The 144,179-nt window shown below is 39.4% G+C and overlaps 1 protein-coding gene and 2 non-coding genes across 3 annotated transcripts; 1 reads left to right on the top strand and 2 right to left on the bottom strand.

Annotated features, from left to right (window-relative positions):
• Positions 1 to 56,935: 56,935 nt before the first annotated feature.
• TXNDC16 (thioredoxin domain containing 16) lies at positions 56,936 to 142,803 on the bottom strand. The gene is made up of 19 exons (XM_052647104.1): positions 142,629 to 142,803; positions 141,369 to 141,451; positions 135,270 to 135,343; positions 134,389 to 134,463; positions 117,693 to 117,814; positions 111,685 to 111,775; positions 106,781 to 106,931; positions 101,109 to 101,275; positions 100,686 to 100,746; positions 96,283 to 96,400; positions 90,610 to 90,753; positions 89,806 to 89,865; positions 84,202 to 84,370; positions 83,698 to 83,834; positions 75,004 to 75,088; positions 73,249 to 73,387; positions 64,933 to 65,093; positions 61,659 to 61,849; positions 56,936 to 57,204 (listed from the first exon to the last, which is right to left on the bottom strand). Exons 1-19 carry the CDS (start codon positions 142,786 to 142,788, stop codon positions 56,936 to 56,938), a joined length of 2,457 nt encoding a protein of 818 aa, XP_052503064.1. The 5' UTR covers positions 142,789 to 142,803.
• LOC128054939 (U6 spliceosomal RNA) lies at positions 117,137 to 117,243 on the top strand. Its single transcript, XR_008200080.1, has one exon. It is a non-coding gene; the product is annotated as a U6 spliceosomal RNA (small nuclear RNA).
• On the bottom strand, positions 132,510 to 132,581 carry TRNAW-CCA (transfer RNA tryptophan (anticodon CCA)). Its single transcript has one exon. It is a non-coding gene; the product is annotated as a tRNA-Trp (tRNA).
• Positions 142,804 to 144,179: the final 1,376 nt, after the last annotated feature.

Below are 144,179 nucleotides of genomic sequence, written 5' to 3'. Positions count from 1 at the left end.
TAATGTCATGTTTAGTTTCAAAAGTATAGCAAAGTGAATCAGATATGTATATTTATTTATTTTATGTACAGAAGTGTATATATGTTAATTCCATTCTCCTAATTTGTCCCTTCTCCCCACGTTTCCCCTTCAGTTCAGTTCAGTTCAGTTCAGTTCAGTCGCTCAGTTGTGTCTGACTCTTTGTGACCCCATGAATCGCAGCACTCCAGGCCTCCCTGTCCATCACCATCTCCCGGAGTTCACTCAGACTCACGTCCATCGAGTGCGTGATACCATCCAGCCATCTCATCCTCTGTCATCCCCTTCTCCTCCTGCCCCCAATCCCTCCCAGCATCAAAGTCTTTTCCAATGAGTCAACTCTTCGCATGAGGTGGCCAAAGTACTGGAGTTTCAGCTTTAGCATCATTCCTTCCAAAGAAATCCCAGGGTTGATCTCCTTCAGAATGGACTGGTTGGATCTCCTTGCAGTCCAAGGGACTCTCCAGAGTCTTCTCCAGCACCACAGTTCAAAAGCATCAATTCTTCAGCGCTCAGCCTTCTTCACAGTCCAAGTCTCACATCCACACATGACCACAGGAAAAACCATAGCCTTGACTAGACGGACCTTAGTCGGCAAAGTAATGTCTCTGCTTTTGAATATGTTATCTAGGTTGGTCATAACTTTTCTTCCAAGGAGTAAGCGTCTTTTAATTTCACGGCTGCAGTCACCATCTGCAGTGATTTTGGAGCCCCCCAAAATAAAGTCTGACACTGTTTCCACTGTTTCCCCATCTATTTCCCATGAAGTGATAGGACCAGATGCCATGATCTTCGTTTTCTGAATGTTGAGCTTTAAGCCAATGTTTTCACTCTCCTCTTTCACTTTCATCAAGAGGCTTTTTAGCTCCTCTTCACTTTCTGCCATAAGGGTGGTGTCATCTGCATGTCTGAGGTTATTGATATTTCTCCCGGCAATCTTGATTCCAGCTTGTGCTTCATCCAGTCCAGCGTTTCTCATGATGTACTCTGCATATAAGTTAAATAAGTAGGGTGACAGTATACAGCCTTGACGTACTCCTTTTCCTATTTGGAACCAGTCTCTTGTTCCATGTCCAGTTCTAACTGTTGCTTCCTGACCTGCATACAGATTTCTCAAGAGGCAGGTTAGGTGGTCTGGTATTCCCATCTCTTTCAGAATTTTCCACAGTTTGGTTTTGAGATCTATGAGTCTGTCTTTGTTTTGTAAATAAGTTAATTTGTATCACTTTTTAAATTAGATTCCACACATAAGTGACATCATATGATTTGTCTCTGACTCACTTCACTTAGTGTGACAATGTCTATGCCCATCTATGCTGCTGCAAAAGGCATTATTTCATTGACTCAGTAATACTCTGTTGTGTAAATGTACCACATTTTCTTTATACATTCATCTGTCCATGGTCATTTAAATTGCTTCCATGTCTTCAGTTCAGTTCAGTTGCTCCATCGTGTCTGACTCTTTGCGACCCCAGGAACTGCAGCACGCCAGGCCTCCCTGTCCATCACCAACTCCCAGAGTTCACTCAGACTCACGTCCATCGAGTCAGTGATGCCATCCAGCCATCTTGTCCTCAGTCAACCCCTTCTCCTCCTGCTATTGTAAATAACGGGGCAGTGAACATTGGGGTGCATGTATCTGTTTGAATTACATTTTTTTCCAGCTATTAGCCAAGAAGTGGGATTGCTGGATCATATTGTAGTTATATATTTAGCTTTTTAAGCAACCTTCACACTGTTCTCCATAATGAAAAGAAAAGTGAAAGTTTAGTTGCTTAGTTGGGTCCGATTCTGCGACCCTGTGGACCGTAGCCTGCCATGTTCCTCTGTCCGTGGGATCCTCCAGGCAAAAATACTGGAATGGGTAGCCATTTCCTTCTCCAGGGGGTCTTCCCAACCCAGGGATTGAACCCAGATCTTCTGCATTGCAGGCGGATTCTTTACGGTTGAGCCACCAGGGCAGCCGTAATGGTTTCCATAATGACGGTACCAATTTACATTCCCACCAACAGTGTAAGAGGATTCCCTTTTCTCCACATCCTCTTCATCACTTATTGTTTGTAGGGTTTTTTTTATGATGGCTGTTCTGACCGGTGCGGTGATCCCTCTTTGTAGTTTTGATTTGCATTTCTCTAGTTATTAGCGATGTTGAGCATCTGTTTTTGGCCACCTGTAGATATCCCTTCTTTTGTGAATGGCTTATGTATGTATTTTCCCCATTATTCTTTTGGAGATGTACATCTTTTTCTTATTTTTTAAGAGTTTTTATACGGTAAGGATATCCATTCTTTATCTGTCACATACATTGCAAATATTTTATTCACAATGTTCTATCCTCTGGTGTTAGAATTAATCTCACAATTTTTAGAATGCATTGAAATATTTAAAAAATTTTAAATATATAGTTACATATTTCAATATTTGTGGTTCTTGCTATGTGTGTTATACTTAGAAAATTCTTTCCCACAACAAGATTGAGACATATTCACGTTTACTTTCTTAAAGTTCTTTAGTTGTTTCAAATGTATGTATATGTGTATATATTTTATAAATAACAGTTTGATCCATGTGGGTTTAATTTTTGTATTTTGTAATTTTGTATATGGATAGTTAATCAGTCATCCTAGCACATTTGACAAACTTTGTTCTGGAGACTTTTGTTCAGAGAGAGGTAGTTGGTGCTGGGGAAAATGGATCCTAAGATCAATGAAGTTTTGACCCACTTCTGTACTATAATGCTTATTTTAGGAATTAATAATAATAACCATTAGCAATGTAATAAGGAATCCTAATTAACTTCAACTCTGGGCTTTATAAACATATTTCAGCATGGAACACTCTCTTTGCAACTCAACTACTAAATTCAAACATATATTTTTTGCATGTCTATTTTCAAAGATAAAGGATTATAGGAATTTAAAGGTAAACAAGGTATAATCCTTATCCTCAAAAAGTTTAAAACCAAACAGGAATTATAGTTTAACAGGGACTGTTTTAGAGGGCAGAATAGGATGCTTCCTGTTATAAGTGGACAAAACTTCTCGGGCTCATCCACTGAACTTGTACGAGGGCAGAGGAAAGCGAAAAGTCAGACGAGAGTCCCAGTGACTGGCAGCTGGCGCCATGCTGAGCCTGGTCTTTCTCAGTTTGGACTGATGGTGGCATATCCAACCAGGGGCAATGAAGACTGTAGAGCTAGCATTTAGGTGAGACGAGCAGAGATACAGATTTGAAGACACCAGTATAGAGGAGGATACATAATCTACCTTAGGATAGATTAACACCTTGAGAGAGAACAGAGGGCTAACACGTGAGCCCTGGGCTGTGGCTACATTTAGAGAGCTTCAAGGAAAGCAGAAATATGACAGATGGCATCAGAGAGAAAGATGGAGAACCTTGAATAAATTTAGAAGTCCTTGGAATAGGTTTGTTTTATTGGATCATTCCGAGATTACTAAACATTAATTGGTAACTTCCTGAATGAGAAGCTTGAGACAGAGGAGGGAAGGACTTGCTCAGGGAAATATCATAAATCAGCAGCTACATGTCAGTCCACCACATGTGAAAAGCTGAGCTAGGAAAGAAAATGGAAATTACATACAAGGACTACATCATTTAGAAATGCAAAGAGTTTAAAATACATTGTTCAGTTGCCATGTTGTGTCCCACTCTTCGCCACCCCATGGACTGCAGCACGCCAGGCTTCCCTGTCCTCCACTATCTCCTGGAGTTTGCTCAAACTCATGTCCGTTGAGTCCGTAATGCCATCCAACCGTCTCATCCTCTGTTGCCCTCTTTTCTTCCTGCCCTCAATCTTTCCCAGCATCAGGGTCTTCTCTAATGAGTCGGCTCTTTGCATCAGGTGGCCAAAGGATTGGAGCTTCAGCCTCAGCCTCAGCCCTGCCAATGAATACTCAGGTTGATTTCCTTTAAGATTGACTGGCTTGATACATGGCTATAATTTCAAAATCATCACAAATATATTTTGGCCTTTCTGCTTAAGGAAAAAAGAAACCAGACTAGTGGCAGAAAGAAAGGGTAGTGATGGGCACCCCATGAACTAGGTCCTTTTGAGTTTAAGGGTCAACTCTTTAGTTTTGAAGAGTGTGCAGAAGAATTTGCCAATAATGAGCCAAGAACCGCTGAAAAGTGTTGACAGGGTCACCAAATTTTAGGGTTTGTGAGAAATGTTTGATAAACCATAGGCAAAGGAAGCCTAAGTTCTGATAAAAGAATGCGACATTCATTTGGGTCACAAATAAAAATCTCTTCTGCTTGAAACTCTTCTCCCCGCTTCCACAAGGTCATCTTCTCTGGTTTGTCCCATTTCTCTTTGATTGCTGTTCTTTGACTCCTCTTTCTCTTCCCTTTCCTTAAATTTCACATTCATGGACATGGTTTCCTAATTCCAAGTTTCACATCCTCTATCTATAGAATAAATTCCTTAAACTATTCTCAGAAGCTATTTGGATCTTATCCTGTCTCTGTTCAGTGACTCCTCTTTGTCCATAAACAAAATCAACGTCCTCATTCATCTACTCTTGACAATCACTACCTGTAGAAGTGTTTCCTGAGGGTGGGGCATATCAGACAGGGCCAGTGCCAAGAAATGACACTGGTACTGGTGAGGCTATTGGGAGGGCATCAAGGTTGGCACCTCAACTAAGCCACTGTATCCAGGTGTCACCCTCACTCAGCCTCTCTTACCTGGACTCTGGATTATTGTTAGTGCTCCAAAGATGATCCCCATATATGACCAGTATAATTTTTTAAAAAATGAGTCCTCGCCCCCAATCAAGGAATAGCTAATATTATAGTTAACATTCACTGATTGCTGACTATGTACTAGTCATGGTTATAAAAACTTAATATGCATTAATGAATTTAATCATTATGACTCCTCTTTAAAGATGGGAAAATGAAGGCAAAAAGAAATTGAATAATTTGCGCAACTGGTAAGTGGAGGAGCCTGGATTCAACCCAAGCAGTCTAACTCCTGATACAGTAGTTAAACAGCCTAAGTAGGGAGAGAGGAACATAGCATTCAGAAGAGACAAATGGTTCCGGCAGTGCTAAGAGATAGAGTTGGGTGTAAAACAAAAGGGACGAATCCAGTAAGCAGGGGTGGGCAGGCAGCCAAGACTCCTACCTGCTAGAAAGTGACTGGGTCACTCTGACCCGATCATTCTTCCAGACCAGTCCACTTCTCCCACCCTTACATGCCCCCTGGCTTCCTGCTACTCCCATCCTGGAATGTGCTTCCCTGGGGTTACCCGCTCCACACTCTCTAGTCCATGAAAACCTCCTTCAGTCTCTAATACCTTCACTTTCTGCAACCACTCATCACACTTACAGAATTTCGCTACTCACACAAATATATCACCTCACACTGCTTTATATGGTTACTTAGCAGTTTCCTGTGTTTCTTTCTTATTCCTCCATTTCGGTGAAGGCTCCTCAAATCAGGGGCTTTGTACGGTGTTTCATTAGTCCCCTTCCCCTCCTCCACAATCCCTTCATAGTGCTGGCCACATAAAAGGCATTCTATGAGTACTTGCTTACTCAGATCCAATTATTGTGGGAAACCTTCTTAGTGACCTTTGCATGAATAAGTTCTCCATCTTTAACTTTCTATTTGTATGTGTCACACAATGGAGATCCATTGTTTTAAATTGTGTCCAGAACTTCTGTTTACTAAGTATGGTTTCAGTTATTTCATGAAGACCAAAAAAAAAGATTGTTGGCTTCCGGAAAACATTTTTTATAGCATTATTATTGGCAACTCATGCTGACGTGAAACTACTTCTTTACTTTGGCCGAATTTTGAACGAGATTCACATTCTCTGTGTTTCTTTTGGAGTCAACTCTTCTCTCATGCAAACTCCCTAAGGTTGCCAGCTAAATCTCTCAGTATGAAGCAGAAATGACAATGTGTACAGAAAAAATGATCTGGCTAAAAGTCCAAAATCTGTGTTCATTTTACTGCTTTTAGTTAAAATGTTCTGCAGGCAGCAAGTCCAGAATTTCCAAATGTTTGCCATATGCGTAAGCCCAAGCAAATCAAACAATTTTCAATTGTAAGTGGGTGATAATCTGGCCTACCTTCTGTCTGACTATTTGGGCTTACAGTGGGGGCAGTAGCAGAAAAATATAATTTCTCATTTCTCAGGTCAGAATCATCCCAGGACTCAGCCAGAATTCTGTACATGCCAGGGACTGCCTCATCTTGCCAATGTCTTTGAAAACCTCATCAAAGAGTTTTCTTTTCTAAATGATGATAAATCCTCATATTCTAATCTAGGAAAGTTATTCAACTTCCCTGTATTTAAATTTTGTCTTCCAATTAGATTTCAAACTGTAAGTAAATAAACCATTTTTAACATTCCTTTGTACCTCCTACTTCTATTTCCAGTGCTCTGAAACCCATAATTCAAAAATTTTAACTGATTCATGATCAAGTCAACAAAAGCTTAAATGGCTTTTCCATCAGAGATTGAAGGTGTTTTTTTGGTATTCTGTATTTAATAGATATGATGATCCTTTATTCATAAATTTTGCTCATAAATATTTTTCCTGTCTTAGTTAGAGGGCCATTTGCACTAAAAAATAATTTTATTTTTCTCTCCCTCAAATTGCACACCTACTTGGTCCCCATCATCTGGTCTGAGGCTGGCCTTATCTCCACACCCTGGCTTGGACTTGGTCTCTGTAGACCCTGCATGTCTGTTTCTTCTTGCTGATCATTTTCCATCAAGCCTCTCCTTAGTGGAATGCATCAAAATGCTTGCTCATTAAAGAAAATTTCCATTGTTGCCAATATACTTACTATATTCTTCTAAGGCAGAAAAGTATATTTTATTTGTATTTTAATAAGCAAAGAATGACTCAAATCAGCTTTATTTGATAAAGCTATGGTTTTTCCAGTGGTCATGTATGGATGTGAGAGTTGGACTGTGAAGAAAGCTGAGTGCCGAAGAATTGATGCTTTTGAATTGTGGTGTTGGAGGAGACTCTTGAAAGTCCCTTGGACTGCAAGGAGATCCAACCAGTCCATTCTGAAGGAGATCAACCCTGGGATTTCTTTGGAAGGAATGATGCTGAAGCTGAAACTCCAGTGCTTTGGCCACCTCATGCGAAGAGTTGACTCATTGGAAAAGATTCTGAGGCTGGGAGGGACTGGGGGCAGGAGGAGAAGGGGACGGCCGAGGATGAGCTGGCTGGATGGCATCACTGACTCGATGAACGTGAGTCTGAGTGAACTCCGGGAGATGGTGATGGACAGGGAGGCCTGGCGTGCTGCGATTCATGGGGTCGCAAAGAGTCGGACACAACTGAGTGACTGAATTGAACTGAACTGAATTGAATATTGACAAGAGTGCGGAAAAAGAAATTCTAAATCAATGTTATTGACACTGTAGGGTTTTGGGGGATTCACTGGCAGTATCTACCAACATTTTATTTTATTTTTTTTCTTTCATTTTGCATCTTCATTTTTTTATTATTATTGTTTTTTTACTTTACAATATTGTATTGGTTTTGCCATATATCAACATGAATCCGCCACGGGTGTACACGTGTTCCCAGTCCTGAACCCCCCTCCCACCTCCCTCCCCATACCATCCTCTGGGTCATCCCAGTGTACCAGCCCTAAGCATCCTGTATTCTGCATCGAACCTAGACTGGCGATTCGTTTCTTATATGATATTATACATGTTTCAATGCCATTCTCCCAAATCATCCCACCCTCGCCCTCTCCCACAGAGTCCAAAAGAGTGTTCTCTACATCTGTGTCTCTTTTGCTGTCTGGCACACAGGGTTATTGTTACCGTCTTTCTAAATTCCATACATATGCATTAGTATTCTACCAACATTTTAAATGTCCATGTTGCCTTCCCCAGCCGATCCTCTTCTGGGACCTATACACAAGTTGTGAAGAGAATTGTGTAGAAGAATGTTCACTGCTTCTGTTATAATAAAAATCTAAAACAACCAAAAGGGCCAGCAATGTCGGATCTGAGAACTAAACAAGGGTTCAATCATGTACAGGGATACTCAGTACCAATAAAAACAGTGAGGTAAATCAGCGTGGACTGACATGGAAAGGTGAAAAAAATTCAAGGTATGGAGCAATATAATCGTGTAAACCCATTTCTGAAGAAAATCCTAATAGCAATTCTGAAAGAATAAATGAATAGCAGTCATCTCTGGGTGGTGGGATATCTAGAAACCTCCTTTTCCTGATAGATCATCTGGGTAATGCTTGAACTGTCATAGTAAGCATGTCTAACTTTTAAAAATAAGTAATCATGGCTGTGTGATATTTTTATAGATTAATTTACAGTGGAGTTGTCTTTCTTCTTCCCTCCCTTTTATTCAAGCAGGCTCTGTTTTTCATTTCCTCCAGGAAGGTAACAAAAATTAAAAATAGCCTTTCCAGTCATCCTGGCTGTTATGTTCCAAAAGCACAAACCCTTAGAGAAAGGGAATTTGTTATGTGCCTAAGCAAATTGTCTTATTGAACAGCGAGGGGAAGGCAGAGTCTTGCAGAAACAGAAAAAGAGGCCGCTGGATGGAGAAGCTGAGGGAGAGAATGTGAGAAGCCCTCAGAGGGAGAAAGAGATCTTTCCAGTTTCTAGAACAGAAATAACTTGTGCGCTGTTCACTGTTCTCAGTAGCTGGCAGGTGGGGCAGGAGACAGGGGTAAGAAGGGTAAGATTCCAGAAAATAAATGTCTGTATCTAGGCTAGGAGTTACAACTCAGAGGCCTACAGGGGCTGAATAGTTGACATCAGTGAAGGAGGCAGAGATGGTTGTAAAAAGTCAGCAAGGAGTTGTGGGCTGTGGTGTCCTGGAGCGGAATGGCTCACGTAGGATGGTGGCGGTGAACCCACGGTCTGCTGATAGCTGCCTAACAGGAGGGTGGGCCCATCATTGCCTTCTGATTTTTCAATGTAAAGTTTAAGACAAACTTAATTTTTAACTGGCTCAGTTGTACAGGTCAAACTAACTATATGTCTTAGTCCATTTGGGCTGCTGTAATAAAATACCATAGACCGAAGGGCTTATAAACAACAGAAACTTATGTCTCAAAATTCTAGAAGCCGAGAAGTCTGAGATTCTGGAACCAGACAATTCAGCCTGCTCCTTGGTTCACAGCCACCTTCTTACTATGTCCTTACATAGTGGAAGGGGCGAGGGGGCTCTCTGGGTCCTCTTTTTCAAAGGCACTAGTGCCTTTCCTGAGGGCTCTGCCCTCATGACCTAATGACCCTCTAAAGGCCCCACCTCCAAATACCGTTACCTTGTGGGTTAGGATTCTAATGTATGAATTGGAGAGAGGAGGGGACATAAATGTTCAGTCCACTGCAGTATCTGTGTTTGGTTAAATTCAACCTACAGGCCACACAAGGCTGAACTGATGGAAGGAAAAGATGCAGTCTCACAAAATTCCTGTGGTCCAAGCATTGGCCAAGCCTTAGGAGCTGCGGGCATCTCTTTCCACAGATGCCAGGGTAGACCAGGGCCACATGCTCCTTCCTACCTCCAATGCCCTTTTGAAGACCTCAAACTATAGACGCTGAATTAAAGAAGAGATGAGGAGATGAGAAACCCAAGGGGACCTGATGCTATGCTTTTTATGTACCAGTAGACAGGTGGAGGGAGACAGAGTCAGAAATGAAATTGAGTGAAAAATAAAAGGATTAATACTATAGATTATTTTTTGTAATCCTTGTAGGAAAAGCAGAGGTGTGCTGCCTAGCACCTCAGAAACCAGCTTCCTAAGAACCACAGCTGCGTGAGCTCCTCCCCTGCACACCCAGCTCACAGCTGTGTGAGCTCCTCCCCTGCACACCCAGCAAGCAGGGGCCTCTGCCTCACTGCTCCCGCTCTCTTATCCCCCTCACCATCTCCACAGACGCTTCCTTCCCTCCCCCTGCAGCCCATGCCAGGAGGAAGCCCCCACCCCTCTCTCACCACTGTCATCAGGGCATATGTGGAAGTCAGGCCCATGTAACCAAGAGGCTGGGAGTGAAAGGCAAGGAAATAAGAGTTCCTGGACTCCCTGGTTGGAAACTGGAACAAGTAGAAATGTAATCAGGAGGGATTTCTCTACTGCTTTGAATATTATAGTTTGGCCTTCTTACATCATGTTGTGAAGACTGGCCAGGAAAACTAGATCAACACTTGATTAAAATATATATATATATAGGTGAGAGGCATTTTAAACTCCACCAACCTACAATCAAACTCACGGTTCTCTTCACCATTTTCCTCTCTTGCATCTCTACTTTCTCTACCTTATTTAGCCCATCGAGTTTCACAGCTTAGGGTCACACCACTACACATGTGGTCAAATCCTAGCTTCCAGTGCAACTTGTCTGAGCACCAGACACACACTGTCCAAGGCCTTGGACATGTCTCATACCAGGACATCCAGAAGGTTTCCCAGAGACCTTTGGGAATGGTAATAAGGACCTCCCTAGAGTTGAGGGTTGGGGGAGGGTGGACGAGGAAAGTGAAAAGAAACAGGAAAAACGCCTTCCCCTTGTTGCAGGGGAACAGGGAGAAGGGTGTGCAGGCCAGGGCGCTTAGCTTGGCTTGCAAAACACCTGCTGAATTTCAACCCCTAGGCTGACATTCTTCTTCCTGTCTTTCCTTTCACTGTCAGTTTCCTTCAGTCGACCTGGCATCTCCCAGTCAGCTTAGATGCCAATTCTTCCGAAAGTCTTTCCTGACCCCCGAGCTAGAACTGGGTGCGCCTCTGCACCGTGCCGTTCCCTCTCCGTTACACCAAGCGCACTCTAGAGTAATCCCCTATGATCTGACTTCACAACACCTTAGACATAAAGGGAGCTGGGGGGAACGAAGAAACTTAGCTTTCTTCACTATGTGTCTATTAAGCACATAAGATGATCCTATTTCATCTTATATTTATGATTTAGACAATTGGGCAAGAAATACTGAATTTCCTTGTTTTCTTCCACCCTATTTATTTTGATTCTAAGCCTCCATCCTGCCATGCTGGGGTGTATTTTAGTTTCACACACTGTTAGGCCCCCTGTAGGACCAAGACCCTGGGGAGTTTCCTCTGGATGTCAGTCACCAGGACACCAGACACCCACACAGTTAGCTGCTGTGCTGATTCTGGGTGATGCCTGGGGGCACTAGGGTCCTATTCAAGACCAAGAGATACGCAGTCCTTTTTCTGAGGTCTCACCACCTCCATGGAGCAAGGGCTCCGCACCCCATTCCTCATCCCATTCACCTCCAAGGCTGGGGAAACCCCTCTCACCTCCTGCTTCCCTCCCACCTCTCCTTGGGTTTCCCAGCGCAATTTCCTCATTGCAACTAGGCTTTTAAAAATCAAAAATCAGAAAGGGAAGAATCCTGCCAGCAGTTTCTGCTTCCTCCCTACTCTAAGGCAGAGTCAGAACCTGGCTCCCTACTTAAATGAGGGAAGATAAAAAAAAAGTACAGGAAGAAAAGCATCAGCTTGGCATGTACACACTGCTGCTGTTGCTAAGTCACGTCAGTTGTGTCCGACTCTGTGAGACCCCATAGACGGCAGCCCACCAGGCTCCCCCGTCCCTGGGATTCTCCAGGCAAGAACACTGGAGTGGGTTGCCATTTCCTTCTCCAGTGAATGAAAGTGAAAAGTGAAAGTGAAGTCGCTCAGTCGTGTCTGACTCCTAGCGACCCCATGGACTGCAGCCCACCAGGCTCCTCCGTCCATGGGATTTTCCAGGCAAGAGTACTGGAGTGGGTTACCATTGCCTTCTCCGATGTACACACTACTATATTTAAAATAGATAACCAACAAGGGCCTACTGTAGAGCACAGGGGCTTCAGCCTAATATTCTGTAGTAACCTAACGTAATAACCTAAATGTGTAAAGAATGTGAGAAAGAATAGGTACATGTATAACTGAATCACTGCTGTATACCTGATACTAACACAACATTGTTAATCAACTATGCTCCAATATAAAATAATAATTTTAAAATTCAACAACAAAAAATCATTTGTATCACAGGAAATTTCTCAACCTTGTCTGCTCCTTCGGGCACCCCTTGGTGTGACTGATGCCCGGTTCTACCCAAAGGTGTCCACATCCTAATCCCTGGACCTGTGAATATGCTACTTTATACCCTAAAAAGGCCTTTGCTGATGTGACTAAATGAAGGATCATGAGATGAGGAGATTATCCTGGATATTCTGAGGGAGCCCAAGGGGCTCAAACACAAGAGTCTTAATAAGAGGGAGGCAGGAGACTCCCAAGTCACTGTGGACGGTGACTGCAGCCATGAAATTAAAAGATGCTTGCTCTTTGGAAGGAAAGCTATGACAAAACTGACAGCATGTTAAAAAATAGAGACATCACTTTGCCAACAAAGGTGCATATAGTTAAAGTTATAATTTTTCCAGTAGTCATGTATAGATGTGAAAGTTGAACCATAAAGAAGACTGAACACTGAAGAATTGATGCTTTCAAATTGTGGTGCTGGAGAAGACTCTTGAGAGTCCCTTGGACTACAAGGAAATCAAATCAGTCAATCCTTAAGGAAATCAACCCTGAATATTCATTGGAAGGACTGATGCTGAAGCTGAAGCTCCAATACTTTGGCCACCTGATGCAAAGAGCTGACTCATTGGAAAAGACCCTGATGCTGGGAAAGACTGAAGTCAAGAGGAGAAGGGGACGACAGAGGATGAGATGGTTGGATTGCATCACTGACTCAATGAATAGGAAGCTGAGCAAACTCCAAGAGATAGTGAAGACAGGGGAGCCTGGCATGCTGCAATCCATGGGATCGTGAAGAGTCAGACACAGCTTAGCAATTGGACAACAACAACAAACGGTCACAATCAGAGAGTGAAGACATAGGATGGAAGCAGAGGCCAGAGAGGAGAGAGGCACCACTGCTGGTTTTGAATATGGAGGAAGAGACCATGAGCCAAGGAATGTAGGCAGCCTCGAGAATGTGCAAAAGACAATGAAATGGGTCCTCTTTTAGACTCTCCAGAAGGACACGGGCTTGCCAACACCTTGATTTTGTGCGTGTGTTCTTAGTCACTTTCGTGTCTGACACTTTGCAACCTTATAGACTGTAGCCCACCAGGCTCCTCTGTCCTTGGGGATTCTCTAGGCAAGAATACTGGAGTAGGTTGCCATGCCTTCCTCCAGGGAATCTTCCCAACTCAGGGGTCAAACCCAGGTCTCCCACATTGCAGGCAGATTCTTTACTGTCTGAGCCACCAGGGAAGCCCGCCTTGATTTTAGCCCAGTGAAACCAGGTTTGAACTTCTGACTTCCAGAACTGTTAAGATAATACAATTGTGTTGATTTAAGTTTCTGTGTTTGTGGTAGTCCTTTACAACAGTAAGAGGTACCTAACAGACACCTGAGGACAAGTATAATATATACCGTGTAGGACGTTATGACATGTCCTGCACAAAGGACTCAAAGAAAGTTCATACAACTGAATTCTCTGTCTCTCATAAACAGATACCTTCAGAATAAAGGTGGCATATTGGACTTAAAATATGGCTTGGTTTACAGGAGTTTGGCAGGATCGTGTTTTGGTTTAAAAATGTATTGTCCAGCATTTTGTTCTTGTTCTCTCCATCCCCAGCCTGCTATAATGAGAGTTTTCTTTGTGCACTGCTCTCAGGGTGTGGGTAACACGGCTGGAAAGAGAAAGACCCTTTCCAGCACCTGGCTTTTGAGCATCCAGGGAGACATGCACCTAGCCGGAAGGCTGGCATTGAGGGTAAAGGATTTTTTGAAATTTTACACACACACACACACAAAATTTCCTTTTAAATATCAGGAGCCACAAGCTGGTCAAATTAGAGCATGGGATTTATATCATGAACCATGTAACAGAAAAAAATGTGTAATTATGTAAGAGCCCTTCCCACCAAAAAGAGAGGCATTACACACCCAGGAAGGCAAGAGAGATCCCTGGACTCTGAGACTCAGGCTCAGCTGCACTGGGTCTTTGAGAAATGCCAGTGCCTTGCCCTCTGCTTCTCTGGACCCAGCCAGAAAGAGGGTGGGAGAACAGGAAAAACTACAGGTAAGCTTGGGAGATCCTGGAGCAGAAAGGACTGCTGAGCCAAAGCAGATGCAGGTAACATGGCCCCAAGGGCAGTAGGTAACAAGGTGCTGAGGGCAGCCGGCAAAGCTGCAGAGATAGGCAACAGATACCAGGTATGTTGATGGGACCAGACCAGGCGATGCCCTTCAGTTCGACAAACGGTGCCATGTGACGCCTGCACCCTGCCCCAGTGCCAAATGTTCCAGAAGCACCCTTGCCCCCAACCTCACCCTTCATGTGACAGGGAAGACTCATATCTCTGCCTCAGCATTTAATCCAAAGAGATTGCTTGATTAAAGGACCCTGAATTGACAATATTAAATCTTGCAACCACTGGCAGAATTGAGTGCTATGGAGCAAAATCATTTCAGTATGGAGAGACATAGGAAATTATATTTCCTCACATGAAACATTTTTACCCTAGTAAAAATTTATACCAACAAATAACTTGAAGCAGAGCTGAAATGGAAACATTTATTGGAGTGACACCTAACTTCTGTTATTTAAGATTTGTTTTTATCCATCAAACTTTAAATAATTCCAACTTACGGTGTCCTATTTAAGGGATTTTCTCCTCTCTTAAGAAAAAAGATTTTACAGTAGTTCTACTATGGTTTTCTCTTTGAAGCCAAGGTAAAAAATTAGATTTTATAGATAAATTCTACTTTTCATGCATACGTTTTATCATGGTATTTTTCTCCCCTTTTTCAAATATGAGTTGATCATTAAAGGCCTCATCCTGGAAGCCTCCTTGATAGAAAGGGAAGATAAGAATCTGGATCCACTCAGGGGAAGAAACCCAGAATTGATTTTTTAGGTGTATCAGCATAACGTAGGGGAAAGTAACAAGTCCAGGAAAGCAGTTGACTTGGCCTCTCGGCTCCCGGGATGGGAGTCCAGTCTCTAGACGGGAGTTCCATCAACTCATTCGTACCCTGCTCCCTTTTCCCCCATTTGTAAAGTGAGGCTGGAAAAGATGATGTCCAAGGCACTGTTTCTCACACTGTAATATATGGGTTTTGAGAAGTGTGGGGATCTCCAGGAAGGCCTAACATTCAGCCTCTAACCAGATTCCAGGTCTGGCTAATGGTGCCCACCCTCAAACCACACTTGGAGTATCAAGGCTACAAAGAACAACCCAGATCTGAAATTGTTTTGTTTCATTAACTCGTGCACGCATTCAGAGTACTGCCATTTGTTCTCATTTTTAAAAATACATTTTGGACAGCTGAAAAAGGCCCATATTGTCCAAGTCTTAACTGAATTAGGGATTGGAATCACTGTGAAGGATTGCAGATCACTAAACACAAATACACATCTTTTTTCTCTAGCTCAGTAGTTCTAGCCCGTGTATGTGCATGCTAAGTCACTTCAGTTGTGTCTGACTCTTTGCATCCCTGGATGGTACTATGGCCCACCAGGCTTCCCTGTCCACGGGATTCTCTGGACAAGAATACTGGAGTGGGTCGCCATGCCCTCCTGCAGGGGATCTTCCCAACCGAGGGACAGAACCTGCATCTCTTATGTCTCCGGCATTGGCAGTGGTTCTTTGCCACTAGCTCCACCAGGGAAGCCCAGAAGTTCTAGTCCCTACAGCTGCATGTTAATATCACCTGGAGTGCTTTCAAAAACTCCCAGTGCCTCTGCCCACCCACTCCTCACTACTGCCCACCCCCAACACACGCACTTACCAATGCGCACCAGAATGCAATTTAATTGGTCTGGGAGGGGCCCAGTGACCAGGTGTTTCTCAAAAGCTCTGTTTCTCTTGTGATTATAACGTGCAGTGCAGATGGAGGGCCACTCCAGGCCAGCTTCTCCAAGTCTGAAGGCACTCCAGGTATGAACAAGTTGTTTTTATGCTCCCCACAGCTGTTAGCCATTAACTTGGGCATTCTCGTACTTGGGCATTCTCGTGGAAAGCTCAGTTACATTATACAAGTCATGTAAACATTTCTCTTATGAACTTGTAATTCAATAAGACTTCTCAGCAAGGGAGATGATGCAGAGAATCTAGTTTTGTTTGGTCCTTTTCAGAAAAAAACAGACAATTATCAAATTATACTGCATTCTGTGGCTCTTGGATGTACATGGGCTTTAAGGGAGATTTGGTCTATTTTCCCCTTTGTAAGGCTCCACTTTAACCAGCCAAGTCGGCAGAAGCCAGCAGAGACAGTAAAAGTTCCTGAAGGTTCAGATGTCAACAGGACAATCTCTCCCTGGAGAATAACCCTTCTGGAAGGTCATAGTGGTTAAGAAGCCAGACTGTCAGTTGGAATCCTAGTTCCACCATTTTCTCACTATAGGACTCTGGGCAATTTTCTTAACCCCTGAGTTTCCTTATGGATAAAAATGTAATGGTGTTTAGGTTATGAAGAGTGAGATGGGTTAATGTGTATGAAGTGAGTTTTTTTTTGTACAATGCTTGTTATGTAGTAATTTTTATTAATATTATCATGCACCCTGTGAGATTAGAAGCGGGATATTACTATTTCCCCCTTTGAAATTATATTTTAATGTTGCCTCAGCAAGACTAGAGCACACGTGTACTTATTTAGAGAATGATTAGAAAAAGGAATGTGGCTGCTCCCAGGCCTGGGAAAGTCAGTCTTAGGTAAATTAAGGCTGAGTGATGGCAGATCTTACGCGCTAGGCCAGAGAGTCTAGATTAATCTTGTCGACAGTAAATAGCCATTTAAATTGTTTGAACCAGAGAATGATGTGATTGTTTTTAAACAGACCTGTTTAAAACAGACCAGTACAGAATGCAAATGGGGTATGCAAGTGTCTCACCCCTTCTCGAGCTGCTGGAGTTTTTCTGCCCTACTTCTGCAAGTGGTGCTACCACAGGATTTGCATTTGCAACCTGTGGTTTTCCTGAAGCAGAGAAGGGTCCTCAAAACACTGACAGTTCAAGGTCTGCCCCAAGAGGCTGACAGTTGAATGAAACCTTGAAGCCCCAGTGTCCATTCTGAAAACTCCCAGCCAGCAACAGCCCTGGAGTAATTTTATTTTCCCCCTAAATTTTCAAACAGTTATCTGTATCATCTAAGGCACTTTGAAGATTTATATTCCAGTGCTTCCCCCGGCCCCCAGCAAAACCTGAAGTGAAAAAACAAGAACTAGGAACAGTGTCATGTACCCTCCTGGAACCACTGAGGTCCTCCAGTACAATGGGAATTTCATGTAATGGATAGGAACTGTTAGCCTGCTTCCAAGTATTTCACGGGTTTAAGGTCAAGAAGTTTACAGTGAAGATTTGGGGCTTGGCCAGATCAACTGTAGAATGTGAATTTTTTTAAAAACCTTTTTACTTTGTATTCGGATATAGCCAATTAACAATGTTGTGATAATTTCAGACGAACAGCAAAGGGACTCAGCCATAAGAATGTGAACATTTTTACAGGCTGAGAAGTTTGCCCAGATCATCTCCCATATGTTAAAACCAGAGTACATAAAATCAGGTTGCTTGACTCCAGCCTTCTATTAAAAAAAAAAAAAAACACTCTTAAATAAAATAAATCTATTCCTCCCAGCTCAGAAGTAGGAGGTATTTGGGAAGTGGAGCTGAAGTGATGCAACTTCTAAACCTAATTCTTTCCTAATTTGGGGAGAATCCGAAGAATTGAACTGTGGTGTTGAGAAGACTCTTGAGAGTCCCTTGGACTGCAAGGAGATCCAACCAGTCAATCCTAAAGGTATCAGTCCTGAATTGGAAGGACTGATGCTGAAGCTGAAACTCTAATACTTTGGCCACCTGATGTGAAGAACTGACTCATTGGAAAAGACCTTGATGCTGGGAAAGATTGAAGGTGGGAGAAGGGGATGACAGAGGATGAGATGGATGGATGGCATCACCGACTTGATGGACATGAGTTCGAGTAGGCTCCAGGAGTTGGTGATGGACAGGGAAGCCTGGCGTGCTGCAGCCCTTGGGCTTGCAAAGAGTTGGACACAACTGAGCAACTGAACTGATTTAACTCTTAAAATCTTTGTTCTCCCTCAAATAAGTGGTAATATCAAATTCTCAATCATCTAGATATGCAGAAGTTCAACCCATGTTTATTGAGTGCTTACCATGTGTTTCGTTAGTCCCAGTGTTAATCAGTTCTCATAATAACGCTCTTGACTCAGGAATATCATTAATGCCATTGAGCAGACAAGGAATCTGAAGCGTAGAGAAAGGTTAATAACTTGCCCAAAGCTACAGAGATTGAATGTGGCAGAGCCAGGATTCAAACTTGAAATACAGAACCTATGTGGCTACAAGGAAATGCAGTGACTGCCCTGAACAAGATGAGAGCCTCCTGGGGAGAAACTGAGTGCGTGCAACCATGCTTACAACTCAGGTGACTGTGCAGAAAATCAAGAGGACAAGAATGTTCAGGGAGAGAAAAGACATGGTTGTCAGGGTGAAAGAGGCTTCTGAGAAGAGTAGGGTGGGAACAGGGGCGGAAAAAGTGAGGGCATATAATACTACTTGGCAAAAAGAGTAAAGACATTCCAGGTGGAAGAAACAAAGTGAATAAGAGATGAAGGCAAATATTAGGCACATTTGGAGAACAGTCCTACTGTGCTTTATTAAAGAAATGTAGCAGAGGCCATGGAGGCTGACTCCACAGAAGCCAAGAGAGGTAGTGAGGGTCCTAACCAGCTGAAAGTTCAGTTCAGTTCAGTTCAGTTCAGTCACTCAGTCGTGTCTGACTCTGGACCCCATGGACTGCAGCATGCCAGGCTTCCCTGTCCATCACCAACACCCAGAGCTTGCTCAAACTTATGTCCATCAAGTTGGTGATAACATGCAACCATCTCATGCTCTGTCATCCCCTTCTCCTCCCACCTTCAATCTTTCCCAGCATCAGGGTCATTTCCAATGAGTCAGTTAGATGAGCATTAGATGGCCAAAGTATTGGAGTTTCAGCTTCAACATCCGTCCTTCCAATGAATATTCAGGACTGATTTCTTTTAGGGTTGACAGATTTGATCTCCTTGCCATCCAAGGGACTCTCAAGAGTCTTCTCCAACACCACAGTTCAAAAGCATCAATTCTTTGGCACTAAGCTTTCTTTATGGTCCAACTCTCACATTCATACAAGGCTACTGGAAAAACCATAGTTTGATTAGACAAACCTTTGTTGGGAAAGTAGCATCTCTGCTTTTTAATATGTTGTCTAGGTTGGTCATAACTTTTCTTCCAAGGAGCAAGTCTTTTAATTTCATGGCTGCAATCACCATCTGCAGTGATTTAGAGCCCAAGAAAATAAAGTCTCTCACTGTTTCCATTGTTTCCCCATCTATTTGCCATGAAGTGATGGGACCAGATGCCATGATCTTAGTGTTATGAATGTTGAGTTTTAAGCCAACTTTTTCACTCTCCTCTTTCACTTTCATCAAGAGGCTCTTTAGTTGCTCTTCACTTTCTGCCGTAAGGGTGGTGTCATCTGCATATCTGAGGTTGTTAATATTTCTCCCGGCAATTTTGATTCCAGCTTGTGCTTCATCCAACATTTTGCATGATGTACTCTGCATGTAAGTTAAATAAGCAGGGTGACAATAGCCTTGAAGTACTCCTTTCCCAATTTGGAACTGGTCCTTTGTTCCATGTCCGGTTCTAACTGTTGCTTCTTGATCTGCACACAGATTTCTCAGGAGGCAGGTAAGGTGAGCTGTTATTCCCATCACTTTCAGAATTTTCCACAGTTTGTTGTGATCCACACAGTCAAAGGCTTTGGTGTAGTCAATGAAGCAGAAGTAGATGTTTTTTTTGGAATTCTCTTGCTTTTTCTATTACCCAACGGATGTTGGCAGTTTGATCTTTGGTTCCTCTGCCTTTTCTAAATCCAGCTTGAACATCTGGAAGTTCTCAGTTCATGTACATAGACTTTTTTTTTTTTTTTTGGCCACATGGCATATGGGATCTTCCCTGACCAGGGATTGAACCCTCACTCCTTGTACTGGGCAGTGTAGAGTCTTAGACACTGGACCACCAGGAAAGTCCCATGTAATAGACTTTGATGTCATGTTTGTTGAATGAATGAAGTGGGGAAAGTGTCAAAAAGTGCAAAAGATGGAAGAGAAAGTAGACTGGATATAAATAATTCAAAGTATACAATAAAAGAACTTTGAGTTTTCACACATGAGTAAGTGGTGGGTCTGTGAACTTAAATGGAGATGTCAAGAAAGCAAACTGGCTTCGAGGAATTGCCAGTCCATCCCACAAGTTTCTGGCAAAGGTAAAATCAAATGAGGTTAGTACAGTTCATCTGTAGCTCTATCTGAAATATACCATCTGCACTCATTTATTCACTAAACATTCTTTTTTTTAATTTTTATTTTTACTTTAATTTACTTTACAATACTGTATTGGTTTTGCCATACATTGACATGAATCCACCACGGGTGTACATGAGTTCCCAAACGTGAACCCCCCCTCCCACCTCCCACCCCATATCATCACTAAACATTCTTAAGCATTGTGCCATGTAGTCACTCAACAAATATGTCATATGATAAAGGAGAATTAAGCTGCAGTTAGAACTAAGGTTGCTAATCCATTGACAATGAGATAGGGAGAGTAGCCTGACTCCCCAGGTGAGCTCAATGTAATCACAGGGCCTTTCAGTTCAGTTGAAGAGAGTGGGAGGCAGTGGAGGTGGCAGAGTCAGAAGGAGGTAAGATGTTGGAAGCTCGCTTGGAGGGATGTCAGAAGCTTGCTGGGAGAGATGTCCGATCTCCCCCTGCCACTGCTAACTTTGAAGAAGAAAGGGGGCTGTAAGCCAAGGAATGTGAGCAGCCTCGAGAGGCTAGCAAAGGCAAAGGAACGGATTTGCCCTTAGTACCTCCGAGAAGAAGCAGGCCCGCTGACATACTGATACTAATCTGGTGTAAAAGACCTATTTTGGACTTCTGACTCCAAGAAAAGTAAGTTGCTTTACATTTTTGTTGCTTTAAGCCACAAAATTTATGGCATTGTGTTACAGAAGCAATATAAAACTAATATGCTACTATACATTTTTTATTTAATGAAAATGTAGAAATCTATTTTAGCAATGAGGAAACAGAAGCATATTGATTTGTCCCAATTTTGGTAGTTTGTCCAAATTTTGGCTACTTAACATTATTCTTTCTTGGCAGCTTCCTGGTTTTCCTTCTACCCCGCTGACCACCTTTTCCCTGGGCCCTTTGCAAGAGCAATTCCTTTTGGCAGTGTTTCTTAGGAATTTCTCCTCAATACTCTCTCCTTTGAATTCTTTTTCTTAGGTGATCTCATCTATTCCCATTCCCATCCCTTCTCATTCTGTTCAACAATATTTGAATTTCTTCAAATATTTCTTTTTATAGTGAATTACTCCCTAAGTGATATTCCTAGTTGAGACCCCTCATATAGCTCCACACTATTTAAGCTTGTCATCTCTCAACTCGACATCATTTGTTGAGCTAGGATAGCATACAAACATTTCAAACCTAACATGTTCAAAATAGAATCATTACCACCCGCAAAAGCAATTCCCCACCCCCACATTCAATTACGTTTGGCTTAAGTCAAAAAGAAGAGTCAAGCTTCATTTCTCTTTCCCTAACCTCCGTGTTCATCCCATCAGCAATCCATCCACTTCAGCCTTCCTTCACTACTGCCTTCCTAGTCCAAGTTACCATCATTTTTCACCCCAAAACCATAGTTGCTCGCCTTCAGCCTCTGCTTCCTTGTTCCTCCATGGATCTATTTTCCTCACCACAATGAAAGTGTCCTTCTTAGGGCACAAATCAGATCTTGTCATGTCCCTTCGTAACACCCTTAAATGGCTTCCATTGGACTTAGATCCTAACTTCTTTGCAATGACTGGTGAGGCTCTGCCCAAACCAGCTCCTGCCCACCTCTTCTGCTGCTACTAAGTCGCTTCAGTCGTGTCTGACTCTGTGTGACCCCATAGACGGCAGCCCACCAGGCTCCTCCGTCCCTGGGATTCTCCAGGCAAGAACACTGGAGGGGGTTGCCATTTCCTTCTCCAATGCAGGAAAGTGAAAAGTGAAAGTGAAGTCGCTCAGTCGTGTCTGACTCTTCGCGACCCCATGGACTGCAGCCCACCAGGCTCCTCCATCCATGGGACTTTCCAGGCAAGAGTGCTGGAGTGGGGAGCCATCGCCTTCTCCCTTCTTCTGCTACTGCTCCCTTTCTATCATTTACGTTTTACTGTTCAAAAGGGGCTTCTCTGAGCTGCTCAGTCCCTGAAGTTCTTTCCTGCCTCACAGTCTTTATAACTGTGGCTTCCCATTGGTGGGGTGCATGTGTTCACAAACACAGATGCACACACGCGCATCTCTCGTCTGTTACTCATGCTTCAATTTTCAGCCTGTTTCCTCCTCAGAAAGGCCAACAGTAAACCATGCTTTCTAAAGCATTTTAACTCTGCCCCCAACCTCTCTTCAAACTGATTCTCTATCCCAGGCTCCTTGCAGGACTTATTATATTGCAGTTTTTTGTCATTTGTCATTTGGTTACTTGTTTGGATTTTCTTTTTTTCCCCTCTAGCTGTATAAAAGGTTTTTTCAGAGGTTTTTGTCTTTTCAGAAGACAAACCCTCTACTTTGCTTTATGAGGCAGGTAGCAACCCCAAACCACAGGCAGATTTGGACCTGCACTGGAGTTTCTTTATTTGGGGAGGGAGGCTTTCTAGAATGTAAGTTGCAAAAGGGCAGAAACTGTCTCTTTGTTACTAGTGTAACCTCAGAACACTATGCCTGACACATACGGGCTGAATAAATATCTGTTGAATGTTGAGTAAATACTGTAAGTACACAGTAACGTTCAAAATGGCACTGATAGTCCCCATATCACTATCCAAGAGTGCTACAACTACCTAAGTAGTGAGTTTTTTTTTTTCTAGCACAGCGAAAATAATTTTTTAAATTATTTTATGTATCTTTTTGATTTTGGGCTGTGCTGGGTCTTCATTGCTGTGTGGGCTTTCTCTAGTTGCGAGCAAGAGCTTCTGTTTTGGCAGAGCACAGACTCTAGGGTGGGTCGGCATCAGTAATTGCGGCACATGGGCTCAGCAGGTGCAGTTCCTGGGCTCTAGAGCACAGACTCAATAGTTTCAGTGCAAGAGCTTAGTTGCTCTGAGGCATATGGGATCTTCCTGGATCAGGGATCAAGCTCATGTCTCCTGCATTGACAGGCAGATTCTTTACCACTGAGCTACCAGGGAAGACCCCATGAATTTGAATTCAAGTCAATAAAAGATCATAGCCAGTTGAATTTACATTTGTAATATCCTTTTTTATATTCCATTGATTGTGCTTATTTATATATTAAATCAAATATGCATTTAAAAATTTCATGTTATGACAAACAACATTTTTTTAACCTAATGACTTTTTGTACCAATTAACTTCTTTTGACTTTATTCTTCATTTGTGGTAAACCCACATGGTATAGATGTGTATTTGGAAAAAGGAAATGTGTATTTAGAACAGACCAAACCAGCACACAGGATCACATTTTTTTCCCCAAAGTTGGAGTGCTAAAGAGAAATTCATGGGCCATATATGATTTGTAGGAAATCCCCAGTAAGAAATAAAAATAGGATATAAAAGAGATTCAGATTATGTATAACAAATGACTAATTCTTCTCAAATAGGTATTTGGAGATGAGCTAAAATGTAGTATCAGGCAAGTGAAATAATATTAATATTAAGCTAAGTGAAGTTGCTCAGTCATGTCCGACTCTTTACAACCCCATGGACTGTAGCCTACCAGGATCCTCCATCCATGGGATTTTCCAGACAAGAGTACTGGAGTGGGTTGCCATTTCTTTCTCCAGGGGATCCTCCTGACCCAGGGATTGAACCTGGGTCTCCTGCATTGCGGGCAGACGCTTTACCCACTAAGCCACCAGGGAAGTCCTAATACTAATATGTTTAATCTCAGATAAGAGTATACTGAATTCATGGTTAGTAGCCCACTCCTTTGAAAAATATCTGTAGCATAAGAAACACTTCCATTCTTCCACCACCGTTCATTAGAGCAACATATATCCAATCCCCCAAAAGGGACAGAGTTGTGCGATCTGTAAGTTTGAGGGATTCATGTTCAATCAGTAAACTTTTATTTTAAAGCTACAGAATGCTAGGTGCTTTGGAAAATAACAAGATGAATGAATCCCCAAACCTGATTTTATATAGGTTACAATCCAGTTGGAAAAAATAAGGCAAAATATGCAAAGAGTCAAGAACACAGGAGGACTTGAGGTTTTACAAGACAGGACGGTCAGTCATCAGCTTCCCAGGTGGCTCAGCAGTAGAGAATCCACCTGCCAATGCAGGAGGTGCAAGTTCAATCTCTGGTCTGGGAAGATCCCCTAGAGAAGAAAAGGACACTCCACTCCAGTACTCTTGCCTGAAAAACCCCATGGACAGAGGAGCCTGGTGGTCTACAGTCCATGGGGTCGCAAAGAGTTGAACACGACTAAGTGGCTGAACAACACCAAAAGCATGGTCAGCCATGGGGCCCACCTGTAGTACAGATCCTTTACATAAAAGATTTGAGCATCCTTGGATTTTGGTGTCTGCAGAGGTCCTGGAACTGATCCCCCACAGACAGGGAGGCATGACTGTACTAACTGACTGAGCAGACTCTCCCGAGGTGAACCTTCCATCACAGGCTGGTTTTCAGCAAAGACTTCCCACTTTTCCCCAGGGATCCTGCAGAAGGTTGGCCATGTTGATCTGGTCATGCTGAACTAGGTGAATTCTGTGGTGTCTTCCAAACCTAAGTTTATAGAATTCATCTAAAATTATTAAGACAAGAACTTAAATCATAAGGATACCAGCCCATTACAATGTCCGTATTTTCACAAACACAAGCTGAAGCAGGAGGTGCCCATGGGTACCTTTGTTGTCTTGCTATTTACCTTTGGTAGCAATTGTTTCGCTTTGGTCACTATTGCAACCAGACTGGAATTTCTGTCTGGTTTTACTCTATCTGTGTAGCAGTGAAGGGCATGAGTTCTGGAGACAAGCCACCTGCACTTGAATTTTGGCATTACTAGTATAGATTTTGACGGGTGTTTCTTGGCCTTTAAGCCTCAGTTTCCAATCTGTAAACTGGGAATGACAATGGACCTGCTCATAGTGTGGCTGCGAGGATCCACACATAAACAGTGCTTTAATACACTTAAAGCACTTAGTGTGGAGCCCACAACAGAGAAAACCCTCAGTACACATCACTTGTGATTATACAATTGGCATAATGAACCATACCTTCCTGTGCAGTCCATCTCTTGGATTTCACCTTTAAATTTGCTCTATCCTATTATAGGGGCTTTCTAATTGAATCTGTTTTGGAACTATGATGCTTTGGGAACAGTGGAATTTGAAAATGTAAAGCAGGCCTTACTAAACAGATGATACAGGGCAGCATGGTGCAGTGCTGAGAGCAGGGGCCTGATTCCAGTCCTCCACTGGGGCCAGCTCTGGGACTGGACAGATCCCTTGCGCTCAGCATCAAGAAAATGAGAGGGTTACATGGAATTCTCTTTATGCTCTTTCCTGGGTAAAATGGACTAAAGTCTTTCATCCTCAGTGGGGCCCTGGATGGAACAGAATAATAAATCATGAAGACAGACAGGAGGAATGGAAAAATCAAAAGCCTAAACACTGACTATTTAAGGGAGTCTGTGAACCAGAGTACGTCCTGTGCATGCTTCACTATGCAATGAATGGTCCTTGTGTACTATGTAAAGCAAGGTGATAATAACTATGTATTCTAAATTACTGAAATTGTCCTACATTTTAATAAGGGTGTACCTCATTCAACTGAGGAGAAGTTAAAGGTGACACCAGCCAGACTTTGCCATACTAATCACATAGAGCTCCTCATCATAAGCCTCCATGCTATGGCCAGTGGTCACAGCCTAGCTGAATAGAAGATTGCCTGCTATATAACCCCAATGTGTTGTTTGTTTGATTTGCACCAAAGTGTTTACAGGATTACAGGATCAAGAACAGATGTAATTGAAAGAATCCTTTTACTGCCTGATAACCACCAGAAGCTTGACTCTAAGCCAGGCCACATGCTCTCTGTGTATTAGAGGCCCCAGTAACCAAGGGCACATGTTTCACTTTCCCCCTTCCTTCTACTCCCTCCCTCAAATTTATCTAGAACCTCTATTTTGAGTGCACTGTGCATTCAAAGAAAAAGATGCAGTTCAGGTTTCCAGGAATTGACAATGTCACGGAAGAAACAGACACATAAATTGACAATTCTAGTCTAAGGGGATATGTGCAGTGCAGAAAGGTGTTCAGACTATGGAAGCATTAGAGGAGGACTGTCTGGCTAGAAGGCGAGCTGGAGAGGTGGGAGGCAACATAAATGATAAAGAAGATAATTGAAGAATGCTGGATACAGACTCATAAAAGCTAAATACAAATTAACCAGATAAATAAATTGGATAAGGAGGAATGGGCACCCCAAGCAGAGTGAAGAACATGAACCTAGGCAGCAGGAAAGAGCACTGCTGCTGCTGCTGCTGCTGTCGCTTCAGTCGTGTCCGACTCTGTGTGACCCCATAGACGGCAGCCCACCAGGCTCCCCCGTCCCTGGGATTCTCCAGGCAAGAGTACTGGAGTGGGTTGCCATTTCCTTCTCCAATGCATGAAAGTGAAAAGTGAAAGTGAAGTTGCTCAGTCGTGTCCGACTCTTGGTGACCCCATGGACTGCAGCCTACCAGGCTCTTCCATCCATGGGATTTTCCAGGTAAGAGTACTGGAGTGAGATGCCATTGCCTTCTCCAGGAAAGACCACAGTGACTGCCAAATTCACCATAATTAGTTCCAAACTGCTGAATCACAAAGTGCAGGGCAAGAGGTGGGAAGATAGACAAAATGGATTGGCAAGGACTGAACTAAGAAAGTCCATTTGTGGGAGGCTAAGAAGCCTAGACTAGTGGTTCTCAGTGTGGTCCATGGTCCTGCAGTATCAACATCACCTGGAAATTTATTGACATGTAAATTCTCAGGTCCTATCCTGGACCTTATTCAGTTCAGTTCATTTTAGTTGCTCAGTTGTGTCCGACTCTTTGTAACCCCATAAATTGCAGCAAGCCAGGCCTCCCTGTCCATCACCATCTCCCGGAGTTCACTCAGACTCACGTCCATTGAGTCAGTGAGGCCATCCAGCCATCTCATCCTCTGTCGTCCCCTTCTGTTGCCCCCAATCCCTCCCAGCATCAGGGTATTTTCCAATGAGTCAACTCTTTGCATGAGGTGGCCAAAGTACTGGAGTTTCAGCTTTAGCATCATTCCTTCTAAAGAACACCCAGGGCTGATCTCCTTTAGAATGGACTGGTTGGATCTCCTTGCAGTCCAAGGGACTCTCAAGAGTCTTCTCCAACACCACAGTTCAAAAGCATCAATTCTTCGGTGCTCAGCTTCCTTTACAGTCCAACTCTCGAATCCATACATGACCACTGGAAAAACCATAGCCTTGACTAAACGGACCTTTTGTTGTTCAATCACTAAGGCATGTCCAACTCTTTGTGACCCCATGGACTGCAGCATGCCAGACTTCTTTGTCTTTCATCATCTCTCAGTTTGCTCAAACTCACGTCTACTGAGTTGGTGATGCCATCCACCCATCTCATCCTCTGTTGCCCCCTTCCCCTCCTGCCCTCAATCTTTCCCAGCATCAGGGTCTTCTCCAATGAGTCAGCTCTTCGCATGAGGTGGCCAAAGTATTGGAGCTTCAGCATCAGTCCTTCTAATGAATATTCAGGGTTGATTTCCTTTAGGATTGACTGGTTTGATCTCATTGCTGTCTGAATTAGAAACTCTGGAGGTGGGTCCAGCAACTGATGTTTCTGCAGGTTATTCTGATGTACTCTATAGTTTGAAAACCACTCACTTAGACTTTATCCTATAATAGGAAGGGAACTTTAGAAGAGTGAGATGCACTGATGCATTTTTTAAGTTTATATATATTGGAGTGGCACGAGTGGTAAAGAACCCGCCTGCCAACGTAGGAGACGTAAGAGACGTGGCTTCAGTCCTGGGTCAGGAAGACACTTTGAAGGAGGAAATGGCAACCCAAGTATTCTAGCCTGGAGAATCCCATGGCCAGAGAAGCTTGGTGGGCTACAGTCCATAGCGTCGCAAGGAGTCAGACATGACTAAAGTGACTTAGTACACATACTACTGCTACCACTAAGTGGCTTCAGTCGTGTCCGACTCTGTGCGACCCCATAGACGGCAGCCCACCAGGCTCCCCCGTCCCTAGGATTCTCCAGGCAAGAACACTGGAGTGGGGTGCCATGTCCTTCTCCAATGCATGAGAGTGAAAAGTGAAAGTGAAGTCCCTCAGTTGTGTCCGACTCTTAGTGACCCCATGGACTGCAGCCTACCAGGCTCCTCCGTCCATGGGATTTTCCAGGCAAGAGTACTGGAGTGGGGTGCCATTGCCTTCTCCACATAGTTGATTTTAAATGTTGTTACTTTCAGTACAGCAAAGTGATTCAGTTATTCACACAAATAGCTATTCTTCAAATTCTTTTTCCATTTAGGTTATTATAGAATATTGAGTAGAGTCCCTTGTGCTATACAGTAGGTCCTTGTTGGTTATCTATTTTAAATACAGTAGTGTGTTTTTGTTAATCCCAAACTCCTAATTTATCCCTTCCCCCCACCTTTCCCCCTTGGTAACCATAAATTTGTTTTCGAATTCTGTGAGTTTGTTTCTGTTTTGTAAATAAATTCATTTGTATCATTTTTTTGATTCCTCATATAAGCTGTATCATGATATTTGTCTTTTTCTGTTTGACTTAATTTACTTAGTACGATAACCTCTAGGTCAATCGATATTACTACAAATGGCATTATTTAATCGTTTTTATGGCTAAGTAATATTCCAGTGTGTACCACATCTTCTTTATCTGTTGATGAACATTTAGGTTGCTTGCACGTCTTGGCTATTATAAGAAATGAAATTTGGAGTGTAGGTATCTTTTCAAATTATGGTTTTCTCTGGATATGTGCCCAGGAGTGGGATTGCTGGATCATATGCTCGTTCTATACTTAGTTTTCTAAGCAGCCTCCATACTGTTCTCTGTAATAGCTGTACCAGTTTACATGGCCACCAACTGCATAGGAGTGTTCTCTTTTCTCCACACCCTCTCCACCATTTATTGTTTGTAGCCTTTTTATGATGGCCATTCTGATAGGTGTGAGGTGATATCTCAGTGTAGTTTCATTTTGCATTTCTCTAACAACCCATTTTTTGATTGGTTTATATATATATATATATACACACATATATATATACTGAGTTACATAAGCTCTTTGTATATTTTGGAGATTGTTTCCTTGTCAGTCATATTTTTTGCATATATTTCCTCCCATTCTGTGCATGTTTATGGTTTCCTTTGTTGTGCAAAAGTTTTTAAGTTTAGGTCCCATTTGTTTATTTTTGTTTTTATTTCATCACTCTAGGAGGTGGATCCAAAAAGATAATGCTGTGATTTGTGTCAGAGAGTATTCTGCCTATGTTTTCCTTTAAGAATTTTATAGCATCTGGACTTAACATTTCGATCTTTAATCCATTTTGAGTTTATTTAATCCATGGTGTTAAAGAATGTTCTTATTTTATTCTTTTATATGTAGCTGTCCAGGTTTCCCAGCTCCACTTATTGAAGAGACTATCTTTTCTCCATTGTATGTTCTTGCCTCCTCTTTTGCAGATTAATTGACCACAGGTGTGTGGTTTGTTTCTCGGCTTTCTATCCTGTTCCATTGATCTGTGTTTTTATTTTTGTGTGAGTACAATACTGTTCTGATTACACAGATGCATTTTAAGACTCTGCTCAGGTTGCTACTTCCCCACAAAATCCCCACTCCCGTCAATAGCAAAACCACCATGATGACCTTCTAGCTCAGAGAAATCTTAAGATTTCATGGTTTGCTGGCCCAGGCAATATTGGATAGCAGGACCCCAGCCCACCCATCAGATGTTTCTGGAAGCCCATTTCCATTACAAGGTGCATCTTCGATTAATCCTACCCAAACAATGTGAGTAAATACAGAGGATTCTGACATCACTTCTAATTCTAGTTAAAGATCAAATTCCTTCAGGCCTACCACTGAGTTCTGCAACCACAATGCTGTCAACACGTCAGCCCACCACTTCACAGGCTTTTACTCCTCCTCACACTTTCCACTGATGCTTCAGAACTTGGTGAACATCAGTCCAGCTTTTCCTTCTTTCCTTCCCAAGTTCCTGCACACAATAACTCAGAGAGAATGCAGCCCTTCCCTGGTCCTGTGGCCACATCTTGATTTAGTCTTTCCACTGATCCTGTAAAAAACAAATCCTTATGTTTCATGATTTTTAGAGATTGTTGCTGTAATGAACAGCCTCTCAAGAAGATGGACTTGCATGTGAAAAGCAAGGTTAATTATATCTTTTGTGTGTGCCACGTCGCTTCAGTCATAGCTGACTCTTTGCAACCCCATGGATTGTAGCCCACTAGGCTCTTCTGTCCACAGTATTCTCCAGGCAAAAATATTAGAGTGGGTTGCCATGCCCTCCTCCAGGGGGTCTTCCTGACCCAGGGATCGAACCCACATCTCTTAGGTCTCCTGCATTGATAGACAGGTTCTTTATCACTAGTACCACCTCGGAAGCCAGATGTTTATAAAACTATGGAGCTGGATATAGCAGCAGTATTTTTCACAGATCTAGAACAAATAATTTCACAATTTGTATGGAAATACAAAAATCCTTGAATAGACAAAGCAATCTTGAGAAAGAAGAATGGAACTGGAGGAATCAACCTGCCTGACTTCAGGCTCTACTACAAAGCCACAGTCATCAAGACAGTATGGTACTGGCACAAAGACAGAAATATAGATCAATGGAACAAAATAGAAAGCCCAGGGATAAATCCACACACCTATGGACACCTTATCTTCAACAAAGGAGGCAAGAATATACAATGGATTAAAAATCTCTTTAACAAGTGGTGCTGGGAAAACTGGTCAACCACTTGTAAAAGAATGAGACTAGAACACTTTCTAACACCATACACAAAAATGAACTCAAAATGGATTAAAGATCTAAACATAAGACCAGAAACTATAATGCAGGATACAGCATGCTTGGGGCTGGTGCATGGGGATGACCCACAGAGATGTTATGGGGAGGGAGGTGGGAGGGGGGTTCATGTTTGGGAACACATGTAAGAATTAAAGATTTTAAAATTAAAAAAATAAAAAACTTAAAAAAAATAAAAATAAAAAATAAATAAATAAATAAAACTCCTAGAGGAGAACATAGGCAAAACACTCTCCGACATAAATCACAGCAGGATCCTCTATGAACCACCTCCCAGAATACTGGAAATAAAAGCAAAAATAAACAAATGGGATCTAATTAAAAGTAAAAGCTTCTGCACAACAAAGGAAACTATAAGCAAGGTGAAAAGACAGTCTTTGGAAAGGGAGAAAATAATAGCAAATGAAGCAACTGACAAACAGCTAATCTCAAAAATATACAAGCAACTCCTGCAGCTCAATTCCAGAAAAATAAACGACCCAATCAAAAAATGGACCAAAGAACTAAATAGACATTTCTCCAAAGAAGACATACAGATGGCTAACAAACACATGAAAAGATGCTCAACATCACTCATTATCAGAGAAATGCAAATCAAAACCACAATGAGGTACCATTTCACATCAGTCAGAATGGCTGTGATCCAAAAGTCTACAAGCAATAAATGCTGGAGAGGGTGTGGAGAAAAGGGGACCCTCTTACACTGTTGGTGGGAATGCAAACTACTACAGCCACTATGGAGAACAGTATGGAGATTCCTTAAAAAAATGGAAATAGAACTGCCTTATGACCCAGCAATCCCACTGCTGGGCATACGCACCGAGGAAACCAGAATTGAAAGAGACACGTGTACCCCAATGTTCATTGCAGCATTGTTTATAATAGCCAGGACATGGAAGCAACCTAGATGTCCATCAGCAGATGAATGGATAAGAAAGCTGTGGTACATATACACAATGGAGTATTACTCAGCAATTAAAAAGAATTCCTTTGAATCAGTTCTAATGAGATGGATGAAACTGGAGCCGATTATACAGAGTGAAGTAAGCCAGAAAGGAAAACACCAATACAGTATACTAACACGTATATATGGAATTTAGAAAGATGGTAACGATAACCCTGTATGCCAGACAGCAAAAGAGACACAGATGTATAGAACAGTCTTTTAGACTCTGTGGGAGAGGGAGAGGGTGGGATGATTTGGGAGAATGGCATTGAAACATGTATAACATCATATAAGAAATGAATCGCCAGTCTAGGTTCGATGCAGGATACAGGATGCTTGGGGCTGGTGCACTGGGATGACCCAGAGAGATGGTGTGGGGAGGGAGGTGGGAGGGGGGGTTCAAGATTGGGAACACATGTATACCTGTGGTGGATTCATGTTGATGTATGGCAAAACCAATACAGTATTGTAAAGTAAAATTTAAAAAAAAGAAAAAAAATTTATAACTATATACCTCGCACTACAAAAAATAAATAAATAAAACTATGGAGCTAGATAGAATATAGCTACTTGGAAAGGATATGTCCTGAAAAATCTTTATCATAAAGATAATATCTTCACAGCCTACAAAAATATACATTTGGCACATTTTGGGATATTCCCCTGTCATCAGTCAAAAATTACACTGAAATATTTAGTAAAACATTTCAGATACCAGATACTTGTAAACTTTTGAGAAACTGGTTCATCCTAACTGTAACCATGTAATTTTCAAGCTCTATTTTTAGCAGTGGAATATTTTCTAAGCACATTTACACTGTCTTCCAACATATAAGATAAAAGTGGAACCATTCTGGTTGAAGCTCAGAAAGGGAGGAACAGCATGTCTCCTCTCAGCGCTTTACTCGTTCCCTTTGCTGGTCTCTGAGATGCCTCCATGGGCCCCCTGATTCAGAACCATTGATCTAACTTATTCTCAGCAGGCACGAATAGTCCCACTTCATTATTAAGGGTGACAGTAGCTATATTAGCCAGAATTCTCCAGAGAAATAGGGCCAACAGGATGTGTATGTGTCTGTCTTCTAATTCACTTAGTCTCTGTGTGTGTGTGTGTGTGTGTGTGTGTGTGTGTGTGTAATGTACAATGCATACAGAGGGAGAAAGAAAGGGGAGAGAGATTTCTTTAAAGGAATTTGCCCATGTGATTGCGAGTGGCAATCACTGAAATTCAGTCCCTGAAATCTGCAGATTAGGCCAGCAGGCTGGAATTTCCAAAGTTTGCAGTCTGGAGCCTGAATGCAGTCTGGAGGAAGGACTTCTTCCTTCTTTCTCCAGGGACTTCAGTCTTTGCTTATAAGGACTTCAACTGGTTGTGTGAAGCCCATTCACGTGATGGAAAGCAGACTGCTTTAGTCTACTGATTTAAATATTAAGACCTTCACAGCAATACCGTCACAGTCTGGTGTTTGACCAAACAACTGGCAGCATAATCTACCTAATTTGGCAAATACATTAACCATCACCAGAGCTGAAACAGATTGTAGCATCAGATTTTCCTAAATGCTACAGCAGTAAGAAAGAGCTGGGTGACCAGAGATGAAAAACAAACATCTTGAAATGCAAATATGGCCAAAAATGGTTCTTTGAAATGAATAATGTAAATAGAGGTCTAGCAAGGACTGTATTGGGAAAAGCAGGGAAAAGCAGGCCTAATTTTGATGAATTTGCTGTACAAATTCATATTTGTACAAATACAAATGATAGAGTAGAAATTAGTCACTAAAATGCTGCAAAAAACTGAAAACTTTTCATTAAAGATGTACTGACATTTGAGGTTATTACACCAGCAGTCTGGCGTTTCATGCATAACTGTGACCTATTTCTCAGCAACTGGTTCTTGTTACCAGGGATGTTAATGAAGGAAATGAAATTTTTGCCTGTTGAAAACTGAGATCATACTTCTTCCCCAAAGGAGTATTAGTTCTTCAATCTAAAAGAAAATAGTTCAGAAAGGAGAGGCTGAATGATAACCAATATAGATTGTTCATGTATTTAATCACTCAACAAGATTTTGGATCAAAGAAAGCTGTAATCTCTTGCACTTCACAGTTCAGGTCTCAAAATGCAACGTACCCACCACCTCACCCTATCCCCCCACCTCCCACCCCACCAAACCCATTGCCAACCTGGACTACAGAAAGTATTATGCTGGTAATATAATCTCATCAATTAGCCAGAGCTGTTGGATCAGGGCAGCCATTTTTATATCTACAACATGGAGGTAATATGGCACAAAATCTCTGGCCCACAGAGAAGATGGTGACTAAATGACAAATCTAATTTTCCCTTTGACAAAGTATTGAATCCTAAAAAGAAAGTCAATTAAAAGCAGCTGGTAAGGGGAGCAAAGACTGAAAATCACAGAGACAAGCCAGAGGATAGGCATACAGAGATGACCAAGGCACAGAACACCATTTCACAATCTAGTAGAGGTATTTGACAAGTAAAAGAGAAATACAGCACCACATGAGAAACACGGGCATCGCAAGGTATACCCAGAGTGTAACATCACGTTACACTATGGGAACACAGAGAAGGGACACTGAGGTGACTAAGGATGGCTTTCTGGAGGGCTCCTTGGGCTTGCACTATTCAGGGGTGACATGGGTCCCCAAAGATAGAACTGGATCTTGAGGAATAGAAATCTTCTAGTTCTCAAATTACGATGTGATCGCCATGGAGCCCAGACATGTGTTGTTGGCTGTCTTTACATGACTTCTGGTTCTGTTGCTCTTACTTGGTCCCCATGAGGCCCTAGATGCCTCTTTTCCCCACTCTTTTCCCCCTGTATATTTAAAGTAAGACTCTCTTATTTGAGACAATCAAGAGAGTCAGTATGACTTGTAACCTGAAGACCAAACACGCCACTTTTGGTTAACTTGTATAAAGCTTTGCAAGTTGAGGCCAAAACACCTAAAAGCCAGAGGTTTGGTTCATGATAAATCATAGTGTCCTTAAAATTCAAATTTCTCAAATGCAAAAAAAAGAGACATACTTCATTTAATTTTTATTATAAAGCCTGAAAGATTTTACTTACACTATTGTGACTGAAGTATACAGTCAAATCAAGGGTATTTATAACCTCCTTTCTAATTAGGGATTGGAAACCATAAAGTCCAAGAATCAAAATGAATGGCTTAATTTGTTCAAACTATTTTTTAAGTGTTAAAGTCATCCACAGAACACTGAATCAAAATGAAAATTAAACACACACATGCACTTTATGAAAATAAGAATTAGATATATATTTTCAAACCTGTTTTTAATTGACATTTTCTTTGGCTCAACCTCTTCGTTCTAGTTGGATTTCCTTAGTTGTCAGACTGCTAATAGGATATAAAAGAAACAAAACATAGACAACTACTGGAAAATGGACAGAAATTTATTCCCATTTATAGATTAATTGGGCCATTAATTACAGTAATTTTACCCACAGTAGTCTTAGTGGCACTATTGGTTGTGCAAAATTATTTGTGAATGGTATCTTACAAGAGATAAAATTACTGAGTTAAAAATTTTAAAAATTCATTCTTTCTAATTTTGAGAAGGCTCAGTTACCACACAGAGTATAACATACATAATGCAAATATATGCAAATTAGAATTGACTTGAAAAGGCTGAACTTAAAATATCAATAAAGTTTTGCTTTCAGCACAAAATTAGAAATAAAGTAGATCTATTTTTTCATCTTGAAGAGTTATAATTTTAAGTTGGAGGAGGGATGAATAAATTACCAAATGTTTTTATGTCACTGACATGCCTTGGCCACATTCACTAGTAAACATTGTTTGTCAGTCCTATGGGAGCAACTGGATATGAAATATGCAAGTTTTGAATTCTGCCAAGTCTTCAGGAACACATTACTCATAAAGTAAAATTGTGCTTTCTCTGCTCTAGTCATATGCCTGTACCATTCATATCAATTAAGTTTCTTTAGTTTCTGACTGGCATCTGAATCCTAAGAGGCACAAAACAAAGTCATGAATTTAAGTTTCGGGCTGTTAAGTTGTGACGGTTAATTTTATGTCCCAACTTGACTAGGCTAACGGGGATGCCCAGATAGCTGGTAAAACATTTTATCTGGATGTGTCTGTAAGAGTGTCTCCAGAAGAGGTTAGCAGCTGAATTGGTGAACTGAGTAAAGCAAGTGGTCCTCCCCAGTGTGGGTGGGCACCAGCCAATCTGTTGAGAGTCTGAATAGATAAAAAAAAAAGGTGGAGGAAGAACACTCTCTTCCTGAGTGAAGACTTTCATCTTCTCCTGGCCTCATACATTGGTATTCCTGTTTCTAAGGCTTTTGGACTCAGGTTGAGATTTATCCCATCAGCTCCTCTATTCTTAGACCTTTGCATGTGGACAACTGTCCTGATTCTCCAGCCCATAGATTGCAGATCAAGGGACTTCTGGGCTTCCACAACTGCTTAAACAATTCCTATAGCAAATCTACTCTTCAGTAGATAGATAGATTGATCCTATTGATTCTGTGTCTCTGGAGAATCCTGATACATAAGTGATGCTTAGAAAATCTGAAATGTATAGCTAATTGTATAAAGTCATCTTCTAAGCTTTTAGTTCATTAAATTTTGCCATTTTTACATTATGAAATCCTTTGACAGTCTAAAGAAGGATTATCAATCTATCCCTCAGAAAAACACCTATGTCCACCTGTACACTCCCTTGTGCCTACATGTATCATAGACCTGAAGTAAAGAACCTTGTTTGCTACACAGTATTTATAGAAAGGAGGTCCACAGGAGCAAGTACGCACACTCTACCACAGCCACCGCTGCCACAGCTCAGCAGTTTGTAGCATACCACATTCATGTATATGTTGCATGTGGTCCTGAGTTCAAATTACTTCTCAGTATTTTCCCTTCAACCCTCTGAAAGGCCCTGGGATTTCTATTTGTATTCAAGATCAAAGAATTTTAGACCATTAGACTAAAGATGAAACAAGATGCCTGGTGTGACAAATACTTACAAATATTATTTTTGGTAACCATTAGAAAACAGAAATGACAAGCAAAACAAGATAAAACCAGAAACAGAACAAACTACTCAGTGTGCTAAATTTCATATAATAAAAGTAAAGCATGAATGAGCTAATTATGGGCAATAGTTTCTTAAATCAGTTTCTATCAGAAACACAGGCATACACACACACACACACACATACACACACACACACACACAGATACATATACAAGCATACATAGTCAAGCTCTGAAATTGCATAAACATATCCAGAGTGTATGAATTTTCATTTAGAATGCAATTCTTCATTCTTTAAGTTACAAAATGGTTTATTTAACTGAAATTTTTTTATTCAACTGCCTACCATATGTATATATGAAATGATTATCCATTCAGAAAATATAAATAGTGAGTTGAAATTATCATCAAAATAAGAGAAACCTCTATTTTAAAAAAAGACTCTTAAAAACTACAAAAATCATTATTTTCTCTAGTAGGCAAAAAGCTAAAGACCATTCTCAAGGGGAACAACAACCATTCAAATATCTTGAACTATCAGATTTCCAGTTCTGTTAGTGGGGATGAAAAACAGCCATTTGATGAAGTTAAGATTAGAGCAAGTGTTAACAAAATAAAGTCAGCTACATATTTTTTAAAAATTCTGATACCATTAAGGGAGCAAGGGAATTACTAGAAATAACTCTGAAATTCTTTCCCACCAATACTGAATTTAAATTCTTTTTACAGCGTCTGTTAATAACTATGAGAAGGAACAGTGAAACAAACAAACAAAAAAAACAAGTTCCTATATGATAAGTATTGCTTTGTTTCTGGTTCCACTATGAACAAATATATATATATTTAATTTTATGTAATTGGGCTTCCCTTGTGGCTCAGTGGTAGAGTCTGCCTGCCAATGCAGGAGACATCGGCTCAATCCCTGATCTGGGAAGATCCCACATGCCACGGGGCAACTAAGTCCATGCGCCACAACTATTGAGCCTGTGCTCCAGAGCCCGGGAACCACAACTACTGAGCCCGTGAGCTGCAACTTCTGAAGCCCATGTGCCCTAGAGACCCGTGCTTAGCAAGAAGAGGATGCTACCTCTTCTACCACAGGGAGCTGTGCACTGCAGCTAGCGTAGCCCCACACGGCTGTAACTAGAGAAAAGTCCACACAGCAAAGAAGACCTAGCAGAGACAGAAATAAATACAATTATAAAAATAAATTATAAAAGAATTTTTAATGTTCTCGAAGTTAAATACTGTATCTTAAATGTTTATAATAATTGCATTTGAGGTGATTTCTAGCGACTTAAAAGAACAATCATGAAGTTAATGGGTTTTGCATTTACCTTTAGAAAGGCAAATAATCTGTGTTCTTATAAGAAAATGACCGCTGTGAATTCTTGGGTTCCTGTTCATGATATACAAGATTACTTTGTCTTAGGAAAAACAAATTATGATCAGACGGTTTTTGAAGCAGAGCTCAATCAAATTCCTTTCATGGACTGTGGGAAGTGATTTAGGATGTATCAAAACATTCAGTCTGAAGACATTTTAGGGACTAGTTGTGTCTTTAATGTTTTCCTGAAGCCAAGCTCAGATTTATCTAAGACATAGGAGGCGTGAGAGGCCTAACTTGAGTCTTGGCACATGAAAAGGCCTCTGGAAAAGAAATGGAAAGAAGACATAGCCTCTGAGGAAACCTGGATAACTATGAAATAATGACTGGATGTGACAACCTCTATGCTGGGGCTTCCCTGATAGCTCAGTTGGTAAACAATCTGCCTGCAATGCAGGAGAGCCTGGTTCAACTTCTGGGTTGGGAAGATCTCCTGGAGAAGGGATAGGCTACCCACTCCAGTATTCTTGGGCTTCCCTTGTGGCTCAGCTGGTAAAGAATCTGCCTGCAACGCAGGAGACCTGGGTTCAGTCCTTGGGTTGGGAAGAACTACTGGAGAAAGGAAAGGCTACCCACTCCAGTATTCTGGCCTGGAGAATTCAATGGACTGTATAGTCCATGGGGTCCCAAAGAATCAGACACGACTGAACAACTTTCTCTTTCTTTCTCTATGAAAGGGGGCTTTATTGGAGGGAATGCAACAATCCAGTGCATTAGAAAGATGGCAATGACGACCCTGTATGCAAGACAGGAAAAAAGACACAGCTGTGTATAACGGACTTTTGGACTCAGAGGGAGAGGGAGAGGGTGGGATGATTTGGGAGAATGGCATTCTATCATGTATACTATCATGTAAGAATTGAATCGCCAGTCTATGTCTGATGCAGGATACAGCATGCTTGGGGCTGGTGCATGGGGATGACCCACAGAGATGTTATGGGGAGGGAGGTGGGAGGGGGGGTTCATGTTTGGGAACACATGTAAGAATTAAAGATTTTAAAATTAAAAATAAATAAATAATAAAATTAAAAAAATAAATAAAAATAATAAACTTCTAGAATTCCTTTATAGCTGTGAAAAAAATACATTTGATGAAATACCTTACGACTACAATCACTTGCAAGCAGAAAGTGCTTGCGGTATACTTAAAAGATGGCGTTATCTGAAACAAAAATTCTCAACCAACAGGTGATAAGTAGCAACTAAGGAAATTTTCTCAATTTTATTCTCTACAAAATCCATTTTTAAATCTTGCCTCAGGCTGCAATTTTGCCTTCTGAATAATAAAAATTTGGAAAGTCCCAGTGTCAACTCTCCAAGAAGAAATTTCATGGTCACAGCTCTGTGGTTTTCTTTGACGACAAAAACACAGGAAGGCAACATTACATTCCATCCGCATCACAGAATGGAGTGAAGGTTGCATTTCCTAGGCCTTCTTTTCTTCTCCTAGAATCTATTCTCCTTCTCTTATGGGTTCTTCTTTGTGCTGATATTTATTATAGACAGTGTTTGATAGAAAACTGTAATTCACACATTCCAATTCCTTCTCCCACACACTCACTATGCATCTTAAGTAATATCCTTTACTTCCTTGAACCATAGTTTCATCATTTGTAATACAAAATTGGAAATACCTACCACTCAGGTCTTCCTTCCTAGTGCTTCACTATAATTCATCTTCTAAAACATGCAGTATCTTTTCCCCATATAAATACCTAGGAATTACTTCGGTTTGAAGGCAACTATTTTTTCAATTATTTGTTTTCAATTTTCCAACTTATCATGGATTTTTTTCCACTGTGGCTTTTGAAAAGATACAAGGAAACATCTTACTATTTCTTTTGTCTCATTTCCCCATATTTCTTATTTCTTTATTCATAGAAACAAATATCACATGCATACTAACTAACCTGTCTGTCCTCTTCCCCCACCATCCTATAAAATGTTACCAATCTGAAGATTTCTGTCTTCACTGACTGTCACTCCATCTTCACTGTTGAAAATTCTTTGAAGGAAAATTGCTCTAAGATGTATCTTTTTACCATCGATCCACACCCATCTGCATGCATTCCCACAATCCCTGCTGCTTACCTACTTCTTCCACCTGACTTGTGATCTATGGGGAAATCTGTTGACCTACAGTCAGCATTTCTAGCTTGAGTTCTGGTTCCATCCTTCAAGGGCTCTAGAAAAGCCCTCTTAAGCAGGAGTTCCCAACTGGGTTCACTATCAGCATCGTTCAGGCAGCTTTTTAACTGTTTAATCAGAGTCTTGGAGGCTGAGTGGGAGAGTAAACACAGGAGTCTATTTTATGAAAAGCTCCTGTAGGTGATGCAAATGAAGACTTAAGTTTGAGATTTATTTGCCAGAACCTCTCAATTATTTTCCTAGCTTATAAAATGCCAAGTCTTATTTTATGGTGATATTATGAAGTTTAACAGGCAATATATGGGAAAGAGTGTTATAAATTAGAAAACTGAATATAATTATGAGTCAATATTTTGTGGGGTTTAGAGAGGAATAAATTCATTATTAATCACTTTGGCAGCAAGCATCATACACAGAACATTAGAAAAGATCAGTACTGATGATCTTCTGACATTCTCACAGTATAAAATCTCAGGGTGGACCAGAATACTACTTTAAAAATGCATAAAGAGGGTTTCTTTTTAAAATTTATTTATGTTTAGTGGGAGGATAATTGATTTACAATATTGTGTATGATTTCACCATATATCATTATGAATCAGCCATAAGTAAATGTATATCTCCTCCCTCTTGAACCTCCCTTCCCCTTCCCACCCCATCTTACCCCTCTAGGTTGTCACAGAGTGCTGAATTTGAGCTCCCTGTGTCATAGAGCAGATTTCCACTGGCTATCTAATTTTACATTTGGCTATGTAAATGTTTCAGTGTTACTATCTCAATTCACCATACCTTCTCCTCTCAGTGTATCTTCCCCACACCTGCCAGGGCCACAAGCCTCTGTATCTCCACTGCTGCACTACAGACAGGTTCACCAGTACCATCTTTCCAGTTTCCATATCTGTGTGTTAATACATGGTATTTGCTTTTCTGACTTACTTAACTCTGTATAGTAGGCTCTAGGTTCATCCACTTTATTAGAACTGAGTCAAATGTGCTCCTTTTTATGGCTGAGTAATGTTCCATTGAGAAAAGGGAACCCCTTTGCATTGTTGGTGGGAACGCAAATTGATACAGCCACTATGGAGAAGAGCATGAAGATTCTTTAAAAACTAGGAATAAAGTTATCATATGACCCAACAATCCCACTACTGGGCACATACCCTGCAGCTGCTGCTGCTGCTGCTAAGTCACTTCAGTTGTGCCTGACTCTGTGTGACTCCACAGACGGCAGCCCAACAGGCTCCCCCATCCCTGGGATTCTCCAGGCAAGAACACTGGAGTGGGTTGCCATTTCCTTCTCCAATGCATGAAACTGAAAAATGAACGTGAAGTTGCTCAGTCATGTCTGACTCTTTGCGACCCCATGGACTGCAGCCTACCAGGCTCCTCCGTCCATGGGATTTTCCAGGCAAGAGTATTGGAGTGGGGTGCCATCGCCTTCTCCGATATATCCTGAGGAAACCATAACTGAAAAAGACACATATACCCCATTGTTCATCGCAGCACTGTGGTATATATACACATAAAGGGGTTTTAAAACCAGTAAATGAATGCTTTTACTGCAATTTAAAGTTTAAAAAAAATATCCAAAAATAAAATTCATTCTTTCTGACTTGAATTATATTGATTTCATTATGAGAATTTGCTTCCCAAAGTCCTGGTCTTCTAAGAAACTAGAGAAATACCGGAACACTTTGAAGCCAAAATAAAGAAAGAATATTGATGTGCAAATACTGGTCTCTGTTCTCCCCGTACTTTCGTCATTTCCTGGAATTGTAATAACTGAGATGCCAAGAGAGGTTTACTAACTCACTCTCCATTTTGTGCATTTTTTATTGCAAGGGAGTAAATTGTACTCTAATAGCCTGGAAAAATTACTGTAGGAAATGACTTTGGCCCTAGAGAGTTTCTAATTCATTATAATTTCCAGGATAAAACATTCACCTACAACTTTTAAATCCTCAGAGGGTTTAATCTTCTTAGGCTAATGCAAGCAAACAGACTGGCAGAAAGGAACAATTACTCTAAAATAATTGTAACTATCTTTTCAGGAAGACCATGGGGCTTTGCACTCAACCCATCACTGATGTTTTAACTTTTCCCTTTCATTAAAATATAAATATTTAAAGTTTACTTTTTCACTCTTAGAGGGGAAAATCACCTAATAAGCTTGTGACTTTAATCTACAACCTATGATCCAGAGTTCAAGCTCATTAGTTCAACGTCAATTTGTAGTATCTGGCTCCTGTTCCTCTCTGGCCTCCTAGACTCCGATTCACCAAATACCCTTCTCTCTGTATGGAACTCCTTCTCTTGTTTCATGCACCAGTTGTATAATGAGCTGGCTTATGCTGAAATGACCTGGCGTGTGCAGCCGAAAAAATACCATGGACATCCTGTCATCACATGCTCTTTCATCTCCTTGGAAATTCCCTTAGCAATCTCTGCTTATACTCAAAATTCAGCTCAAGTATCATCTCCCCTAGAAAGCTGTCTGGCCCTTAGCTTGTTTAGCTGCCCTGGATCCCCTTGGATTCCCTATCATCCTAGGCACCCCTCGGCCCTAGCACTCATAAGGCAACAGGTGAAAATGGTTTCCATATCTCCCACACACACTGGATGCTAAGGTCTTTCAGGTAAAGGCCAATGCCTGATTTCACTTTATATCCGTAGTATTTGGCTTAGGGTCTGGCACTTATGGGCACCACAGATGGTTGAATGAATGAATAATGTAATCTAAAGATATGTTGCATGAAACTTCAGAATCGTGCCATGTGCAAGTATTGCAATTATGCATATTTTCTAATTTTTTGTGTAGCCAGCTTTTGTTTTTTTTAGGTGGGAGGAGGTGAAGTCCACTTATCTGATAAGCAAGTAGGCAATCCAGTCACCTCGGATGATTCAGAATGTCATTTGAATGCTTCTTACTTGTTAAGCAACTGTAAGCCTGGATCCTCTAGCTACAGAAAAGAGCACATGAAGTCCACTCCCCCTGAGTAGGCAAAATTCAAGAAAGGGTGGGCTTATTTGCATAAGGATACCTTATGCAAATAAGACTTTGAGAGGTCTTCCCAGTGGGCCAGAGTGACCCTCAACCATGCTCAGGAGCAGGGAAGACGGGAAGGAAGAGTCCCCAGAACAAACCTTGAGGGTAGAAAGTTATGATAATTTTTGGCTGAATGCACGACTGAGCTGATAGAGAACAGCAACAGAGAGCCTGGGTCTCAAGAGACGGCAGCTGTCAGAACTGCCTCAACCCTGACTTCAGGGGGCACTGGCACCCTGGGCAAATAGCTATGTACGAACCAAGGGAGCTGGTCATTAGGAGATGTAACAATTGCAGGGATCCAGGCTGGGAAATAGATGGGGAAACAGTGGAAACAGTGTCAGACTTTATCTTTTTGGGCTCCAAAATCACTGCAGATGATGACTGTAGCCATGAAATTAAAAGACGCTTACTCCTTGGAAGAAAAGTTATGACCAACCTAGATAGCATATTCAAAAGCAGAGACATTACTTTGCCAACAAAGGTCCGTCTAGTCAAGGCTATTGTTTTTCCAGTGGTCATGTATGGATGCGAGAGTTGGACTGAAGAAAGCTGAGTGCCGAAGAATTGATACTTTTGAACTGTGGTGCTGGAGAAGACTCTTGAGAGTCCCTTGGACTGCAAGGAGATCCAACCAGTCTATTCTAAAGATCAGCCCTGGGTGTTCTTTGGAAGGAATGATGCTAAAACTGAAACTCCAGTACTTTGGCCACCGCATGTGAAGAGTTGACTCATTGGAAAAGACTCTGATGCTGGGAGGGATTGGGGGCAGGAGGAAAAGGGGACGACCGAGGATGAGATGGCTGGATGGCATCACCGACTCAGTGGATGTGAGTTTGAGGGAACTCCTGGAGATGGTGATGGACAGGGAGGCCTGGCTTGCTGCGATTCATGGGGTTGCAAAGAGTCGGACACGACTGAGCGACTGAACTGAACTGAACTGAACTGAGGCCTTTCCTTTGGAGAAGGCGATGGCACCCCACTCCAGTACTCTTGCTTGGCAAATCCCATGGACATAGGAGCCTGATAGGCTGCAGTCCACGGGGTTGCGAAGAGTCCGACACGACTGAGCGACTTCATTTTTACTTTTCACTTTCATGCATTGGAGAAGGAAATGGCAACCCACTCCAGTGTTCTTGTCTGGAGAATCCCAGGGATGGGGGAGCCTGGTAGGCTGCTGTCTATGGGGTCACACAGAGTCAGACATGACTGAAGCGACTTAGCAGTAGCAGCAGCAGCAGGCCTTCCCTTGGTATGGAGCTTCTTACTGGAGAGCTTGTGAGTCATCTTCACTGCTATGACTCGGGTGTGTCTTCAGACCAGCACTAACAAGAAGAAAAAAAGCAGCAGACCAGTTATAATCCACCCCCTCGTCTCCCACTTTCCCTCCTTGTGCCAGAGACTATGAATTGGTTGCACTATTTTCCATTGCTGTTTCCCAATATAGAGATTGGGAAACCAAATACATGACTTACTTCCCAGCTGTTTTGTAGGTAGGAGTAGCTGTGTGGTCCAGCTCTGGTCCAAGCATGATACACAAACAGAAGTCTCCCAGGACTTCTGATTATGCCTTTGGTTTTCCATATAAAATGGGGAAAGACCTATCTGGTACCACCCTCCCTCCTTTCGTCCTGCCTTAAATACATTGCTGGCCACTTGAGCCTCAGCAAGCACCTTGCAGAGAAGGGGAAACAAACCATTTCAATATGGATAGCAAAGTGAAAAACAGAACCTAGTGCTACCATGGAACTGCTTTATCTGCAGACTTCTCATCAGGTAAAACAAAACCCTACGTATTTCAGCTACTGTCAAGTTATCTGTTACGTGCAGTTAAAGCATTCTTAGTTGATACGACACTCACACCCCCAGTAGTATTCATCAGACACTAGCACAAGCAATACCTAGACATACCTGCCCTTAATAGGACATCTGGATGTATGCTACTCAGTACAGAATGATGCTCTTAGGCATGGAACTCTGGGATGCCTGGGGAGACACTGTAGGTGTAATTATGCTAATTTTTAAAGTTCAGGTTGGAAGAGCAAACTCCAGTTCTAAGGCAAATATGGAGTATATTTATGATCAAATGATTCTTCTACAACCTCTATTTCCAGACCTCTGTGTGAACACTAAATATGGATTTAACCAGAGAGTGAAAGAAACATTTTTCTATTGTTATATATGGAAAGGAAAAGTAAATTGAATGAGAAGCCTGTTCTAACCATAGGCATCTCAAAGTCTAAAAATGAGAACTGAAATATTTAGGTCAAATATAAACCAAATTATTAGTAGTGGTTAACACTTGGCTCTGTAATTGGAGTCAGAGGGAAGTGAGACAACTATTGTGCTTTTTTAGATTTCTGTATTCTTTGAATTTTTGTTACAAGAGTGTATTACTTTGCTAACAGGAAAAAGTTTCTGATAAATAAAACCACCACTAAGGTTTTTATCAAATGCTCTCTATGCATTCTCCCATTTAATCCACAACACTATGTGATGAGCAGTATGTTCAATAAAGAAACTAAGATGTAAAAACTTTAAGTAACTTCACAACACCATACAGCTAGCTATTGAAAGAATAAGGACTTGAAGACTCTTCAGTCCAAATCAGCCCATACTCTAAGTACTGGGCAATACCGCCTCTCCCAGATATTTTTGGATATGTAGATATTCTTAGCTCTTTTTACCAAGCCTGAATAAGAAACATATTACAACATAGGCATCTCAAAAACTAAAAATAAGAAGTGAAATATTTAGGTCAAATACAAAGCAAATTGTTAGTAATAACAACTGACTCTTTTTAAGGAAACTGTCTTCCAATAACTTCCTCCCCTCTCTCCTTCCCCAGAGTATAATTATCTTTAGAAACAAGAATGATCCTACCTTGTTTTAGTGTCTCATTAGGAATTACTATTCACACTTGTCAAGACCATCTAAAGCTGATGCATACTTAGAGTTCCATTCTGGTAACTTTGGGAAAGGGATTTAAATGCATTGGTTATTCTTAGAATAAGAACTATGTACTCAGGAGGAGTTTCATGGCACAAAGAACTGGTAGCAGGTTATATTGTTTCTCTAGCCAGGAAATATGTTTAAATGTGCGGAAAATTAGTTTTTCAGAAACAGACTTCGTAACTATTATAAACTATCTACGTAAGAAACAGAAAATTAGGACTGCACCTAAGGTCAGAGGAAATGAGTACTTTATTTGATTAAAAGGCTGACATGAAATTTCACCTACTACTAGTCAGAACGGCTGTCTGGAATATTTCACAAGACTCCAGATTCTGCATCTGTTTTTTTAAGAGCTCTTGAGGCCTATATAAGAACTTGACCCTGGGTTATCCAAACTAAGTCTTGGATGATCTCAGTTAAAAAAAAAAAGGGGGGGCATATTTAAAAAGACTATAAATTACAACCTACAACCATAAAGTGTGAGAACATGAAACAACTCTAAGTGGGAGAGATATTTGAATTCTCTTCTTATTCAACAATCCAGCAATAGGCCATTTTAGTATTATTTTTATGTATTATATGTATTGACTTTTCAGTGCAAAAAGAAGTATTGCAGTATTTTTTCAGTGCAAAAAAGAAAAAAGAAAAAAAGACAGAAAAGCCTTTATAAGGTATCATGCCACTAAATGAACATGAAAAAAGACTCAGGTTTAACTCCAAGTCTTGCCATTAATAAACTGTATGACTCCCAGATTTTCATCTACAGCTTAGACTTGCATACTCATTCCCTCAACTCTACATAACCTAGTTACCATTTGGTCTTTCTTTCCCCCCTAGATTAACTGCGTTGTGGTCAGAGGGCATGTTCTGTATGATTTTAGTCCTTTAACAATTATTGAGACTTGCTTTATGGCTCAGCACATGTCAGTTTTTTAAAATGTTCCATGTTTGCTCAAAAGGAATGAATAGTCTGTGGTCAAGCAAAGTAAGATTAAGTTTATTAAATGATACTTGATAACTTGTGAACAATTAACCTTGTGTCATATAGTTTAAAACTGCTATTCAGTTCAGTTCAGTCACTCAGTTGTGTCTGACTCTTTGCGACCCCAGGGACTGCAGCACACCAGGCTTCCCTGTCCATCACCAACTCCTGAAGCTTGCTCAAACCCATGTCCATTGAGTCGGTGACACCATCCAACTATCTCATCCTCTGTCGTCCCCATCTCCTCCTGTCTTCAATCTTTCCCAGCATCAGGGTCTTTTCCAATGAGTCGGTTCTTCACATTAGGTGGCCAAAGTATTGGAGTTTCAGGTTCACCCTCAGTCTTTCCAATGAAGATTCAAGACTTGTTTCCTTTAGGATTCACTGATTTGATCCCCTTGCCGTCCAAGGGACTCTCAAGAGTCTTCTCCAACACCACAGTTCAAAAGCATTAATTCTTCAGCGTTCAGCTTTCTTTATGGTCCAGCTCTCACATCCATAGATGACTACTGGAAAAACCATAGCTTTAACTAGATGGACCTTTGTTGGCAAAGTAATGTCTCTGCTTTTTAATATGCTGTCTAGGTTGGTCATAGGTTTTCTTCCAAGGAGCAAGTCTTTTAATTTCATGGCTGCAGTCACCATCTGCAGTGATTTTGGAGCCCAAGATAAAAAAGTCTCTCACTGTTTCCACTGTTTCCTCATCCATTTGCCATGACGTGATGGGACCAGATGCCATGATCTTAGTTTTCTGAATGTTGAGTTTTAAGCCAACTTTTTCACTCTCGTCTTTCACTTTCATCAAGAGGCTCTTTAGTTCTTCTTTGCTTTCTGCCATAAAGGTGGTGTCATCCGCATATCTGAGGTTATTGATATTTCTCCCGGCAATCTTGATTCCAGCTGTGCTTCATCCAGCCTGGCATTTCACATGATGTACTCTGCATATAAGTTAAATGAGCAGGGTAACAATATACAGCCTTGGCATACTCCTTTCCTGATTTGGAACCAGTCTGTTGTTCCATGTCCAGTTCTAACTTGTTTCTTGACCTGCATACAGATTTCTCAGGAGGCAGGTCAGGTGGTCTCATATTCCCCTCTCTTTCAGAATTTTCCAGAGTTTGTTGTGATTCACATAGTCAAAGGCTTTGGCATAGTCAGTAAACCTGGTAATCTGGCAAAGGGACTGAGAACCCCCAGGGAATTTGACTTTGGAGGCCAGTGGGAATTGATTACAGAAGTTACACAGGACTGGGGAAACACAGTTTTGGAGGGCACAAACAAAACCTTGTGCACACCAGGACCAAGGAGAAAGAAGCAGTGACCCCACAAGAGACTGACTCAGACTTGCCTGTGAGTGTCCAGGAGTCTCTGGTGGAGGCGTAGGTCGGCAGTGGCCTGCTACAGAGTCGGGGGCACTGATTGCAGCAATGGGTGCCTGGCATCTTTTGAAGGAGGTCACCACTATCTTCATTACCTCAACCATAGTTTGGTCTCAGGTCAAACAAGAGGGAGAGAACACAGCCCTGCCCATCAATAGAAAATTGGATTAAAGATTTATTGAGCATGGCCCCGCCTATAAGAACAAGACCCAGTTTCCCTCACAGTCAGTCTCTCCTATCTGGAAGCTTCTATAAGCCTCTTATCCTTATTAGTCATTGGGCAGACAGAATGAAAACCATAGTCACAGAAAACTAATCAAACTGATCACATGGACCACAGCTTTGTCTAACTAAATGAAACTGTGAGCCATGCCCTGTAGGGGCAAGATGGATGGGTCACATTGGAGAGTTCTGAAAAAACGTGGTCCACTGGAGAAGGCACTGGCAAACCCCTTCAGTATTCTTGCCTTGAGAACCCCATGAACAGTATGAAAACTTATTAGGTGACCACGAATTTACAAGTGTTACAAATTGAACATTTTATTATTATGAAGTGATCTTTTATCTTCAATAATGCTTTTTGCCTTAATGTCTTTCTTATCTGATATTAAGGCTGTCTAATCTGACCAACTTTTTCTTACCTAGAAATCAAATGTCATATCTTTTTCTGTCCTTTTACCTTTCTGTATATTTAACTTGTGTCTTTTATAAACTTTGTGTAGTTGACTTTTTGATCCCACCTGATGCTTTTAATTGAAATATTTGACCTGTTCTCACTTTTTACTAGCATTTGTCTAAATTGCTCTTATTTTGTGCTATTTATCCCACCTGTTCTATTTTCATTTATTTTCCTTTCTTGCTGTTATTTTTGTTACCTACATTTTTTCCCTCTCACCATGTGAAAGTTTTCTATCCTTTTAGGTGATACCCTAAAAATTACAAAATGCATACTTACTGCCTGTCATAAGCTAAGATTAATCAATAACCATCTCCATTTCCCAGGGAACTTAAGAGTACATTCTCTCTATTGACTCCTCTCCCTATTTATACATTGTTGTTGTTAATATGTTAATTCCATCATGTTTTCTTTAAAATTTTGCATTTATGGGTGTTTTATGCTCTCATTCAGATTCACCCATGTGTTTACCACTTTGCTCCTTTATATCTTTTGTCTTCTCTGCCCTCCCATCTGGGATCTCTTTCCTTCCACATGAAATAAATATCCAGAATCTCCTTATTTTTCTTGATGGCCACTCAGTTCTGAACTGTGTTTTTCTTTTCCTTCTTTCAAAAAAAAATTTCACTGGATATAAATTCTGGGTTAGCAAATATTTTTCTTGCAGCCTTTTGAAAATATCGTGCCACAGCCTTTGATTCAGCTGTTGTCCAGCTTCCAATAGTGTGGATGTAATTGGTCTTTTTCTTTGACATCTTTTAAGATTCTCTTTGCCTTGATGTTCTGTAGTTTCACTGTGTGTCTAGTGTGGATTTCTTTTTATTTAATCCACTTAGAAATTTATAAACTTCTGAATTTGTGAATTGCTATCTTTCATCATTCTGGAAAATCCTCAGTAATTATCTCCATATTTGGTATCTCTGCCCCCATTCTCCCTCTTCTCCTTGTGGAACACCTATTAATTATTAACAGATGTTAATCTTTCTCTCTCCATCATCCTGGACTTTTAATCTCTTTTTTTGTATGTTTCATCTTTTTATCTCTCTGTGGTATATGCTGGATAACTTTCATCATCTATCTTCTAGATATCGCTTTCTTTTCAGCTGTGTCTAATTTAAATTTTTAATCTTAGTTATTGTATTTTTATTTCTAGAAGTTCTCTGTTGGTTCAAGTCCACTCTGGTGACTTTATTGTTGCCTGTTTTCTGCAGATATGTTCAAGCTTGGCTTTTGCTGTTCCAGTAAATCCTTTAACACATTCATCATAGTTAAAAGTCTCTGCCTCACAATTTCCAAAACCTGGGTCATTTCTGAGTTTAGTTGTGTCATTTGTTTCATCTCTTGACTATGAATTTTTTTTTTTTTTTAAGTCTTAGAATTTTTGACTGAATGCCACACATCTTGCGGAGAACAGTTGAGAAAGATAAATAATATTTATACATGGCCACTAGTGTGAGGGACTGAGTGAGTCAAGTCAGTGAAAACGGGCTTGGCTTTTATTATTTTTACCTTTGGTGTAATACAGCCCATGTACCTTCAGGGATGGGCTGAAGTCATCTTGCACTTGGGGTCAGACCTGGGTGCCGGAGGATCTGTTCTTCTTCTCCACCCTCAGCTTTGAGCCAGTCCTGCTTACCTGCGTCACCCCATAGTCTCAAGCTCCCCCAGTGGTGAACTGCACGTCTCCCATTGATAGCAGATCTCCGCTTGGTGTGGGTGCAGTATCCTGGGCCGAAGAGGTTTTCTACCTCTCCCCAGGGGCCAAAGGTTCTGCATTTACTCCTTCCCCAGCGGCAGTGGGTCTCTGCCTGGGCCCTGGAGGCAGGAAGGTATGCTCTCTCCAGCAGTGGTTAATGTTTTTTACTCAAAAAAGAGAAAGTCTGAGGAAGTGGTCAGTGTTTCACCTCTGTCACCCAAGAACATCAGATCAACCACTGCCTGCATGCCTGTGTCTTAGAGGGATATCTTCTCACCAGACTCCTGCCCCAGTACTTCTCATAGCACCCAGCAGAAGCTGGTGGAAAGGAGCTCCCAGGAGAATGTGAACTACCGTCATGTCAAAACTCCCACTTCAGTTCAGTTCAGTCGCTCAGTCGTGTCTGACTCTTCACGACCCCATGGACCTCAGCACGCCAGGCCTCCCTGTCTATCACCAACTCCCAGGGCTTGCTCACTCATCTCCATTGAGTCAGTGATGCCATCCAACCTTCTCATCCTCTGTTGTCCCCTTCTCTTCCTGCCCTCAATCCTTCCCAGCATCAGGGTCTTTTCAAATGAGTCAGCTCTTCACATTAGGTGGCCAAAGTATTGGAGTTTCAGCCTCAACATCAGTTCTTCCAATAAACACTCAGGACTGATCTCCTTTAGGATGGACTGGCTGGATCTCCTTGCAGTCCAAGGGACTCGCAAGAGTCTTCTCCAACACCACAGTTCAAAAGCATCAATTCTTCAACGCTCAGCTCTCTTTATAGTCCAACTCTCACATCCATACATGACTGCTGGAAAAACCATAGCCTTGACTAGAAAGACCTTTGTTGGCAAAGTAATGTCTCTGCTTTTTAATGTCTCTATGTTGGTCATAACTTTCCTTCCAGGGAGTAAGCGTCTCTTAATTTCATGGCTGCAGTCACAATCTGCAGTAATTCTGGAGCCCCCGAAAATAAAAGTCCGTCACTGTTTCCATTGTTTCCCTATCCATTTGCCATGAAGTGATGGGACGGGATGCCCATGATCTTAGTTTTCTGAATGTTGAGCTTTAAGCCAATTTTTTCACTCTCCTCTTTCACTTTCATCAAGAGGCTCTTTAGTTCTTCTTCACTTTTTGCCTTAAGGGTGGTGTCATCTGCATATCTGAGGTTATTCACATTTCTCCCAGCAATCTTGATTCCAGCTTGTGCTTCCTCCAGCCCAGCGTTTCTCATGATGTACTCTGCACATAAGCTAAATAAGCAGGGTGAGAGGATATAGCCTCGAAGTACTCCTTTTCCTATTTGGAACCAGTCTCTTGTTCCATGCCCAGTTCTAACTGTTGCTTCCTGACCTACATACAGGTTTCTCAAGAGTCAGGTCAGGTGGTCTGGTATTCCCATCTCTTTCAGAATTTTCCACAGTTTATTGTGAACCACACAAAGGCTTTGGCATATAATAAATAAAGTCTATATATATATATATAAATATATAGTCTATATATATATAAATATAGAGTCAATAAAGCAGAAATTGATGTTTTTCTGGAACTCTCTTGCTTTTTTAATGATCCAGCAGATGTTGGCAATTTGATCTCTGGTTCCTCTACCTTTTCTAAAACCAGGTTGAACATCTGGAAGTTCATGGTTCACGTATTTATTGCTGAAGCCTGGCTTGGAGAATTTTGAGCATTACTTTACTAGTGTGTGAGATGAGTACAATTGTGTGGTAGTTTGAACATTCTTTGGCATTGCCTTTCTTCGGGACTGGAATGAAAACTGACCTTTTCCAGTCCTGTGGCCACTGCTGAGTTTTCCAATTTGCTGGCATATTGAGTGCAGCACTTTCACAGCATCATCTTTCAGGATTTGAAATAGCTCAACCGGAATTCCATCACCTCCACTAGCTTTGTTCGTAGTGATGCTTCCTAAGGCCCACTTGACTTCACATTCCAGGATGTCTGGCTCTAGGTGAGTGATCATATCTTGACTATCTGCATCATGAAGATCTTTTTTGTACACTTCTTCTGTGTATTCTTGCCACCTCTTCTTAATATCTTCTACTTCTGTTAGGTCCATACCATGTCTGTCCTTTATTGAGCCCATCTTTGCATGATGTTCCCTTGGTATCTCTAATTTTCTTGAAGAGATCTCTAGTCTTTCCCATTCTATTGTTTTCCTCTATTTCTTTGCATGATCACTGAGGAAGGCTTTCTTATCCCCAAGAAAAAGAAATGCAAAAAAGCAAAATGGCTGTCTGAGGAGGCCTTACAAATAGCTGTGAACAGAAGAGAAGCGGAAAGCAAAGGAGAAAAGGTAAGATATAAGCATCTGAATGCAGAGTTCCAAAGAATAGCAAGGAGAGATAAGCTCCCACTTACTCTAAGCTAATATTCAGTCCATACTTGCCCCTAAATTCTTCAAAAGTTTAGCTTATTTTCTTTGGGAGATACTTTTTCATGGGTCTCTCATGTTTGTGCATGATCTATGGAGAGGCACTGACTGCCTCTGTTCTGTCTCAACCACCTTCTCAGCTGGGGTAAAAAGAGATAGTATCTTCCTTTGGAGAGAGACACACTTGATTACTGTCTACTGTAATGAAGATGTCTCCTTCCAGAGCAAAGGACAAGCATGCTTAATACTCATTATAAAATATTTAGGTTCCTGGAGCTCAGAGTACCTCCCTGAAATGCAACCCACTGCATGTATAGGTGTCACCTGGCCCTTTTCTCATTGCCCTGCGGGACTGGGGATCAGGGAACCAGCACAGATACTGACACTGATTGATACTATTAGGTTAAGTAATGAAGTCCCTTGTCTCTGATACAAGAAACTGTGGCAAGCTAACTTATAATTTCCAGGCAGGGACACATCTTAGACCTTTCCAAGTGTCTTTACTGGCAGCCTCCTATTCTCTGCCAAAGGTGAAACAGTTCCTCTATTCTGTACTTTAAGAGGCCTGTCATTCTGGAATTCAGTTCCTTTGGCTGCCTTCTCTGATGTGTAATAGAAAAGTTTTGATTTTTGTTTTCTTATTAAGATGGGAGGAACATTCTCTTGCAGCTTTCGACATCTTAAATGGAAGCACAACTCCCAAGGTATACCTAGGTGATTATTTTCTATTACCAATGATAGACATGTACAGATCTTTGAATATAATGTTCTGCTTATGCATGTTTAGTTAGTTTTTAAAAGAAGCATAAGTTTGGGTAATGAACTCCAGGAAATGTGAAATGAATGAAATATTTCATCATAAGGGCTGGACCAAGGATGTTTCTTCCAGCATAGGTGAGTCAGGAGAGGGTAAAATAATTTGATTCATGAGGAATGAAATGTTACTCAGAAAGTACATATGCACTGACCAACTCTTACAGAGATTCAGGGAGATACATAGGAAAATTCCAACACTTGAAGGTAGAGACAGAATGTCTGAAACTCTCACATATCAACAGGAGGATGTGACAGAAACACCTGAAAAGGATAAAAGGCTAGGTAGAAGCACAGCAAGTGGTGTTTTGAGGATTCATAGATTTTCTCTTTGCTGCTTTTTTCCCTCTCCACACTCATGATCCCTGTTCTTAGCAAACAGAATCTAGATTTCTTCTGTAAGGCTCACCTCTTCTGTACTGTGGAAATCTGGTTAGGGCTGCCAGTTAGTCTTCCCCTAACCAACATTCCCAGGAGTCCCTGAGACATGAAAGACAGGAAAACAGCTGGAGAGAGAGACAGAAAAATTACTCAGCTGGTTAGTTCCTGCTATACAGATCCCCAAACAGCTTTTGTTTGTATTTTTTCAAAGCATAGCTTAACTCTATGAATTACCAATATTCTTACTTTGCTTAAGTTAATCAAAGCTAAATTTCTGTTGCTTGCAACCAAAGAAATCCAACTGATACAGGGAAAGTGGTCCAATAGACAGCATGATAGAGGCCACAGGAAGCTTTTAAAGGTAGCCTGAAATCCAGATACTTTATTTAAAATTATTAAAAACACATATTAATAACTGTCAAAATTTCTGGCTATAGTACAATGACTAATTGATTTCAAGTTTTTATGTGCTTCCAGTTAATGGTTAGGCTGGTGACATTTTACTAATACAAGCTATATTTGGAGTTCACTCTCATATCTCCCATGTAAGAAATAAAAAACAAATGAGAATGAACTGAAATAATACAGATTACATGTCATAAGAAAAACATCTAGGAAGGGTGCTGGGAGGAACAAATGATCTATGTTACAATGAAATATACAGTTGACCCTTGAATAATGTGGGGTTTAGGGGAGCCAACCCCTGAACAAACAGCTTTTTTACAGTTAGCCCTCCATATCCATGGTTCCACATCTGCAGAGTCAATCAACCATGGATGCAATAGTACTATAGAAAGTATTCAGTGAAAGAAATCTACATGTAAGTAGAACGGCGCAGTTCAAATCTGGGTTGGTCTAAGGGGCAACTATATATATATGAGAATTTTATATATATATTGTATGTAATATATATTATTATATATAAGAGAATCATTATATAACATATATAATATATATTATATATATCTTACTCTGCATTCTTTTTATGGTTATTTCATTACTTTTAAAATATAAGGGAATCTAACAGTTTGCCACAGATTAGTTTAACTCAAACTTGGGCTTATTGACATTTGGGCAGGATAATTCTTTGTTTGGGGCGGGAGGAGCTATCCAATGCATTGTAAGATGCTTATCAGCATCCCTGGCTTCTACTTAGCCCCACTATATGCCAGTAATGCCCCTAGTAATGATGATCTAAAATGCCTCTTGACATTACCAAATTTCCCCCTGGGGGCAAAACTCTCCCCTGATTAACAGACACTGGTTTTATAGAAAGAGACTCAGACTTGAGAATGAACTTACGGTTGTTAGGGAGTTTAGCATGGACATGTACACACTGCTATATTTAAAATAAATAACCAAGAAAGACCAACTGTACAGCACGGGGAACTCTGCTCAAAACTGTGTGGCAGACTGGATAGGAATCAGTTTGGGGGAGAATGGATACATGAATATGTATGGCTTCACCGGTGTCACCAGCCATATGTGGCTGCTGAGCACTTGAAATGTAGCTACTCTGAAGTGAGATGTGTAGTAAGCGTAAAACATGCACTGGATTTTGAAGACTTGATACAAAAAAAGAATGTAAAATAACTCACAATTTTTATGTTAACCGAACTATTTTGGGGTGGTATACTTAAATTAGGTGAAATAAAATTAATTTCACCTGCTCGGTTTTATATTAATGTGGCTACAGAAAATTCTAAATTATATATATTGCACATTATATTTCATTGAACAGCCCTGATTTAGAAACTTGAAATGACTCAGTATTACTTTTTAGTGAAATAAATTCTCAAGTCTATCAGATAAGCCAAAAAGACTCTGGGAAGCTTTTCACAGCCCTATAAAATTAGCTCACTTTTGAGTATCATAATTCTTGATTATCATGCCTGAGTGGTTTTTTGGTTTCTTCAAACCAACTACTTCTGCTCGAATGCTTCATTTTCAATGCTCCAATCGATTCCTCTGTGGTGGCAGATTTATCGTCAGGCTGTTCTTTATCACTTTCATGCACGTCAGTTTCTTTTATACACTCGGGAACTTTCTGAGCAAGATGCTCAGATGCTGCCGCATCCATCATACTCAGAAAATCATAAGCAGGCAGAGGAGGCTTCCATTCCTGAGCAGGTAAAACTTCTGCAAGGAAGGTAGGATCAAGGGTTAAAGAGGAGCAGATATAAAATCTCATCACATGAATACACTAGAAAATGTTTTATTTTGAAAAATATATTTATAGGAGTGAAGGCCTTATCAGTTTTCTTTATCTATGGGGAAGCTACATTTTATTATCATCATTGTCTAAGAAACTTGATACATTTGTCAGTACTAGACATTTTCATTTATAGGCTGTGCTATAAAGATAGGTATTAATAGGCAAAAAACATAAAGGTCCATAATCTCGCTGCCTGTTAACCCATACTGAGGGTTAAAAAATAGCAATATGTGTAATGAGATTACATACAGCCAGGGACAAGTTAAAATGAAGAAGTCTCTTGCTTCCCTCCCTACTCCTGTCTTTATCCCCAAAGTACTGTAACTATCGATCATTCCAGATAAAAATTTTGGACCATATATTTTAATACATGTAAATGTATATATACATTTACATTTAGAACAGTTTTGGACCATATATATATATATAAAATTTAGCAAAATATTTCTTATATTTTAAAGCACTTTCTGTTTTGGAAGACTGCTATGGAATCAACTGTACTATAAACAGGCAGTGATTAGAAGCACTTAGGAGGGCTTCATGGCAGTGAGTCTTAACATTATTTTAAAATACTGGTCATTAAAAGAAGAAAAAGGATTTAAGCTGATAACATATATGGGATAAATAGACTAGCTTTACTCCATTTAGTAAACAGATTTCACACAATTTCAGAGTTTAGATGCCTATTCAAAATACTACTTGAGAAATTACATAAGGAAAGGTACAAACTAAACATTTAAAAATTAAATTCCAATGAAAGAATCTATATACTTTTATATGAAAAGAAAGTAAAGCTCATAAAGTAAAAACCCAAGCATCTCTCATTAATCAAATAAAAGCTTAGGACATTCATACAAACTCTAATTTAGGATTAAAACACAAACAAAAACCTGCATCAGTACATATGTATATCTATACTCATTGATATGATTTCTTCACTCAGGCTCAAGTATATGAAATCCGTGGTACATCAGCAAGGTATTACATTTAAGTTACCCTATAATTGATGTTTCAAATTACAGTGTTGCCCAGATAACAGACTCAGATATAGTCTACTGTCAGTGTCAATAGTGACAAACGGATAGAATAGCTTCTTGAATACAATGAATAGGTAAGAAGAAACATAACTGTCCTGTGCAATATGCAGATGGAGTATCTTTAAGAGAAGTCCAATTTAAAGCATAGCAAAGATTTAGCAATATTTATTTTCATGGTAAGCACTGCAGCCGAGTGGTCTGAGACAATGACAAAATGCCTGAAACTGCACATTCTAATTCTGCTCATTATTTCCTCAGGAACTCTACAAAGATCTTAAATAAAACTGTACTCTCCTCACATATGGGCAAGAAAGACACTTATCAAATTAATACTGATAATAATAATAATGACTAACATTGATTGAGGCTTTACTATATATCAGGAATTATGTATTTAATCCTTACAACCTCATGAGGTAAGTAAAATTATTATCCCAACTTTATATATGAGAAAACCAAGTCCTAGAAAGGTCAGAGAACTTGACCAAAATTAAGGGCAAATGTCAAATAAGAACAGCCAGTGGTCACAATTTCACGAAAATTAAGATGTGCAGCAAGCAAGGTGAGGTGGAGACCAGTGGCACGGTGTTACAGACGTGGGCTCTCCTAAGGGTAGCTGCAACATTCGTGTCTCAGACCTGCCTCCCAGGATGTAGTGAGAGCAGGTCTTGGCAGCATGGAGGATGGGCCTCCAGACAGAAAGCTTCTGCGTGGACCTTGGCTTCTTCCCTGCTGCAGAGGCTGCAGGAATAACTTAAGTTCAGGAGCAGTGATACAAAGAAATGATGGAAACCAGAGGCAACACCATCATTGCAATGGAAGAAATACTAGTCTCTCAGGAAACTCAGAAGAATAATTCTGATCCTTGGTAATGGTTTGAGTTGAGAAATCAAAGCCCCTAAGGAGGCCCCTTGTAGGAAAGGATCTCTATATGAAGAATAGTAAATACTGTCTCTGCATACTTCATTTTAATTTTTGAAATAACTGTAACATAGAGTAGGGACTATCGGGAGGAAACAAGGGGAAAAAAACCACACAGTAGTCAAGGAGGCTGGGTCAGAAGTTCAGGTTTATCTCTGAACATCACATGACCTTTTTAAAAGCTATTCAGTGGAGAGGTACTCTGGCCTGACTTACGTATCCTATCTGATGTAGTCAGAGTCCATGAGGACTCTGTGTCACAGCAACTGCAAAATGACAGCACTCAGAAGCTTCTACAAAATAGCAATGCAGACAGAGAATGCAGCTTATCTGAAGAGTTCAAGAGCTGCACCTGAAAGGTCCCCTCTGCTGTGTGGCTAGAATGAAGAGGCCATCAATGAGTGATAACAACCACAGAAAGGCTTCTTTCAGATTATGACAAACCAAATAGTCAAATTTAGTTACTTTTTTACATTTGTAAATGCTAAAACTAAGACACCATCTCAGAAAACTAAGACTTAAAAATACCATCCAAGAGGACCCAGAATAGCCAAAATAATCTTGCATATAAAGAACAAGGTTAGAGGAATCAAATTTACCAATTTGAAAACCTATTTCTAAGATATTGTATTCAAGACAGTGGGGTAACTGGCATAAGACATCTGTACAGTTGATAGAAAAACATGTACATGAATGTTCATAGCAGCATTATTAATAGCAAGAAATGGAGACAGTATAAATGTACATCAACTGATGAATGGAAAAACAAAATGGGATATAGCCATCCAATGGAATATTATTCATCCATAAAAAGGAATGAACCACTGATTCATGCTACAACACTGATGATCCTTAAAAACCTACACTGAGTGAAAGAAGCCAGACACGAAAGGCCACATGTTGTATGACTCCTTTTATATGAACTGTCTAGACTAGACAAATCCAGAAAGACAAAAGATAAATCAGTGGTTAGGGAATGAAAAGAGGGGAGAATGGAGAGTGACTGTGAATGGCTACAGGGTTTCTTTTGGGGGTGATGAAAATGTTTTAAAATTCAGTAGTGGTAATGGTTGTGAATGGTACAATCTTGCGAATGTTAACAACAACAACAAAAAAACCCAAAACACATTGCTTGTACACTTTAAAAGAGTGTACTTTATGGTATGTGAATTGTATTTCAATATCCAAATATCTATAGACTATTTAGACATAAGAATTTAGTTAAAACTGCCTAATTTAACAAAAATGAAATGGACAGACCTCCTGGGAAGAACAAGTATGTTGCAACGATTGACAAATAAATTCAAGAATATGATTAAATATACATAAACATACATAGTGATAGATTCACAAAATGCAAGCTGAGAGACAGCATAACACTGAATTGGAGTTTATATACCAGAATTGTGTGTGTGCATGTACACATATATTCACATGTGTTCACATACACACATACACAAACTCATTTCAGAACTCAGTCATAAACAGCATCAAAATGTTGTTACAAAATAGTTCATTTGGTTTCCAATAACAAAACCTTTATAAGGGCCTTAGGAAACTTCATAACATCACTATTTCCTCAACAGACTGATGATCTAGGTTATTACATGTTAACTAAATTACAGCAACAGGATTGTTGCCACAACGGTACATAAACACACACACACATCTATGCCACAAGTACAAACCCACAGATGTTTTAGAAAAATTGCAACTATGGCATGCCATGTCTTGGGCTTCCCTTGTGGCTCAGACGGTAAAGCATCTGCCTGCAATGCAAGAGACCCAGGTTTGATCCCTGGGTCGGGAAGATCCCCTGGAGAAGAGAATGGCAATCCACTCCAGTATTCTTGCCTAGAGAATTCCACAGACAGAGGAGCCTGGTGGGCTACAGTCCATGGGGTCGCAAAGAGTTGGAAACCACTGAACGACTACACTTTCACTTTCATGGCATGTCACAAAACCAGCACTGTGAATTCTGGGCCAAGATCTATTTTCTTGTGGTTCAAAATTCTGGCTCCGGAGTACAACAAAGCCATGTTGAAATCCAAGTTTCCTCATTTACTGGTTAATTATATGACTTTGAACTAGCTATTTAGCTCCTCTACAGGTATGTCCTATGACTCCTGTGAGAATACAGGAGATAATACATGTGAAGCATGTAACTTTGTGCATGTTACCTACAGAGCATTCGATAAATGTTTAGCTATTATTAAATTTAATATAACAGCACTCATTTTCTGTGGGTAAGAATATCTACCATAGAGCAGACTGTATGGACAATGCTGTCAGCATATTAATATTTAGAATATTTACAAACATTACAATTCAATTCATTCTAGCATTCATCAGCTATAATTCAAGTTTAAAAATTCATGAAACAAAATGTAAAATTGTATACATTAAAACAGGAAACTTACTGATAGGACTTTCTAGTCCTGCTTCTAATTTCTTCAGCCACAATAAAAGGTTCTGTTTAGTGACAGCCTGGTCTGAAGGAAATGCAAACACGTGGCCACCTGAATGCAGATTCACCACAACAAGAAGAGGAAGGGGAGGCAGGGTACCAAAATATGCCTGTAAGACTCCTCTTCCCACTGGCGTCTTCTTCCTAGAAAAGAGAGCAACTGAACACGTTAATGAATATTTCTTTCTATAGCAAAATAACAAGAACAACTGTTTGTAAAACATTAACCTTTAAATACAGCACCATACCAGGAAGCTTATTTTATGGAAATAAGTCCTAAAAATCAAGAGGTCTATAACTACATTACTAGTAATCAGAGTCGTAAAATGTTTCTTTTAACATGAGGTATGAACTGTGTATCTCTTAGGAGAAAAAAGGCAGCATGAGAGTTTTAATAAAATAAACAGACATAGTCCACAGGCTCATCAATTTTGTCCTGCTATAATCAATATATATTCCTTTCAGAGTATAGTCAAGTATCTGATCATGTCAGCTCAAAATTAAATGGCCCAGTCAGTTCAGTCGCTCAGTTGTGTCCGACTCTTTGCGACCCCATGAATCGCAGCACGCCAGGCCTCCCTGTCCATCACCAACTCCCAGAGTTCACTCAGACTCACGTCCATCGAGTCCATGATGCCATCCCGCCATCTCATTCTCTGTCGTCCCCTTCTCCTCCTGCCCCCAATCCCTCCAAGCATCAGAGTCTTTGCCAATGAGTCAACTCTTCTCATGAGGTGGCCAAAGTACTGGAGCTTCAGCTTTAGCATCAGTCCTTCCAAAGAAATCCCAGGGCTGATCTCCTTCAGAATGGACTGGTTGGATCTCCTTGCAGTCCAAGGGACTCTCAAGAGTCTTCTCCAACACCGCAGTTCAAAAGCATCAATGCTTCGGCGCTCAGCTTTCTTCACAGTCCAGCTCTCACATCCATACATGACTACTGGAAAAACTATAGCCTTGACTAGACGGACCTTAGTCAGTAAAGAAATGTCTCTGCTTTTGAATATACTATCTAGCTTGGTCATAACTTTTCTTCCAAGGAGTAAGCGTCTTTTAATTTCATGGCTGCAGTCATCATCTGCAGTGATTTTGGAGCCCCCCAAAATCAAGTCTGACACTGTTTCTACTGTTTCCCCATCTATTCCCCATGAAGTGATGGGACCAGATGCCGTGATCTTCATTTTCTGAATGTTGAGCTTTAAGCCAACTTTTTCACTCTCCTCTTTCACTTTCATCAAGAGGCTTTTTAGCTCCTCTTCACTTTCTGCCATAAAGGTGGTGTCATCTGCATATCTGAGGTTATTCATATTTCTCCCGGCAATCTTGATTCCAGTTTGTGTTTCTTCCAGTTCAGCGTTTCTCATGATGTACTCTGCATAGAAGTTAAATCAGCAGGGTGACAATATACAGCCTTGACGTACTCCTTTTCCTATTTGGAACCAGTCTGTTGTTCCATGTCCAGTTCTAACTGTTGCTTCCTGACCTGCATACAGGTTTCTCAAGAGGCAGGTTAGGTGGTCTGGTATTCCCATCTCTTTCAGAATTTTCCACAGTTTCTTGTGATCCACACAGTCAAAGGCTTTGGCATAGTCAAGAAAGCAGAAATAGATGTTTTTCTGGAACTCTCTTGCTTTTTCCATGATCCAGCGGATGTTGGCAATTTGATCTCTGGTTCCTCTGTCTTTTCTAAAACCTGCTTGAACATCTGGAAGTTCACGGTTCACGTATTGTTGAAGCCTGTCTTGGAGAATTTTGAGCATGACTTTACTAGCATGTGAGATGAGTGCAATTGTGCGGTAGTTTGAGCATTCTTTTGGATTGCCTTTCTTTGGGATTAGAATGAAAACTGACTTTTTCCAGTCCTGTGGCCACTGCTGAGTTTTCCAAATTTGCTGGCATATTGAGTGCAGCACTTTCACAGCATCATCTTTCAGGATTTGAAACAGCTCAACTGGAATTCCATCACCTCCACTAGCTTTGTTTGTAGTTTGTTTGCAGTGATGCTTTCTAAGGCCCACTTGACTTCACATTCCAGTATGTCTGGCTCTAGGTGAGTGATCACACCATCGTGATTATCTGGGTCATGAAGATGTTTTTTGTATAGTTCTTCTATGTATTCTTGCCATCTCTTCTTAATATCTTCTGCTTCTGTTAGGTCCATACCATTTCTGTCCTTTATCGAGCCCATCTTTGCATGAAATGTTCCCTTGGTATCTCTAATTTTCTTGAAGAGATCTCTAGGCTTTCCCATTCTGTTCTTTTCCTCTATTTCTTTGCATTGTTCGCTGAGGAAGGCTTTCTTATCTCTCCTTGAGATTCTTTGGAACTCTGCATTCAGAGGCTTATATCTTTTCTTTTCTCCTTTGCTTTTCGCTTCTCTTCTTTTCACAGCTATTTGTAAGGCCTCCCCAGACAGCCATTTTGCTTGTTTGCATTTCTTTTCCATGGGGATGGTCTTGATCCCTGTCTCCTGTACAATGTCACAAACCTCTGTCCATAGTTCATCAGGCACTCTACAAACTATAAATGGCTACAAACTATAAAGTAAGAAGATACTTAAAGAGACAGACAGAGAAAAATAAATGCTACCCAGAGTAACAGTAATAAGTGGAATCCTAAAAAAAAAAGTCAGACTCAAAAACAGAGTAGAAAAGTTGCCAGGGACTACAGGGTGGGGTAAATAAGGTGAGACTGGTGAAAGGAAACAGACTTCTCAGTTGCAAGATGAATAAGATCTAAGGATTTAATGTATAACACAGTGACTATAGTTGATAATACTGTGCTGTATCATTGAAATTTGCTATATGAGCAGAACTTAAATGTTCTCACTCCACCCTATCCCAAAATTTACATTTATAAAACAAATATATGAGGTGATGGATGTGTTAATTAACTAGATGAAAGAGTTTTTTCACAGTGCATACATACATATATGTTTAAATTATATCAATGTACATTTTAAATATCTCACAAATTTGTCAATTATGCGTGAATAAAGCTGAAAAAAAAACTCACAGCAAAAAAAAGAGAATTATTTTAAAAGAGAATTCAATCTAAAACAAGATCATCTCAGACCATCTGAGGCAGTTTAGTTACTAAAATATCATGATGACTTATATATTGGTTTCATAACATTAACTCCAAAGGTAGTTTCATTCCCTAATGAAAACTTAATAATATTTATTACTTTCTTTACTTTTTACATATTAAAAAATAAAAACTATACCTACAGATTTAACCAACAAGGAGTAACTGAATCCAAGTATTTCTTTTTTGCCAGCCTCAGTATTGTTTTTTCATGCTGAAGATCTATGCCACCATCACTAAATAAGATAAGTAACGGTTTCTGAAGTCGTAAATAAGTGGGAAGATTTTCCACAGTGATCTCTGGCTGTTTAAAAACAAAACAAATCAAGAAAAAATGGAAATTATAATACATAAAATAGAAAATAATGTTCAAATCACTCTTGCATGTTAGTTTGTAAAATGTATTTCAAACAAATTTTCATTTAAGTGGAGATTTTACTATATTGATTAACAAGTATGAATCTCAGGAGTGTTTTTTATTTAAACTCATCTTGTTTTAATAATGAATTAGTTATTTTCAAAATAAAACTACTAATAGAATTTGGAAATAAAGGAGCTCCTTGTTTTTAAGCATGTAGCATTTCTAGTAATTTCTTATGTTAAAATCTAGATCAAACTAGTCAACACACATATGACAAGTATTTTTCCTCTAGCATGAAAGTTTTTAAAAAATATATAAGCTAAGCTTTAAAGATATAATCTTTTAACATCTATGATTACTTAAACATTAATAAATCTTAGTTTGTTTCAAAATTGAGTTTTTAGCATAATTAAAGTAATCCAATAATATGCTAAAACAAATTTAAGGGCTCTTATTTTGGAGAGGGTAAAAATAAAGAAAAAGTAGTAAGAAATAAATCTTACTCTTTTTATTAAAAGAGAACATTAAAAAAATATATTTGTAGAAGACAATTAGTTTAGGCTGTTATTAACAAGAATTGAAAAGAGTAAGAAATAAAGTTAAAATACTTAGGATTAAAAACAGCAGTGACTTAAGAGTATTAAAGGCTTCTACCATTTTCCATTTTTAGTATCACATCTATTAATTCATCTTCTGGATACACTTGTGAGCTGGATTAAATCTTCCTACATCAGAAAACAAATCCCCAGCTGACAGATGAGGAAACCAAGGATGCGAAGTTGACTTGCTGAAGTCACACAGCTAAGCAGGAGGAAGAGTTAAATGAAACTAGCACCCAGGGATTTTGTTTACCAGTAAGCCATCTCACTGGGTCACACCAGAAATCCAAATGAACAATTTTTTTTTATCGGAGAAGGCAATGGCACCCCACTCCAATACTCTTGCCTGGCAAATCCCATGGACAGAGAAGCCTGGTAGGCTGCAGTCCATGGGGTCGCTAAGAGTCAGACGCGACTGAGCAACTTCACTTTCCCGTTTCACTTTCATGCACTGGAGGAGGAAATGGCAACCCACTCCAGTGTTCTTGCCTGGAGAATCCCAGGGATGGGGGGGCGCCTGGTGGGCTGCCGTCTCTGGGGTCTCAGAGAGTCAGACACGACTGAAGCGACTTAGCAGCAGTAGCATCCAGGGATTTTGTTTACCAGTATGCCATTTCACTGGATCACACCAGAAATCCAAACGAACAATTTTTTTATGGTGCCAACCACCTCCAATTCACCCTCAAACACCAAACTCTGGCACATACTTCTTCCTACTTAGTTCTCAAAGCCACTTTCCTCTGCCAGTTTTCATTTTTCTTTGAATTCTTTCTCTTTGACCACTCAAAATCCTCTTCTCACACCTTCCTCTTTCATGATTTAAATCTTAGGTCCCCTTTTCTCAAACTCCCCCATGTTGTCTTATGTTAACTATCGTCATTCCTCTTCTACTTGAGTTATGTGCCCTTCCTAAAACTGACAGATCTTATCAAACCAGCAGAACAGATTTGATGGATATGGTGTGATGGAGCCATCACAGCTCAATTCAAAAATTTATTGAGAATTTTAAGATCTTATGCTGGGTGGGTGCATGCGTGTGAGTTCAGTCGCTTGCTTGTGTCCGACTCTTTGTGATCCCATGGACCATAGCCTGTCAGGCTCCTCTGTCCATGGGATTTTCCAGGCAAGAATACTGGAGCAGACTGCCAGGGGAGATCTTCCTGACACAAGGATCAAACCTGTGTCTCCTGCGTTGGCAGGCAGATTCTTTACCAGTGCACCACCTGGGAAGCCCCTTATGCTGGGTACTGAATCAAAAAGAAGTAAGATGCTTACTCTGCCCTCAAGGGTTCATAGTTTAGAGGAGGAGACAAGTGTGCAAACTACTGTGATCCAAGAAAAAATTTTAATGTATGACAGTAAGAAGACCCCAGTGGCTCAGTGGTAAAGAATCAGCCTGAAATGCAGGAGACACAGTTCGATCCCTGGGTTGGGAAGTTCCCCTGAAGGAGGGCATGGCAACCCACTCCAGTATTCTTGCCTAGATAATCCCAAGGACAGAGGAGCCTGGTGGGCTACAGTCCGTAGGGTTGTAAAGAGTCCAACATGACTGAAGTGACTGAGCATAAATAAGGAAGCCTACTGCCTCTAAATTAAAACTAAAAAACAAGGTAGGGGAGCTCATGGGTGATTTTAGGAAGTGATATTTGACCTGGGCCTCGGATAAGGAAAAAGAGCTTGACAGACTGAAGTGTGTGCTAGAGTGCGGATTCCAGATACAGGGAGCAGAGAGGTGAATGAGAGTGCAGACAGGTGTTAGGCATACAGAGTATCTGGGGAACAGTGATAGTGAAGTGTCCCAGACTCAGGCAGGCCAGAAGCAAATATGGCTGTAAGACCACATGGGAAAATGACTAGAGAGGTTTTCTAGCCCCCAGGAATACTGAGAAGATTTTGTACCAAACAAGTCACATGGTCAGGCCTGTTTTAGATGACTGACTAGAGTATGAATTTGTGGAGAGATAGGCCAGTAGTGGCAGGCACTGCTCTCTCCTGTCAGGAAAGAAAGACTAAGAGTTATGCGAGTTTAGTTAAGGTTAGAAACTCAAAAGTTAGGACTCATCAGCTGGTATAATGACCCATATAAGTTATGGGCATAGATACTAAGTCTCCCAAAGAATGAATGTAGCAAAAGAGGAAAAAATGGTTGAAGATGTAATTCTAGAGTGGCAAGACGGCTGAAGGTATACCTGGAGAGGACGGAACTGCAAAAGCCAAAAGAAGGGAGAATCTTAAAAAGGAATGGCACAATCACGGGTTTTGATGGCTACTCAGAGAAAAAGAAAAGGTCATCAAATGTGGTTACTGGAAGATGACTGTTGGCTATTTGAGTATATAAGCGACTATAATTACGTGTGTTCCCATATTCTTATTTATAATAAAAGCACAAAAATGAACTCAATGTATTTGAGAAAAGTGCTAAACATATTACCCAACAGATAGTTCTAAGTGTGACAGCCTTAAATATACTATTGCTTAATTGTAATAACTACATAGTTAATTAGCATGTAATTAGCTATGATCTGGGGCTTCCCTGATGACTCTGATGGTAAAGAATCTGCCTTCAATGCAGGAAACCCAGGTTCAATCCCTGGGTTGAGAAGATCCCCTGGAGAATGGAATGGTTACCCACTCCAGTGTTCTTGCTGGAGAGTTACAATATTCTTGCCTGAAAAACTACAGAGGAGCCTGGTTGGGGGGGTCGGGTGGGGCAGGGTTATGAAGAGTCAGACACAACTGAGTGACTACCACTTTCACTTTCAAAGATATTCAAGACACACTGTCAAGTAGACAACTGTATACAGGAGCCTGGAGAGCAGGCCCAAGGTCTGTGCTGGCCATATGAATTTGTGAGCCATTACACAGATGGTATACATGTCATTCTCTGGGCTTCCCAGGTGGCGCTAGTGATAAAGAACCTGCCTGCCTATCAGGAGACATAAGAGATGCAGGTTCAATCCCTGGGTTGGGAAGATCCCCTGGAGCAGGGCATGGCAACCCAGTCCAGTATTCTTGCCTGCAAAATCCCATGGGCAGAGGAACCTGGTGGGCTACATACAATCCATGAGGTCATAAAGAGTTGGACATGACTGAACAACTAACATTTAACTAACTATAAGCAGTATTTACCTGGATTAATTTGTCATCAGGTTCATTAAATTAAAGTTTGATGTTATATAAAAAATGTTTATCATCTGGCCATCCTATGCTCTTTTCTAACCAGAGGGAGTCTTTCTAGTACCTAAGGGCAGGCCAGAAGATAGCTTACTCCTAGCTAGCTACTGTATACAGTAAAGTATGTATACAGTATACAGTATACTGGATACAGTACAGCTGTATACAGCTCTCGACTTAAAAGCTCTAACACAAAGCAGCATTAGGAAATTTAACAACAGCACTCATGGAATTTTTTTAAGTTTCAGTTCAGTTCAGTCACTCAGTCATGTCCGACTCTTTGCAACCCCATGAATCGCAGCATGCCAGGCCTCCCTGTCCATCACCATCTCCCGGAGTTCACTCAGACTCACGTCCATCGAGCCCATGATGCCATCCCGCCATCTCATCCTCGGTCGTCCCCTTCTCCTCCTGCCCCCAATCCCTCCAAGCATCAGAGTCTTTGCCAATGAGTCAACTCTTCGCATGAGGTGGCCAAAGTACTGGAGCTTCAGCTTTAGCATCAGTCCTTCCAAAGAAATCCCAGGGCTGATCTCCTTCAGAATGGACTGGTTGGATCTCCTTGCAGTCCAAGGGACTCTCAAGAGTCTTCTCCAACACCACAGCTCAAAAGCATCAATTCTTCGGTGCTCAGCCTTCTTCACAGTCCAACTCTCACATCCATACATGACCACAGGAAAAACTAGAGCCTTGACTAGATGGACCTTAGTCAGCAAAGTAATGTCTCTGCTTTTGAATATGCTATCTAGCTTGGTCATAACTTTTCCTCCAAGGAGTAAGTGTCTTTTAATTTCATGGCTGCAGTCACCATCTGCAGTGATTTTGGAGCCCCCCAAAATCAAGTCTGACACTGTTTCCACTGTTTCCCCATCTATTTCCCATGAAGTGATGGGACCGGATGCCATGATCTTTGTTTTCTGAATGTTGAGCTTTAAGCCAACTTTTTCACTCTCCTCTTTCACTTTCATCAAGAGGCTTTTTAGCTCCTCTTCACTTTCTGCCATAAAGGTGGTGTCATCTGCATATCTGAGGTTATTCGTATTTCTCCCGGCAATCTTGATTCCAGTTTGTGTTTCTTCCAGTTCAGCGTTTCTCATGATGTACTCTGCATAGAAGTTAAATCAGCAGGGTGACAATATACAGCCTTGACGTACTCCTTTTCCTATTTGGAACCAGTCTGTTGTTCTATGTCCAGTTCTAACTGTTGCTTCCTGACCTGCATACAGGTTTCTCAAGAGGCAGGTTAGGTGGTCTGGTATTCCCATCTCTTTCAGAATTTTCCACAGTTCATTGTGATCCACACAGTCAAAGGCTTTGGCATAGTCAATAAAGAAGAAACAGATGCTTTTCTGAAACTCTCTTGCTTTTTCCATGATCCAGCGGATGCTGGCAATTTGATCTCTGGTTCCTCTGTCTTTTCTAAAACCTGCTTGAACATCAGGGAGTTCACGGTTCACGTATTGCTGAAGCCTGGCTTGGAGAATTTTGAACATTACTTTACTAGCGTGTGAGATGAGTGCAATTGTGCGGTAGTTTGAGCATTCTTTTGGATTGCCTTTCTTTGGAATTGGAATGAAAACTGACCTTTTCCAGTCCTGTGGCCACTGCTGAGTTTTCCAAATTTGCTGGCATATTGAGTGCAGCACTTTCACAGCATCATCTTTCAGGATTTGAAACAGCTCAACTGGAATTCCATCACCTCCACTAGCTTTGTTCATAGTGATGCTTTCTAAGGCCCACTTGACTTCACATTCCAGGATGTCTGGCTCTAGATGAGTGATCACATCATCATGATTAACTGGGTCGTGAAGATCTTTTTTGTACAGTTCTTCCGTGTATTCTTGCCACTTCTTCTTAATATCTTCTGCTTCTGTTAGGTCCATACCATTTCTGTCCTTTATCGAGCCCATCTTTGCATGAAATGTTCCCTTGGTATCTCTAATTTTCTTGAAGAGATCTCTAGTCTTTCCCTTTCTGTTCTTTTCCTCTATTTCTTTGCATTGATCGTTGAAGAAGGCTTTCTTATCTCTTCTTGCTATTCTCTGGAACTCTGCATTCAGATGCTTATATCTTTCCTTTTCTCCTTTGCTTTTCGCCTCTCTTCTTTTCACAGCTATTTGTAAGGCCTCCCCAGACAGCCATTTTGCTTTTATGCATTTCTTTTTATTGGGGATGGTCTTGATCCCTGTCTTCTGTACAATGTCACGAACCTCATTCCATAGTTCATCAGGCACTCTATCTATCATATCTAGGCCCTTAAATCTATTTCTCACTTCCACTGTATAATCATAAGGCATTTGATTTAGGTCATACCTGAATGGTCTAGCGGTTTTCCCTACTTTCTTCAATTTAAGTCTGAATTTGGTAATAAGGAGTTCATGATCTGAGCAACAGTCAGCTCCTGGTCTTGTTTTTGCTGACTGTAGAGAGCTTCTCCATCTTTTGCTGCAGAGAATATAATCAGTCTGAGTTTGGTGTTGACCATCTGGTGATGTCCATGTGTAGAGTCTTCTCTTGTGTTGTTGGAAGAGGGTGTTTGCTCTGACCAGTGCATTTTCTGGGCAAAACTCTATTAGTCTTTGCCCTGCTTCATTCCGCATTCCAAGGCCAAATTTGCCTGTTACTCCAGGTGTTTCTTGACTTCCTACTTTTGCATTCCAGTCCCCTATAATGAAAAGGAGATCTTTTTTGGGTGTTAGTTCTAAAAGGTCTTGTAGGTCTTCATAAAACCGTTCAACTTCAGTTTCTTCAGCGTTACTGGTTGGGGCATAGACTTGGATAACTGTGATATTGAATGGTTTGCCTTGGAGACGAACAGAGGTCATTCTGTCGTTTTTGAGACTGCATCTAAGTACTGCATTTTGGACTCTTTTGTTGACCATGATGGCTACTCCATTTCTTCTGAGGGATTCCTGCCCTCAGTAGTAGATATAATGGTCATCTGAGTTAAATTCACCCATTCCAGTCCATTTTAGTTTGCTGATTCCTAGAACGTCAACGTTCATCCTTACCATCTCTTGTTTGATCACTTCCAATTTGCCTTGATTCATGGACCTGACATTCCAGGTTCCTATGCAATATTGCTCTTTACAGCATTGGATCTTGCTTCTATCACCAGTCACATCCACAACTGGGTATCATTTTTGCTTTGGCTCCATCCCTTCATTCTTTCTGGAGTTATTTCTCCACTGATCTCCAAAAGCATATTTTGGGAAAATATATCCCTAAATTTAAGCTTGGTTAAGAAGTTATGATTTATTCTAATTTTCCTCTTTATACATTTCTGTATTATCTGGGAAAAAAGCTAACATCTTATAAAAATTTTAAAAACATTACACTATTGATGTGCTACAGAGACAGTCATTTAATAAGGTCATTAAAGACAAAAATGTTACTTTAATAAATAATTTAAAAAACTGCATCCTAAAAATTTTAATGACTTAATTAATTATAAACTGTAACTTTAATTAGGGAAGGGGAGTTAGTGGTACTGAGGCCACAAAATGACTTAAAGAACACATTCTTTAGCCTAAAATGTAATATTGTTTAGATCATCATGACAAAAGACGACAACAAGAGGATATTCATTCAGTATTTATAGTTGATAATACTGCTCCCATGTCACTTTAGAAATGTAGAAAAGCATCAATTTATAATATTCTAGCTGTGTTTAATATTAATGTAAAACAATCAAAATCAAGAAATGCAGGTTACATCTGTTGTGCCTTTAAATCCACTATTATACAAAGCAGGCGTCAGAAAAGGACTTTGATAAAACATATTTTTCTCTACAACAGTGTAAGCAATACTAGCTAACATTTGCTGAGTGTTTACCAGGGGCTGCTGTCTATGGGGTCGGACAGAGTCGGACACGACTGAAGCGACTTAGCAGCAGCAGCAAACACCATACACAGAGCACTGAACACCCATTCTCGTTCAGCCCTTACAATAACCATTTTACGCATGTGGAGAGACGCTTACATACAGCCAGCAAGGAGGCAAGCGAGGACTGGAAGCCTAGCATGCTGCCCTCTGGAATCCAAACTTGCTTCATGCCAAGTTTCAGCCCAGATGGAGTACTTCAACCGGCCATTAGCCACAAGCATCTCAGCAAGAAAAATAATCCAAAGACATGTAAACTTTTGGCAGTGGATTAAAGAAGCTGTATGCATGATGGGTGAATAATAAAACAGAGCAACCCATTGAATCTAGAGCTCACCAAACATCATGCTCTGTGCCAACAAAAGATGGAAAACCATGCATTAAAACACACACAGTTTTAACTGCTCTAGATTTTGTTTCAAACATCCTTATTATATACTCACAAATGTTTCCAGTGATGCATTTGTTATTATTTGAACTATGTCTTGCACATGGACGTTAACTAATGGAATGCTCTCTATTTTGCCTTCTTTGTGTCTGGCAAGCAGCAGGGCTGGAAGAGTTACGGTATATTTACTTGACCTGTGGAGAAACGGAGTATTAAAATTCCCAACCGAAATACAGCAAGTCATCAAAAACATGAACAGTTAGGCAAAGAAGTCACAATGGAGGCAGCAAATGGGAAGCCCTACTAAGAAAAAAGAAAAAAAAAATATTTCCAGGTGAACTTAGCTCTTATGTGAGGCTATCTGAGCAAGTTCAAGAGCCTTGACAACCTAGATTAGAAGAAAACAACAGATACTAATCTAGCCAGATTTTTCTTTTTCTAGACAATTCACTCATCAAGAAAATGTCTAAACAGGACTAGGAACACACTGAATGGTTCTTAACTTTTTGGACTGCTCACCAAACTGCTGAGCAAGGAGATAGGCATTTATGAGAATAGGCCTATATTTGCCAGGCACTATACCAGGTGCTTCTAGTTACGTTTTTATTTAACCCTCAGAATGGCGCTATAATCCTCATTTTACAGATGATGAAAGAGTGATAAATAGCAGAGACAGAATTCACACTGAGGTATTCTAGATACAGAGTCTGAGCTCTCTCCATTGAAAGAGAACCTGAACTTGCTTTCTCCTACCACTACTTTTGCTAACTAAACCTAAAAGAAAATCACTGAACAGGAAGAAATGCCTGTGTGAAATTACCAGTGATATGGTAACATTTATATTATGTAAAAACTTAATTCATGCTAAAACAAAGTATAAATCTGAAGACTGAGCTTTCTACTGCCCAGTCTTCAGATTACCTGGAAGGTGCTCTTAGTGGATGAGTCAGTTATAAACAAAACATACTCTGAAAACTACTGGTCTAGAAGACAGTGGGTGATTATCCATGTGTCAGTTGAATAGGTCTCGTATTCCCTAAAAGTCTAGAGTTCGGTATTCACTTTTCAGAAGTCACTGATTTCTTGGATAGAACAGGAGCTCAGTCATCAAATGCGTCACCAGTGTTCAGGATGAAAGATTTAATTAAGCTCAGAAATCACAATTGGAAATAATATAGTCAGAGGGTAAGAAACACAAACAACTCCATGTGCATCTGAAGATGAGTCATTAGTGTAGAATGTGATGTGTATTAATAATGTCTAAATTTTCAGTTCATTCATTCTGCAACAATTAAAATATTTGATAGTTTACAGGAGCCCCCAATTCTACAAATAAAGCAACTTAAGTGGCTAGAAAAAGCACTGCTTAAGTGTATGTCTGCAATAACAAAAGTAAGTAGAACTATCAGTTCATCACCTAAAACTCTGGGAGAAATATGTAAAAACTCTGATTTTTATGCATACCTTGATGGCAAATCAAAACCCAGACACTTAAGACGTAAAATTCCTCAAAAAACTATAACTACAAAGAATTTAAACTGCAGGTAACAGAATCCAAAGAGGAAAGATTTTATAGGAAGATGAAGTGCTATGAATCCAATGTTGCCTCATGGGGGGCTCTAGCCTAAAGAAGAATTTTGAGTATGTAAAAATTCTAAATAGCCAGATAGTGCTTTACAGATTTTCCCAGGATGAAATTAAAAATTTAGCTATGTTGCTGCCCTATTTTCCTTAAAAAAAAAAATCATGTGAAGACAGGTAATACATTATTTTGCAAACTTCCTCCTCCCTAAAATTATAATACACTTACAGTCTCAAAACATCTTCTTGGGAATAAATTCCTGTGGTAACATATCCTTTTAGGTAGCTTCCTGCTTCAGTGAACTCTTCTTTCGCTATAAATATACAAACAAGATAAAAATCTGAAACCTTTAAAGTTATATGTGCTATTCGACTGATGAACAGATTTATAGATGCTGCTGCTTTATTATTAATTATAAATATATTTCAGTGTAGACCTTGTAGCTTCCCTGGTGGTTCAGTGGTAAAGAATCCACCTGCCAAAGCAGGAGAAGTGGGTTCAGTTCCTGGGGAAGGAAGGTTCCCTGGAGAAGGAAATGGCAACCCATGCCAGTAGTCTTGCCTGGAGAAGTCCATGGACAGAGAAGCCTGGCGGGCTACAGTCCATGGGGTCACAAAGAGCTGGACATGACTGAGTGACTAAACAAGTGCAGACCTTACATACCTTGTTGGTTCTAAAATAAACCTGTGTTATCATGACATTTGATTATTATTAAAATGTACGTTAATATAATGCAACATACACAATGTATATAATGTAATGTTCTGAAAATAAATGTACTCTAAATGTACAGTTGACCCTTGAACAACATTGAGTTTGAATTCCCAAGTCCACTTAAACATGAATTTTTTTCAATAAATAGAGTACCTGTATTTTCATTTTATAGACATTTAAACTAGGTCCTGTAGGGAAAGGTTTATGTTCCCCATAAACTCAGAGATGGGGAGATCACAATGGGGAGATGGGGAGATCACAATGGGGAGATGGGGAGATCTCAGTCAGAGATGACAAATATGGGGAACCAAAAGAAGGAGGGTTTGAGTCCTAATTCTACCCAAACTGAGCTTCCTGCCCTTGGGTAGATCATTTATCAAACCCATTGTTTTTCAGGCAGAGACAGCAGCATGGAGATTTTTCACTGCACAGGGGGTCAGCAACCCAAACCCCCTCGTCTTCAAGGGTCAACTGTAATTTATAAGATTTATAAGGTTCTGATCATACAGATTTGTTACATAAATATTTGTTGCCTTTTAATCTACTTCTGCTGCTGCTGCTAAGTCACTTCAGTCGTGTCCAACTCTGTGCGACCCCATAGATGGCAGCCCACCATGCTCCGCCGTCCCTGAGATTCTCCAAGCAAGAACACTGGAGTGGGTTGCCATTTCCTTCTCGAATGCATGAAAGTGAAAAGTGAAAGTGAAGTCGCTCAGTCATGTCCAACTCTTAGTGACCCCATGGACTGCAGCCCACCGGGCTCCTCGGTCCATGGGATTTTCCAGGGAAGAGTACTGGAGTGGGGTGCCATTGCCTTCTCCATAATCTCCTAAGGCAAGGTAAACGGAGACAGCTGTGCTACATGGAGCCTGGAAAGACAAGCAGGTATGTGAAATGATGCACGCCTTATACCACAAAACCTAAAAGGACCTATATGCATAGAAAAAGACAGAAGACTGGAAATTCTAGTCCTCTGACAGTGTCTGTGTTAGGGTTCTACAATTATGAGGGATTTCCATCTTCTTTTTTTATTTCCTGTATTTTTCTGTAAGGTGTTTTTGTTACTTTTGAATTTTGATTAATTTGTGTATTAGTCTTGTCCCATTTGTTATGATATGCATATTCAAAATAAGAACTATTATCTCTGTAGGTTTTGTGAATATCTTTTCATAAATAATATCATATTCTGGATCTTACAATCCAGAAGCAAGTCTGAATTAAACAGCTATAGACTAATGAGAAAAGAGCAGAGATGGACTTTTGTAAATGATGTATTCTTGCCAACTGAAGGTCAGATGATACCTCGGCTGGTTGCATGAAATGTTCACAGCAGTTCAAATAGAAAAACAATGATGGAAGAACTGAATCATAAAGCACCTAGAGGTCTGGGTATGCTGAACCCAGAAGATCTGTCCCTTAGTAGTCAGTACTATATTCGTGATGTGAGCACCAACACTGTTAACACTGGGTAATCACCAGATTGTCTAAAAATGATGCATGCTTTCCACAAGATTGAGAAACACTGTAGTAAAGCCACTTACTAGGGTGGCAAGATCCACCTGGAGGCAGCACTGAGAACTCATTTATAATCATAAATTTAATGAGAAATGAGTAATCCATGAAAACATTTTCTTTAGCCTGTGCTATACCAAACTAGAAAAGATACGCAAGAAAACAAGGCAACGAGAAGGAACTGAGTGCCTACCCTCTCGTTTCGAAGAGAAATTTCTCTAAATTCTGATCAGTAATTGATGCCTGTTACCTAAAGCAGTGACATAATGGAATCTGTTTTAGCGCCTTCTTTTTAAAATAAAAAACAGCGGGGAAAGACGCTAACATTCCATATAATTTGCTCTTTCATAAGATTCTAAACTCATGAATATGTTTACTGGAAGGCTCTTCATGAGTCTGCTGCTAAGTCACTTCAGTCGTGTCTGACTCTGTGTGATCCCATAGACGGCAGCCCACCAGGCTCCCCCATCCCTGGGATTCTCCAGGCAAGAACACTGGAGTGGGTTGCCATTTCCTTCTCCAATGCATGAAAGTGAAAAGTGAAAGGAAGTCGCTCAGCGTGTCTGACTCTTTGCGACCCCATGGACCACAGCCTACCAGGCTCCTCTGTCCACGGGATTTTCCAGGCAAGAGCACTGGAGTGGGGTGCCATCGCCTTCTCCGCTTCATGAGTCTACTTGTTCATAAATCCTAAGAGTTCCTTGGGGAATGGGAGTATTTAAGACTGTAGACCTCAGATCTATATCCGTTTCCACTAAATCAAAGTGTAAATTCCCCTTTGAATGTTTGAAACCAGGCACATTCTCCTCTTTGGTGAGAACTGCCATGTATGTCAGAATTTATGGCAACCCAAAATAAGGAAATGATCAGTTATCTAAATGAAAAGTTTTTTTAACCGCTATAAATATACTTGAGATGTAATATTAATAGTGACTTATGGTTGTTTTAATTTTAAGCACATTCAATTGCATAAAATAAATACATTTATTTAGCAATACTGCTTCTTTCCCCTGTTACATTTTATTACATAGTTATATTTATACACACACATATGTAGATTCATCTGTATTTTAGCTCTGTTAGCAAGAGGCAAGAACACCCCAGTAACTAAAAGCATTCCTAACCCCTAGATCTCAGCTTTTAGATTCAATGTCTCACTAAAAGAAACTGGATTCCCTGGAGAACTGGCTGATTCTAGGAATGGGGCTGGGAACATTTTGTGGCAAAAGGACATTCAAAAAACAATGGAGACATCTCAAAAGGTCACAGGTACCAGGGATGAGGGGGAAAAATGTATAATAGAATGAAAGGGATCTTAGGACAACCTGAGCAAATTAATGATAGCGACTGATTGTAATCCATTGAATAAAATAAGAACTCAGGTAACCATACTGATAAACAAATGAGTAGTGTGCCAACTGATAAAGGTAGAAGGAATAATGGAATTGGCAATTGCCCACTTGGCAACTATCACAGTAATACCTCTTTCAGGCAGTGAGTGGATTCTAAAACCAGTATGCAAAAGATGAGAAACAGGACATTTACAGAGTTTTAAATTATATTCCCACAAGGTATTTATTAACTATAAGGGGAAAAGTAGTAACTTTCTAGTGGAGGGGCCTGAAAAATACACCAGCAGATAAAAGAGACATTTCAGCTTTCATGGGACTCACATTAGTCTTCAAACCATTAGAATCTACATGAACAACAATTAGTATTTCATACAAAAACTGCTCAGCAAATGCTGCTAGTTAGCATTTGTGAATATAATCAAAATGAACATAAAAATTTTATGGATTCATAAGAGCCCTTTATTGTTTTATGTTTTCTCAGTAGATGCTGAAAATCCAACAACTATTGCATGACAGTTTTTGCAAACAAAAACAAAAAAAGAAGAGGAACTAATAACCTGACTTAAAAGTCTTAGAAGCAACCAACCCCGTAAAAAAAAGCATCATATCCAGACTACACCACCTTTATGTATCAATACTTCAGCATCATGCTTTTGAAGTTTGTTGAGAGGTAATCATATGTAAATTTTATCATCATTTGTATAGAAATATGGTCAAGTACAGTGTTTCTGGGGGTCATGCAAGTGCCTAAGTGGAAAAGAATCTGCCTGCCAGTGCAGAGATGTGGGTTTGATCCCTGGGTCAGGAAGATCCCCTGGAGAAGGAAATGGCAACCCGCTCCAGTATTCTTGCCTGGGAAATCCCATGGACAGAGGAGGCTGGCAGGCTACGGTTTATGGACTCACAGAAGAGTTGGATACAACTTGGCGACTAAACAACAACACACTTCTCCTTATGTCGATCTCTAAATAAAATACATATGTATATACACACATATATGAAAAACTCCTCTTAGCATGTACAATCAGAGAAATATTTTCTCTACGGGTGACTCAGCACCCTAACTTGCATTTTGCCATTTATTATATAATGATGATAAGTTGGCAAAAATTTCATCTTTGTTTCTATTTGCTACCAGATTGCTCAGGGTTGAGTTTTACGATCACTGCATTGTTTCTAGGCATTCTGCCTAATTATCTCCTACTTTCATTGCTTGACTCTTATCCTTGTTTTAATGACTTTATTGTATTTGTGCTTTTTATTATCTAAAGACTAATTCTGTTCTGAAGGAGGCCCAGTGTAAATAATAAACAAGAACTTCAGGACTCCAGGTACCTGAGGTAGGCAGAAAACAAAGTCAATGTGGCTGAAAAAACATGAGAAAGGGAAAAAGGAGTAAAACAGAGAGTCATTTACTTTATGATTTTTCATAGAATAGAAATTAAAAAGTTATGCCCTCTGGATTTTGCCTTCTAAGATGGTAAGCCACATGGCACATATTAACAGTCTTATTCTTCTTTCTAGTGAGTTCTCTTTTTTTTTTTTTTGAAGACAAAGTAGAAAGAAAAAATACTAGACAGCAATTTTTAGAAAGCAAAATTTAATAAGAATCAATAGTTAATAGTATCAACTATATACAATTATAATGCTGGACACTGGGGATCTTCTTCCCATACAAACATTCTTAAAATATTTCATTCAGATTTTGAAATTCATCTTAAATAAAAGAAAAAGGAAAGAGGAAGTTTGCTACATAAATGGAAACAGCATGAGAATGCCAACTAAATATTGTTACTTGCCATCTGCCTCTATAAGGATGAGGTAACCAACCATTTTAGTTGTGTTTAGTTGAACACACCCTGAAAGGAGTTTCGGGTGGAAATCAGGAATGAGGCACTCTGCACTCTGGGAAAAACTGGAGGAACAAGCCTTCAGATAGATATCTTCAGAAGATTTTAGGGACCCAATTTCTTGTATCTTTTCGTGTCTAGAAAAGCAGCACTAAAATCATTAACAGAGACATCTGCTCCTTGTGACTAGCAGCAGTCTTCAGTCAAAACGTGTGCCTGACGGCATGTAATCCTCTTCACCACAATTACACATATACTGCCTCCCCGCTCAGCGCTTCAGAGCAGATCCCCACAACTATTGGAGAGGTTGGCTCCAGGCTATAATCATTTTGCCCCCAAATAAAACTTAACTCACAACTCTCACTTTGTGCTTTTTTTTTTTCAGTTGACATGATGAAGAAAACACTTTTTGCTACCCATTCAAGAGGTCATCCATCTTCAAAGCCAAGAGAATAACACTCTAAGCAACACCACTGGTTAGAATAAATGCCCTGTGACTCTCTCTTTAAAACTTATCGAAAGACACAGTCCTTTGAAGGACAAAAAAAGTAAAGAGAGGCAGTTTAAGTATAGAGAAGTTGTAATGTTAAAAGAACACCATAGCCAACCATGTAGAGAGAGTTCTAATTGCTCAGTTGTGTCCGACTCTGCAACTCCATGCAACCCGCCAAGCTCCTCTGTCCATGAATTCTCCTGGTAAGAATACTAGAGTGGGTATTCCACTCTCCAGGGAATCTTCCCAACCCTGGGATAGAACCCGGGGCTCCTGCCTTGCAGGCAGATTACCATCTCAGCCATCAGGGAAGCCCACTAGTGGGCTTATGATACTACAGAAAACCAATGATACTATGTAAAACAAACAAATTAAACTTATTAGTATAAGCATTGTATCAAAGCTGAAGGCAAAAGCATTAATTTGAAATGCATCAAAAATAAGATGAATTAATTCGTTTTCTTAGGTTAGTCTCCCAAGGAAATAGAAATAAAAGCAAAAATAAATATGACCTAATGAAGCTTACAAGCTTCTGTATAGAAAAGGAAACCAAAAATAAACCAAAAAAACAACCTATGAACTGGGAAAAAAATATCTACAAAGGATGCAACCGATAAAGGCTTAATGTCCAAAATACACAAACAGGTCAGACAATTCAATAACAAAAAAACAAACAACCCAACTGAAAAAATGGGCAGAAGGTCTAAACAGACATTTCTCCAAAGAAGACATATAGGGGCCAACAGACACATGAAAAGATGCTCATCATCATTATTAGAGAAATGCAAATCAAAACTACAATGAGGTACCACCTCACACCAGTCAGAATGGCCATCATCAAAAAGTCTACAAATAATAAATGTTGGAAAGGGTGTGAAGAAAAAGGTACTCTGTTATACTGTTGGAGGGAATATAAAATGGTGCAGCCACTATAGGAAAACAGTATATGAAAGTTGCTCAAAAAACCAAAAACAGAGTTGCCATATGATTCTGTAATTCCACTGCTAGGCATAAAACCAGACAAAACTAAAATTTGAAGGGTTATAAGCACCCCTGTGTTCACAGAAGCACTATTCACATCAGCCAAGACACAACTTAAATGTCCATCAACAGATGAACAGATAAAGAAGATGAGGTACATACATATATAACCAAATACTACTCAGCCACGAAAAAGAATGAACTAATGCCATCTGCAGCAGCATGGATGGACCTAGAGATGATCAGACAGTGAAGGAAGTCAGAAAGAGAAAGACAAATACCATATGGTATCACTTATATGTGGAATCTAAAATACAACATAAATGAAATATCTATGAAACAGAAACAGCCTCACAAACCAGAACAGACTAGTGGTTGACAAGGAGGGAAGTGTGAGGGAGGGAAGAATTGGGAGTTTGGGATTAACATATACAAACTTTTACATACAGGATGAATAAACAATAAGGTTCCACTGTATAGCGCAGGGAACTATTACAGTATCCTATGATAAACCATAATGGAAAAGAATATAAAAAAATATATGTGTATAACTGAGTCACTCGGAGGTACAGTTGAAATTAATACATTATAAATCAACTATCCTTTAGTAAATTTAAAAAATATGTAACAAATTTTTTTTTTAAAAAGAAATACCAATGAAGCATAAAACAAGCAACACAAATTTGAGTAAGTTTAGACAATATGTGTAAATGGCTGAAGTTCACTTAGAAGAGTTAATAGGCAAAAAAGATAAACTGTCAAAAAGAAAAAGAGATGACCCAATCATAGTCAACATGCTTTATAAAATAAATAGACTAAGTATCAACAGATAAAGTGAATAAAATAGAAAACATTTAAAAAGATGTGTATATATTAGCTATTCAGAAAAAGACAAACACTACATGATCTGGCTTTCATGGGGTACTAGAGTAGTCAAATTCATAGAAATGGACAGGAAAATGGTGTTTGCCAAGCGCTAGGGAAACAGGGAAAGGGAGTCGCTCTTTAACGTGCAAAGAGTTTTAGTTTTGTAAGATGAAAAAGTTCTGGAAATCAGAATTTGCACACAATAGAAATACAGTTAACACTAGTTAACTATACACTTATAAATGATTAAGAGGCTAAGTTTCATGTTATCTGTGTCTTATCACTCACAAAGTTTAAAAAAGAATATTCGAAACAAGAAGACAGTATAGCATAAGAAAATATTATAAAACAAGAGACAGGTAGCTATTAACTGATCAGAATGATAAGGATTTTCTATAGCTAAAGCAATGGAAGAAATCTCAAAATCAATAAATTTGAAAAAAATTTTAACTATTACATATAAAATTACTAGGCAAAGCTAAAAAGCAAACAACAAGCTGGGGGAAATAATTGGAATATTAATAAAATGACAAAAGCTTAATATCTTTAGTATATAATAATCTCATAGTAATTCCTTAGACAAATGCTAAAACCTTTTTTTTAAAAAAATGAGTAACATATATACAGTTTACAGAAGACAAAGTTATTCACCTACTGGGAATCCATAGCTATTAAATAGTCTAAAACCTACACAAAGACTCATAAATAAAAATACTCTTTACAATACATAGCAAAAAGGAAATAAAAGAAATTATTTGTTGGTAAACAGTTAAATAAATTATGGTATATTCATCCAATCAAATATTATACAGCCATGATGTTTTTGAAGAATATTAATTACATGGAAAAATGCACCCACTTAATGTTAAAAATAAAGACAGCAGATACTAACCTAAATACACAGTACTAGCCCAATTACATTAAAATGTATATTAATATTCAACACATAAGTTCACAAAAAAAGAGGGAAGAAATTACATTAAAATTTAACAACTCTAAAGATTTTTATTTTTCTTCAAACTTCTTTGTATTTTCAAAATTCTCTACAATTGAGTTCTCTTTAATTTAAAAAGATATTAATTCTTTAAAAAGAAAACAAGTAAACAAGCCTTCAACTATACATTATGTAATTTAAATGTTCAGTTCCACTTACCTCTTGTCATGGTTGGGCTAAACAGTCCCAGTACTGACATGCTAGAATAGGAGACTAGGTCTTTATATAATTCCCCATTTAAATATTCTTCTGCTTCTTGGACAGACGTAATGTTCACTGGGCATGAAATCCTGTTGCTGGATGAATATAGTCAAAATTAATTTTTAAAAATACTTCTCAGCTTGTTATATATATATATACACACTGAATTTAGTATATTTCATAGGATAAACATCTTCATTTTGTCTTTATTTTGTTGTTGATTATTGAGATTGTCTAAAATAAATACAAATACAAAATAAAGACACTATTCTAAATAAACAAACAAAAAAAATCAGTCTCATTAAATAAAATTTCTATCTCCCCAAAAGTGCTAAAAAGTAATAGGCTCTTCTCATCAGTGTTCATACTTCCTTAACCTATCCAAGGTGTGTCAAATAAGTAAGGGAATTAGGAGCTGAATAGATCTAAAACTTAAAAAATCTTAGGAAGCTGAATACTTACAGTTGAATAAATTTTAAGAGGTCTTCAGTTCCCAGCATACCAGTGTAAGATACCGGGTTCTGGCCTTCCTTGTACATCTTTACAACAGGGAATTCAGTAACATTTTGCTTGGTACACACATGAGACCAATCTGCACAGTTTACTCTAGCAAGCAGCATAGTGGATGTGCCTACATAAAAAGAAAATGCACGTTTTTATAAATGTTAATGTGAAAACTCAGTTGTTGAGAACTGTTAATGTCTTTGTATCCCGTTCTTATTTCAACTTCTCGGCAGCATGACACACTCCCGGTGCACTCTCTTCCCTTGGTTCTTTGCAGCACCTCCTCCCATTGGCTGCAGCCTCTCCCCAGCTGCCTCCTTTTGTTCCATTTTGCAGGCTCTTCCGCCAGTGGAGTCAGGAGTTCCCTCAAGGCTCAATTTAAGTTGCTTTCTCTTCTTGTTCTTCACTCTCTTTTAGACAATCTCAATAATCAACAACAACCTAGTAAATCCTAAATTTATAGCTTTGGCCCAGGATCCTCAAAGTTCCAGATCCATGTATCCATACTGCCTTCTCTAGGTCCCTTTGAACAGAAACATCCTCAAACTCAAGACGTCTAAAACCAAACATGATTTCTTTCCTCTGAACAGCAGTGAACGTTGCCATCCTGTGCAACTCTGAAAGCAAAGTATCACCTTTCACACCTCTTTGTTCCTAAACTCCGCAGGTCTTACATCATCAATCCGCATGCCTTCCAATTTTACCACCTAAATTTTGAGTACCTCTTATATCTGTCCCTTTCTCTTTACTGCCACCACTCTAGTCATCACTTCTCCTAATTCATCTCCCAGAATTTAACATGTCTCTACACTGAAGCTATCGATATCTTTTCAAAACTCAAATCTATTTAGATAGCAGCCCACCTCTACCAATTTTACCAGTCAGGTCTTTCCACCCTTCAGATCTCTGCATGTGTGACCATTTCAGAGAAGCCTCCATTGACACCTTGATCTACATCTGATTCTTATACTCCTAAAGGACCATGCTCTTTTCCCTACCTCATCATGGAGTTATGTACTCATTTGTGTTGTTACATGATTTGAGCTTCCTGAGAGCAGGGACTGTGTCTGGTTTCCTCATCACTGATTTTCCAGAATCTAGAGCAGTCCTCGTACATGAATACCTTAAATATGTGTGTGAATATACTATCTAGGGCCTCCATGATATTCACCTAGGGCTTCTCTGATAGCTCAGACTTCCCTAATGGCTCAGACAGTAAAGTGTCTGCCTGCAATGTGGGAGACCTGGGTTCAATCCCTGGATAGGAAAGATCCCCTGGAGAAGGAAATGGCAACCCACTCTAGTACTCTTGCTTGGAAAATCCCATGGACAGAGGAGCCTGGTAGGCTACAGTCCACAGGGTTGCAAGGAGTCAGACACGACTGAGCAACTTCACTTCACTTCACTTCTCTGATAGCTCAGTTGGTAAAGACTGTGCCTGCAATGCAGGAGACCCCAGTTTGATTCTTGGGTTGGGAAGATCCCCTGGAGAAGGGATAGGCTACCCACCCCAGTATTCTTGGGTTTCTCTTGTGGCTCAGCTGGTAAAGAACCCGCCTGCAATGTGGGAGACCTGGGTTTGATCCCCAGGTTGGGAAGATCCTCTGGAGAAGGGAAAGGCTACCCACTCCAGTATTCTGGCCTGGAGAATTCCACAGACTGTATAGTCCATGGGGTCACAAAGAATCGGACACGACTGAGCGACTTTCACTTTTCACTTTCACATACCCAACCTGTCTTAACAGTATAACTTCATACATATTTATTTAATCTAAATAATTTCTTTTCAGCCTGAGAAAACATATAGCAGAACCTCAAAGAGAAATTCCTACTTGTTCTATACTAATACAGTTGACCCTTGGAAAGCACTGTGCAGGCCCACTTACGGATCTGTTTCAATAGTAAATGCTACAGTCCCACATGATCCAAGGTTGGATGAATCCATGGATGTGGAAACTTGGATACAGAGCAAATGTGTATGCTGCTGCTGCTAAGTCGCTTCAGTCGTGTCTGACTCTGTGCGACCCCATAGACGGCAGCCCACCAGGCTCCCCCATCCCTGGGATTCTCCAGGCAAGAACACTGGAGTGGGCTGCCATTTCCTTCTCCAATGCATGAAAGTGAAAAGTGAAAGTGAAGTCGCTCAGTCGTGTCCAACTCTTAGCGACCTCGTGGACTGCAGCCTACCAGGCTCCTCCGTCCATGGGATTTTCCAGGCAAGAGGACTGGGGTGGGGTGCCATTGCCTTCTCTGGCAAATGTGTACACGGAGGGCCAAACCTGTTACACTTGGATTTTCTCCTGTATGGAAAGTCAACGCCCCTAATCCCTGCGTTGTCTAAGTCAACTGTATATGCAAAGTTCTCCAGTTCTCCAAAATATATAGTTAGGTGCAGAGATATCAAAAACCAAATAACAAAGTACCATACAACTCAGCTAATGAAAGAAAGGAAGAAAATCTAATAAAAGGAAATTTTAATATAGTATTAGATCAAAGAAGGAATCTTTGTATATCAATTTAATCCTAAATTCTAAATTAGGATGTAACCTACCCATATGACTAAAATTGTGAAACACAATATTTTAATATTTTATCATCAAAAGTTTTAATACTAAAAATCCATCCTTACATTACGATCCTAGATTCTATCTCATAGGGTCTAGTCTGTCTTATAAACCTGCTACCTAAACAATGTCTATTACATATTATGTATCCAATAAGAATTTGTGAAATATACCCTGATTCATTTCTTCATGAACAAATTTTCAGTGTTTACATTAAAGCATGTTAATACCTGAATATTATCTGAGGATACAAAGACAAATCTTTATTCCTTCTAGGCTTAGATCTACTCTATAAAGTTCTCTTCTCCTTTATTTTAGTCGTTTAGTCAATAAATATCTAGTGGTGGATGTACTGGTGCTTGCTCAGATGGAGCATCATACTATGTATTGCCACCAAAGGACGGGACATGGTGTCATAATAAATGTAGTTCTCTCCCTTCAATAAGCATCCTCAGTGGGTCTACCACCGCTTAAAATGTCCCAGCAGTCCAAGCTGAAAACTTTGATGTTATCTTTAAAACTGAAAAAAAAGAATATTGATATATATTATTAAAAAATGATAAGGCTACTTATACTGAAGTTATCACATTTTAATTTTCTTTGCTGTAAAATGGTTTCAATACTTAATCATGTTTCAAGTGGAGTAGTCTAATGTTCTAAGATTACTGTAGTATTACACTCCACATATTTTAACAACACAGCAATTTCAAGTAAGGATCCTAATTTAAAAGAAAAACAAAAACAGACATTTGCTGCCACCTGGTGACTGAGTATAAAATATTCTTCATCCTCTTGGACTGAGATAAAAAGTGGCTTTTTCCCAAAACAACATGAAAGATTATACAACTAAACACCAAAAGTATTACAATATTGTCCTAGTTTATAAAATTATAGTATAGGCTTTACCATAGACACAAAACATTATTGTTACCTATAGTATGCATTTCTATATGAAGCCCCATGAACTTCCAAAATAATCCACCTATCTGATATCTAATTACTAAAAGAATTGTTATTCATAAAGAACATACTAATTGAAAAAAGAAATCAAGTCTTTAGGTTGGTTAATCTGCTTTTTTATTCTACAAACACATACAACTCAGAGTCCTTGCATTGAGGGGTCAGGTCTTTATTTGGTCATTAACAGAAGAAAGTAAGAGAACCTCCTTTCATTTTCATTTGGTATCTAGCCAAATGGGCTGGGGAGGGGGGATAATTCTAGTATTCAGGGACATTTTCCAACTACTATTTTATTATGGTTTATGTTTTCCTACTTTTTCTTTCTTCTAATCATTTACCAGTAAGGCTGGAAAACCTAAGAGAAGAAATTTAAATCAGTCTGTAGACTGCAACCATAAAGGAGAACTAGAGAGTGACAGGATTTGCTTTAAAAAAAAATTAGGTATCATATTATCTACAGACTTAATCATCCCTTCACTTGGGGAATGAAATAATCAAACGATGGATCAAATGTAGTTTGGAAATGAATGGAAGAGAAATGGATCAAAAATGGTTTTTTATATCTCTGATGCTTTTATTATTATAGAACATATTGTATTTAGGGTTGACTTTCTGGAATCAACTTCTTGAATTCACAAAAGCCCCATATATATATATATATATATATACACATATATATACACACACACACACACATATACATATATATATACACACATATACATATATATATATACACATACATACACACACACACAAGTTGTATACCAGTACACCTTTTCCACAAAATAAAACAAAATTTATGAAACTCTACTATATTTGCTAATTTATTTACTCAACAATTATTAAACACGAGATATTCTGTAATGTAAGACAATGCACTAAGTCCAATGAACTGAGTATAAGGCATACTTTCTTCCCATAAGGAACTTTACTAAATAACAAAAGAGGCTGTAAGCTAGTGTCCCAAAAAACTAAATGGTGGATGCATTTCTGGAGTAGCCAAGAAAAAGCCCATTTAGCCATAATAGCTTTTATTAACAAGAAACAGAGTAAGAAGAAATCATATTAAAGATACAAAGCATGATCTGGACTGTCTTATTCAAATGATTACAAAATATTATACTTACCTAATCCATTACTCTCTCTCTCTTACTAACAGGCCTCCCCACTCCTCCTTTTGTCTTTACTGGGACAGTGGCATAGACATTTTTAGTTCATTGCTTGGATTACTGATTGTCTACCACTGAATCAGGTTTCATAGAATAGTTAAAATAAAAAGATTCTGGCTGTCTATGTCTGAGGCAGGATACAGGATGCTTGGGGCTGGTGCACGGGGATGACCCAGAGAGATGTTATGGGGAAGGAGGTGGGAGGGGGGTTCATGTTTGGGAACGCATGTACACCCGTGGTGGATTCATGTCAATGTATGGCAAAACCAATACAGTATTGTAAAGTAAAATAAAGTAAAAATTAAAAAAAATTAAAGAAAAAGATTCTGGCCATTAAGAAATTCCCTACCCATGAAAAGCTAACTGTATAGCTTCAAGAACACTGGGATCTTAGAGCCTTCATTAGACTGTGAGACTATAGTTAATATTTAGTATATGTTTAATAATATTTAACAGTAACTGGCATATAGTAGGCACTCAGTAAATGTTTGCTAAATGACTGAATTCAGCCAAAAAGTTTACTGGATTAAGTATAAAGCTATAAGACAGTTTAATGAAGACAATCAAAGGGAATGCTCTTAACAGTTTTGAAACTCATGGTTCCTTAACTTACTAACCGTGGAGTACTGACTTATACTGAAGTTATCACTTTTTAATTTTCTTTGCTGTAAAATGGTTTTAATACTTAATCTGGTTTCAAGTGGAATAGTCTAATGTTCAGTATTAACTTATTATGTTTGTTGTGGAGACACAAACATAATAATCTGAAATTTTATGTGGTTTTCTACATCTTTAGCGTGACACAATTTTACGAACAGCTATAGCTCAGAACCAGGAAAATAAACATGCCTACAGCAGTGTAATACCTTTCAGTTTAACTGCCACATCGATATAGGACTGCAGAAATGCCATGGATACTGCTTGCCCTACATTAAAATAAAAAATTAGATAGATATTACAACATACATATTTCTAAAGCGTCCATATTTATCTATAACAAACATATAGATTAATGGGGTATCTCAGAATTATTTTATACTAAGAAATATTCTAATATGCAGCACTCAGTATTGTCCACACATTCAAGAGAGTTCCAAATACAACTAATTTTCTACATTCATATGGCAAGGAGTATAGTTGAATGGCTATTGTTAAAAGCAATATAATGCCTATAAACCTACAATAACTGTTAATCTATTAAAATCATTAGCTTGAATAACAATTTTCCAAATTAGTAAGCTTAACATCTAGTTTAATCATAATCTTCAATTTATAAGTCAGATACCTATAATCAGGGCTTTTCTGGTGGCTCACACGGTAAAGAATCTGCCTGCAATGCAGGAGGCTCAGATCCCCTGGAGAAGGGAACGGCAACCCACTCCAGTATTCTTGCCTGGAGAATCCCGTAGGCAGAAGTGCCTGGCGGGCTACAGTCTATGGGACTGCAAAGAGTCAGATATGACTGAGCGACAAACACTTTGACTAAACTATAAATAATCAGTTTTACAACCCTAGAAACAGCTCCGAAGTAAGCTGTTTAAAAGTGTGGGACATATGAAAGCTATGTCATTTTACAACGTGTAATAACAGAATGAAAAAGTAAAATCTGCCTACTTTAAATGTCCTAATATGCAGTACAGTAGTCACCTCTAAAGGTTCATAATACTCACAGCCAGCATAGAAAAGCACTATGCTGTCAGAAGCCGTTACTGTCGCCTGAAATGTCTCTTCCGTTAATTCCACAGTGAGTTCCAAAGGTAACTGTCTCTTCCTGTCTCTGTAAACAGTTTCTTCCACTTCATCATCTTGAATTTCTGAAATGTTTGAAGAGAAATTAATGTAAATATAAATGTATAATTTAAAACATTTCAGCTCTTCTCCCAGGCAAGCATATGAAAATTTGGCACTTCATAGAAACTCATGAATTCGTACTATCTTAATATTTAAAATGCATGATATTTAGAAAACTTTCTAGTTGTCTGGCTTCCTATCTTAAATGACTCTCAGATGCTTCCTGACCTAGAAATGATCAAGTTTTAGTTAATTCCAAAAGGAATTACTTACACTTGTCAAGAAATAATAAAATAAATATAAATATAAAAATAATATACTTGACAACAAATAACATTTGGTTCTAATCAATATATTAATTTATAACCTAAAAAAGTCCTACCACACATGTTTGACAGTATTTCTTTAGCTTCTACTACACAGCAAACACTGTGATGGACACTAAGGAAAGTGGTAAGCAAAGCAGACACAGTCCTGACCATACAGTTTCTATCTATGGAAAAATCAGTCAATAAACTCATCACTAAATAAATATAAAACTATAAATGTGATCAGTTTAAGAAGAAAGGCAAAAGATACAGTGAGAGATTTTAACAGGGAGATTTAAACTGGACAATCCAAAGTGTACCAGATAATCAAGAAAAGAATGTTTTAGGCAAAGAGAACAACATATGCAAAGACTCGGGGACATAAAAGAGCTCAGCATACTCTAGGCACTGAGGGAAAGCACATTTGACTAAAACGAAATAGACTGAAGGAATGACATGAGAAAACTCTAGGGTTTCTAGGTCATGTGTGTATTAGCCACTCAGTTCAGTTCAGTCGCTCAGTCGTGTCTGACTCTCTGCAACCCCATGAATCGCAGAACGCCAGGCCTCCCTGTCCATCACCAACTCCCAGAGTTCACTCAAACTCACGTCCATCGAGTCGGTGATGCCATCCAGCCATCTCATTCTCTGTCACCCCCTTTTCCTCCTGCCCCCAATCCCTCCCAACATCAGAGTCTTTTCCAATGAGTCAGCTCTTCGCATGAGGTGGCCAGAGTACTGGAGTTTCAGCTTTAGCATCATTCCTTCCAAAGAACACCCAGGGCTGATCTCCTTTAGAATAGACTGGTTGGATCTCCTTGCAGTCCAAGGGACTCTCAGGAGTCTTCTCCAACACCACAGTTCAAACGCATCAATTTTTCGGCACTCAACTTTCTTCACAGTCCAACTCTCACATCCATACATGACCACAGGAAAAACTAGAGCCTTGACTAGACGGACCTTTATTGGCAAAGTAATATCTCTGCTTTTGAATATGCTATCTAGGTTGGTCATAACTTTTCTTCCAAGGAGTTAGCATCTTTTAATTTCATGGCTGCAGTCACCATCTGCAGTGATTTTGGAGCCCCCCCCCCAAATAAAGTCTGACACTGTTTCCACTGTTTCCCCATCTATTTGCCATGAAATGATGGGACGAGATGCCATGATCTTCATTTTCTGAATGTTGAGCTTTAAGCCAACTTTTTCACTCTCCTCTTTCACTTTCATCGAAAGGTTCTTTAGTTGCTCTTCACTTTCTGCCATAAGGGTGGTGTCATCTGCATATCTGAGGTTATTGATATTTCTCCCAGCAATCTTGATTCCAGCTTGTGCTTCCTCCAGCCCAGTGTTTCTCATGATGTACTCTGCATATAAGTTAAATAATCAGGGTGACAATATACAGCCTTGACATACTCCTTTTCCTATTTGGAACCAGTTAGTCACTCAGTTGTGTTCAATTCTTTGCGACCCCACGGACTGTATGTAGCCCACCAGGCTCCTCTGTCTATGGGATTCTCCAGGCAAGAATACAGCAGTGGGTTGCCATTTCCTCCTCCAGGGGATCTTCCCGATCCGGGATTGAACCCGCATCTCTTATGTCTCCTTCGCCTGCATTGGCAAGCAGGTTCTTTACCACTAGTACCACGTGGAAAGCCATAAGAGGCCATATAAACCAAGAAATTTTGATTTTATTCTATGTGTATTGAGTTCTGGGTAGATTCTGAATATGAAAAAATCATTTCATTAACCACAATATATAGAAATATTGAATCATTATGGTATACAACTAACACTAATATAACGTTACATATCAATTAAATCTTAAAAAAAAAACTTTTCATTAAGACACAGACCCACCCACCCATTCATTCATCTATCCATTAAAATATGTAGTAAACACACATACACACACATATTCTGAATTCACAAATGTCCTGTTGGAAGTTTGTACAGATCATATGGTAACACTGGAGGAACATCTAACTTGATTAGAGACAATTAAAGCTTCCTAGAAGCTGACACTAGCTGAACATTATTAAAAGAAAAATGAAACTTAAGGAGGCAGCAGAGGAATAAGAGTAACATGAACAGCATGTACAAGGCAACAGTGGCGTGAAAAAGCACGATGAAGCTGGAACTCTGCATGTCGACCAAGCATCTGATACTAACAATTCTTATCCAAAATCACTGCAGATGGTGACTGCAGCCATGAAATTAAAAGACGCTTACTCCTTGGAGGGAAAGTTATGACCAACCTAGACAGCATATTCAAAAGCAGAGACATTACTTGGCCAACAAAGGTCCGTCTAGTCAAGGCTATGGTTTCTCCAGTAGTCATGTATGGGTGTGAGAGCTGGACTGTGAAGAAAGCTGAGCGCCGAAGAATTGATGCGTTTGAACTGTGGTGTTGGAGAAGACTCCTGAGAGTCCCTTGAGGAGATCCAAGCAGTCCATTCTAAAGGAGATCAGTCCTGGGTATTCTTTGGAAGGAATGATGCTAAAGCTGAAACTCCAGTACTTTGGCCACTTCATGCGAAGAGTTGACTCACTGGAAAAGACTCTGATGTTGGGAGGGATTGGGGGCAGGAGAAAAAGGGGACGACAGAGGATGAGATGGCTGGATGGCATCACCGACTCTATGGACGTGGGTGTGGGTGAACTCTGGGAGTTGGTGATGGACAGGGAGGCCTGGCGTGTTGCAATTCATGGGGTCACAAAGAGTCAGACACGACTGAGTGACTGAACTGAACTGAACCATTTAGATGTAGTAATAGCATTATGCTAATTTTAAAAGAATCCTTACATGTCTGAAAGACAGGGAAATATTTATGGATGACTTTATATGCTTGGAATTAGGTGAAAAATAATAAGTAAAGGGCTATGATTGTAACAGGATTAGCCACTGACTGATGGTAGTTGGGTGAGGCCAGGAAATGGTTATCTGGAGGTTTGTTCCATTATCCTATTTTATGATACATTTATAATTCTCTGTAATAACATATTAAAAAGTAAGGAAGTGAGAAAGACAATGCATTCAGAAAACTAAACTATTATTTTCCATATGATTTCCAATACCATAAAAGACTAGACCTAGATTAGTATCACATCAGCAATTTTTAGCTGTGTGACTCTAGTCAATTACATAACTCTAGGAGTTTCAGTGTTCAAAGCTGTGAACCATAAGACTTACACTATTAATTTTAAGATACTTTCAAATATCACATTCTATGATACTAAAAGTTATGCCCTCAATATCCAAATTAATAAAGGCCAATTTTCTCATTTACAGTATTTTCTTACTATTCACATATTTTCACTTTCCTGCCAGTCCACTCTTATTTCCTAATCCATCCTTTCTTCTCTTACCTTGTTCTAACACCTTTCTGCTTTCCCATTCTCTTAATAAGCCACTTTAGTTTTTAAATATATTCACTCCTCAGCTCTACATTTCACCTACTTATCAACATGTATATATATTCTTTTTAGTCACATAAGTTTTTTTCATACTCTTTTTGTAGAACCGAGTTCATTTAATTCTGACTCATTGTGTGTTCATTTCCTTTGAAGAGCATTTTTCTGTATATTCCACTTTTACATGGTAACAAACTCCTTCCAAGCCTCATCTATCTTTCCTAATTAATGAGAAGGAATGAAAATAAGAGGGCAATTGTGTATTTGGGCACAACATCATTCTATATTATGAGTCAATATGGATTACAAACATAGGAAATTAAGACCAAACACCCCCCACCCCCAAAACATAAGAACTGGGCTGAGGAGCAAAGACAGGAGAGAGAAAAAATGAGAAGGCAGCACCAGAGGGCAAGCTGAAGCCAGAGAGCCACTAAGTAAAATGAGACACAGCAACAAAATTTTGATACAGGCAACTTCCACAGAGGACAGGAATCCTGTTAAACTGACACCTGGATGATTCCTGTGACTTTGAAAGTTTGAATATATGAAAGATGATAGGAACAAAGCAAGGAGCACGAGACCAGAACACAGACCTGCCTGAATAATGATGATGCTATGGAGAAGAACTCCGCCTTAAACCATTAGCAGTTCTAACTTCTGTATACCAGAAAACGAGAGCAGTGCTCAAACCATGAAGCTGGCCATATATCAGTTAAAGCTCAGAGGCCTTACTAAATTTATAATACAGATTTTGATCTTCATAATAAACAGATCTCATGAAAAGAATATGCAAATTCCTTCCTTCCTGGGACTCGTAACAACAGGACTACATAAAAAGTATTTACTCAACAGGACTCGTGATAAAAATTCAATAATTTACTAAACAGGATACATTTAGCCAATGCACAAGACATAATCCCTGCCTTAGAAGTTTATAATAGACCAGTACAGAAGGGAGAAAAGCAAATGAGCAATTTCACAATAGGATATGTTATAAAGAAGTATCAGGAATGATAATGGTCATAAATGAAATTTCAAGTCAGAATGCTCCACATGCCATTTGTGGCTTTGTGCAGATCAGTTAACTCTGCCAAAACACAGACTCTTCATCTACAATGAAGGCGACCTCAGCTAACTCAGAGGATAACAATCAAAGTAAATAACGTGTGGGAAATAGCCTTGAAAACTACAGAATACTTCAAAACGTAAGCAATAGAACAATAAAAAGAAAAACAGAATTGGCAAAATCCTGTTAAAATTAATGTTAAAATTATTTTGACATTATGTTAAAATTAATTTAACGTTAAAATATTAATGTTAAATGTTTAAATGTTAAAACAACAATTATTTTTAACGTTATTAAAAAAATATTAAATTAAAAAAAATAACGTTAAAAATAAGTATAAAAATATTATCAAAGTTTACTCCTTTTACTGTTAACAAGTGGATTCATTTACAACTACAAATACATAACTATTTTCATCAGAATTTCATACCCTAATAGGAATAACAAAAATAAATATTATATTGTGGCTCCTGGGTCCTTTTTAAACATGGAATAGACCAGTAGCACTGAAAGAACTGATCTGGAGGATAAAGGCACAGGCAGAGAGAAGCCTGATATATAACAATGAAAGGTATCACACTAAGCAAAATAGAGCATCTTTGTATCTTTTCACCTAATCAACTTGCTAAAATGTGATTCAAAATTAATTTCTTCAGGTCTCTTCATATTCTTGAATGTGAAAGTTAATTCACTGAAATTTCACTGACCTTAAGGATGCTGGGCAGGAATGGGAGGGGAACATGAGCATCAAAAAAACACATTACCTATATTTAGCTCTTCCATGTCTTCATATTTGGCCATTTCCTCAATGTTCATGGTACTTTCCAGATGGAATACTATTAAATCAATATGACTTAATGCCAAAAATTCCACTTGTGTGTCCTAGAAATACATTAATTTTAAAAGATATGACTAGAATATAATGAACCATTTTAATATATTTTACTTGTTTGACACTAAAAAGAAATTAAACTTGTGAATTTCAATTTTAATATTTAAAAATAAAAATGGGAAATTAACTCCACAATATTAAAAGTATCTAAACATTATGGAAAGATAGTGCATGCTACTAGAAAAGAAGGCAAAACACGGAACTGAAAGTCTCATTTGCTTCTTGTCACAGTTACATTCTGCTGAAATCTGAAGTATTTTAACAGTAAGTCCTACCTCAATACAAGATACAAATATATGCAATTTTATTGCAAATAGCACCAAAATTCTTTTGATATTTTACATGACTTAGTGACCAAATCACCACCACCACTCAAAATAATACTTAGTCCTAAATAACTCCACTAGAGAGGCCCCTGGAGGCCTAGCAGTTAGGATTGGGGCTTTCACTGCCCTGGCCTGGGTTCAATCCCTGGTTGGGGAATTTAGATCCCACAAGTTGTGTGGCATGGCCAAAAAGAAGGGGGGAAAAAAGTAATTTAATAAAAATAAATAAATAATTCCACTACAAAGTTCAATTGACTGTTTAGCCATAAACATAAAAATAATACCTGGCCCCAGGTATTTTAAGAATACCAAATTATATTCCATTGAAATTATTCCATTAAAATTTCTTACACTAAGGCTCAACCAAAACTTTTTTAAAACATGAAATTTTAGGCCACTAGATTATTTTAGTAATTAACCCTGCTACAATCTCACAATCAAACTTGCACGGATGAGGAGTTGTTTCTTATGGATGAGCAAAGAAAGTGGTTTCTGGGGATGGAATCTACTTCTGTGAAGCAGCTCTAAAGATCGTTGATATGAGAACAAAAGATTGAGAATCTTACAAAAACTTAGTTGATAGAGCAGCAGCAGAGTCTGAGGGGATTGATTCCAATTTTGAAAGAATTTCTACTGTGGGTAAAATTCTACCAAGCAGCATTGCATACTACAGAGAAATCATTTGTGAAAGGAACAGTCAATCAATGTGGCAAACTTCATTTTTGTCTTATTTTAAGAAATTGCCACAGCTACCTCAACCTTCAGCAACTACTGTCTTGATCACTCAGCAGCCATCAACATCAAGGCAGGGCCCTCCATGAGCAAAAAGATTACAACTCACTAGAAGCTCAGATGACGGTTAGCATTTTTTAGCAGTAACTATTTTTTAACTAAAGGTACATACATTAATTTTTTTAGACATAACGCTATTGCACACTTAACAGACTACAGTATAGTATAAACATAACTTTCATATGTGCTGGGAAAACAGCATGAACTTTAATTCTTCTATAAAACCTTTTCCCCAATAACAAAGTAAGTCCTATTTTGGAATCCTTTATCTAATAGTAAAAAAAAAAAAAAATAGCTTCAGTAAGTATTCTTTCAATTACTTGGTCTAAAAGCAAAGCATAATGACCTCACAGTACACATATTTGAACAGTATTACAGTTCTCAAAGTATTTTACTATTTGGTCTTATAAAATATAAGTTAGAAGGAGAGGTTTTATAACTATTTCACAAATGAGAAAACTGAGCTGGAAGAAGTTAATTCAGTTATCTGGGCCCAGAACAAGCAGGAACGGAGTCAAGTCTTCTGACTCTTTTTAACTCAGTACTCATCAGTCAGTTCAGTTCAGTTGTTCAGTCGTGTCCGACTCTTTGTGACCCCATGGACTGCAGCATGCCAGGCTTCCTTGTCCATCACCAACTCCCAGAGTTTACTCAGACTCATGTCCATCAAGTCGGTGATGCCATCCAACCATCTCATCTTCTGTTGTCCCCTTCTCCTCCTGCCTTCAATCTTTCCCAGCATCAGGGTCTTTTCCAATGAGTCAGTTCTTTGCATCAGGTGGTCAAAGTATTGGAGTTTCAGCTCAGCATCAGCCCTTTCAATGAATATTCAGGACTGATTTCCTTTAGGATTGACTGGTTTGATCTCCTTGCAGTTCAAGGGATTCAAGAGTCTTCTCCAACACCACAGTTCAAAAGCATCAATTCTTCGGTGCTCAGCCTTCTTCACAGTCCAACTCTCACATCCATACATGACTATTGGAAAAACCACAGCTTTGACCAGATGGACCTCTGTCAGCAAAGTAATGTCTCTGCTTTCTAATATGCTGTCTAGGTTGGTCATGGCTTTTCTTCCAAGGAGCAAGCGTCTTTTAATTTCATGGCTGCAGTCACCATCTGCAGTGATTTTGGAGCCCCCCAATAAAGTCTCTCACTGTTTCCATTGTTTCCCCATCTATTTGCCATGGAGTGATGGGACCAGAGGCCATGGTCTTAGTTTTTTGAATGTTGAGTTTTAGGCCAGCTTTTTCACTCTCCTCTTTCACTTTCATCAAGAGGCTCTTTTTTAGTTCCTCTTCACTTTCTGGCATAAGGGTGGTGTCATCTGCTTATCTGAGGTTATTGATATTTCTCCCAGCAATCTTGATATCTGAATCTAGTACTCATACCATAGACTTATGCAAGAGAATTTAAGTTTAAACTATCTGACCATTTGTAAACATATCAACAATTTTTTAGCATATGTTTAAAATATTTAGAAGATATTCTGAAGAGTTCTTAATTAAGAAAAATCTAAGGAAATTTTTAAGAATTTAAGAAATTCAAAAATTTAAGAAATGTACAAAGGAAATACAGGTGATCTCACTAGTCAAAGTTATCAAAGACATGCAAATTAATATGGAAACTTTTTTTGTGTATAGAAATAATTTTTTTTAAAGATTACTACTCAGTACTGGCAAAGATGTATGAAGAACAAGGAATTCTAAATCCTTCTGGTAAAATAATATTTCTCGAAGGAAATTTGACTGCGTATTTTAAAAATCTTTAAAATTCCCATTGACATGTACACACTGCTATGTTTAAAATAAAATGCCTTCCCATGGAAGAAAAGAAAGAAAAATCACATTCAGGAAAAAAAAAATAAATGAAAATCAATTAACTTCACACATGAAAAGTAAAACAGTAGAATCCAAAGAAAACAAAAACACTAATCTGAAAAGATATATGCACTCCAGTCTTCACAGTAGCATTATTTACAATAGCCAAGATATGGAAGCAACCCAAGCGTCTATGAACAGACAAGTGGGTAAAGATGTGGCATACACATGCGATGAAATATCACTCTGCCATAAAAAAAGAGTGAAATTTTGTCATTTCCAATAACACAGATGGACCTGGAGGATATTGTGCTCGATGAAATAAGTCAGGCAGAAAAAGACAAATGCTGTACATTACCACTTATATGTGGAATTTAAAACATAAAACAAATTAATGAATATAACAAAGCAGAAACAGACTCACAGATATAGAATACAAACTAATGGTTACCAGTAGAAAGAGGGAATGGGGGAGGGGATTAGGAGGTACAAACTACCATGAATAAAATAAATAAGTCACAAGTATATATTGTACAGCATAAGGAATACAGCCAGTAGTTTATAATAAGTTTAAATGAAGTATAATCTATAAAATTTTTAAATCACAAAAAAGATTAATTAAAGTGGTTAAAGGCCCGAGCTCTGAAAAAGAAAAATCTCATTTAACAAAATTTACTTCTAGAAATTTAGCAAAGGGAAATAAATCAGTGATGCCCAAAACAGTGCTTAAAGGCAGGCATCACAGCACAATACCAAGTAATGAAATATAACTGTATGTGAAAGGTAGAATGTATATAGCATGAACCTAAATTTCCTTAAAAATATGCATATGTAGATATACATGTCGGAGAAGGCAATGGCGCCCCACTCCAGTCCTCTTGCCTGGAAAATCCCATGGACGGAGGAGCCTGGTGGGCTGCAGTCCATGGGGTCACTAAGAGTCAGACACAACTGAGTGACTTCACTTTCACTTTTCACTTTCATGCACTGGAGAAGGAAATGGCAACCCACTCCAGTGTTCTTGCCTGGAGAATCCCAGGGATGGGGGAGCCTGGTGGGCTGCCGTCTCTGGAGTCGCACAGAGTTGGACACGACTGAAGTGACTTACCAGCAGCAGCAGCAGCAGATATACATATATTTATATAAATATACAAACATACATGGAAAAAGATTAACAAATGAAAATAACACACAACAGTTGAAAATATTAACAACAGTTATCTCTGAATAGTGGCAATTCATAGAATTTTCCTGTAATAAGCATATGTTACTTTAGGACCATGTGTATTAACCTCTTTTAAATAAGCACACGTTGTAGACCAATATAGGAAATGACCAACCTCTTCTGCTCTTCTGATGATAACATTAGTATCCTGAGGAATGTCCACTTCTGAAGAGTCCCTTTATCAAAATGGAAATAAATGTTATATGTTGCCATCCAGGAGGTCAATCTAAAATTGAACTGAAAATTTTATACTAAAAATGTTTATGAAAAAAGATTACAATTTAGTGAGCCTGAGAAATTTTTCATGTAAATACAGACCAGGTTTTCTATACTCTATCTTAATCTACACCTTCATTTAGTAAAGTTTAAAGGTCTAAATATTAATCAAGCTGATAATTAAAGACTTAAATTCAGCAACTGGCTCTTAACTATATTAGAATCTATCAGAGATTTGAATTTATTTACCAGTGAACACATTACCAAGAAAAATATTAGTGTCTTGCTAAATAGAGAATATACCATTCCATGTTTAAAATACCTTAACAAAAGTAGAACTCCAGCTTTTCCCAGAAGACGCCAAGCAACCCATTCTGCAGTTGTTCTATCAGCTTCATAAGTAGCTTGTTGACCAACAATAAAAACCAGTGGTAATCCTAGTTGTAGATGAACAGTTGAAACTTGTCTAGGATCTCCAGCAACTTCAGTCTTCATTTAGAAAAAGAACAAAACGTCTTCACTATGTGATAATAATGTTCCAACATTTGGATTTAAACCCTGCTAATAATAAGTGAAAAAACAAGTCTGTGAAATAAATCCACAATTAACAAAAATGGTCTCATGGTTTTCTAAGTTTCATGCTCCCATGTACCTATATAATTTAAACTAACATGAAACTAACAAATTTTACAAGTAGTTATACAGATATTTACAACCATAAAGAATAAGGATATCATAGAGAAACCAAAGAAAGCAATAAATAAAACTGTGGTGTTGCTGAATAAAGAGAGATTTGAAATGAAAACAAAACACATAACGAATCCTTCCATATAAGAATTTAACATATATAATGACATATTACAGAACAATGAGGAACATCTGAGCTGACAGCAGCTTGAACACACATCTTACTTCACTCCTTTCAGAAATCCCAGGACAACTTCAGCAGTAGGATTTTTCAAAACATATGAACATACATACATGAAGGGAAAAGAGTAAAGGCAGCAACGTCTTAGAAGCTAGAGAACAACAAAATCCTAAGCCATGGGAGGAAAGGATAAGAAACAATTTCACTTTAACTGCAGAATCCTAAAACTGCTCAGGAACTGTCAGTGCCTGGAGCCTCTGGAAGAGGGAAAGAAGGAGTAGAAGGGGAATGATGGCAGGAAGGCCCTAGAGTAAGAAACAACAGACAAAACCTTTGGAGAAGCAGTTAGATCTCTAGATCGTCTTCCCTGACTCCATGAGCTTAGGCGACTACCCCTGCATCATACCAGAAATCTGGGGGGACTGCAGGAACAGCTGAGTGTGAATACCATGCTCAAAGCAGAGGGACTGAGCAACCAGATGCTGAGACTCATTCTATCCCCTCCCCGCTCAGTTTCTGGTAGCTAGCAGCTAGACTTCTGTATTCCAGCAGAAAACTGGAAGATCTTTCTCTGGGGATCTTGAACAACCACAAGTTAAAGCCTAAAGCTACTGACACTGTGGCTCACCAAAAAGCTGCCCAGGTCCAACCACCCTATGGAGCTCAAAGTTAACATGTCTGATCCACAGTCTCAGAATTTCCAGCCAACTTCTTTAGTTTCATATTCTAAATCATGAACAAGGAGCAATAAGCATCTGAGGAAAGCCTCTAACATGAAAGACCAGAACAAACAGAAAAGCAAGTAACATGGAGGAAACAGATTATTCAGGAAGAAGAAAGGTTCAGAAAACCACCACGGATAAGCTCGAAAAGATGAGAAGATACTGAATCCACAAAAAATGAAAACTAAAGTTGAATAAATCTGCCAGAAAGTACAGCAAAAGACAGCTGGACAATAGAAAAGATAATAAAACTGAGGGACTAGTTCAAGAGACTCAACATTCAAACAGGAGTCCCAGAAAGAGAGAAGGGAGAAAACAGAAGGGAAGAAATCATCACTGAAATAAACACAGAAATTTCCCACAACTAAAGGAGCACGAGCTGCCAGATTGAAAGAGCCCACTGAGTAAAACCAGCATGGGGATAAAAGCAGATATGCACAAAGATGCTTTCTTGCAAATTTTCTAATAATAGAAAATCATTTTTCTAATCCTTAAAGTTTCCAGAGAGAAATCTGTATTTAGCTATGGTAGACATAATTCTAAGAGGACTCCCAAAATTTCTGGTGTACTCATTTTGTATAATCCTAATTCCTTGTGGTACTCACAGCATAGTCATTCCCTTGATTAGATTATACCATGTAAGACTGTCACAGCACAATGGAGCAAGATTATCTGCTGGCTTTGAAGGAGAAACTTCCAATTTTTTTTTTTGAGAGGGCCACATGGCCAGAATCTGAGAACAGACCATAGGAGCTAAGAGCAACACCAGCCATAAGCTAGCGAGAAGGTAGAAACCTCAGTCTCACAATCACACAGAACTGAATTGTCTAGACCTGAATGGGTATAACAGCCTGAAGGAACTGAAAAGCCTGGTTTCTTCTTTGAGTATTTGGAGAACCATAAGCAATTCAATATTAAAAAGTGAAAACAGGAATAGATAAGTAAGGCTGGAGAATTTGCAAAGGACCTGCTGCTAAGTCACTTCAGTCGTGTCCGACTCTGTGAGACCCCACAGACAGTAGCCCACCAGGCTCCCCCATCCCTGGGATTCTCCAGGCAAGAACACTGGAGTGGGTTGCCATTTCCTTCTCCAATGCATGAAAGTGAAAAGTGAAAGTGAAGTTGCTCAGTTGTGTCTGACTCTTTGCAACCCCATGGACTGCAGCCTACCAGGCTCCTCCACCCATGGGATTTCCCAGGCAGGAGTACTGGAGTGGGGTGCCATTGCCTTCTCCGTGCAAAGGACCAGATCATTAAAAACCAAGTATATCCTAAGAAAGTAGGCCTTCATTCTGTAAATAATTGAAGCCATTTAGGAACTGCAAAAATTACCAGAACAAGATTATATATGTGTGTTTAAAATATATTACTATGCAAGCAACAGGGAGTATGAACTTAAAGAGAGGGAAATATAGGAATATAGACCAGATCAATTCCTATTACTAAAGTAGTACACAAGAGAGAGGAAGATAATAAAATTGAGGGACTAGTTCAAGAGACTCAACATTCAAACTGGGATTGTTTGAACCTGGATTAAAGCACTGGCTGTTAGAATGAAGAATTCGAGAAGATATTTCAGATCTAAAATCAGATGCAGAGAGATGCAGGAATTGAGAATGATGTTCTAGGCTTCTGCCATGAGTGACTGGACAGTAAATCAACCAAGATAATGGAGCAAGAACAGATGGTAAAAGACAATGTCAGACACGTAGAGCTTAGGAGAAAGACATCTAATTAGTAGTTAAATATATGGGACTGCTGCTAAGTTGCTTCAGTCGCATCCGACTCTGTGCAACCCCAGAGATGGCAGCCCACTGGGCTCCCCCATCCCTGGGATTCTCTAGGCAAGAATACTGGAGTGGGTTGCCATTTCTTTCTCCAATGCATGAAAGTGAAAAGTCAAAGTGAAGTCGCTCAGTCATGTCCGACTCTTAGCGACCCCATGGACTGCAGCCTACCAGGCTCCTCCGTCCATGGGATTTTCTAGGCAAGAGTACTAGAGTGGGGTGCCATTGCCTTCTCCAAAATATACAGGACAGGAACTTCAAAGAAAAATCTGACCTGAAAATTCAGATTTAAAAATCAAGAGTAGTTAATGCCATAGAAACAGACTGAGGGTGTGTTCTGAGCCCCTATCATTGTGTATGTAGGAAAGCACCCCAAAACCTAATGGCTTAAAACAAAAGAATCATTTCTGTTGTCCGTATGTCTACAAACTCATCTCTGGCCCACGTTACATTTGTGGAGCATTTTGACTGGAGGGTGAAGGTTCCATTTTAAAAATGGCTCATTTACTAGTTAGCAAGCTATTGTTGACTAGTATGAGCTCAGTCAGAGCTGTGGGCTGCTGCTGCTGCTGCTGCTCCTAAGTCGCATCAGTCATGTCTGACTCTGTGCAACCCCACAGATGGCAGCCCACCAGGCTCTCCCGTCCCTGGGATTCTCCAGGCAAGAACACTGGAGTGGGTTGCCATTTCCTTTTCCAATGCATGAAAGTGAAAAGTGAAAATGAAGTCGATCAGTCATGTCTGACTCTTAGAGACCCCATGGACCCTAGCCTACCAGGCTCCTCCGTCCATGGGGTCTTCCAGGCAAGAGTACTGGAGTGGGGTGCCATCGCCTTCTCCGGAGCTGTGGGCTAGGGGCCTCAATTTCTTTTCACATGACTTCTCCTCAGGCTTAATTTCACAGCAAAGTTGCCGGGTTTCGAGAATGAGCCTATCATGATAATAAGATAAAGCTGTGCTATGTATCTACAACAATTAAATGTCCAGGAACCCTATCTGCTTAACACACAAACACAGAGATTCTCCAACCTGCATCTATTTTCATATGTTTAGAAGTGAAACAATGCATGTAACTGCAATGATCATGCATTCAAAGTTTATCAAAAAGACTGAATCCCAGCTTCCATTTTTATTAATGTTTATAGATAATGTTCACTGGTGAGTAGACAAAATCCTGAGAATTCTTAATATCTCAACATTGGCAGAAAAGGAAATGAGGATGGAGAGAAATAATGAAGAACTGTACAATGAACTCATGAGGGCTTTGTGGGGAAGTGGAACATCAAACCAAAATCAGAGGATCTTCTCCCAAAGGACATAAGATAAATATTTCCCTCTCCCATGTGAACAGAAAGGAAAAAGACTCATATACTGTTTTGTTTTTTCTTAGTTGCTTGAAGTCAAAATCCAACCAAATAAAAACTGACCAAAATAAAGAACTCAAGAACGAAGCCAGTAGAACTGGGACTGATGAGCTCTGAATCTATTTAAATATGAAAGCAGGGTTTTTTCTTTTAAATGGAAATTATGATTATAGAACACAATATAAATACTATAACCTTTACAATGTAAAATAACAGAAAACAAAAATCTGGAGGGCAAAGAGGAACTGAGATGGAAATATTCTCATCTTTTACACCAAGGAGCAAATCAATATTATCCAAAATGAAAATATGCAGTTTTCTTAAAATAATAATTTTCACTTCTCAGTGTTTTCCATAATCATTTCAACACTTAAGACAGTATTTCCTAAACAGCCCTCTAATGATGAAACAATTTCTCAAAAGTTCCATAATTCCTCTAGTTTCTTATCAGTTTCTTTTTCTTCTAGTAAATTCAAATAAGATTAAATATAATGCTTTTTACTATAAAGTAGCTCATGCAATATATGTCCATGGATCCATTCATCCCTCTATCTATATGTATCTATATGAATGCAGAGATGACTGGTTGAACCTAACAGTTCATTTCTGAATGATGGGAATTGGTGGATTTAAAATTTTTCATTCTTTATACTTTGCTGCACTGTTTGAATTATTTATAGCACATATGCACAATTTTTATGTAAAAAGGATATGATGAGTGAGAAAGCCTATTGAAGGTTTTGCATATGCTCAGGACAACCCTTTAAACATCCAGAGAGAAGTCAGTTGATCACCTACTGAGTCTAAGATTCTTCCAGTCTGACACTAAGGAAAATGAGACACCAAAAATTCTATAATGCAAATATTTATAAACTTTTAAAACAGGAATCAAAACATTCACAAAAGAGGTCTTTTCTTAGCCTATGATGTAATCTTTGTGATCTTAGAATGGTCCCAGTTCATTATAACTACCACAGATTAGTTCCACAGTTCATTATAACTACCATTATAATTACACAATGCTATATTGGGTTGTTCAAAACAACACTTCAAGGCATTAAAATATCATTTTATGAGTACACAGTTTATCCTCTAACCTACCTGTAATAAGGTACTACTCCTAAATCTGCCTAAATGAAATAAATATGTTCAAGGGGAAAAGATATAGCTCATCTAAGGTAAATGCATATCTATGAATCAAAACAATAAATTTTACATACAAATTATCTAACGTATTTAAATAAGACACATACCAGCAGAGGTGCTTCCATTGTCTTAATAAATCGATGAATGTTCAGTGTAGTCAGTGACTCTTTCATTAGTATTCTCCTACATGGCTGGGTCAAGTCCAAGACTGGTTTACAGTAAAAAAAGTAGAGATGTGGATATTCTATATCCTCGGGGCTGCAAATTAAAAATGAGGGACAGGCCAACTTGAAGTTCAATGTGTGATTCTTCTACTATGCAGAAAGGCATAATAAATCTCTTTGCCCTAAGCCTCGGGCTTTTGAATTACTGTTTTGGTAAAAGCCGAAAACAGTATAACAAAATTAAGTGGACCAAAGCAAAAAAAGAGAATAAAAGGAATTTTTGAGATGCATAAGCAATTTTTTTTCCTGAGCTGTTTCATATGGTAACTTTTAAAATTAGGTTAGAGACAGGTCTACACAATTATTTTTAAATAATAGACTGTCACCTTGAGGACAATGAGATTACCTTAAAATATAGTTGCTTTTCTACAGCTATGCTAAATAAAGCTTTGTAACACAAAATCTTCTAGGTTTAATTTAAACCCAAATCTGTTTTGAATAAACTTCAGCCAAAACATGCCTTAAGATAGACACCATGTGACACTTTGTGAGAGTTAGTGAGTTTGTATCTGAAATATTAGAAAACCCAGCAAATGTGGCTTATAATTTGAGTTTTGGCATTCCCTTCAAAATGAAAATTCAAAGATAAACTTATAGTAAGTAAGGTTTGCCAAAATTAAAATAACATTTGATAAATCTTCATATGGCATTAGTACAGTCTGGCAAAATACTGCAAATATTTGTTTTTACAACGTTATTTTAATTATTGACACATGCTTCAACTGAGCACCAAGATTCACTACTTTTCATTACAAAGCAATATCTAATAGATTCAATGATTAAAGAAACGATCACTCAAAGATTACTTAATGCCGACTATGTTAGGCCCTGTGCTAAATATAAAAGACTAAGATGAATAAGATATTTCACATCCTTGAGGGACACGGGCTAAAGGACATATATTTAGTAAAAAAAAAACAAACAAAAAACCAAAAAACAAAAACGTGGTTCATAAGGACTATTACAGGGTGCTATGAGAAACAAAGAAACATTTCATTCTGCTGAAGTCAGGGAAGAGGAGGAAGGAAGGGGAAAGGAAGATCATCATAGAGATTAAAACAGTAAGAGAATGACTTCTCCAAGAAGATAAGACTAAGGAGTATTTCAGACAACAGGAGCAATACAGCCAAGGCCCCAGTCAAAGCACATAACTTTTTTGAGGGAAACCATAAACAGTCACATATTACTGAATGGGAAGTGTTGAGAGCAAGATGACCCAGCTAGGTTGGACCACATACCATAATTTATGAAATAATAAAATTATGTTAGAAAATTATCTAATCAGAGATCAGCTGGTTGTAGGTAACAGAAACCAAAAAAGTCGGGGTAGGGGGAACTTACTAGTTTAGAAGGGTATCTCACAGAATACAAGAAAAATTCAATTAAGTGGATTAGAGAACAAACGTACAGATCTGAACAGCAAGAGTTCAGGGTCCTTCATTTTGCCATGAACACTTTTTAGCTCCCCACTCTTTCTGTCTTACTTCTACATAGGAAAAACATTCAGTAAGCAAGACAGTTAAAAGTGCTGTATAATCCAGTTTCTCCCATGTGCAATTCCAAGTTCCTGGAAGAAGACATCTCATTTGCTCAGGTAAGCCCATGGACTGGTTGACTCTAGGTCAGGTGGCCACCTCTGACTTAACAGACTGTGATAACTATGAAGTAGGGGTAACACCCTTCTTGGCCTATACACAGATACTTTAAGAAGGGAATATGGGGAGGTAGCAGAAAGTACTGCAAGGAGATCCAACCAGTCCATTCTGAAGGAGATCAGCCCTGGGATTTCTTTGGAGGGAATGATGCTGAAGCTGAAACTCCAGTACTTTGGCCACCTCGTGCGAAGAGTTGACTCATTGGAAAAGACTCTGACGCTGGGAGGGGTTGGGGGCAGTAGGAGAAGGGGACGACCGAGGATGAGATGGCTGGATGGCATCACGGACTCGATGGACATGAGTCTGAGTCAACTCCGGGAGATGGTGATGAACAGGGAGGCCTGGCGTGCTGCGATTCATGGGGTCGCAAAGAGTCGGACACGACTGAGCAACTGAACTGAACTGAACTGAGCAGAAAGTACATGTGTCTCTACAGCATGCTACCTCTTTTACTACCCATCATATATACCCTTTTCTTTTCTTATCATTAAAAAAAAAATTGTTATTGGAATTTTGTTGATTTACAATGTTGTGTTAGTTTCAGGTGTACAGCAAAGTGAATCAGTTAGACATAAACATATATCCTCTTTTTTTCCCACGTAGGTCATTACAGAGCATATACCCTTCTTAACCATTTCAAACATACTCAGGTCCAACGTAACTATTACTATACAAGATTATCCAAAGTTATCACCCTGCAAGAAGAACAGTACCTAGAACACAGATGGCATTCAATAGATAATTGTTGAATGAGAGAATGAACAAAGGAAAGAAAAAATTTAAAAAACAGATGGAAGAAAATTAATATTGTGAAGTAATTAACCTCCAATTAAAATAAACTTATATTTAAAAAAAAGAAAAAATACATTCATCTCTCCTCCATTAAGTGGTGGGGCTTCCCTGGTGGCTCAGACGGTAAAGAATCCGCCTGCAATGCAAGAGACCTAGGTTCAATCACTGGTTGGGAAGATTCCTGGAGAAAGGAATGGTAACGTACTCCAGTATTCTTGCCTGGGAAAAACCACGGGCAGAGGAGCCGGCAGGCTACAGTCCATGGGGTCACAAAGATTTGGAAATGACTTAGCAACTAACACTTCTCTTCCATTAGGTGACAACTCAAAGCCATTGTAAACTACTTCACCTAGAAGTGATGTCATGTGCTTAGTTGCTCAGCCATGTCCGACTCTGTGAACCCATGGACTGTAGCCCACCAAGCTCCTCTGTTCATGAGGATTCTTCAGGCAAGAATACTGGAGTGGGTTGCCATGCTCTCCTCCAGAGGATCTTCCCAACCCAGGAATCAAACCAAGATCTGCTGCATTGCAGGCAAATTCTTTACCATCTGAGCCACTGACTACATATTCTGAATCCACAGTCCTTCCGTACCACATTGGGGACAAGTATGATTCCTCACCACTTTGTTAGCCATGAATAAACCTCTCCAATGTGCCATATACTAACAAATTTATGTAAAACAGAATAACTGTATGTTTTTAATTCTCATTTTAAAAATGGAGACAAGCAAAAATCTTTCCAGAATATTACCATGTTTAGTCATTGATCATTGTATAGTCTGGTCTTGCTGAACAGATTTGTAAGACAAATGAGAGGATCCATACCTTGCCAGTAAATATCCAACCCTCCCTTAACAACTGAGCTACAAGGGAAGCCCCCATATTTGAAGCATGTCACTGTTATTAGCAATTATTCATTAGCAGAAAAATAAAGATGATAACAGAAGAGAAAGTACAAACAATCCTCAGAGAAACTGTGGGGCTACCCCAGAATCACCATGGGACTGAGAACAGGTGGGTTCCCCCATCCCAAGATGGGAATTTGGCAGTCTACACTGGCAGTAGCAAAGTAGCTGTCTAAACTGCTGCTCATTGTATTTTGAGATGCAGTGACTACATATCATAGAGCTTCATGATACTATCAGCATGTTTCTCAAATTGTTAAGAATATTAATTCTTATACAAATAGTAAACATGCATCAAAGTTTTCTTTAACTCAATGAGGGAACTAGCAGAATGGCAGTTCAATAAGAAGAAGAAGGAAAAAGGAATGTTGGTTGATATTGTACAGAGCAATAAATTTTCTTTGCAAGTACTTCATTCTTTGCCTATGCACTCCCAACAACCGCCCCCCCATCATTTCACTTTATCAGTTTTCTATGCACTAACAACCAAATTTACCAAACTGTAAAATATCTGGGATTTAACTGTGTGTGGTTGAACAATTAGTCACTATTTTCTGAGCGATAAAGAGGACTCATTAAAACTCTTGCATGGTTTTAAAAGAGTCACACAATCACCCTTTTGCCTTGCTTTGGCTTAATTTTCCTGAATAATATTTTGAAGCCAAACTTAAAAGTCTTTCAAATGTACTGGTGTTCCTATGTCTCTTGTGTCCCTAAATACTAAATGGAAGAAAAACTTTATCCCTGGGTTGTCCAGCCAACAAGAGTCCAAAGAAGGTCTCCACCTACAACTATAAGCTAGAAACTAGACAAGAAAATTAAACATTTAGAAAACATCTGTTCAAAATTGTACTCAAATATATTTAAGATTTTTCTGGTATAGTAACGGATGGAACCCTCAAAGAATCTCTAGAGCTTAGTCATAAAACCTGTTATTTGATCCCCTATCTGATTACTGGGGTAGATATATTTCTAAAATACACATGACCACTCAAGGGATCACATCTGTGGCTTATCCATATCGCCTTGGTTCACCTTAGTTTAACATCACTTTTGTATCTTTAAGCTCATTTTAGTTCAGCCCTTGTGGCTCAGCTGGTAAAGAAACCGCCTGCAATGTGGGAGACCTGGGTTCAATCCCTGGGTTAGGAAGATCCCTTGGAGAAGGGAAAGGCTACCCACTTCAGTATTCTGGCCTGGAGAAGTCCATGGACTGTATAGTCCATGGGGTCGCAAAGCGTTGGACACAATTGAGAAACTTTCACTTTCACATGATAGTAATGAAGAGGATTTCAGGTTTCATTTATATATTCACATCTGCTTACGATTCCTGTCAGATTAGTCCATGCTGTGAGAGTATGACAGAAAGGCTGAAAAAAGTAATGTGAAATAAGTGAAACTTAAAATAGTTTACTTATGTTTTTTATACATACCCAATACTTTGCAGAAGGGCAATTTCCGTGGTTAAGACAAATTGGTATGTGGTCCCATACACAAAAGCGGCTTCCATGACAGCTCTGTGCTCTAAAAAAGAGAGGGGAGGTGAGAGGGAGGAGAGGTTAGTTTGTGTGATTCTATTTTGAATACTTTCCTACACCCTTTTATGCTCTACTATGTTTAAAGAAAAATCCTTTGTAGGGATCCCAGTTGGGAAAATGCAGGCAGTTAAAGAAGTTATAAAAAGTCTGTTCTAGTCAAGTCAAGGTAAGAGCAGAACTAAGAGGGAGTTAAAAATGAGTTATACTTGAAGATATATGACAAACCTGTGATAGTTTTTTCCCAGTAGCAGGGAAGAGAATATGAATTCGCCACACAACTTTCATATGTTATATTTCATGTATGAATATGTCTGTATGCTATTTATGGCTAATTTTTTTAATCAAACTTATTCTTATCTAAAAAGAGACAATTCTATAAGGTATATTTTTTAAATGAACAGTTCCTCTACCCTTGACCCCATTTCCAATTTCCAAGGGACAACTACTTCCAACTTTCTCACTCTTTCTTTAGGTATTTACCTCCAAATCCCTAAATGACACTCTTACACTCTTTATTTCCTGATTATTAGTGTGTGCTAGTATTGTCTATTGACTTCCCACTATGAAAGATGATAAACAGCTCTCTTTTCTGAAACCTCATGCCACAAATGTACACAATTCTATCCCCTCAATTTGCCCAATATAGTCCTAGTTTTTATTAGATCAACAGTCAGTTTTCATATTGTTCAGTTCACTTTAGTCGCTCAGTCGTGTCCGACTCTTTGTGACTCCATGGACTGCAGTACACCAGGCTTCCCTGTCCATCACCAACTCCTGGAGCTTGCTCAAACTCATGTCCATTGAGTCGGTGATGCCACTGAACCATGTCATCCTCTGTCGTCCCCGTCTCCTCCCGCTTTCAATCTTTCCCAGCAGCAGGGTCTTTTCCAATGAGTTAGTTCTTCACATCAAGTGGCCAAAGTATCGGAGTTTCAGCTTCAGCGTCAGTCCTTTCAATGAATATTCAGGACTGATTTCCTTTAGGATTGACTGGTTTGATCTCCTCGCAGTCCAAGGGACTCACAAGAGTCTTCTCCAACACCACAGTTCAAAAATATCAATTCTTTGGCACTCAGCTTTCTTTATAGTCCAACTCACATCCATACATGACTACTGGAAAAAACTATAGCTTTGACTAGATGGACCTTTGTTGGCAAAGTAATGTCTCTGCGTTCTAATATGCTATCTAGGTTGGTAATAGCTTTTCTTCCAAGGAGCAAGCATCTTTTAATTTTATGGCTGCAGTCACCATCTGCAGTGATTTTGGAGCCCAAAAAAATAAAGCCTTTCACTGTTTCCACTGTTTCCTCATCTATTTGCCATGAAGTGGTGGGACCAGATGCCATGATCTTCATTTTTCAAATGTTGAGTTTTAAGCCAGCTTTTTCACTCTCCTCTTTCACTTTCAATAAGAGGCCCTTTAGTTCTTCCTCGCTTTCTGCCATAAGGGTGGTATCATCTGTGTTATCTGAGGTTATTGATATTTCTCCTGGCAATCTTAATTCTAGCTTGTGCTTCATCCAGCCTGGCATTTTGCATTTTACATATAAGTTAAATAAGCAGGGTGACAATAAACAACCTTGACGTACTCCTTTCCCAATTTGGAACCAGTCTGTTGTTCCACGTCCAGTTCCAACTGTTGCTTCTTTACCTGCATACAGATTTCTCAGGAGGCAGGTCAGGTGGTCTGGTATTCCCATCTCTCGAAGAATTTTCCAGTTTGTTGTGATCTACACAGTGAAAGGCTTTGGCGTAATAAACAAAGCTGAAGTAGATGTTTTTCTGGTATTCTCCTGCTTTTTCGATGATCCAACGGATATTGGCAATTGGATCTCTGGTTCCTCTGCCTTTTCTAAATCCAGCTTGAACATCTGGAAGTTCATGGTTTCATATTGTTGGGACTCAGTAAATACAATTTCCTTTCGAGAATTTTTTCACTACAGTTATAACTATCTTTTTTAAAATTTTTATTTAGATTCCTTGCTAATTTATTCCTAAATTCTTCTGCAACGAAGGCCCCCAATACTTCAAAGGTATCTGTTTTACTATCTATTCCCTCTCTTTGCAGACATTTCTGCAAAGTCTTCTGATTTGCTTGAATGTGGACTCTGCTACTCAACCTGCCCCAACTTTCATCCTAGGAACTCACTTTCATTATTGTCCTGGGGATTCTCTGATTCTCACTCTTGTGTTGGGGCCTTGGCCTGTTACCCTCATCTTCTGGACTAATCTGTTCCCTTGCTCCCATTCTCTAGCTCCTTTCTGGGAGAGGATATATGGAATAAACATTTTTTTGCAACCTTACCCTTTTCAAAGTGGCTTTATTCTACTTTCTTACTAACTGTAGTTGTCTGCATATTGAATTCTAGGTTCAAGTCATTCCCCCTAAGAGTTTTAAAAGCATTCCTCCATTTTCATTGGCTCCCAAATCCAAAGTCACCCTGATTCTTGATCCTTATACCGCATACTTTTTTCTTTCTGGAAAATTTTAGAACAGTGTTCCCAATATTCTGAAAATTCAAAATGAGATCCTCTGGCATGGCTCTACATTTAAACACTGCTGGGATTCAGTGAACCCTTGCAATTAGGAGGCTCAAATCCCTCAGTTCTGGGAAGTTTTCTTAAAGCATTCCTTTGACAACTTCTTCCTTTCCATATCTTATTTTCCCTTTTTTTTCCTCACTGCCGTTTCCAGGTAGTTATCTCCCCCTCCCTGACCTAACCTTCTATCACTTGAATCACATTTCATCAGATTATTACACTCAGCACTCTGCCTTGTTGGAGTCATCTACTACCCCAGCCAGGGTTAATCCCCCTCATCTCACGAAAAATTTAGCTTCTGTCACACTGTCACGCTCTCCGATTTTCCTATCCCCATAGATGATCCTTGCAAAATCCTAGCCTTTCAGTCCTTGGTCTTGTCTGGAAATGCCAGTGATTTCTCTTCAGCCCTACCTTAACCATTCATGGCCACTGTCCTACTTCACACTTGTAATCACCAATCTGCAAATCCTCCAAATTTTCAATGTGTAGCACTCCCCCCCCCAAAAAAACACATACACACAGCCTTCCATCTCTGGGTCACTTGTCTAGTACATAACTTTAACCTTCCCGCATTTACAGTCTTACCGTTTTCACTGTCCTTCACCCACCTCAGATCCTCTCATCCCTCCTAGTCCAGCTTAAATTCCATGGTCAGTCTTTATAACCACTCACCCGCCTGTCTAGCCAAAACACAATCCAAGTGAAATCAAACAATCTGCCTATTCTGCACTTACACCCATGAAAGTGAATAACACTGGGGGAAGAAAGCAAGAGCCTGCTAGCATAACCGTGCCCACGGTCTAATGACTGGCATCAACTATCACTGCTGCGTAACAGCCATTCTTTGTTTTCAGGCCTTCTAAAACAACTAGTTCATCTCTTCTTTCCTCACACTATCTGGTCACTTTATTCCTATTTCATTAAGAAAATGAATCAATTAAGTAAAACCAAAAACGTTCCCAGCACCGTATGTATCTGCCCCCTTAACTAAATTGACGCCAATATTCTGTCTTCTCTCCTAATACCATAGGCGAATTTTCCATGCTCCCAGCAAAGAGCCACCCCTTCCCCCATTCACTAGATTCCATCTACTCTAGTCTACTCAAAGATGTTGTTCTAATAATTGTTCTTTCCTTTTTCTCCATAACGTATTTTCCTTTTTCTACAAGATCTTTCATGTCAACATACAAATATGCTACCTAAAAAATTCGTCACTCAGTGCCACATACTCCTCCAGCCACTGCCTCCTATCCTCCTTCCCTTAATAGCAAAATGTTATATGAGACTCTATAGTCACAGCCTCCAGTTGCTCTCTGCCTATTCTCTTACACCCTAGTCAGGCATTGATCCCTACCACTCTACAAAAATCATGTGTATCAAGGGCATGGGTAACTTCATATTGCTAAGCATAATGGCCAACTGGTAGTTCTTATCCTAATCAATCTTTCAGCATCCTTTGATACAATTGCTACTATCTCTTCACTAAAACCCTATCTTCACTTCATTACACACAGGTCATTCCTTCCACCTCCTCCACTGACCCATGAATGATGACGTATCTAATGAGTTCAGTCTCTTTTCCATCTAGCCTCACTCCCTTCGTGGTCTCCTCTGGTCTCACAACTTTATGTCATAAATGTATATCCCTAGTCTGTATTCCACCATCAAATGCAGACTAGTAATATCCAACTACAACTACCTTGTTGATATCTCTACTTGCCTGTCTAATGGGGATTTCACAAGTATGGTGTCCAAAAGTCGATTGCAGAGCTTTCTTCTCCAAACTATTCCTAGTCTGCCCCACCTTAGTTATTAGCAATTTCACCATTCAGGGAGGGAACTCGGGCCAAAATCCTAGAGCCATCCTTGTCTCTGCTCTCTCTCAATCTATAATCCAATATGTCAGAAAATTCAGTACCTCTTACAATCCAAACTACTGCTAAAATTCGAATGTATTTCCACTGCATTGCTGCTGATACCCTGGTCCAAGCCACCCACCACCATCTCCTGCCTGCATTATTGTGCTCACTTCCTGATTTTCTCCCTTATTCTACTATTGCTCCTTCTACTCTATTCCAGACCCAGAAGTCAGACTGGTTCTGTTAAAATATAAATCATGGATTTCTGGCTCCACTATGGCAGTGTGAGTCCCTGTATAGTCATCCCTCTTACTGACTTTAATTACAGACTATGGACAAAATACACTAACCTGAGGGGTCCTGAAAAGCAAACAATTAATAGGCTGATTGTGGGGTATTATTTTACATGTACACTAAGTACTATATAGCCATCAAGCTTTATGTCTGTAAAAACAGAATTTTCCAATAAATAGTTTTATTTCATAGAGCATATACAATTTTAAATGTTGTTAACAACATTTTATATTAACTTGTCTATAACCATTAACAAATAAAAATCATGAAAGCATAATTATTATTTGTTCATAAAACATTTACAAATTTCTTTATGACAAAATTACCTATTAAGGCTAAGGTGATGTCAAAATTTTTTAAAAGTCAAGAAAAATATGTCATAAACAGCAAACACCAAAATAAAAATGGAAGCTAAGTCAGTCAACATTTACCAAATGCTATAAACTACTGAATACTAAATCAGGTACCATGAGCACTGTTAGGAAATGAAAACAGTAACAGCAGACACAGAGCACCTACTATATGCCAGGAACCTTTTTATTTTTTCAAATTCACTTGGTCCTCACAATAACACTAAGAAGTTGGCACAATTATTTTCACCATCTTAGTGACCAGGAAACAGGTTAAATAAATCAGTTGTCCAAGGTCATGTGCTTGCTTCGGCAGCTCAGATACTAAAATTAGACTGATACAGAGAAGATTAGCATGGTCCCTGCACAAGGATGACACACAAATTCGTGAAGCATTCCGTATTTTGGGGGCTCCCCAGGTGGTGCTAATGGTAAGGAACCCACCTGCCAGTGCAAGAGACATGGAAGACGTGGGTTCGATCCCTGGGTTGGGAAGATCCCCTGACGGAGAAAATGGCAACCCACTCCAATATTCTTGCCTGGAGAATTCCATGGACAAAGGAGCCTGGCAGGCTACAGTCCAAGGGGTCACAAAGAGTTGGACATGATTGAAGCAACTGAGCATGCCAAGGTCATACTGTAAGTAGGTGGTGGAACAGGGAGTCTAACCTAGGTGTCTGGCTCCAGAGTTCTTGTTCAATCACTATACTATACTGCCTACTTGAAGAAAGAAAATGCAATGGTAAAAGATCCTTTAAATTTATTTTAAAATATTAAGATGGTATTTAAAATACATTGTGTTAAGTCCTTTCAACATAGACGCACTGCAAAGATTAAAGCAAAAGTTGATGAATACCTGGTGTTCCAATGGCTCTGACATATGAGAATGCAATGTTTCTTTTCCCTTTTAGAGCATTTTCTATGTTCTGAAGGTCTCCCAGGGTGGTAATATATTTTACTTCATTAAAAAGAAGAGCACTGAAACAAACAGATATTACTGGTAGAAACATCTGATAGGCACTTAGTTATTTAATACATATTTTGAGTAAGTTAAAGAACCTAATCAAAAAAGAAATTTAATCTTCTAAACAAACTCTCAGTAGTAAGAACCTAAGAATTTCAATACTGAATTAAAATCCCTCTCTAAATCATTATTCTGTCACTGAGAACATCAACCAGGGACAGTTATGAGAAATAACTGCTTATCCTCTATCACAACAACCTCAATATAAACTGTATTTACTAACATTCTCTTCTGGCCAAATAATCCCTTACAAACCTCTCAGCCATAGACACATTTGAGCCCTTCACATGTCTAAACTAAAGCCTTCTTTCCATTGCTTATAAGGCCCTGCATGGCCTAGATCTTGCTTACTTCTCCAACATCATTTTGTTCTACCATTCCTCACGTCTACCCTATTTTAGGCAACACCTCAGGGTCTTTGCACACACCGTTCTCTTTGCAGAAAGCTATTCCCTCTGCTCCTTCTCATATATACTGTCTCAGCTTAAAAATCATTGACTTAGAGAAGCCTCTCCTGTATAAGTAGGCCTGCATCATTTTCCTCTTGAATTTCATAATATTTGATCCTTTGTAGTTCTTATCACAATTTATAATTATTCATATATATTTTTTACTTGTTTATCCCTGCCTCTCTCATTAAACCGTTACCTTCTTGAGGCAGGGACTTTGTCTATTTTGTCAGTATATCCATAATAACTTAGAATAGAACCTGGTACATTTAATGTATAGATCAGAATAACTGATCACATTAGTTCATTGAAAAGAATCTGCTTTTAAAAATTCTACTTCTATATAAATTCTCTGTAACTAACAACAAATTCCACTTAATCTCTACATGCATATCTCTATCTATATGTGTATTTTTGTTAAGCTAGACTTTACGAATTTTGAAAGTTGTTCGAAGTCCACATACTTAAGCAAAAATGTTAGTCACTCAGTCGTATCCAACTCTTTGTGACCCCATGGACTACAGCCTGCCAGGTTCCTGTGTCCATGGAATTCTCCAGGCAAGAATATTGGAATGGGTAGCCACTCCCTTCTTCAGGGGAGCTTCCCGATGAGGGATTGAATCTCATTGCAGGTGGATTCTTTACTGTCTGAGCTACCAAGGAAGCCCAAGGTTCATTCCAATAAATTAGCCAATCAGTTTCCTCTTATTGAAAAACATAGCACTTTCCATTAATATAGCAATTCTCAAATTTTCTGGTCTCAGAATCTCTTTATACCCTTAAAAATTACTGAGCTCTTCAATGGGTTTGCATTTATGTAGGTTTCATCTATCAATAGTTGCCAAAACAGAAATTAAAACAGCAATTTAAAATGTTAATTCTTTAAAAAATAAAAATAAACACCATTGCACCTCAACACTTTTTATTAAAAATAAAAATTTCAAAATGAAAGAAAAGTCTAATAAAAAGAGTGACATCACTTTACACTTTTGTAAATCTCTATAACATTGAACTAAATAGAAGACAGGTAGATTCTCATATTTGCTTCTTTGTTACTCTGTTGTGATACCACAGACACATCATGCGGTCTTTACAAAGTGCATTCATGAAAAAATGAAAGTGAAAAAGGCAAATATCTCAATATTATTATAAAAATATCATAACTTCAGGGGCACCCTGAAATGGCTGCCCTAAGTTGCACTGCTTAAATATTTACCTACACATTACAGATTTCTTCCACTTTTTAAAAGAAACGTGAAACTTAAATTTCTGTAATTCCCAGGGCTCTTGTTTTATTTTTAAAAGAAATATTTACTGAGCAGTACTATTTCCTAGATATTTTCACATGTTTTCATTTAAATCTTCAGGTGGCACTAGTGGTAAAGAACCCACCTGCCAATGCAGAAGATGTAAGAAATGCAGGTTCGATCCCTGGGTGGGGAAGATCCCCTGGAGGAGGGCATGACAACCCACTCTAATATTCTTGCTTGGAAAATCCCATGGCCAGAGGAGCCTGGCGGGCTATGGTCCACAGGGTCACAAAGGGTCAGACACGACTGAAGCGAATTAGCACATTTAAATCCTCAGTGATATTCTTGGGAAATTTCTTGATACACACACACACACACACACACACACACAGAGTGATATTCTTGGGAAATTTCTTGATACACACACACACACACACACAGAGTGATATTCTTGGGAAATTTCTTGATACACACACACACACACACACACACACACACACACACAGGAATACATATACAGACACATAGAGGAAAGAATCTCAGGGGTTAAGTAACATGCTTCAAGACATACCAGTAGTCACTGGTAGAGATTTTCAAACCCAGGTCACAAAGAGTCAGACAGGAATGAGTGACTGAGCAAGCGAGTGATCCACGAGGTAATAATAACCAAAGCTAATGACATTCATAATCTCATGATCTCTGGGGTTATTCCCAATGGCTTCCTAACTTTAATATATTTTTAAATGTTAATTTCCAGAATATAGGGACACTTAGGGATCTCTAGGATCCATTCCACGAGCCGGTGCTCTTTTATTCCAGTTCCAAGGAGGAGAAATGGGTTAAAGGAAAAATCTGTCTTAGGATTTTCCTGCTCCAAAGATGCGATAAAACACCATGAGCCTGCTCTGACCTGGGGGCTCTTCCTGCCCTAGAAAGGCTTTCCTTTCCCTTGGCATACTCTTCCTGAGACTCTCCTAATACAACCACTAGGCACATAAAATATATGGTCAGGAATTCAGTGGGTGTCAGAAAAAAAAGGAGCGGGGAACTCAGGAATCTACTCTACCCTGCTTTTAGAGCAGCAGGTTGCTCAGCCTTTTTTTCAGATAAAAAAAAAAAACACCACCCACTTTTTATTATGTTCTGTTACTATTCAAATTCTAAAAAATCCAATAAAAAGGAACTGTTACCTTCTATTTTGCCTTACCAAAACCCCTAGGGCAAAATGACAAAGAGAGAGGAGGGAAAAAGGGCAACAGCATGGGGAGACAGACAGACAAGTTACTTTATCTAAATTAATTACAGTTGGCCAGTGGGCTCTGCATTCACAGATTCAACCAACTATGAATGGAAAGTATTCCAAAAAAATAATTCCAGAAAGTTCTAAAAAGCAAAACCTGAATCTGCCATATAATGATACCTGTTTACACAGCATTCACACTGTATTAGGCTAAGTAATCTAGAGATGATTTAAAGTTTACAGGAAGGTGTGCATAGGTTATATGCTAATATGTAAGGGACTTGAGTATCTGAGGATGCTGGTATAGGGGAGAAGGGGTCAGAAAGGGAGGGGGTTTAGGGGGTGCTGAAACCAGTCCCCCTCAAATACTGAGGGATGACTGTATATTACGCAAGGCAGAGCCATGTATAAAATGAAATATCCCAAATGCTTCAAAAAGCATTTTCTAAATAATACAATTAAAAAAACAAACTGAAGCCAGTGAAACGTGAATTGAGAAAACAAGTAATAAAGTTCAAAAACATCAGAAAGGGACCAGCCTGGTTCAGGAGTTTGAGAGGAAGATATTTCCAGTAGGATCTTTCTCCAAAGCATATACATTCTCCTACTAGCTTACCACTTGAAAAATTCTTATCATCAGAAATAATCTTATAGGCTTATAACATAAGATTTCTGTTCCTCCAAAATTTTGAACAACCAAAACGTGAAGCTTCCCAATTCATTCTTCCACCAACCCGGTATTTTCTGAACACATAACACGTGTCACGCACAATGCCACGCTCTAGCAGAAGGACTGTGTCTAAGAGGGCACACTCTGAGGATACAACCATTACTACCAAAATAGGATGCTTGTGGTGATAGAGGTGGATGTGTTTATAATATTAGTTACTACCAAATTAACAAAGAGCTGTGAGGAATTCAAACCTAAGGTAAGTAATTACTTTATTACAGTTTCTCCCAGTATATCACTATCAAACAGGAACCCAGGTGACAATACTGGATAGGAACAAATCTGACAGAGATAAAGGATTTAACAATAGCTCAAAACCTATCAGGAAGGGACCAGCCTGGGCACAGCTCAGGAGTTTTACAGGAAGACACCTCCAGTAGGATCTTTCCCCAGAGGCTCTATAGCAACATCACCTAAAGCTGCGCTACCCAGGCTCTGCAGTAATGTGTTAAAAATAAATGTTAGCAGAAATTATGATAGTTGAAAATAATTCCCATAATATTTGTAGTTCATATTATTGTCAGGAGTATATTAACCTTAAAAGGAAAGAAACTTTCCATTTGACCAAATATTGCCACAAGAATATCAATTAGCACACCTTAATAAAGAGTTAATGAGATTTAAGTGTTTCTTTACAGCCCTAGACAATCTTTCCTTTTTGGATCATTTGATGATTTCTAGACATCAACAATGACTAGTGGGGGAAATGGCCTTTATTAGCATTTAGACTCTTTACTATCTGAGCCACCAGGGAAGCCCACCTTTGAGATTACAGTGCCTCAGTCTCCTATATCTCTATCTGACTTGCCTCAGGAGTGTTACATAAGGTTTCCTCAATCAACAAATAAAGATTAATTGATACTCAGTGAAGTAAGACTAAATATTATCTTTTTCTAAATTTTCCCTTTCTTAATGCCATCTTAAAGCTGGGAAGTGACATTTTCCTTACAGTTTCCAAACTTTTTGGCTATATATATTTTAGAAAATAGAGCTAAGAATTTTTAGACTCTAGATCTATAATCTTACCTCTATTTTAAATTTTATTTATTTTGCACATTTTAACACTTTTGTAGGACTCAAAAAGTATCTGAAAAGTTGAAGAGTGAAAAGTCTACCTCCAATTCTTTCTCCCCATCCTAGCTTTCCCATTCCGTTTCCATAAATCAATCATCAGTTTCTTGTGAAACTAGAAATATTTATACTAAATGCATACAAGAACTGAAGAGTCTTTTGATGACAGTGAAAGAAGAGAGTGAAAAAGCTGGCTTAAAATTCAACATTCAAAAAATGAAGATCATGGCATCTGGTCCCACTACTTCATGGCAAATAGATGGGGAAACAATGGAAACAATGAGAGACTTTATTTTCTTGGGCTCCAAAATCACTGCAGATGGTGACTGCAGCCATGAAATCAAAAGACACTGGCTCCTTGGAAGAAAAGCTATGACCAACTTAGACAGCATATTAAAAAGCAGAGACATTACCTTGCCAACAAAGGTCCATCTAGTCAAAGCTATGGTTTTTCCAGTAGTCATGTATGGATGTGAGAGATGGACTATAAAGAAAGCTGAGTTCCAAAGAATTGATGTTTATGAACTGTAATGCCGAAGACTCTTGCGAGTCCCTTGGACTGCAAGGAGATCCAACCAGTCAATTCTAAAGGAAATCAGTCTTGAATATTCTTTGGAAGGACTGATGCTGAAGATAAAACTCCAATACTATGGCCACCTGATACAAAGAACTGACTCAGTGGAAAAGACCCTAATGCTGGGAAAGACTGAAGGCAGGAGGAGAAGGGGACAACAGAGGATGAGACGGCTAGATGGCATCACTGACTCAATGGGTATGAGTTTGAGCAAGTTCTGGAAGTGGGTGATGGACAGGGAAGCCTGGCACACTGTAGTCCATGGGGTCTCAAAGAGTCAGACACAACTGAGCAACTGAACTGAACTGAAATGCATACATGCGATAAATATATATTATATATGCCTTTGTTAGATGACTATTTCTCCTAGATGTCTCAATGTTCCTGTGCAGTCCAGCTCTCCTGAATATGAAAACCGAGAGGACACAAAGATGGAAAATGTCTCCTCTTAATCTTGTCTTCTTTTCTCTGAAGCCATCTGCTTCCATTCAAAGGTAATAAAATCTTTCTTATCTTCCCTGGAGCTACACTCTTATATTTAGGGACAGAAACCTTTATCTCCCACCCCAGGGAATTCAGTTAAATTCCAGAGAAAAAGATAAGCACTCTATCTCTAGAAGGAAAAAGTAGATATGCCAGCTCCTATATAAACTAAGAGATTCATAATTTAAGCTCTTCTCCAAACCTTGCTGTAAATACAGATGTTAAGAATACAGCTTTCACCTTGCAGCTCCATGGAGAACTGGATAAAGCAATCCAGTACTATTACTCTGACTGCTGTTATTGCTGTGTGTGATTGCCAATTCCAAGACTTGGCATTTCCACAGGTATATATGTAAGGACAGTAACATCGTAGACCCTTCACTTCCTTTCTTATACACACAGAATTCTGTTATACTCTAAACACTTGGTTTATTGCATTAATATATCCTGAAAAATCAATGTGTGAAAAATCTTAATAGACCATTAAGTCAACATACTTTTAATCACTGATGTTTTAGGAATATTTTAAATGTCCCACCAAAAAAAAAAAAAAATCACAATTTAATTGGCCATTATGGTTCAAAAATATGCAGTTCTATAACTATTTATTGTAGGATTTCCCTAGTTTACTGGAGGAGGCAATGGCACCCCACTCCAGTATTCTTGCCTGGAAAATCCCATGGATGGAGGACCCTGGTAGGTTGTAGTCCATGGGGTCGCTAAGAGTCGGACCCGACTGAGCAACTTCCCTTTCACTTTCATGCACTGGAGAAGGAAACAGCAACCCACTCCAGTGTTCTTGCCTGGAGAATCCCAGGGACAAGGGAGCCTGGTAGGCTACCGTCTATTGGGTCATACAGAGTAGGGCACGACTGAAGTGACATAGCAGCAGCAGTAGCAGCATGGTTCAAAAATATGCAGTTCTATAACTATTTATTGTGGGATTACCCTAGTTTACTGGAGAAGGCAATGGCACCCCACTTCAGTACTCTTGCCTGGAAAATCCCATGGATGGAGGAGCCTGGTAGGTTGCAGTCCATGGGGTCGCTAAGAGTCGGACACGACTGAGCGACTTCACTTTCACTTTTCACTTTCATGCATTGGAGAAGGAAATGGCAACCCACTCCAGTATTCTTGCCTAGAGAATCCCAGGGATGGGGGAGCCTGGTGGGCTGCCGTCTCTGGGGTTGCACAGAGTCGGACACGACTGAAGCGACTTAGCAGCAGCAACCCTAGTTTACACTTGTTATTCTAAGATTTTACTAACTCAATCCTTCCTCTATTTTCTGAGACTAAGAAATTGTCTAAGACCTTAATCTTTTCTGTTTCAAGTATAAATAACTGTAGATTACTAATCACATACAAATTTATCCGTATGTGTGTATTAGAAGATAATGGAAGAAAAGAACCCATTTACAATAGGAATAGAAGACATAAAATGCCTAGTAATAAATTTTACTGTCCAAACATCTACAAAGAAAAAATTAAAACACTACTAGAGGATAAAAAAACTTGAATAAATGGAAAGACATCTGGTTATGGGATGGGAAGATTCATTCAAAGATGCCAAGCATCCCTAAAATAACTTATAAATTTAATGCCAGTAGGATTTAGTCAGGGAGAAGAAGAAATTGGACAACCCAATTTTAAATGTCACATGTAAATAGAATAAAAATGTAATTCTAGAAAAAGAAATATGAAGGGACCTGGATCTTTCGCATGTGCTGTGTTGTGCTGTGCTTAGTCGCTCAGTTGTGTCCAGGATCTTTCCGGCAGTATATTATAAAGCCTCAGTAATTAAGGTGACAGTAAAAAAAAAAAAAGAAAAAAAAAACAAGAGACAGATTAATGAAACAGAAAGTCCAAAGTAGGCCCAAATATATATGAGCATTTAATATAAAAAATGGCATCTTTTTCGATTAATCTCAGTTCTGTTGGGATAACTATTTAACCACCTGATTACTACATAGCTAAATTCATTGCTTATACCATTCACCAAGTTAAATTCCAAACAAAGCAAAGATTTAAACGTAAAAATGAACCACTAAGACATTAAGAGGAGAAATACACCCATATAAATAGAATCTGATCTTTGACAAAGGAGCAAAAGCAATTTAGTGGAGAAAGGCTAGACTTTGCAAAAAAGGGTGCTAAAGCAACTGGACATCCACATGCCAGTAAGTGCACCTAGACACTGGCTATACACCTTTCACAAAAAATAACAAGAGACCTAAATATAAGACATAGAAGAAAATCTTGGTGACCTTGGATTTGGCAATGAATTTTTAGATACAACCTAAAGCATGATCCATGAAAAAAAAATTGTAGTGTTGGATTTCACTATTATTAAAAATTTCTGCTCTACAAAAGACACTATTAAGAGAATGAAGAACAAGCCACAGACTGGGAGAAAACATTTGCAAAACATATATATCTGATAAAGGGCTTGTATCCAGAACATATGAAAGAACTCTTAAACTCAACAATGAGAAAAAAAAAAAGCATTTACAATATGAGCAAAAGATCTGAGCAGATACCCCACCAAAGAAAATATACAGATGTCAAATAAGCATATTAAAAGATACTCAATATCATATGTCCTTAGGAAATTGCAAATTAAAAGGAAATACCACTACACACCCAATAGAATAGCTACAGTTAAAAAGAGAAAGAAGAAAATTAGCAATACCAAATGTTGGTGGGGATGTGTAGCAACAGAAACTCATTCAACGTAGGTGGTAATGGAAAATGATACAGTTTGGAGACGGTTTGGCAGGTTTTTACAAACCGAATCAGTCTTAAAATATGATTGAGAAATCACACCCCAAAGATTTAATCCAAATGTGTTGAAAAACCACATCAATAGAGAAAACCTACACATGAGCTTTATAGCAACTTAAATGATAACTGCCAAAACTTGGAAGCAAGCAAGATGTCCTTCAACAGGTGAAGAGATAAACAGTGATATATCCATACAATGGAATATTACTCAGCAATAAAAAAAGAAATGAGCTACCAAGCCATGAAAAGACATGCAGGAATCTTAAAACATACTGCTAATTATATGCAGCAGCCAATTTGAAAAGGGTACATGCTGTATGATTCTGAAACCGAGCCCCCTCTAAAATCAAGTCCCCCTGACAACTTTATGATTAACTTCTATATCCAAAACTGTATTCCTTTCTTGTCCCCTCTGACCTCAATCCTGTGCTAACTGAACAGTAATCAACAGAGTCAGATGACTAAAGTTGCTGCTGTCTATAACATTGTTAACATACTAAAATTGCTGTCATGGATAACTTATCATTAAGGTACAGACTCAGGTTTTTTCTCCAGGGCAGGATGAGCTATCAGACCTCCCCGACTCCCCGCCCTTCCGGGATCATGGTCCACCCAACCAGATATTAGTAAACTGTAGGTATCCTGACTTCTGAAACTACAACTAAGAAATGTCACAGAAATGTCACTAGACAATGAATAACCCCAGCTTCTCTGTTCTTCTCCCCCAGCTCCTAACTCAGAGACCAAATTGGAGTGGACCTGAGGTTTGTCTCTCACTCACTTGCTCAGCAGCCTGCAATAAATCCTTACTTTGCTGCAGTCACTGTCAGAGCTTGGCTTTCTGTGAAAATCTGACACATGAGCCCTTTTTCTGGGTTACAGTTCTATCTACATGACCCTCAAAAAGGCAAAACTATACAGTAAAAAGATCAGAGGTTGGGGAGTGGCAGAGAAAGATAACTAAGAGGAGTGCAGGGGATTTTTAGGGCTGTGAAACTTATCCTTTGATAAATAATGATGGATACATGTCATTATACATTTGTATACACACAACTACACAACAAAGAGTGAATCCTAATAAAAAGTATGCACTTTGGTTAATAATAATGTGTCAATATCAATTCATCAACTGTAACAAAGGTACCACACCAATGTAATATGGTAACAGAGGACACTGAGTACAGAGAAGAAATGAAGAATTCTCTGTATTGTCTGTTCAATTTTCTGTAATCCCAAAACTGCTCTAAAAACTAACCTGCTAAGTTTTTAAGTGAATTCCTTTGTAACAAAAGCAAAAGGGAGACCTTGGTACAACTTAAAATCCAAAAGTCAAAAGAGAAAAGATAAATTTGACCTGATAATATATTTTTTTTAAAATAGGGAAATTCAAAAGATAAATGACAAACAGGAAAATGTACAGTTTCTATCTCCTTTATATACAGAAGTACTTTGAAATTAATAAGAATTAAAGTTCAAAATGTGATAGAAAAATGTGCAAAAAGTTCAGCAACAAGTTCAGTTTCATTTCTATGAACGGTATGCAACTGAAAAGAGTACAAGAGAGGAACTGCTTGCCAGGAACTGGATATTTCAAATTGATGCTCTTAGCACAAAGAAGTAGAATGATGGCTTAAGAGGCATTCTCTTTCCTTGTGGAGGAAAAAAAAAAGTACAGCTCTGATACGGCGTTCTATTTATTCAGCACCGTTCTTCAAGATTCTAAATATCATTACTGAAAATTTTTGTAAAGTACTGTATTCCACAAGTCATTTTTCTTATACTTTAAACAAAAATGAGGACACTGCCTCTTTGGCATTCTACTTTCCTGATATTTCTTTTTTTCTGCCCAGTTTCTTCTTCCTCTATATGTTTGTACTGTCCTAGAATGCTCCCTAGATGACCTACATGTTGACAACACTCCTCAGGAATGCAAATTCCTACAACTGCCTACTTGAGACTCAGATAAGATGAGCATCTGACTTATTAAACTAGACTCATTTTTTCCTGTAACCTTGCCCTTCTTCCTTTGCCTATCTCAGATGGTGATCAGATCAGATTTGGGGTAGAGTGAGGAGGGAAGGAAGGAAAAGAAGAGATCAGGGATTATTCAAATTAATCGCTACCAAATTCAGTTAATTTCACCTCTCAGAGGGCTTTTCTGAGAAGGCAATGGCAACCGACTCTAGTCCTCTTGCCTGGAAAATCCCATGGACGGAGGAGCCTGGTAGGCTACAGTCCATGGGGTCACAAAGAGTCAGACACGACTGAGCAACTTCACCTTCACTTTTCACTTTCCTGCATTGGAGAAGGAAATGGCACCCCACTCCAGTGTTCTTGCCTGGAGAATCCCAGGGACGGGGAGCCTGGTGGGCTGCCGTCTATGGGGTTGCAGAGAGTCAGACATGACTGAAGCGACTTAGCAGCAGCAGCAGCAGCAGCAGAGGGTTTTCCTGGTAGCCTGGTGGTTAAGAATTTGCCTCGCAATGCAGGGGACGCGGATTTGATCCCTGACTGGGGAACTAAGAGTCCCATAGGCTGCGGGGCAACTAAGCTCATGGCCTCAATTACTGAGCCCGCACACTCTGGAGACTCTGTTCCACAACTAGAAAGTCTGTGCACCCCAACAAAAGATCCCACAGGACACAACAAAGACCCCTTGGCCGCAACTAAGCCCCAAAACAACCAAACAAATAAGTATTTCTTAAAAATTTCACCTCCTCACCATTAAAAAGAAACCTCCTCTTTGCTATCTTTATTTCCTTAGATTCTACAATGGCCACACAATGGTGTCTACATGTATGTGGATCCCATGGACTTGTCTCTCACCCACCAGAAAGAGCTCTTAAGTGCTAATCTGATCACATCTCTTACTGCCTACGACCTTCTGCTGAACAATCAGGTCAATTAGGACAAAGAGTAAAAGTCACAACCAAGCCTTTATTTACTCACTGGGACAGTTCAGTTCAGTTCAGTCGCTCAGTCATGTCCGACTCTGCGACCCCATGAATTGCAGCATGCCAGGCCTCCTCATCCATCACCAACTCCCAGAGTTCCCTCAGACTCACGTCCATTGAGTCCATGATGCCATCCAGCCATCTCATTCTCTGTCATCCCCTTCTCCTCCTGCCCCAAATCCCTCCCATCATCAGAGTCTTTTCCAATGAGTCAACTCTTCGCATAAGGTGGCCAAAGTATTGGACTTTCAGCTTTAGCATCATTCCTTCCAGAGAAATCCCAGGGCTGATCTCCTTCAGAATGCACTGGTTGGATCTCCTTACAGTCCAAGGGACTCTCAAGAGTCTTCTCCAACACCACAGTTCAAACGCATCAATTCTTCAGTGCTCAGCCTTCTTCACAGTCCAACTCTCACATCCATACATGACCACTGGAAAAACCATAGCCTTGACTAAACGGACCTTAGTCAGCAAAGTAATGTCTCTGCTTTTGAATATGCTATCTAGGTTGGTCATAACTTTTCTTCCAAGGAGTAAGCGTCTTTTAATTTCATGGCTGCAATCACCATCTGCAGTGATTTTGGAGCCCAGAGAAGACTCTACACATGGACATCACCAGATGGTCAACACCGAAATCAGATAGATTATATTCTTTGCAGCCAAAGATGGAGAAGCTCTATATAGTGAGCAAAAACAAGACCAGGAGCTGACTGTGGCTCAGATCACGAACTCCTTATTGTCAAATTCAGACTTAAATTGAAGAAAGTAGGGAAAACCGCTAGATCATTTAGGTATGACCTAAATCAAATCCCTGATGATTATACAGTGGAAGTGAGAAATAGATTTAAGGGCCTAGATCTGATAGAGTTCCTGATGAACTATGGAATGAGGTTTGTGACACTGTACAGGAGACAGCGATCAAGACCATCCCCATGGCAAAGAAATGCAAACAAGCAAAATGGCTGTCTGGGGAGGCCTTACAAATAGCTGTGAAAAGAAGAGAAGTGAAAAGCAAAGGAGAAAAGGAAAGATATAAGCATCTGAATGCAGAGTTCCAAAGAATAGCAAGAAGAGGTAAGAAAGCCTTCCTCAGCGATCAATGAAAAGAAATAGAGGAAAGCAACAGAATGGGAAAGACTAGAGATCTCTTCAAGAAAATTAGAGACACCAAGGGAACATTTCATGCAAAGATGGGCTCGATAAAGGACAGAAATGGTCTGGACCTAATAGAAGCAGAAGATATTAAGAAGAGGTGGCAAGAATACACGGAAGAACTGTACAAAAAAGATCTTCACGACCCGGATAATCACAATGGTGTGATCACTCATCTAGAGCCAGACATCCTGGAATGTGAAGTCAAGTGGGCCTTAGAAAGCATCACTATGAACAAAGCTAGTGGAGGTGATGGAATTCCAGTAGAGCTATTTCAAATTCTGAAAGATGACGCTGTGAAAGTGCTGCACTCAATATGCCAACAAATTTGGAAAACTCAGCAGTGGCCACAGGACTGGAAAAGGTCAGTTTTCATTCCAATCCCAAAGAAAGGCAATGCCAAAGAATGCTCAAACTACTGAACAATTGCACTCATCTCACACGCTAGTGAAGTAATGTTCAAAATTCTCCAAGCCAGGCTTCAACAATATGTGAACCATGAACTTCCTGATGTTCAAGCTGGTTTTAGAAAAGGCAGAGGAACCAGAGATCAAATTGCCAACATCTGCTGGATCATGGAAAAAGCAAGAGAGTTCCAGAAAAACATCTATTTCTGCTTTGTTGACTATGCCAAAGCCTTGACTGTGTGGATCACAATAAACTGTGGAAAATTCTGAAAGAGATGGGAATACCAGACCACCTGACCTGCCTCTTGAGAAATCTGTATGCAGGTCAGGAAGCAACAGTTAGAACTGGACATGGAACAACAGACTGGTTCCAAATAGGAAAAGGAGTACGTCAAGGCTGTATATTGTCACCCTGCTTATTTAACTTCTATGCAGAGTACATCATGAGAAACGCTGGACTGGAAGAAACACAAACTGGAATCAAGATTGCCAGGAGAAATATCAATAACCTCAGATATGCAGATGACATCACCCTTATGGCAGAAAGTGAAGAGGAACTAAAAAGCCTCTTGATGAAAGTGAAAGAGGAGAGTGAAAAAGTTGGCTTAAAGCTCATCATTCAGAAAACGAAGATCATAGCATATGGTCCCATCACTGGGACAGTGCTAGAGGCAAAAGGGGAGGAGAGACACTAACTCCACAAGCTCCATTCCCTTCCCAAACCACAGAACAGCTCCAGGCCAAAGCCACTGGGCACAGGAGTCATCTCATTCAAGGAGCCCCAAAGAGCTGGCTCCTATCTCTGATGTGAGTGGGCACCTTTCCTCTATGAGGCCTGCTGGACAAAGCCTGCAGCTGCTTGTGTGGTTGGGCCTGGAAGATCCCACAGGGACTGTGGCCCAGAGTTGGCCTCCTCAACCCTTCACTGGCTACCCCAAATCCTCAATTCCTTCTCATGGTAAACAAAGGTCCCCTCTGCTGACCCCATGCCAACTTCTCTGCTCTCACCTCCTGCTTTACATACATTTGAAACGCAGTAAAAACTACCCTCTCCAAACTGTCTTGACCTCCCTGCCTGGGCTCATAGTTCCCTCTGCTTCTTCCACCTTTCATTTCTTCACTGAGCAAACCCCTGTTTATCCTTTAAGACCCACCCCAAATGCTTCCTTCAGGAAGGCTTCTTACCAAATATCCACCCTCATTCTAGACCCAAGGAAATATTCTCTACCCTGTTGACGTTTAAGCCCTTATGAAGCTCTGTTTCACTTACTATATAATATTTTCTGTTTATATATCTGTCTTTGCAACAAAATGCTAAATTCTTAGAGGACAGAACTGTATCTTATTCTGTTTTGCATCTCCAATGCCTTACAAGTATCTGGTACATAGCAGGACCCTGGGAATACTCTATTTGTGGTACTGAAAGTGAAAGTGAAGTCGCTCAGTCGTGTCCAACTCTTTGGGACCCCGTGGACTGCAGCCTACCAGGCTCCTCTGTCCATGGGATTCTCCAGGCAAGAGTACTGGAGTGGGTTACCATTTCCTTCTCCAGGGGATCTTCCCGACCCAGGGATCGAACCTGGGTCTCCAGCATTGGAGGCAGACGCTTTAACCTCTGAGCCACCAGGGAAGCCATTTGTGGTATTAGTGTCCTATAAATCAGCGTTTGTACAGCAAAGGAACAGGACACCACAGCAAGATTGAATGACATAGGGCCCACAGGCTACCCAGTTCAGGTAACAGGGTCTCCAGCTCGGGCAGCCTCTCCACCTCTACTCCCCAATAGTTTCAAAACCACCTTTGTCATGGAGCTAGCGTGAACCTGCTGCTCCAGAATTTGCTGTCAAACTTGTCAAAGACAAGCTTAGTATCCCCTCCCCCATCCCTTAAAGAACCTTTCTCTGATTCTTCACCCTTATTTCTGGGTCAAAGATAGTCATTGGGTGTCCACTGTAAAAAGAGCATAAATGAGTAACCTTCTTGAGAACTAATACATCTATGACTTGAATTTTTTGCTAAGCTTTTTATCACCCCCACTATCAAGATAGCCATCCCTTCTTTATCCTGGGACAGCCCAGGAGCTCTTTGGAATTCCTTCTTCAAAAGACCATCTCTTATCACTTACAACTAGCTGTTCAGGCCACAGGCCTCAGGGTTCACAGTTAGCAGAGATTTCTAAAGTCTATTCACTAATATTAGTACTGGAACATGTGATAACCGCACCTTTTCACCTTTGAAGTTGAGAATGTCCTGTAACTTAACTTTCACCCAGGGCTTCCCTCATGGGTCAGCGGGTAAAAAATCTGCTTGCAGTGCAGCAGACACAGGAGATGTGAATTTGATTCCTGGGTTGGGAAGATCCCCTGGAGAAGGCAATGGCAACCCACTCCAGTATTCTTGCCTGGAAAATCCCATGGACAGCAGAGTTTGGTGGGCTACAGTCCATAGGGTCACAAAAAGTCAGACATGACTGAGTGACTAACACGAAATTTCACCCAAAGTCTCATTTTTGTGAGAATCAGGTAGAAGAGAAGGAAGATGGGAACCACGCAGAAAACAAGATACTCAATGTCAGAAAAGGTCTCAGTGGCAAAAGAACCACAGTAAATGTTAAATTGAAAAAGTCCATGCAAAGTCATGTCCTGAAAAGTCATAGCTGTTAGCTCTGTCACCAAAGATATTAGTGCTTCATTTGAGGAGGAATGGACTCCAGGTGAGTCTGAATCCCAGGCCTAATGATTCCATGCTAGGAGAGTTAAATTAGATTCACTCACTCAATAAACATTCAATATGTGCTGAGGATATCTGAAATGTTTCTGTACTTGCTGAGCAGGCACAGAGCTACAAACTCCAGGAAAAAATCAGGCAGGGGTGAAAAGGAGGCTAGACACTTCAAAAACCCTAGTAGAAATAGCAAAGATGAGCTTCTGACCTGGTAAAATCCTCACTCCACAGACAGAATCAAAGGCAAGAGCAATAGTATGACCCAGGTGGCCAGGTTGTACCATTTCCTACTTTTATGCAGAATATTTCCATGTTTCTGTATGCTTTGCCATTCAAGAAATTATAAATACCCTACATGGGAAAACAGGCTTCCCTTGTGGCTCAGCTGGTAAAGAATCTGCCTGCAATGTGGGAGTCCTGGGCTTGATCCCCAGTTGGGAAGATCCCCTGGAGAAGGGAAAGGCTACTGACTCCAGTATCCTTGCCTGGAGAATTCCATGGACTATTTAGTCCATGGGGTCGCAAACAGTCAGACAAGACTGAGCAACTTTCACTTCACTACGTGGGAAAACAGACAAGCAATATGTATAAAACTGATGCTTACAAATATAATGTTAAGGCCCTAAAGTATTACAATGGATTGCAATTGTCTAAAATGAAATCAATAGATAAATAACAAATGAGTTAAGTGAACAAGTGCCCCCTGAACTTACAAGAGAACATGAGCAACGATAGCATCCACGTCAAACAAGGTATCCGTTGGGAATTCTCTCAGTGGTATGTTGCCCCTGTAAAGCATTACAGAAAGATTTCCTTAGCATGCAATTCACTTGTGGCTCTAACACACGGACTGGAAGTTCTTTGATGTTAGAACCTGTGTCTTATCCACTATCCGATGCACCTACCAGAGCACTGGTCATAACACACACTCAAATACTTACTATACACACCTCATAGACAGGCTCCCTTTGAAAAGCTTAGGCTCTGTGGTTGGCAAAAAGACCGGGAAAAAACCTGAGTCCCAACAAGGCTTCCTCCCAGCCTCCCTGTCTCACAGCATACACAGATGTCCCCAAATGGGCTGGGAAGGAGACAAGCAGAAGAGACAAAGAAGGGTCCTTAGCAGCAGGTCCTGGAGGAGAAAGGACCTGTCCCTACTTCCTAGGCCAAATCCCAAGAGTTTGCTGACTCAGATTAGCAGACCCCAGTATGGAGAAATCTATAACCTGGAAATCTGTAGACCCCTCAAAAATAAAGTAGTAAGGCATTTATTTCACACCTAACCTGACATATCTACATAGAACATTACATATCCTAAGTGCTTGCTTACCAGGCATTTGCAGTCAAAGCTTACATAAGATTCTCATATAATATCCAAAACACCCCTGACAGTTAAGTATCATTCTCCTCAATCTATAGATTAGGAAGCCAACATGGAGGTAACAAATTTATTACTTAGACTTTTTTGCCAAACTTCATATGATCCCCACTACACAGAGCTTCCTTCTGGCTTCGTGACATTTTGTATACTTGAATATTTTAGAGGTATAGCTTTATATTTATCCATCCCAGTGGGAAAAAAAAACTAGTTTACCTGAATAAATATGCTTTCATCAAATCCTTTTCACTTCCACAGTATTTCGATGTTTCTTCTGTGACACAATTAACCTATAAAAGATTATATTTAACGGTTAAGAGTGTAGAGCAAATGGCAGTTTCTTGGTTAGGGAAACACAAAGGAAGGTTAAATAGCACAGTGTATCTCCAGATCACATTTCTTATTTTACTTTTTTGCTGGTTTTATGCTGTAACTGCTCATTTATTCAACCGCTTGAGGGAACCCAGAGAAAGAAACCCAGAGAAAAGTTTCTATACCAAAGAGTTATATTTAATCATACACAATTCAATTCAATCTTATGAAGGAAGTGGGAGGTAATGACTTACAAAAGGAAGGAAACAATAAAGGCAAGACAAAAAAATCATGGGCAAAAGCCAGGAAACAGAGAAGTGAATGGTAAGTTGGAACCACAGAAGCATCTCAGTAGCTGGAACACACGTATGACAGATACTGCTGGTTCCCCACCACAAATCCATCTCACTCTTTTTGCTTCACTAACAGAATGTCACTAATAGCAAGTGCCCCCATTAAAAGACTTTTCCAGACTCCCCCAAAAGCTAAGGATAGCTATATAATGTTAGAAGTCACAGGTTTGGCATTCCTAGGGGTGTCTTTGGAGAAGGCAATGGCACCCCCACTCCAGTACTCTTGCCTGGAAAATCCATGGACGGAGGAGCCTGGTAGGCTGCAGTCCACGGGGTCGCTAAGAGTTGGACATGACTGAGCAACTTCACTTTCACTTTTCTCTTTCATGCACTGGAGAAGGAAATGGCAACCCACCCCAGTATTCTTGCCTGGAGAATTCCACAGAGGAGCCTGGCAGGCTACAGCCCATGGGGTTGCAAGAGTTGGATACGACTTAGCGACTAAACCACCACCACCACAGGTCAAGAAGGGCTTCCCTGGTGACTCAGAGCATAAAGAATTCACCTGCAATCTGGGAGACTAGGTTGGATCCCTGGGTCAGGAAGATCCCCTAGAGGAGGCATGGCAACCCACTCCAGTATTCATGTCTGGAGAATCCCATGGACAGAGGAGCCTGGCGGGCTACAGTCCATAGGGTTGCAAGGAGTGGGACACCACTGAGTGACTAACACTTTCACTTTCACAGGTCAAGGATGATGGGGTCCTGAAGTAAAGCAGAAAGGGACAGAAGAGATTCAAGAGACTTTTCACAAATACAGAAAGTAAAACTAAGAAGACTGAGCATATAATATGCACCATGGGACACAGAGGGGAAGGAAAGAGAGAGAATGAAGAGGCTGTCAGACAGGGCAAGTGGGCTGCCTGCAACATAACTTACCAAAACTAAGGTTGGAGGAACAGTTAGTATTTTGTTTCAGATTCTGTTAAATTTGCATTTTTTTTTTTTACTGGGTTCTTTGGTTGTTTTTGATTTTGTTTTCAGGTTAACTTTAATGGAGTTTGAGGAAGCACAGTGACAAGTGGAAAAGCTACATTTGTTTTATTTTTCAAACAGCTACTAAAAGAGAACTGATACCCAGAAAAGATATGAGGAATAGAGAACCAGAATTAAAAGTCAGAGTATAGTCATATCCAAAAGCCATGAACTTTACTGCAATTAAAAACAAATTTTTTTAAGTCAGCATAGGGGATGGTTGATGTTATGATAACAGATTTGTGCCTTCATTCACTCAAAACACATTTGAACACCTATCATATGTTAGTCACTATTCTCTTCATTGGGAGCACAGTTAGGTTCCAAATTAAAATCTTTCTCTTTAGAACTCATATTCTAAAAGCAGAGATAGACCATTTAAAAACTAAATAATATGTAATGTTAAGTACTATGAAGGAAAAAAAAACTTACTATGGGGATATGACCTAAAGAAGGCTTACCTTCATCAAAGAAGGATTCTCTGAGGATGTAACATGTGAACAAAGAAGTGAAGTAACGGAGTGATGGATGCAAATATATAAATATGTGGAAGAGATGAGGGGGAAATACCTGCAAAGGCCTTATGGAAATACACGTCTAGCAGGTTCAAGTAACAAAAAGACAACTAGCAAGTGTCAGGAATAGACTGAGGAAGGGGGAGGAACAGAAAGTGAGATAAAAGGAAGTCAGTATCCAAAGAGGAGTTTCGATTTTAACACAACTGTAATGGGAAGACTTTCTGAGATCTGATACTTTTGCTTACATGTGGAGAAGGGTTTGGTGAGACAAAAGTGAAAGGAGAAAGGCCAAATAGGCAGCTGTTGTGGTTTCCCAGAGGAGAAGTGAGGATGTTTGGACAAGATACTGGAAATGAAGATACCGGAAGTGGTCAAGTTTGCATGGTTTTGATAGTAGAACCTGAGTGAAAATGAAGGTCGCTCGGTCGTGTCCGACTCTTTGCAACCCTATGACTGTACAGTCCATGGAATTCTCCCAGTCAGAATACTGGAGTGGGCAGCCTTTCCCTTCTCCAGGGGATCTTCCCAACCCAGGGATTGAACCCAGGTCTCTCGTATTGCAGGCAGATTCTCTACCAGCTGAGCCACAAGGGAAGCCTAAGAATATGGGAGTGGATATCCCATCCCTTGTCCAGCGGATCTTCCTGAACCAGGAATTGAACTGGGGTCTCCTTCATTGGAGGCGGATTCTTTACCAGTTGAGCTTCCAGGGAAGTAGAACCTGAAGAACTTATTAATGGATTGGTTATGATAGAAAAAAGATGACCTAAAGGTTTTTTGCTTTTAAATCTACATTGATAAAGTAATATAGTCACACCAGCTTTCTTTTGGTTATTATTTGCATGATATAGTTTTTGTCCTTTATTTACTTTGAGAGTTTCTAAAGCCTTGAAGATGCATTTCTAAATATCTTACAATTGGGTTTGGTTATTGTTCCCAGCCTGACAATCGTTTTCTTAACTGGAACATTTATCCATTTATAATTTAGTGTTTTCTTCATCTACATCTGCCTAAAGAAATCTTAACTTTTGAAGACAATCTCAAAATGCTACTTTTTGTGACGTCTTTCCAAATACCATAATATGACGTCCACTTCGATAATCATGTAAGACTTCTCTCTTTTAAACCTCTACAGCATTTTATTTGTACCTCTTATAGTGACCAAGTTCTGCCAGTTATTAAAATGGTCTGCAGGAATTCTCGGGCAGTACAGTGGTTAGGACTCCAAGCTTTCACTGCCAAGGGCCCAGATTCAATCCTTGGTCAGGGAGCTGTGATTCTCAAAGGTGTGCAGTGTAACCAGAAGAAAAAAAAAAAAAGTCTGTGAATGTGTTTTGGATATCTACTCTCCAAAGAAAAAGATCTCAGTCATTTTCCTATCTTGAGAAATGGAATATTTCCTGCCGTATCAGTAAACAAAGGATGTCACGGTCATCAGTGATGGCAGCCACCACCGAAGGTGGGCCCTGAGAAAACTCAGGATGTGAAAATATAGGATACTGGCACCAGATAGCTGAGGTACATATCAAAGGAATGATTTCAGTGAGCTCAGACTCTTGCATATTCCCATACACAGAAAAGCGCTAAATTCCTTAACTTGAGATATCTGACTTTCCTTTAATTAACAGCAATCAATTTTGACATTCAAACTACCTGCCCTTTTTGACAAAACTCCTACAAAATCTGGTTGTCCCTGTCAACTCCTCAGAGCTCTTCTCTCGGGGTTACTTGAGATGCTGGCTCCTGGGTTTTAAGTCCTAAAAAGTCCCTCCTAAGAAAACATAACTCTCAACTTTTAGGTTGTGAATATTTTTTAAGTCTACAATCCAATAAAAGACTAAATAATAGTGAGCTCGTTTCAATCTCATAAACAATACTGAGTATCTACTATGTACCAGGGACTGAGCTAGGTACTCGAGGTCTAGGTCTATCTCTTTCACCACAGTTTCCTTTCCACACAACTTAAAGTCCTCAACTATAAAAGCTTTATGAACTGTTAGTTCATAAAGGTGATCTTTAGGCATGAACCTTCATATTCTACTCCAGTTAGCAGACACATAGTTACTAGTCATTAGTTTACTGACTGCTAGATAAACAGTATGATTATCCCTTTGGAGTGTCATACCCAGTATTTTGTTTCTAAATCTCAATTTTTGTTCAAAGCTTGAGTGCCATTACCATTCTAGAGAATAAACTGGTTCACAGTTAATTGAGACCCTGAGACCTCTATACAAAGAAAACTGACATTTAAAAAAAAGAAAAAAAGATTTTTTTTTTTAAGGTATATACATGCATGCTTTGTCGCTTAGTTGTGTCCAATTCTTTGTGATCTTTGGACTATAGCCCATCGGGCTCCTCTGTCCACAGGATTTTTCAGGCAAGAATACTGCAGTGGGTTGCCATTTCCTTCTCCAAGGAATATAACTATGATATAATAAGAAATATATATTTGGTCTCTACCCCTCGTTCCTGACAGAGAGCTCCTGGTGGTGGTTATGGTGGTTCAGTTGCTAAGTCATGTCTGACGCTTGCAACCCCAGAGACTGTATCCCACCAGGCTCCTCTGTCCATGGGATTTCCAGGCAAAAATACTGGTGTGGACTGCTGTTTCCTCCTACAGGGGATGTTCTTGACCCAGGGATCAAACCCAGGTCTCCTGCATTGCAGCGGTCTCCCACATCGTAGGCATATTCTTTACTGACTGAGCCTCTAGGGAAGCACCTAAAACCCTGTAATTTCCTGAATGATGGAGTGGTAGGAGTATCTTTTGTTCTAATATTTGGTCCTTTAACCCCAAATATAAGAGTTTCTAAAACCCCTGGAATCTCTGGTAGTGATAAGAGTGTCTGTCTGTATGCAAATGAAATGACTGGCAGTTGGGGCCCCTAGATAGCTTCAGGAAGGGTGCTGGTTGCCAGCAAAAGGCAAGGTTAGAGAGTGGTAACTTTCAGCCCCACTTCCCAGCTCCTGCACTTGAGACTCTTCCAGATCTTCCCCATGTATTTCTTCCTGGCCGTTCCTGAGATTTCCTCTATAAGAAGCCAGTAACAGTTAAGGAAAGTCTTTCCCTGAGTTCTGTAAGTCACTGTAGCCAATTACGGACCCTGAGGATGGGGTTGTGAGAACCCCCATCTGTAGCCAAGTTCTACAGAAGTCGTAGGAAACCTGGGGATCTTTCACTCCCTGTGACTGGCATCTGAAGTGAGAGCAATCTCACAGGACTGTACCCTTCCCCTGAGGGGTCTGTGCTAACGCTGGGTTGTTGGTGTCAGACCTGCTTGGTGTGGAAAACAGACACATTTGGTGTCAGAAGTGTTCTGTGGTGAGAGTGAAGAGTTTCCCTTTAAAAGTCACAGTCAGTTAACTTTTCTGTGTTTCCTGCCCTGGGAACACAAACTGCAGGGATCAAGAGAGACAGTAGCCATCTCTCAAAGGAGGAAGGTTAATGAACTAGAAAAGAATAAATGTACACAGAAAGTCAGGGAGACACTGATCTGACGGAATTTAATAATCATTGGGTAATTAATCATTCCACTTTCTGAGGTACAAATCCTAAGTTTAAACTAAATGAAAGGCTCATGAAGCCGTTTAAACCGTGAAGCATCTGGAAATTTTCCATAATACTCCACAGCAAGTTTGAACACTTTTTGAGAAATTAAATATGTAATTTCAAATTAGGTTGTCTTAACATTTTTCTAGAAATAAATATGACAACCACAACAGAAGCAATTATAAAGATAGAATATGAAAGAAAAAACAAAAACACACACTTCAATTACTTCAATTTTGATACCTCAGTTTGTGCTAATACAAATGTTTTAATAGTTATGAATATCTATTATGATATATTTCTTAGGCAAAATAAAAAGAGCCTATATACAAGACTGAAAAAATGACACTATAGCTCCAATAGAATGCTTTACAAAATAAAGCTCTAAGAATTTTAAATAGCTTTTCCCTCTGTATTTGTACTAATTTGTACAATAATTTGGAACCATCTATACTTCTGCTTATTCTTATGAAAAAAAAGATAGAAAAAATATTTTTCCAGTTTGAAAAAAATGTGAAACAACATATTATTTTTAGATACTCACTCTTAGGTCACACAGCTGTAAAATGTTTGTCACTAATAATTTATTAACATAAATATGTTTTTACCTTTGCTACTGAAATTCCATAGTCCTGGAGAGGTTTAGCAGCCTCATTCAGTTCTTCAAGAAACATAGAAGTTCTTGGAGACTCTAAAATAAGAAATGTTTTATGAATGTTTTATGACTTGCCCCTTAGGAAAAATGAATTTTTAAAATTAAAGCCAAAAGCTGCAAACTGCAAAAGAAATATATTAGTTTCCTCAATTATATGCAACAACAAATAAGTAACTAAACAAACCCAATTACATAGTTTTGTACCCTATTTCCTATTGCCTCATTATTCTTATTTCTAATATTTTTATCATGAAATATTTTCATTTTGTGACCTTAAAAGCTTTCTAAACATAAACTGGACAAATAAATGTTTAATTTAAATGGAACAGTTGTCATTATTTTTCCAAGTTTAATACTATACACAACACACATGTACAAAAATTTCAAAATGATTTTAACATACCATTTTCAAACCCTAAGTATAATAAAGTGTTAGTCACTCAGTCATGCCTGACTCTGTGACCCTATGGACTGTAGCCCGCCAGGCTCCTCTGTCCATGGAATTCTCTAGGTAAGAATACTGGCGTGGGTTGCCAAGAGATCTTCCCAACCCAGGGTTTGAACCCAGGTCTCCTGCATTGGAGGCAAACTCTTTACCTTCTAAGCCACCAGAGAAGCCCTATAAGGGAGCCAACAAATATGTGAATTCACTTACTAATTCCAAGAATAGTATTTTTTAAGGCATGAGAAATTTTAATAGAACCGTGACAATGATCAGTTATGTTCAATAGCTGTATTAATTAATCCAGTATAATTAACAGTATGGTTAAAGCAGAGTATTAAACTTAAGCATCAGTATTACTATATTTAAAGTTTTAAAACACTTGAAAAATATTTACATGCTAAAAATATCAAAATGTTTACTTTTAGAAATGACGATGAAACGATATTACTCATAGCTAATTCTCACCTAGTATTTGCTATGGATTAGGGACATGAACTAAGTCACTTAATTGTCACAACAAATTCATAAAGCACACACAACTTCCTCATTATGGATGACAAAAAAGACACACAGAGAGATTAAGTGACTTGACCCAGGTCACACAACAGGTGAAGAAGCAAAGTCAGGATTCAAACCTAGGTAGGCATATCACACTAGCAGCTTTAAAGCACATTTTATTAATCCTGACAATAAGTTCTCTCTGAGCATAATGATTAACCACCAATAGAAACATCACAAAAATCATATTAAAATATAAAAAATACTTACCAGCTTGACAAAAATAAACTAAGGTGGCTTTTCCTGGTTGCAATGTACTGAAGAATGTCTGAGGACTCAGCTCTGGAGAGTCTACTGCTGATGTATAAAAAATGCACATCATGACAAAAGAGATGCCAGCTCTAAACACACTGAACCTGGAAGACGTCATCAGCTGCGGCTGTATACAGACAGAAGAATCTATTTTTTTCACTATTTTTTTCTGTTGCCCAGGACAATACCTGGTAAGCGTAGGTATTCGGCCAAGTTGTGCCCCAGGAATTTGTTAAATGAATGAATGAAGTAAAATCTGTAAAAAGAATAATACAAGAAATTCGTCTCAGGTTTGATTTTACTAATACTTTACTATTTCCTTCTAGTACAAATGTGAGAGGGGATGATATATAATGACATTGATTTGATAATACTATTAATTTTTGATACAAAAGATATCAAAGATGTCTGGAAAACACAATACTAAGTATATTATGTTTCATAGCTATTTACTGGTGTGTGTGTGCGCTCAGTTGTGTCTGACTCTTTGTGAACCTTTGAACTGTACAGTCCACTAGGCTCCTCTATCCATGGGATTTTTCAGGCAAGAATACTGGAGTGGGGTGCCATTTCCTCCTCCAGGGGATCTTCCCAACTTCAGGGATCAAATCTGAGCCTCCTGCATCTCCTGCATTGCAGGTGGATTTTTACCACTGAACCATCAGGGAAGCCCCACTTACTGGTGTGTGTTAAGCCGTCATTTCTAAGGATTCTAAAATTAATTCTCAAACATTACTCAATCCATTTTTTTTAAACAGGGCATTTAATCATTCTCCACCTAGAGTGGATTTACAATTAATACTCAAATAGCAATTAAAACCACTGACATGAAAATGAGATCCAAAATATATGTCTACATTCTTTTTACTTTAAATCCTCTAGAATAGGGGTCCACAATCTCTGGGATCTAATGCCTGATGATCTGAGGTGGAGCTGATATAATAATTATAGAAATAAAGTGCATAATAAATGTAATACATTTGAATCATCTTGAAACCACCCTTCCTGCCCCCCACCCCCATACATGGAAAACTTGTTTTCCACGAAACTGGTCCCTGGCACCAAAAAGGTTGGGGTCACCTACCCTAGAGGATATCTACTGAAACTATTTAAGAACATTCCTTCCAAATATACATTTAGTAACTTTTGATGGATTTAAACAGTTTAGAAAAGCAAGTAGGTCCTTCAACTCATATTTTAATTCAGTTCTATCTTCTGAATGCAGATTTAGTCTATATATCATCTTCTTATCTTCTTTCATGCTGTACTTACTCCCATGCTGTTTTCTGTGTCCACTGTCAGTTCTCTTTTCTTATACTTTTGCTACTTTCAAATTTCTTTTGAACAATTTCTTCTTTTGGGAAGCTTTTCTACTGCTGATATATTTTATCTACCTTTAAAAGAACATAGTTTGGGGAAATTAGTTTTTATATTAAACATCATACTTTTAGAAAGTAAAGATACACCAACAGGTATAGGTGAGAATTTTAATTTTAATTTCAAAAGATT

Source organism: Budorcas taxicolor, chromosome 10, assembly GCF_023091745.1.
Source record: "Budorcas taxicolor isolate Tak-1 chromosome 10, Takin1.1, whole genome shotgun sequence".
Taxonomy (NCBI): domain Eukaryota; kingdom Metazoa; phylum Chordata; class Mammalia; order Artiodactyla; family Bovidae; genus Budorcas; species Budorcas taxicolor.
The sequence above is the reverse complement of the archived record's forward strand: the minus strand, read 5'-3'. Positions and strand labels throughout refer to the sequence as shown.

Bases quoted from the DNA above. Each gene is read 5' to 3' on its own strand.
- TXNDC16 (XM_052647104.1), bottom strand. From the start codon at position 142,788: ATGACGTCTTCCAGGTTCAGTGTGTTTAGAGCTGGCATCTCTTTTGTC. The intron at 101,276-106,780 runs GTATGTGTCTTA...TTCTAAATGAAG, and splicing joins CAATGGAAGCACCTCTGCTG to ACTGAAGTTGCTGGAGATCC. The intron at 75,089-83,697 runs GTAAGTGGAACT...GTATATTTATAG, and splicing joins TAGCCCAACCATGACAAGAG to CGAAAGAAGAGTTCACTGAA.